Here is a 133247-nt window from a genome sequence, read left to right as displayed (position 1 = left end):
GCAGAGCATCCCAGGAATGGAGTCTTGAGGGAAGAGACACCAAACCACCAATGTGGCTGGAGCGTGGAGAGAGGAGGGGAAGAGGGAGAGAGTGGGGCAGGATGGGGCTAGGGAGGCTGGCAGAGCTCAGACCCGGGGGAGGGGAGGACTAGAGAGTGTATCAGTTACCTACTGCTGCATAATTAGTTACCCCAAAATTTAGCGGCTTAAAACTACAAAAACATATTACATCACAGAATTTCTGAGGGTCATAAACCCACAGCGCCTTAGCTGAGTGGTCCAGCTCAGGGTCTCTCATGAGGCTGCAGTCCCTGACGGCTCCAAGGGATCTGTTTCCAGGGAGGCTCACGCACTTGGCTGCTGCCTGCAGTCCAGGTCCTTGCCTCCTGGGCCTCTGCACTAGGAGAGAACCCATGAAGTGGCAGCTGGCTTCTCCCAGAGTGAGTAATCTGAGAGGCAGAGCACCAAAAATGGAAGCCACAGTCTTTTATGACCTAATCTCAGAAATGACAAGCCATCCTTTCTGCCTTATTTCATTGGCCAGAAGGTAGTCTAAATCCAGTCCACACCCAAGAGAGGGTGTTACATGAGGGTGAGAATACCAAGATGTGGGAACCATTTGGGGTCATCTAGGAAGCTGGCCTCACAGGAAGCAAAATCAGATTCGTATCAAAAAAATCATGCACCCATAAAGGAATTTTCTGGAGTGATGGAAATATTCTATATCATGATAGGGGTTACACAAATGTAAACCTTTGTCAAAATGCGTTGAAGTGTAAATCTTAGATGCATTATTGTTTAAAAAGATCGCTGCCTCTGAGAAGATGGAGTAGATCTACTTTTCTCTGTTCTTCCTGTTGAGTACAAATAAAAATCCTGAACATTATACATATAAAATAAACATAAGAAGATTCTGAAAGGGGGAGAGAAGGTGCAGACCAGCTAGGCACCTGATGACAACATGGGTTTCCTTTTTGTCTCGTAGACCCCAGCTTTGGAACTAAAGAAGGCAGCAATCTGAAACACCAACAAACGCAGACCCAAAAAGTCCTAAGAGAAGCCCGCTTTCTCTAGTCAAAGGACCAGGAAAGGGGCATCCGCAAGATAGAAAACTTTTGGACAATGACCGCCCTACTCCAGCCAAACACCATAGAAAACCTGCGGCCACACAACCTGGGTGAATCTCCAAAGAACTACGCTGAGTGGAAAAAAAAAGAAAAGCCAATCGCTAAAGGTTACACACTGTATGATTCCACTTATATAACAATCTCGAAATGACAAATTTATACAAATGAAGGAAAGTTTAGTGTTAATCTAAGAACAGTTGGGGAGGGGGAAGGAGAGGGAAGACAGTGCAGCTATAAAGGGCAGCGTGAGGGATCCTCGTGGAGATGGCAGTGCTCTGTGTCCTAACTTTCCTTGTCAGCACCCTGGTGGTGACACTGTACTGCAGTTTTGTGACTGTTACCATTGGGAAAAACTGACTACAGGGAGCAGGGTTCCCTCTGTATTGTTTCTCTCTGAGTGTATTACTTCTAACACTTGCATGTGAATCTACAATTATTCAACATAAAAAAATTTATTTTAAAAAAGGGCCACATATGTTATGATTTCACCTATACGGCGTTCTGGGGCAAAACAAAAAAGGGGCAGAAGAAGATCTGTCTTGCAGGAGCTGAGTGTGGGCTTGACTTGCAGGTGACGCTAAAGGGGCAGCGGGAAACTTCCTGGAGTCACGGAAATGTTCTAGACCTTGATTGTGGTGGTGGTTCCCTGAGTATATGTGGTTATCAAAATTCAGAACTGTGCACTAAAAAGGATGAATTATACTGTATATAAATGATACCTCCATGTAGCTGTTTTTTTAAAAAGTTCGTCATGTCCAAAGAAGTGATTTTCCTCATCTCTTTGGCCTCTGGAACTTTTCTTCAAAGGAAATCTCACGTGGATTTTTTAACCTGTAAAACAGATAAAATTGGGAGTCTGCACTTGAATTGCATAGGGGATGCCCTGTCCCCCATCATCACAGGTAGCCCCAATGCCTCAGGAAGAGTTGAAGAATGCTGTTCTAAGTCACAAGAAAAAGGCTCATCAAATCCCTGGCTCTGTGAGTTGTGGGACCCAAGGGGTGACCTGAGGAAAACGGCTCCAATTCATGAGCTGGGTTTCCTAGTCAGCAACTTGGAAACTCTGAAGGCAGTTCCATACTCCTGGGTGTCAGGTTGAGGCAGTGAATCTCCACTGTGAGCTGAGAGCAGCACTGACTGGTGCCCGAGAAGGGCCGGCAGGGAGTGGTGTTAATAAAAAGTGGTCGTGTTAAAAAGAGGCCCAGAGGCACTCAAGTGAAAATCAGCGTTCTACCTTGGTAGTGCTGGAGGGATGCAAGAGTCCCGAGAGAGCAAGCTGTGGTTGTTGCCAGTGGGACAGCCCCTGCCAGCTTCCCATACCCACTGGCTTTCTGTCTGTCCCTGCCCCAAGTGGGAAACGGAGGAGGGGAAATGGTTTACCTTACAATATCCTTAGAAGCAAGAGGCTCTCTTGAGGCACCTACTTTTTTTTTTTTTTTTTGAGGCACCTACATCTTTTTTAGCTCCATCCTTGAAGAGAATCTCCCAAAAAAGGGATTCTGGTGGATGCTTCTGGAATTGGTTCTGTCAGCACTGAGTCTGCACCTTCTGGATGACCCAGTGAATCCTGCATCCTCTGACTTACCCCAGATTCCCAGCTGTCACCTTTAGAGCCTCCTTCTCTTGGGTGCTTTTTGCCTGAACCAGTTTTAGGTGATGGAAATTTGTGAGTTTGGTGTTGACAAAGAGGGTCTCTCAAAATTGCCTCATACAGTCAAAGAGTAGAGCACAGACCACTCAGATCTAAGAACCAGAGACTAGGGGATGAGACCCTCCTTTGCCAGACTCACAGCTTCACTGGCTCCCTTCAGTACCTGGTAGACATATGCTGCAAAGGAACGTGTTTGGAGACAGAAGGTGCACGGTCACCATGGTGATGAAGATGTGCTACTTGCATCGTACAGGGCATCCTATATATTTAGCAACAGCAATTAGAAAGGCTGCAGTTGCATTCAGCTGGGGCACATGACTGGCTGGTCTGAGCATCTTGAACAAGATGCAGTCCCCACAGAAGGGCCTCAGTGAGATTTTGGTGAGGTCTGAAGACCTCCCAGTGACATAGTCCAGTCTTTCTAATGAGCCTGATTTGGGGGAGGCAGCATGGTAGAGCAAGCCTGTGTGGCTAAGACACTAAACAAGGATGGAAGGAAGGTTGTGGATGCCAGAGATATTTAAACAGTGGAATAGTTTTCCAACTTCCAATTCCTGGAGCCACATTAATGAGACAAAAGACTCTCCAAGAACTACTAATTTTACTGCATGACCCAGGTTCCCATTTGTTCTCCTTGCAACGAGATGAAATGTTACTATCTTAGTAGTCATATAGTGGGAAGGCCTCAGGAAAATTCTCTCCCTGGAGCCTGAGACTCCCTCATACTGCTTGCTATTTAATGATTTTTTTCTCTTATTTTGAAAACAGCTGAGATTAATAATCTTCTATGCTGGGTAGAGGGGGTGATGGGTAGTAATAATATTTTGATTATTTACTGTATACCAGGAAATACACAAAATGCTTTACATTTATTTATTTTAAAGGGTGAGATTCATGTGGTATATGATTAACCATTTTAAAATGTACAATTCAGGGGCATTTAGTGCATCCACAAATGTACAACTACCACCTCTTTCTAGTTTCAAAACTTTTTCATCATCTCAGAAGAACATCCTGTACAATTAAGCAGTCACTCTCCATTGCCCCTCCCTCTGTCCTCTGGTAACCATTAATCTGTTTTCTGTTTCTGTGGATTTACCTATTCTGGATATATCGTAGAAAAGGAATCATATGATATGTAACATTTTTGTCTGACTTCTTTTGCTTACTGTAATGTTTCTGAGGGTCATTCAAGTTACAGCAGATATCCGTACTGCATTCCTTTTTCATAGCTGAATAGTATTCCACTGTATGGATATACTACAATTTGTTTATCCACTCCTCCACTGATGGCACATATATTATTAACTCATTTAATCCTCTCTACAGTCCTATGAGGATTTTTTGTTTGCTTTTTACAGGACAGGAAACTGAGGCACAGAGAAGTGAAGTGACTTGCCCAGAGTCATATGTATAGGACAAGGTAGCATAGGGATTGAAACTCAAGCAATCTGGCTCCCTTCAGTGCTCTGCTTCCCCACAGAAATGCTGTTTCTGGGGGCAGAAAGTGAAACTCTAACAATACATGTAAAAAACAAACCAACCAAAAAAGTGAGTGAAGCTGTTGCAAATGTTAGTTATTTGTTCCTAAGAAGGAGGGGAAAAATAAAAAAGAGAGACAAGGAAAGGAAAGGGAAGAGCAAGAGGAGTCAGACAGAGAGAAGGAACAGGGGTACTGCAGGTGCTGCAGGAAGTGAGAATTTCTCAGGACGAACATGGATTTCAAATGGTTGCAGCCAAAGTTCTGGTACATGCAACCATTTGCTTCCATTGTCACATCAGAGGGACTGAGAAAACAGGAGGAAGTGCTGGGCCCCTGGTTTGGGTCAAGGGAACTGCAGAAATAGAGAACAGCCACAAGCTACAGAGAGGAGAACAAAACTGGGCAAAGAAATGAATTTAGTGGGAAGTTGATCATGAAAAACTGTCAGGAATTCAGAGGAATCCTGCCAAGTCTGTGGACTTCTACAATCAATGGGAAAAGGTTAGAATTAAGCTTATCTAGATCTCGAGAGGTCCTGAGACCACAGTCGATATCTGGGTTATACTATATGAATTAAACATCTTTCCAATGAGGAGCTGCCTGGCGCAGCGTTTTGTGAGGCACTAATGAGGTGACATCTGCTTTCTCATAAATACATCATGTGTCGGGAAAAATGGAGGAGGTGGAAACATAGTTAAGTCTGTAAGGAAGCTGTGGAACTAAGGTTGACAGAGAAACTCTCACAACTCCCACTGTAGAGGTCACCAAAATCCACAGAGCCCGAAGAACCAGAGTAAATCCATTAGTCACAGAAGTCCAAACCAGTCACCAAAACAAGGCCCCAACTCAGCTCTCTGAAGGCAGAGTGTGGATCTAGGGGTCTTTGAGCCCCCTGGGAAGCACTGACAATGCAGAAGCCAGCCTGGGAACCCCCTGCAACAGACATTTGTGTGTGAGCCGAGGACTCAGTTGGAGAATTGGCCACATTCAAACAGTCAAGCAATGATGAATGAATTATTAATTCAAGCCCAAACCAAAACTAAGTCATAATCATTAATATTGCAATAGACTTAACTCTTGACTTGTTCACATGGACCATTAGCCATCCCTGGTGCATGCTGAGAGAAACGTCATCCTTCCAGATTGCCAAGATGGAGACTGAAGCTACCTCAGTGTTTTCTGTCTTAATGGGGGCTCTGAACAATACAAATAATTGACATAGTATCCAATGATGTCAATCCGCTAATCTTATATAACCCTCGCTGGAGGTAGTGCTTGTAACATGACATGATTTTTCATCTTTTCTCCCTTCCTCTACTTTGATGTATATGTTAACTGAGAGAACTGGTTGAGAAAAGATGGAAGGAGGGTCGAAAAATAATCATCCGTAAACGGGATGACCAGCTGCCAAGTAACCAAGAGCCATCCGTCCTGTGTCAAGGATCCTTTATGCTTATTTCTAAACCATGTGCCATAGTTTAAGCAGAGCATTATTGATACCAGACCCAGCAGTAACGGAACTCACACTCTTAAAGTCCACTTCCAAAAGAGGCACATACTATTATTTTATTTATTTTTTGTACATATACTTCCATATATTACATTTATTTAATGTTTCCATTATAAAACTCTTAAAAGACATGGAACACTATTAAATATCAATTTATCAACTGCAGTGTGGAACAGCCACTTCTGACATGACCTGCTATAATAGAACAAGACAGAGTGTGACCTTTTGGAGCAGTCAGATTCCTTTACTGAATACCTGGAAGTTGGAGGGGAAAAGGGAATGTGCAGACAGATGCTGTTTCCTTCCATGTCTGCATCTCCTCCCACCACAATTTGATATAAAGCATCCCAAGCCCTGAGATGAAATCCCACGACACTGGTAGGATCAGAACTGTGACTTAATATTTTCAAGTTCATAACAGGAGCTTACTTCAGTAGCATCTTGAATCTGCCTGGAGTGTAGAACTGAAAGTTTACAAAATGGGGACAACTCAGAGCTTATTACTTATTTGATTTCAGTCTGGTTTGGTCTCTGCTTCATCCCTTAAGCAGGGAGATCTGGTACTGTTATCTCCCTTCTACAGAGGAGGTTGCTGAAGCTTATAGTGGTTACAGTGATTAGTTCAAGTTCACAGATTAAATTCAGAACCATGATTTAAATCCAAGACTTGTGACTATTAGGCCACTGTTATGCCCATGGCCCTTCTTCCTTATCATTTGCTATTGTCCCAAAAGAGGGCTACATGTGGCCACCCCCATCAGATATTGTCCATACTTTTTTTCCTGCTGCCCTGACCCTTGTTCTAACTATGAATTCCTCTGAGTCCTTTTTTTTTTTTTTTTTTTGCGGTATGCGGGCCTCTCACTGCTGTGGCCTCCCCCATTGCGGAGCACAGGCTCCGGACGCGCAGACTCCGGACGCGCAGGCTCAGCGGCCATGGCCCACGGGCCCAGCCGCTCCGCGGCACATGGGATCCTCCCAGACCGGGGCACGAACCCGTATCCCCTGCATCGGCAGGCGGACTCTCAACCACTTGCGCCACCAGGGAGGCCCCTCTGAGTCCTTTTTTTAACCTATTTTTTAACTTATTTTAAATTGTGGTAAAATGTACATAACATAAAATTTACCATCTTAACCATTTTAAGTATACAGTTCAGGGGTATTAAGTACATTCTCATGTTGTGCCAGAGCACACACTATTCTTAATTGACCAATGGATTTTAAATAAAAACAACACAGAAAGGATGGGCTTTGGAGCTTGTCATCTCTCCTGTTCACAAAACAAATATTGGAAATAATTGCTTTTAATATGCATCAGGCAAAAATCTCTGATGTGAACTGTCCCCTCTGGACAGTTCGAGTGACCTCTGGACTGGCCTCCAGGTGCCACTGCCCCAGTCCACCCCTCAGCCTGCTGGGTCCAGTCCCCACAGCCCTGGCTTAGACATGCTGGTCCCTGTACCAAAAACTCTGATGGATCCTCACGCTCTATAGTGCAAGTCTATGCCCCTTAGGTTAGCATTCATAAATCTATCGAGTGCCTCCCATGTTGCTGTGGAGTCATTACTAACTGTATTGCTTCTCTACCTGCTAATGACTGCTGCCATGTGCAAGCCCTTCCTATGTGCTCAACGCCATAGGAAGAGACTTGGTCATCTCATTTAATCCTCTCATCAAATTTAAGAGTTGTAGGTGTTGCTGAAATCAGTTTACAGGTCAAGAAACTGAGACGAAGCCGAGTCAGGCACTTGACTCACGGCTTCATTACTGGTTACGTGGCCTCTTGTTCACCTTCTAGCTCCTGTCATAAAATGGGGTGGTCGTGTTTTTATCCACCATAGCGTCCCTCAATCTCAGGGGAGAAACTAGCTTCAAACCCAGACTTATTGGGAGAGAAAAAAAATTTTTAGCAGCCTAGAGAAAATATAAATTGGTAAAGGAATCTGTGTTGATAAACAGAAAAGCTACATATTCTGTGACTCAGCCATTCTACAACTAGGAATAAATATATCCTGAGGAAATCAGAATCATGAGTACACGTTTGTCTGCAAGGATGCACACTGGAGCATTATTTATATTAGTGAAAACAACACTCAAGTCCAATAATAAAGGGCTGATTAAATTATACATATAGTTTATACACACATCCATATTATAATAATTGTTAAGATATACTGAGTGCTTACCATGTGCCACTCATTGTTTCAAGGGCTTTATTGGTATTAACTCATTTAAACCATGTGGTGGATTACAGTATGATCCTTAAAATGAGATTGCACAGCAATACTTATGGCTTGAGAAAATGTTCATGATCTTTTTTTTCGGCTGATTCACGGGGCTTGAGGGATCTTAGTTCCCCAACTGACCAGGGATTGAACCAGTGCCCCCTGCAATGGAAGCGTGGACTCTTAACCACCAGGGAAGTCCTGTTCATGATCTATTGTTGAATGAAAGAAGCATAATAAAAAGTTATGTTTAAAAACTATAAGTTTACAGCAGCTTTATTCATAATTGCCAAAATCTGGAAGCAACCAAGATGCCCTACAGTAGGTGAATGGATAAATAAACTGTGGTACATCCAGATAATGGAATGTTATTCAGTGCTAAAAAGTAATGAGCTATTAAGCCATGAAATGACATAGAGGAAACTTAAATGCATATTTCTAAGTGAAAGAAGCCCATCTGAAAAGTCTACATACTGTATCATTCCAACTATATGACATTCTGGAAAAGGCAAAACTATAAAAACAGTAAAAAGATCAGTGATTGCCAGGGGATGGGGGGTTGGTGGGGAGTGATGCCAGGTGGAACACAGAGGTTTTTAGGGCAGTGAAAATACTCTAAATGATACCATAAGGATGGATACAGGTCACCATACATTTGTCCAAACTCATAAAATATACGATGCCAAGAGTGAACCCCAAAGTAAACAAACTATGGACTTTGGGTGATAACAATATGTCAGCATAAGCTCATCCATTATAACAGACGTCCCACTCTAGTGTAGGATGTTGACAACATGGGAAGTTGTGCATATGCTGGGGGCAAGGAGGTATATGGGAAATCTGCACCTTCCCCTCAATTTTTCTGTGAACCTTAAACTGCTCTAAAAAAAAAAGTCTTAAAAAAACCTATAGGGGCCTCCCTGGTGGCGCAGTGGTTGAGAGTCCGCCTGCCGATGCAGGGGATACGGGTTCGTGCCCCGGTCTGGGAGGATCCCATATGCCGCGGAGCGGCTGGGCCCATGAGCCATGGCCGCTGGGCCTGCGCGTCCGGAGCCTGTGCTCCGCAACGGGAGAGGCCACAACAGTGAGAGGCCCGCATACCGCAAAAAGAAAAAAAACAAAAAAACAAAAACCTATATAGTAGAAGTAAAATGATAGTAATTAGGTCTGAGAAATGGAATTACTATTTTTTATTGTCTTCTTTGTAATTTGGAGAATATTCCACAATAATAATCACTTATTACTTTTTAAAAAACTGACTTAAAAATAAACACATAGTCAAGGTATTAGATGGCACCTGAGGACCTGATGGCTAGAGCATCAGGCAAGGTCACTGATAAACAAATAAGAGAGTGAGCCCGGCTAGCACATTGGCCAGGGAGCCAATGACCCTGGGGCTGACCACAGGGGCCCTCAGCAAAGTGACCCAACAAGGGCCACTCTGTGCTGTGGGCCCCGCCTACTGCCCTATTTGCTCAGAAGTTCTGCTGCTGTGAGGCCCTGGCACTGGGTCACCAGGGAGGAATCCAGTCACTCTGGCCAGCACTAAAAACAGAGTTCAGGGCCTGACACACTCAGGACCAAGATCAAAGGTCTTATTCTAGCTGTGAGAGGACTTCGCTGTCTGTCTCCTGATGACTTTTTGGACTCAGTTTTCCACGGCTATGTGTCACAACTTCACTCCAGAAAGACCATTTTCTCCTAACTTTCCCATGTACCCAACATGCACTTTCCTCCTCCTGCACGTTTTCCAAACTTTCCTTTCCACCCTCTGCTCCAAAAATACCCTTTCTTTGTTTCAAGTCTATGGATGATGCTGATGAAACATGATAATGTTGTTGCAAACTGCTCTAAACTTAGGTGTAATCACAATAATAACAGCTACAATTTATGTAGCAGTTAGTGTGTGTTCTTTAAATACACCGAATCCCACTTAATCTTTACAGCTCTTCTGTGGGCAGGTACCAGTGTTCTTCCTTACAGATAAGGTATTGAAGACTCAGTGAGGTGAGTTCATTGTTTACTTGGGCATGGCAACTTATAGGCAATGTCCCAGAGGAGGCATCACATGGCCCAGGAAAGCCCACGACTTCTGTCTGATTTCACCCCAGGACTGGGGTCTCAGCACACTGAGTGGCCCTGGGTTCAGCCAGGCCCCTATGGCCTGCTCAGGGCTTGGCAGAGAGGAAGAGTGATTCAAGGGTATGGACCCAACTTGAGGAGCTGCATTGAAAAGATCGCTAGAAATAGTTTCTTTACATACACACTAATTCCTGAAATCCTTTTCTTAGAGGATGTGGCATTTTTCTTGGGAGATGGTATTTATGAAAGAGTATATGACTACACACTGTTTGTTTACTTTGATCTTCATACGTAGGAGTTGACCAAATTCAGGAATCATCACCTTTACAGGTGCTCTGGATAGAGGATGCGTGAATTTAGTTCACACATGTATACCACACTCCTTATAACAATTCATGCATTAAATATGTGTGAATTGAGCCATATTTTAAAATGTGCCTATTAAGTCTGATAGTTAAGGGAATTCTGCTGTGAATTAGTTTTAAAGTAAGGACCTTTTTAAAGTAATTAGTCCCTAAGTTTTTTTGTAACAACTTTATTGAGATATAATTCACTTACCTTACAATTCACGCATTTAAAATGTAATTTCTACATAGTCATGCCACCATCACTACAATTAATTTTAGAACATTTTCATCACTTCAAAAAGAAACCTGTACATGTAAGCTATCACTATCACCCTCCAGCTCATCTGCTGCCCGCTACCCACCTCCCAGTCCTAGGAAACCACTGATCTACTTTCTGTCTCTATAGATTTACCTCTCCTGGACATTTTGTATAAATAGAATCATGCAATATATGGTCTTTCTTTTGTAACTGACTTCTATCATTTAGCATAATATTTTCAAGTTCATCCATTGTTATAGCATGTAGCAGACGTCTTTCCTTTTTATAACAAATAATGTTCCATTGTATGGCTACATAACATTTTGTTGTCCATCACTTGATGGACATTTGGGTTCTTTCCACCTTTGGCTACTATGAATAATACTGCTATGAACATTAGTGGTCAAGTTTTTTTGTGTGAACATATGTTTTCAGTTCTCTTGGGTATATACCTAGGAGTGAAATTGCTGGGTCAAATGGTAGCTCTATGTTTAACTTTTGGAGGAATTGCCAGACTATTTTCCAAACTGGATGCACCATTTTACATTCCCACCAACAGTGTGTGAGGGTTTTGCTTTTTCCACATCCTCACCAGCACTCGTTACTATCTGGCTTTTTATCAATAGCCATCCTACTGGGTATGAATTGGTATCTAGTTGTGGTTTTGATTGGCATTTCCCTGACAACTAGTGATGTTGAGCATCTTTTCCTGTGCTTATGTATTTATATATCTTATGTGGACATATGTCTATTAAGATCCTTTGCCCAGGGCCTCCCTGGTGGCGCAGTGGTTAAGAGTCCGCCTGCCGATGCAGGGGATACGGGTTCGTGCCCCGGTCTGGGAGGATCCCATATGCCGCGGAGCGGCTGGGCCCATGAGCCATGGCTGCTGGGCCTGCGCATCCGGAGCCTGTGCTCCGCAACGGGAGAGGCCACAACAGTGAGAGGCCCGCATACCGTAAAAAGAAAAAAAGAAAAAAAAAAAAAAAAGATCCTTTGCCCATTTTTTAATTGGCTTATTTGTCTTTTTATAATTAAGTTGTAAGACATGGGGAATATAGCCAATATTTTGTAATAACTGTAAATGGAAAGTAACCTTTAAAAACTGTATTAAAAAATTAAAAATAATTAAGTTGTAAGAGTCCTTTACTTAGTCTAGATACAAGTCCCTTATCAGATACATGATTTGCAAATAGTTTCTTCCATTCTGTGGGGTATCTTTTTACTTCTGGATGGTACCCTTTTAAGCACAAAAGTTTTAATCTTGATGAACTCTAACTTATTTTTTCTTTTGTTATTCATACTTTTGGTGTAAGAAACATTGCCAAATCCAAGGTCATAAAGATCTGTCCCTATGTTTCCTTCTAAGACTTTTCTAGGGACTTCCCTGGTGGCACAATGGTTAAGAATCCACCTGCCATTGCAGGGGACACCGGTTTGAGCCCTGGTCCAGGAAGATCCCACATGCCACAGAGCAACTAAGCCAGTGCACCACAACTACTGAGCCTGCCCTCTAGAGCCTGTGAGACACAACTACTGAAGTCCACATGCCTAGAGCCCATATTCCACAACAAGAGAAGCCACTGCAGGGAGAAGCCCGCGCACCGCAAGGAGGAGTAGCCCCCCATTCGCCGCAGCTAGAGAAAGCCCGCACGCAGCAATGAAGGCCCGCACGCAGCAATGAAGACCCAACGCAGCCAAAAATAAATAAATAAAAAGAGTTTTAAAATTTTAGTCCTTACATTTAGGTCTTTGATCCATTTGAGTTAATTATAGGTCCATGTTCATTCTTTTGCATGTGGATATCAATTTGTTGAAAAGTCTATTCTTTCCTCATTGAATTGTTTCCTCACTCTTGTAATTCAATTGACTGTACTGTGAGAGTTTATTTCTGGATTCTCAGTTCTATTTCATTGCTCTATATGGCAATCCTTACGCAAGTACACTCGCTCTCTCTCTTCTTGTTACCAAGTTCCTTTATTATTTCCAAAGGACACTTGGTATTAGCTGGGAACAGAAATCGCCCTGGCTGAGCCGTTCAAGGAGCTTAGAAAGCATCTTTTTCCATTTGGTCAGTAATGTCACCAGCAAGGCCTCTTTCAGGTTACCTGTTGCGGTGCCTCCGACCTGGGATTCCTGTCGCAGAGATCAAGCCGGACTGAACCCTTCAATTGTGCGGGAGGAAAGCGGAGAAGCCCGGCGACCTAACAGAGCCGCTGGAGGGCGCCCCATCTCGCGCTCCGCGCTTCCTGGCGTCCTTCCTCCCGGGTGGAAATCAGGGTCGCGGGGGCCGCCTGGATTTCTTCGGCTTTTGCAAATATCCAAGTACCCCAAACCCCTAGTTTTCCCGGTACTCTTTACCATAGGCGAGGGGCCTGAGACTGTGCTTGGGCAGGACCTTAGGACCTCAGGACCTCGACGTCAGGAGGCAGGAAGGCGCAGCTCCCATGAGCAGCCGGCCAGGGAAAAGCCGCGGTCCCCAGTGCGGGACCGCCCCCACGCCTCCCGAGACCCCAGATCACCCGGTGGTTTGCGGGGCCGAAGCTCTCCCGCTGCACCTGCGACACGCTGGGCCCCAGCAATTGCTAAGTTTGTGATCCCAGGGCGATCTCTTCTGGCTCACGAGGTCTGAAAAGCAGGCCAATTAGCTGTGGGATGGAAAACAGTTTTTTCTGCCAAAGAATTATTTCCAGTAGATTCTTACATGGCCTGTTTGTGCTTCTGCTCTTCTATTCAGCTGGCCTTCTGCCACAGAGGCATTGGCTAAGTAGTATTTGAACGGATGTGACATTAACATTTCCCCATGTCAATAAGAATGGTTCAAAAGTAGCATTTTTATCCGTGAAAAATATTACATTGTCTGATTGTATGGTAACTGACGTTTAACCATGTCCTCCAGAAAGAGACTGGGACCTCTGTGGAGCACAGGCGCTCGGTTCCTAACAGACCTCCTTGGATGAAGCTGTGTGTCATCGGCATTGGTGCACTGTCACCAGCACTACAGTCACGCCCCATCTCCCCAACTGGGACAATCCACAGGCAACTCCCATCACTTCAGGGTCAGTGGCCAGGTGTGGCCTGGCCCTCAGTTCTGTAAAATCCGCGAAGCCTGACAGGCTTTGGGCTACAGAAAAAGACAGTTTTCCCAGTGGGGTGTGTTAAGATTCTACACTTTAAGTGGACCAGTTTACTTTTAATGTCAACCCTGAAAGAAATTAAATGGGAAGTTCCTGTTAGACACAGGCTGTTTACAGTGTTTATGGGAACCTGGAAATTGCTGGGTGAGCCCACATGAATCGACCCAGGTGCCAGGGTCTGGGTGAGTCAACACTGGACACTCAACATGAACAGAAGGGCAGACACAGGCCTGGAAAGCTCCCTGTGTGCCCCTGAAGTTCAGATTCAGATTCCCTGAAGCCTCATGGCATTGCCTGTAGGCTTGATGGAGTCTGTGGCAGGACCTCCACGGTTCATGCCCATCATTTTTGCCTGTCCCCCACCTCACTGGATGGCCCCTGTAGAGCTGCCCTAGCCACCCTCCCAGCCTCAGGACCTGTGCATCACTTGCCAGGGCAGGTAGCCCCCTCTTGACATCTTTTCTTTACCTATAGATTCCCCCTGAGCCCACACTCACCTCCCTTACCAGTGTGAGAGAGATCTTTGAATGTATGACACATGTGATGCCACTGTGTGTTCACACGTATTTTTATTTATTTATTTATTTATTTATTTATTTATTTTTTTTGCGGTACGCGGGCCTCTCACTGCTGTGGCCTCTCCCGCAGCGGAGCACAAGCTCCGGACGCGCAGGCCCAGCGGCCATGGCTCACGGGCCCAGCCTCTCCGCGGCATGTGGGATCCTCCCGGACCGGGGCACGAACCCGTGTCCCCTGCATCGGCAGGCGGACTACTCAACCACTGCGCCACCAGGGAAGCCCACACACGTATTTTAGATAATAGGAATGGTAGTGGGCTTTAGACCCTGTTCTGTTTCTTACCTTTCTTCCTCAGCCCTCTGTTGTTGCTGTGTATGTATGGTTTGTCGTTCCTTGGGTCTCTATCAGTCTGATGTCAAGAAAACCAAAACCACTAGATGAAAAACACACTTCAGCAGTTCTGTACGGTGCTGACTTGCTGAGATTCCAAGACCCAAACAAATGTTATCCATGTTATCTTTGCATTTCACTCACGAGGAATTATTCTCCTCGAGATGCACATAATGTCAGATTTTCTTCCCTCTGATTTATTATGAGCCACCCACTAAGACTGGGAGGCATTTAAAATCAGTTCCCTCCTTTGGGTCTCACAAAGACTCTGGGTGGGGGTAGGGGTCACACAGCCCCAGAGAGGTTCCACAGGTGTCCAGATCAGGGTGGCTCCCCACTCTGGGCAGTGCTGGGCCTCACCCCATAGCACACATGCACTGGCCTCCTGCCTCCATCTGGAAGGACCCTGCCAAGGAGGGGGCCTCCAGGGTAACCCCATGCCCTCCCCGCTGGGCCTGCCCAGGGCCCTCCACACGGGCCCACCGCGCCCTACAGCCATCTCTCCCTCACAGGTCTGCGCAAGGCTGCTTCTTCCTGGCCCCTCAGAGAGAGAGAGGGCAGGCTCAGGCCACTGTCCACTTTTCACACCTCCAAAACACAACACATGCATTCTGCCCCTTTTTGCCAGGACAGGATATCAGCCTTAAAACCACAAAGGTTTTCTGGATGTAAGGAGGGATCTTAAGAATCTTGAGATCTTAAGGATACCAAATTCTGGTTCTCTTCCTGGAAGAAGAAACATAGCTTTCGTTTTTTTCCTAATTAGTTATAAGTCGATTCTGCTCCCACCCCACAAGGATGAACAGAATTACTTAAACAAAACATCCAAAAAAGTAAACAACCAAAAATTCTCAGCCTCTCACCCAGCATCCTGCTACGCTGATATTTACCGAGCACTTGCTGCGCTCTAGATGCTCTGCTAGGCACTTCATAGAAGCGAGCTCATTTTATCTTCACAACGATGCTGCAAGGAAGAGGTAACAGTCTCTGTTCTCCAAATGAGGAATGTGAGACTTAAAAAAAAAGTTGGGGAACTTCCTCAGCATCGAGTAGTAGAGCCAGGACTGGCACCTACCTGATGCTTGTGGTTGAGATTTGTGTAAATATTCTGGGCTGAATGGATTTTATAACCCAATGCCTTTCATCAATAGAAAACTGCATACCATCTGCTAAGCCTTCCTTTGTCTAACGGTAAGGACAACATGCTGGATTACGTAGTGCATTCTGCCTGCCCCTCTCAGGGTTCTGCCAAAGGTCCAGAAATTCATTCTGTTATGTCTTGTGCTGCCCTGGTCACTGCCTTCCTGGGATGAGCAGGGCCAGGCTCTTTCAGAAAAGGTTGACAAGAAGTTCAGCCACAAGGAAATTGGTCTCCTACTTCTTCTCCCTCCCCTCACTTTCAGGGGGATTGTTCATGTTCAGTGATAGAACCAGACAGCAAAGGGAAGGCCCTGGAATTGGACATCCAACAGCGGGTACCACAAATCACCCCTCCACAACATCCCCAAGAGAGACTCCAGGTGCTGTGAGGTCTCCACTGGCCAGGTTTGACCTTGACTTTGTGGGTTCTCACTTCTTTTGAGGCCAAACTAGTCTTTCACTCTGCCAGCCCACCCACAGCCCCTTGGCTGTGTCAACTTGAGGAAGCAGGAAGCATCACTCATCTGCTGCATGTTTCTAACTATGGAAAATTAATTCCAAAGGATGGACTCATGAATCCAACTGTAAAGGTGCTACACTGGCACATTTCTTCACTGTAGAAATGCCCATGACTATGGGCCAACTGCCTTAAACATGGGGAAATCACTTCCCATCAATTGCTCCTTTTAGTATAAGAATTCCTTAAGCTGGAGGTGAGGAAGAGATCATCCCAGTCAGACAGATGGAGAAACTGAGGCAAAGAGAGGATGAAGGGCTTGTTTCTCATCAGAGAGCTGGAGAGCAGAACCTGTCTCATGCTTTTTCCCTCAGACCAAGTTTTTCCACCTGATGCTGTAAGGGCCCATACCAAGCTCATGGCCCTCAAAATGCCTTTTATTTCTTAAAATCCAAGAACATTAATACAGCCCCAGGAAGTTAGTGCCACTACAGCTGCTGAGGCCAGGAAAGGTTACTCAGTGGAAGGAGCCTGATGCTGGGCCAGTGCTGCCCCCTGGTGCCCACTGGGAGTTGTGTTCCCAGCTCTCCCAAAGGGGGATCTTGGCACACACTTGCTCCCCGCTTCATCTTCTCCAGAGAAGAGGGATGAGGACAGACCGGCTTCCACCCACACATCCATTCCTATAACTAGACCACCTGCCAGGCAAGGTCAGCAGGCTTTTTTGTTGTTGTTGTTGTTATTTTTTAAAAATTAACTTCTGCTTTATAATAAAGTGAATCAGTTTTACATATACATCTGTTCCCATATCCCTTCCCTCTTGCGTCTCCCTCCCTCCCACCCTCCCTATCCCACCCCTCCAGGCGGTCACAAAGCACCGAGCTGATCTCCCTGTGCTATGCGGCTGCTTCCCACTAGCTATCTACCTTATGTTTGGTAGTGTACATGTGTCCATGCCTCTCTCTCGCTTTGTCACAGCTTACCCTTCCCCCTCCCCATATCCTCAAGTCCATTCTCAAGTAGGTCTGTATCTTTATTCCTGTTTTACCACTAGGTTCTTCATGACATTTTTTTCCTTAAATTCCATATATATGTGTTAGCATACGGTATTTGTCTTTCTCTTTCTGACTTCACTCTGTATGACAGACTCTAGGTCTATCCACCTCATTACAAATAGCTCAATTTCATTTCTTTTTATGGCTGAGTAATATTCCATTGTATATATGTGCCACATCTTCTTTATCCATTCATCCGATGATGGACACTTAGGTTGTCTCCATCTCCGGGCTACTGTGAATAGAGCTGCAATGAACATTTTGGTACATGTCTCTTTTTGAACTACGGTTTTCTCAGGGTATATGCCTAGTAGTGGGATTGCTGGGTCATATGGTAGTTCTATTTGTAGTTTTTTAAGGAACCTCCATACTGGCTGTACCAATTCACATTCCCACCAGCAGTGCAAGAGTGTTCCCTTTTCTCGTCAGCAGGCTTTTCAAGTGGCCAAAATAACGCTGTGAGGGCCCACAGTGTGCTGTCACAACCCCAGGAGAAGCACATGAGTGTGTATCAAACCCCTTTTCCAGAGAGGTCCCCCATCCACTGAGGACATGGTAAGGTCACTGGGGACTCCTAGGCCAGGCTGATACTCAGGAGAGGTCAGTGTCTCCCCCTTCCCAGCCACCAGAGAGCTGATGCCCTATTGTCCTTGACCACTGCCCAAAATGGGCACCACTGGGGTGATCATCCTCCCCTGACCCTAACTTCTCCCTGACCCAGTCCCATTACTCCTAAGCATTTCCACTGGACACTCAGGCTGCCCTACACCATATTGCAAAGAGAGCAAACTCCCCTGATACAGGCTGAAGCTTCCTTCCACCTCCTGCTCTCCCAGCTCTTCTCAGATCTGGCCTCCTTGTGATGTTCAGGCCCCCATGAGAGTAAACAAGAAGCAAGAAGGAGAAGAGCCACCACCCGGCAGGCTGGGCAGGGCCAGATCAAAATGTATAGAAGCTGTAAACCCTTAAAGACTAGCACCCCGCCCCCCATCCATCCAATTCAAAATGAAAACCAATTTAAAATTGTAAACAGTGCAAAAAAAAAATCCAGGATTCTGACAAAATCTTGGTTTCCCATGGAAAATAATTTGATGTCTCTTTAAAAAAATATCTACCTGCAAACTCTTCTCCTCCCCAGTTTTTGGAGACATAAGCGGAAGTTTGATGTGCCTGTTGGGCAATGCACACAGGGTTGGGGAGGGAGGGAGGTGAGGTAGAGATAAGAGGTAAGAGATAAGAGGTAGAGATAAGAGGTAAGAACTCTGAGGTAAGAACAGGAGTGGGTGGAGACAGTGATGGGATGGGGAGAGGGAACTTGAGATTTCAGAGGGGCAGGGCATGAGGAGGGGGCTGCTGGAGAGGGGAAGGTCTCTGGAGATGAGGTGGCCATGGTAGCCCCAGCCATGGGGCCTAAGGAGGAGAGAGGAACCTTGGGAGGCCACCAAGGCCTCCTGCCTATTATGCTAATCTGGGCTTTGAACTGGCTGCACTGGGTTCTAAAACAGTCATTGTCACTCTCTGTCTTGGAGAAACTTGGGGCCAGTATGCTAAAGCCCAGACCAGGTCCAGGCCAACGTCAGTCCCCACTGGAAAGCAAAGGGAGAAGAATGAAGCAGTGGTGACTCACCAACTGGTGCTCCCAGGGAAATGCGAGGGTGTGGAAGGTACTTGACCATGGCTGCTGGATGCTTAGAGACAAGCTGTCCATAGTGATCTCGCATGGTTTGCAATCAGCTCAAATCCAATCCCTTCCATTTACATGACTTCAGACTCCAGTTAAGTTATTTGACTGCTCCTGCCTCAGAGAGGTAGAATGGTAGAGAGGTAAACTCAATGTTTTCTTTTCTCTCTTTCTTAACTATTTTTTAAATTATGGAAAATATATATAACATTAAAATTTCATTTTAACCATTTTTAAGTGTACAATTCAGTGACATTAATTACACTGACAGTGTGCAGCCATCACCACCATTTTCAAAAATTTTCAACACTCCAAAGCAAAACTCTGTACCCATTAAGCAACAACTCCCCATTTCCCCTCCCCGAAGGGCCCGGTAACATCTGGTCTACTTTCTGTCCCTATAATTTTCCTATTCTAGATATTTCATATAAGTGGAATCATACATTTGTCCTTTTGTGTTTGGTGTCTTTTTTCACATAGCATGTTCACCCATGTTGTAGCCTGTGTCAGAATTTCCTTTTTATGGCTGATGAATATAGTCCACTGTATGTATACACCACAGTCTGTTTATCCTTTCATCTGTCCATGGACACTTGGGTTGCTTCCACCTTTTGGCTATTGTGAATAAAGCTGCTATGAACACAGATGTGCAAATACCTGCTCTAGTCCTTGCTTTTACTTCTTTTTGGTATATGCCCAGAAGAGGTATTTTTGGGTCATATGGTAATTCTATGTTTAACATTTTGAGGAAACTTTAAACTGTTAATGTTTTCTTTATGTTTGGTTGTAATGTTCTGTTTCAAGAGTCCAAGTTACTTTTATTTTCTGAGTTACTTTTGTAACATTCTTAAAATTCTTCCCTAAATAAATAAAAATAATAAAAGGTCTTGAAGTGTTTCTGAAACAAAATAAAATCCAACAGTTGAGCGGAATTCAGGGTTGGCGGGTGCTCTGGGAGCCCCCTGGAAAGCCACCTCCTGGCGCAGGGTCGCAGGGTGCGTGAGGATGCTGCCACCTTCTGTCCCAACAGCCACCATCCGCCGCTGACGCTCGAATGGCGGCCCATGGGAGTAAGGCAGGGGCTGTCTCCACAGATCCTAGCCCCCACTTGACCCCAAGAGATGGGAGGCCCGAGAGGGAACTGGCTGGACAGGCGTGGGGCAGCCTCACGAGCTACTTGCATGAGGAGCAAGGCCCTGCGCGGGCTTCTAGGCCGCCAGGGGGCAGCAGGGAGCCCACTTTCCCCAGCACCGGTGGGGCCAGGCTGAAGCCACTACCTTCCATTGCCTTAATCTTCGAAGCCCCCTTGAGGTGGCGGAGCATTTCTGTCTCACCGCGGAAAGCGTAAGTCTTGGTGTGGGGCAGAGGACACCTGGCTGTCCCGTGCTCAGAGGTCAGATGGAGAGAATGAGAATGAATGAACGAATGAATGGATGGTAGAGAGAGAAGTGACACCTAGGCTGAGGTGTCAACCTGGCCACTGATCCCATCCAGTCAACTCACAGGGTTTATTGGTGATGAAGAGGTCCAGGCCCAGGGATGCTGAGTTGATTCCCTTTAAATTTATTTGAAGGAATATGCAAACACAACAGCCAGAACTGGGAATTTTGGGCCATAATGCAAAGTGCAGTGTACATAAATATGAACACACAAATATATAGTTGAAGATATGAACACTCAAGCAAGTCCATGTAGCAAGGGACTGAGGCCTCCTGACATTAACTTGTCAGTGATCTGACAGCATCTATAAATGTTGTCTTATTAAAAGCTCATTAAATTTCATCAAGTTTTGATTATTATTCTATTATATGAGAATTTCCTTTTTTCTAGGAAATACACACCTAAGTATTTAATATAAAGGGCACTGGGCTTCAAATGACTCAAAAATGGTTCAGAAAAAAGTACTTTTTGCCAAAATTGAAAATCAGAAGGAAAAAAGTTCATTAAAAACCTATAAATGGGGGGACTTCCCTGGTGTTCCAGTGGTTTAAGAATCCACCGTCCAATGCAAGGGATGGGGGTTTGATCCCTGGTCAGGGAACTAAGATCCCACATCCTGTGGGGCAACTAAGCCCATGCACTGCAACTACCAAGCCCGCGCGCCGCAACTAAGACCTGACGCAGCCAAAAATAAATATATTTTTTAAAAAATCTATAAAATGGGGAGGAGGTATTTGACAATCTGTTGTGTATACCAACAGGAAGCCAGTCCTGTGAGGGGGGGAAGTGCTGAGATGTGGGCTTTGGGTGCACCCATGATCCATGGAATAGGGGCCAGTGTAAACCCTGGCCCAGGGTGGGCAGCAAGGAGGGAGGGAGACAGGTGAAGTCTCATGGGGGCCAAGGTTCGGGGGCTGCCTGGGTGTGGGGAAGAAGGTTGTAGGCCAGGTGGAGCTCCACAACAGCCAACATAGGCAAAGCCCGAGCTGGAATGTGGGGTGTGCATGGGGTAAACTGGTTCAAATGCCCAGGTTGGCTGGTTGCAGAATTGGTACCGCATTTACCCATAATCCCTAGGGGGAGACAAGTTTGCAGGGGAGCAGGGGTACTGTTTGGCTCACAGTTGTTATTTCTGTGACCACGGCTTTGCCACCCACCCTACTGGGCCTGTTGTAGTCCTTCCCTGAGATTTTTCAAACTTTCAGGCAAGGGAAGAACTCCTGCTCTCTTCTCTGGTTGAAACTGTAAAGATGGAAGCCTGGAGTTAATTAAGGCCATGGGTTGGGCCTGTAGGGACATCTGATCTGAGTGGGGAGGAGGCAGTGGATAAAATATTCTGCGTGATGCCTCCCAGAAACCTTGACAAAGGTTTATGAACCTAAAAGGCACAGACTTGCTGACTTTGTTGATGTTGATACGTAAGCCTATAGAAACTGGCATATTTGGGCAAGAAGATGTGTACAGAAATGTTCACCGCAGCGTTATTTGTAAAAATGTTTATTAAACAAAATACTTAAGTAATTTTGTTTATTAAACAAAAATTTGAAAAACTATTTATTAAACAAAAAGATAAAATGTTGTAGCAGTGGCCTCCTGGCACTCCAGCTTTTGTACAGCTGCCTCCCACATTGAATAGGGCTGAGCTGCATCAGCAATAAATAGCATATTGAAGAAAAGACATGGTGTGACTTCCAAAGCTAGGTCATAAAAGACATTGTGGCTTAAACCTTGATCTCTCTTGGATCACTTGTTGTGGGAGAAAACCAGTCACCATGTCAGAAGGACACTCAAGAAGCCCTATGGAGAGGTCCATGTAGTAAGGGACTGAGGGCTCCTGACATCAACTCGCCAGTGATCCGACAGAGCCATCTTGTAAGAAGGCCCTCCAGCCAACATCTTTAATGCCATCCCCCAGCCAGAACCACCTGGCTAATTCCTGACCTGCAAAAACTAAGAAAACAAATGTTATTATTACAGATTAAATGTTATCATTACTAAGGTTAGGGGGCAGTTGTTGCTTTGCATACAGCAATGGATAACTAATACAAATATTATATAATTTTACAGTTAAATTTTAGTCTTTTTTTTTGCTTTTTTTATTGAAGTATAGTTGATTTACAATGTTGTTAGTTTCAGGAGTACAGCTAAGTGATTCAGCTTTATATATATATATTATTTTTCAGATTCTTTTCCATTATAGGTTATTACAAGATATTGAATATGGTTCCCTGTGCTATACAGTAGGTCCATGTCATTTACCTATTTTATATACAGTAGTGTATCTGTTAATCACAAAGTCCTAATTTATCCATCCCCCTCTTTTCCCCTTTGGTAACCATAAGTTTGTTTTCTATGTCTGTGAGTCTGTTTGTTTTGTAAATAAATTCATTTGTATCATTTTTTTAGATTCCACATGTGATATCGTAGGATATTTGTCTTTCTGACTTACTTCACTTAGTATGATAATCTCCAGGCCCATCCATGTTGCTGCAAATGGCATTACTTCATTCTTTTTTATGGCTGAGTACTATTCCATTGAATATATATACCACATCTTCTTTATCCATTCTAGTCTGCTTGTTATTAATGAGGGATTAAAATGGCCATGTCATAAAATTCTTCTGATCTTTCACTGAGAATCTATGTGAACTCTGTATTTGGCACATAGCAGGTACTCAACAAACACTTGCTGCTTTGCTTTTCAATGATTTTGTTCCCTTGCCTCAATTTCCAAGTGAGCTTTCTCTCCTTTGATAAATAGGAATTCTTCCCAGTTTGAATATTGTCAAAATGTTCACATTTGGTAGGATGAGTTCCTCAGTCCTCATAGTACAAGTTGGAGAGAAAGCCCATCTCCTCTTCAGGACATGGGTTATACTTGGATCAATCCCATCTGAATGAAGAGTTCACAGAAGTGAGCTTGCCTCAGTGGCCTCTATTCCATCTTCCAAGCATGACTACGAGGGATGAGGCCTAATTAAGCACTAATGAAGTAGAGGTTTGGGAGAGAAAATGCCAACTTGAGTTTCTTATACCTTTACCCAGCAACCCGAAGGTCTAAGGAAGATTTAATTTTGATGTCTGAGTGAAAGAACTGTGTTCCCAAAATGTTAATTACAACACTGCTCTTTTTTTGGTTTGAAACGTAAACCACACTAAGCCATACATTTGTATAATCAAGAGATTTATCCCTAGGGAAAAAATTGACAGCTACCCCCACTCCCAACCAGACAAAACATATATCCCTTTACTTCTGAAAAGCAAGGGGAAAAAGCTCACATTAATTCTGGGGTCTGTGCCATGGCACCTATCACTTCACCCACCACTTGCCAAGTTGCTTAAATTACTAGCTTACCCCAAACACAGGGAACTTTTCTGGGCTTGGAGCATACATTTAAATATGAAAGAGCCCAGTGAAATTCAAAGACAACAGAATTAAATGAGGGGGGAAAAAGTTGTAAGCCCCTGCTAGACCTGGTTCAGTACTGCACACTTGGATGAGAAGCAGACTCCTACTCGTGGGGCTTCTGGGGTCTGCTGTTTCCCTGTAAGTAGCCAGGGTGAAACACTGTTCCTTGCAACACACCTGTAAGCTAGGAAGCTAAGGACTCACTTTGAAGAAGAAGATAACCAAAAATGGACACTTGTTGGCAGCGTCTTACCATCTCCGCCAATTAGCCTCCCACCTAATGCCAAGTCCTCACAGATCTCTATTCTCAGAAGTGTCAACTACTACTCCTTCTCCCTATCCCAGAGGATTTCAGAAAGCCTGAATGGCATTAGGTTTCAGCAGGTCCACAAACACTGCATCTGGGTGGCCAGTGGGGTTTCAGGCTACCCTTTGAGAGCCTGGCACAGAACAAGGTCTCCTTTCACTTGACCCTCCTTTGCTAATACGATGCTGTTTGGCTGGGCCCAGCACTCCATGGGGCAAATGTTCAGGCCAAGAATAGTCTTCATTCTTCCTGTGAAGCTTTGAAAGTCTTCTAAAGAACACAGGAAATTGTCATCCCTATTTTCTGTTGAAAACGGCTGACACTAAACTCTGAACATTCTATGGATTAATCCCAAATCATGGGAACCAAGTTTGCTGGAAAAGCAGCAATGTTTTCATAGATGAGATACTGATAAACCATCTCAGCATTACTTCCAAAGAAGTTCAAGTTTTATAACTCCCATTACTAGCACTGCAGAAAACCTGCTCTTAACCAGAATTACCTTATTTCCATGATGTACCCTACTGTTGAAACATACCTCATTTAGTAACTCCAAAAGGCTGTGTACAAAGAAGCAGGTCTGGAGAGTTATCATGGCACCATGCAAACTTACCTAAAAGTGGGAAAAGACAATACTTTTGTCATGGCCCTGGCATCACCACATCCATCAACATTCTGCGAGAGGAGGGAGGTGTTGAACTGTTTTTTTGTGTTAATTGAATTTTCTTAAAATTCAAGGATAATCTCTCAAGGTCCAGACACCTTCACATGTGCAGTCACAATCTAATCTTCACTCTGAAGCAAGGGAGATACGGGTCCTACTTTATGGCTTCAGAAACAAATATTCAGAAAGGTAACATAATTTATACAGAGATGGGATTTGAACCTAGATAATTAGTGTGTCCAGTGTTTTCTAGCACACACCAGGGGGTCATATGGCATAAGACTGAAGCACACAGGTCCTGGTGTTGCCAAGACCAGTTCAAACTCCAGCTCTGCCAGTTACCACCCGTCTATTGGGTAAGCCACTAACCATCTCCAAAGCTGTTTCCACATCTGTAAAAGGATGACACTGGTATCTATTAAGGATTAAATGAAGATAATGCACATAAACCATTTAGCTCACTGTCTGGGGTAGGGTAAATATCCTAAATGAAAGACATGAACTTTTGTTTTCACTTGCAAGCTATTTATTAGAAAGGATTTCAATTTACTGGAGTGGCAGACAATAATCTTTCCTTTTACATCACGTAGGATACCACAGCAGTATTCACCAGGACTTCCTTGGGGATTCAACAATAACTGAATATGACTCCTACAACCATACTAAATCAAGGGCTTCCAAAGTAGAGTGTATTAAATAAATAATTCACTGGGGCTTGGGAAGAGTGCTAAACTTTTTTTCAATTTTTAAAATTTTGTTTCATAATATTCACATTAACATAGTGCTACATTTATACAATTTACTATACAATTATAATCACAGATACATGCTCAAAAATATTTTCATAAGGAAACAGGATCAGGTTTGGAAACAGCGATCTAGATGACGTGCTAAGTCAACACTTTGCTCTTATTGCGTTATCAGACAACCTTCTTTCCTTCTTATTTTTCCTCACCTACTATACTCTGACTTCCACATTCCTAGGTCTTTCTCCAAGAGAATAAAAGGCACAAAAGGTGCAGAGTCAGAATCTATAGGTTGTACTGTGACACTAAGCTAATGAGTCTGAAAAGCAGGAGTTTCTATCTCCTCAGCTTTCAAAATTACAACCTGAGCTACACAGAAATAAGCCACATGTCCGATTTATTATCAACTTCCCCAGTTACTGGTGAACTTCATAAAAACAATTAGATCTTATTTCCAGTAGGTGGCAGAATAACTCCGCCATGTGGTGCCCAAGATGTTCACTGGCATTAGTGCATACTTGGTCAGTCTCACTTAATTAAAAAGATAGCATAGTGGTTGAGTGACTTCAATTATATAATGCCTCTGACAATGGAGACCAGGTATTGCCCGTTTTGCTGTTTACAAGCTGGCCTTTCCTTATGCCTTCCTGAATGTTATATGTATTGTGAATAATCACCTAACAGTTCTCAAAAATACACAGGCCATATAACAAAAAAGCCCTCAATATGCTTGAAAAGCTTGGAACCAACCTTCAGAAGACCAAGTCAAGTTGTATGGGTCCTATATCAGAATCAGATAAAACCTTAGGCATGACATGGATAAAGACTATTGAAAGTTTTCACTAGGGAAGTAGAATAAAGGTGACTTTATAAAGTTATCACCATGTACACAATTTTTAAATGGCACCTATGAGAACCTTTTTCTGGAAGCAGCAGTACTTACCAGTTATGCAGGTGGTCAATATAAACTTCCTCATTTTGCAGTCTCCAAATTCAGTAGGTTATTCTTAACTTCCTAAAACCAAACTTTTCTGGTTAGGGGTGTTAACCCAATCTCTCTTAACATAAGAACCAAACCAAACAAAAAAAAACCCTGCACGTTTACTTACAGTTATTCCTGAATATCTGATTCTGGTCTTGAAATAAAAGCCAATTTTTTTTTTTTTTTAAGCCATTTGCAGGGCTTCCCTGGTGGCACAGTGGTTAAGAATCCGCCTGCAAATGCAGGGGACACGGGTTCAAGCCCTGGTCCGGGAAGATCCCACAACTACCGAGCCTGCGCTCTAGAGCCCGTGAGCCACAACTACTGAAGCCTGCACGCCTACAGCCAGTGCTCCACAACAAGAGAAGTCACCGCAATGAGAAGCCCGCGCACAGCAACGAAGAGGAGCCCCCACTTGCCACAACTAGAGAAAGCCCGCACACAGCAGCAAAGACCCAACGCAGCCAAAAAAAAAAGCCATTTGCACTATAGTATATTCTCCAATAGCAGAAAGCATTTTAGGATTAACAAAAGTTTTCCAAGACTAGTGATGGCCATCAAATAAGAATAAGTATTTACTGCAGTATTCTTTTTTTTTTTTTGCAGTACGCGGGCCTCTCTCACTGCTGTGGCCTCTCCTGTTGCGGAGCACAGGCTCCAGACGCAGCCTCAGCGGCCATGGCTCACAGGCCCAGCTGCTCCGCGGCATGTGGGATCTTCCCGGACCGGGGCACGAACCCGTGTCCCCTGTATCGGCAGGCGGACTCTCAACCACTGCGCCACCAGGGAAGCCCTACTGCAGTATTCTTAAAATCACGTTTTTAATGCCCTATAAGATCTGGTTTAAAAATAGCACTCCAGGGTGAACTTATATGTAAAGTCAAGATTCTGTAAGGTGAATAATCTTCCTAATATGCTTTACACTTTATATCTATATATCTTTGAAAAGCAACAAGATCTTTCAAGCATACTGATTTGTTTAAACCCATCAGCCTCTGATATAAACAAAAATATTGGCTAATCAGAAATATCAGTGACTTCCTTCTGCTTGGATCATTAATTTTAAAAAGTAACAGATATGGTGAAACTTTTTAAGGTAACAAACTGTGTTGCATTAATTATACTTAAAATATCATAAAGCATTTTGTTAAAATCTATATCATTTGACCTTATAGTGAAAAGAAATTATACCACCCTCCTTCCAGTTAAAAAATTTCAGTCCAAGGACTTGTGAGTTCACCTGGGGAGTTGAAATTCTTTCTCAGAGAAATAACGTGTTAATAGGAAACAGAAATGAGTAGAGAGATACTATATCCCGTTAGTTAGAAAATCAGGGCGTATGCATTCTAAATGAAACAAACATACAAGAGAAAAGATAAGAGTTACAATCATGGAGGAGGCAAATTCAAGTTGAAAAGCTTCTTCCCAAATACAGTGTACACTCTTGTATATCAACTGTAGAATATTTAAGACCCCACGCTCAGTTACATCACAACATTGTTTATTATGTGAAATTTTTACAATACAAACAAAAAAAATACAGAAATGCAATATATGAATACAGCTAAATGCAGAATGGTGACTTTTTTTTCTTTTCAAGAGGCCATGGTTCCCATTTCTAGTAAAATAAAGAGACTGCACGTAGGTAGAAATAGGTTGGTTGTTAGCTTCACAATTTTGCCTAGAAATGATCTATAAATGCATTTTTTCCCCCTGCTACTTACCATAAAGTGTAAAAGGGAATTAAAGGAAAGTTTCCTTGTTGGTTCCTACCATATGAAAGATGCTATATTCTATTTTAGCAGGGCCAATATATGGAAAATACCTAAATTAAATGTTATTACAAAAATGAAGCGGTAATGAGATTCTGGCTAAAGAGGGCACTAAATAAGAATAATATATATTTAAAGAATCCAAAACAAACAAAAAAAGAGGTTGTTATAAAAAAGCTCTAGGTGCGTTGTAAGCATATAGGTTTTTTTTTCCATGTGTATTTTTAAACAATGGAAGTGTCAAAAAATAGGGTCAACTGTGTTAGACTAAATTACATTATTGTATATGCTGCACTGAATGGAAACTTTGTATTATAATTCATAAAGAAGCATAGTTTGCATCATATTATGGCAATTTATCCTCAGTGAAAACCTTCCAGAGTCCTTTTATTTTGGAATATCCTGTAAACAATCAAACTACCAGAACATGATTGTACAACAGTAAAATGTTTTCTTGCATTAATTTGAAGACATCTGTTTAATAAAAAAAGAAAACATAGGAAAGGTACTTAGAGCTGTTAGTTTCTAAGTACACAACACCCTAGACAATTAAAGGCATCTTAACCTCCGTCAAGAACAAAAAATAATAATAATAATTTTTGTCATGCTGTTAAATCCATCATTAAGGATAAAACTGGTGCAAATTGGTCAAACGGATCCAACAAACACTGATGTCCAAGCTGGCATGTTGGCAACTAATATGTAACTGGTGGTCAAGAGAGGGTTTAAAAGATCTTCCCTTTCTTCTTGTTCTTTTCCAAGGTTCTAAATGATTAAAGGAAAATAATCAAAATGAGTGACCACTTTATAAACATAGATAACATATGGTAGCAATAGCTAAACCAACTACAACTGTGTTGGATTTTCAAACACTACGTTTTCATTTAAAAATTAGAAGATTTAAAGTTAACAATAAGGACAATACTAGTCTACAATATTATTTTCTTGGACAAATATTTGACAAAATTCCAAGACAAACAGTAAAAAAACATGACAAAACCCCATTTTTAATATACAAGCACAATTTTTCCTAAATGAAACAGTGCAAATCAAAAAAGATCAACTGACATCAACCTGGGTATCCTTTTCTCCTACTGCCATTTGCATTCTGAAATGCTTCGCTTTTACAAAATATTTTCTTCTTCCTTGGGGAAAAAGTTAATAGAAGGATAGTGTTGAAAATCTTGAAAATGTTTAGCAGTGAGGGTAAACTGTAGAATCCTTAAAGGGATACAACTTTTCAGTTTTAAATGGGACTAATGAGGAAAAGAAGAAAACCAAAGTACAAATACTACTGGTTTTTGTGTAAATTAAGAGTAACTAATTAGCTGCATTAGGAATTAGATATCCAAAATTTTATCTTAATGAAATAATTCAACACAATAAAGACATACCTCTAAATGTATAAAAGATCTTTGTAGCAGCGTTCTCTATGTTTGCCAAAAATTAAATACAACCATTATGTCCAACATTTGATGGGAAAAGGTAAGCAACTGATTATGGTGAGTCAACTGAAGAGAATGTTATGAAGCTACTAAATTATAATTATGAAGATTGTTAAGTCATGGAAAATGTTTACAGTGAAAAAAATGTTATAATAGACAGACTGCATCCATCTATATAAAAGATTCATCCATGAAAATTATTTGTGCTTGGGATTTATGATAATGAATGATGTCTTTTTAAATGTTATTTTAATGTTTTTCAAATAAATAGGAAAATAATTCTTTAAAGCATTAATACACACATTTCTTGGGAATCTGATATTAGATACCTTGAAGAGTTCTGTTGCTCTAAAATACGTTGTTGGGCTTCCCAATTTGCTTTCTCATCTTCAAACTGACGACGTTTTTCCTCTAATTCTTTGTGCTGTGCTTCCAAATTCTTTTTCATTTGCTCATGGCGCCGTTGGAGCTAATTCAGAGCACAATATATAAAATAAAACTGTTTGAGAAATCAGGAGCAGAAGTACATTTCATCCAAGCATCCTAATGAGCATTCAGTTCTTATGCTATAAATTCAAAGTATCACCTGGTTTTAGCACTGTCTAATCTTTTAGCACTGTCTAAAATTCCTCTACCTATAGGACTTACCACCCAAAAGGCCAGTGATCAAAGAGAATAATCTTGGTAAACAGGGAAAAAAAGAGTACAATAAGCTACAGTGTGTAGCACTTTATAATGGGCATACCCTATCTTATCATCTCATTTTTCCTTACTCACAAAACATGTAGGAAGCTGGGCAGGGAAGACACCACTGCTCCCACTTCATAGATGACCAAACAGTTGCAGAGTTTATGTCACTTGCCCAAAGTCATTAGCCAAAGAGTGGCAGAACCAGGATTTGAACCTGTCTTGTAATTCCAAGTTCAGAAAGCTGAGCCAAGTGAAAAGAAAGCAAATAGATGAGGATCTAAGAGTTACAAGATCACGGGATAAGGTCCCCGATTCTTATAAAGCAGTGGTTCTCAAATATCAGTCTTCGTACAAATCACCTGAATGCTTGTTAAAAATATAGAATCCTGGGGGCTTCCCTGGTGGCGCAGTGGTTGAGAGTCCGCCTGCCAATGCAGGGGACACGGGTTTGTGCCCCGGTCTGGGAAGATCCCACATGCAGTGGAGCGGCTGGGCCTGTGAGCCATGGCTGCTGAACCTGCACGTCTGGAGCCTGTGCTCCGCGATGGGAGAGGCCACAACAGTGAGAGGCCCGCACACCGCAAAAAAAAATAAAGAATCCTGGACCTCACACAGACATACTGAATTAGAATCTCTAGGTTTTTGTTAAGTCTAGAAATCTACATTTTCAACAAGCCCCCGTGATTCTAAAGCAGGTGGTTCTTTCTACATTGAGAACTAATGCTATAAAGAATGCTGGCTGAAAGGTGGAAAACACTCATGCAGAGTAACTGCAGAAACAAAGAGCTTATCTAATAGTTCATTAAATAATTAATTTAGGTGCTAGTTAATCCATTTCTGAGGAAAACAGTCATAGAAAAAAAACTACAACGAATAACTAAGAACTTTTTTTTCCCTAAGAACTATTAATATTAAAAACTTTCAGATGTCCAGGAACTATGTTTTATTAAAGACTGTATTACACCAATGAATTAACATCTTGAATTTGGATTGTAATTTCACATACAACTTGTTTTCTTAATTACTTTGTAAACCCACAAAAAGTGACTTCATATTCATTCTCATTCCAAATTATTTCATGCAGTTCTTACAAAACAAAACCATCTAAAATATATTTAAGCAAACATAAATCAAATTTGAGGTAACACCTTCCTCATGATAGCAAACAAGTTACTAAGAAAATGTCAGAAAATAGGAAAACAGGAAAATGCCTTTGGTTATTAAAAAAAATGCAAGGGAATTATATACACACAATTCAGAATAGTCACCTCTGAGAAGGAGAGAGAGGGTACAATAGGGGAGAGACACAAAGGGGCCTCAAATGAACTGATGATGCCTTATTTTTTTAAGCTGGACCACAGGTTCACCAGTGTTCATCATTCTTTACCTGTACATTTCTGTCACATATACATATCTTTGTGTTAACTGCATGTAGGTTAAAAGTACAGGTCACAATCCTTCACTTCCTAGAAACCCTTGGGGTTAGATGTGTTTCATAGTTCAGAATTTTTCAGATTTCAGAAAGCCAATACTACTTAGAAAGGTCTATATACTCTATTTACAAAACAACTCCTGGGCTGTCTAAGGTAGCACCTATAACCAAACACACTATTTTTTTGCAGTGAAGTATATAAATATTCACATCAAGTGGGATAAAACTATTAGTTCTATGTCTGGTTTTGCAGTTTTCTGAAACTGTGGATACATGATTATGGACTTGTCTAGTGATTAAGAACAAAGTTAAGTGTATTCAAATACTGGCTTACAGCTATGCAGCATAGACCAAGTTAATTTATCTTTCCGCTCATTTAAAAAAGGGAAATGGACAATAATATCCATCTTGAAGGGCTGTGGTATGAATTAAATGACATAATCCATGAAAAATGCTTAATACTGTGCCTGATACACTGTGCTGCTGGATATTAGCAACTGTGCCCCAAACAAATATTTCTAGCACTTGAGAAAAAACAGTGTTAAACAAGGTTAAATAGGTTTCTTCACCTATATATTTACATACTTATATGGCTTACTGAATTAGGAGAAACTTGGTCGAGATCTCTTTACAGGTCCTTTTAATGTTAATACAGATTCTATCCTTCAAAGAGCAGTTAAGTTTCGCAAAACTCTGTTTTCACCATTCACAGTAATCGTAAAAACTCTCAAAGGGTTCTGTAACTACAGTTTTATAATTGTTTGTTTATAATATTTACTCTTAGGAGCAGGCCCTAAAATATGTCTATACCAAATGTAAATTCAACTCCTTTTAGATTTTCATCATAATCTCAAGGTGGAGATAATGCAGACTCTTGATTACTCCTGTTTTTATTCACCTTCTGATACGGATTTTCCAGATTATTTATTAATTAGTGAAGGGGTAGAGACTCGGATGGATAGATTTAATAAAAAGCTAATTAATAAAAAAGACTAAACTTAATCTCCTAAATGTCATCTTAATAACAGATGCCAGGGATGCTATTTCTGCAGTGCTTGGTAGTCTTAGACCAGGAGGAGCTATTCTGTATCCCCACTGAATTAAGCATATGATAAATATAACAACAGTGAAAGTTTTTTTTTAATAAGAGATTACATGAAAAGCCCAGTGATTTAAGAGAAATCTAATGTGGAATAAAAACATCTTCTCAAAATTACTGAATACTTTACTCCATGCATTCCATCTACTCAATGGATCAGAGTACTTTTGGTTATATATTTAGTCAAAGAAGGTTTATGTATTTTATGCAGTAATTCATTACAAAAGCAAAGAGACCAACTGTAAGGATCTAACAGACTAGATCGGAGTCTCCTTTTAATATATTTAAACACAAATATTATTATATTAGTGGAGCCACATATAAACACAGGGATCTCACTGAATTTTATTGTTAAAAGTAATTTTAAAAGTATTTCATATTAATGTCATCCCATATATTTAAAAGTAATTTTCAGCACAATGATAATAAATCTGTGCTGAGAAATTATACTGAAATTGTTGATTTATTTTGTGTTTACCTAGAGTTTCTTCTACTGCTCTTGGACATCAAGCCAACTACTTACCGTATAGATGCTTGTGTTAGTGTGTTTTTTCCTCCATCTTTTATTTCTTATCACTTATTGAAGGATATGTCTTCATGATCTTTTTGATTAATAGAAACTAAATATATGCCTCAACATCTAGAGATTCCAAGGTAGTATATCAGCTTGCTGGAATGCTTTGTCACCACTCTACCTGATTTTTGTAACAGTGGGAATTACGTTGACACTATATTACAAATAAGGCCCAACTCATTTATAAAAATCACATTTCTTCATTTTTTCCTCTGTCTGTAATTTACCTTGGCATGCCTATAGTTTAACTAAGGTTCTTTCTTTTTCATTCATATGCAAATAAGTCTGGTCTATTATTATTACACGTACGCTAGTTTTTATTCTTACATTAACCCAAAACTCTGATCTTTACTTTTCTTATATTGACTAGATGGAATGGCTTATAATTTCATTTCTTATAACTTGTTAATTATAGCTAATAAAATTTATTGTAAGTATTCTACTATGTCTTCCTACCAAGTATACTTGTATTCAAATACATATTAAAATATATATTATTGTAAACATAGTGCTTGCTTTTATTTTTCCATTTTATTGTTAGCATATTGTATTTGAAAAGATCTGGAGAAAGGTTATATTATCTATGAATTTTATTAAAGGTACTTTTAAAAGGAATATTGTGCCTATAAAAGGTGAAAATATTAGGTTGATTACCTCAGCTTCAGAGTCCTTCAGTTTTTGAACTTTTTCTTTGACCTTCATCTCAAACACCTGCTCCATCTCCATCTCCATCTTCTTCATCTTAGCTACATGCTCCCTTCTTTCTTCTTCCATTTGTGCAAGAGGGCTCCTGTGAACATTAAAGATAATCATTTAACATCTAAAAATGAAAAGTGTAATACAAAACTCTGAAACAATGATGAAAACAAATGAGCTGCTGTGTGCCATTACTAAGTTCTCTGCTGTTTTTTGAAAATAAGTTTCAAAATAATTTTTCAATTATTCTGACACCACCTTAAATGACATGGAACACAGATTTGAAGTTTTATATATGAACATGTTAAAAATTCTCTAGAAACTTTAAAAATTTATAAATATTTATAATTTAGAACTTCCTTCCATGAAGTTTCATAGCTAAACTTGAAAGTCTCTAGTGAATAATTATTATGAAAATAGATCTACCAAAGGCAACTATATTAGCAGAACGTTTCTCTAAACCTAATGCATATCAAATCTAAAGATAACACATAAAATAAACTGTAGAAGGAAAATGGAAAGGACACATTCCCTAAATACATTCTTAGAAAGGAAAACTAGAAGAAAATTACTTAATTTTGTATTTTAAACAAAATTTTAATGTGAAAAAAGGTATTGAGTTAATGAAGTCAATACATGTAGAATATTTTTAGTTCTACAATTTTCCAAGTGTTATAATCTCTCCTTTTAGACGACTACTGACATCACAATAATTCAAACCTATTTTAGTTACTGAATTGATATGCTAGAAAAAACTACCAGGCAATACCTAGAACACTCTTCGTTGAGGCAAGCAGAGTATTTCTAGACCACTTAATGTAATTTTAATGCTCTTGAAAAATTCATTCCACCTATGTCAAATATTTTAGTGTCTTAAGTTTTAAAGATGGTCAGTGATCACACACACAAAAGAGAGAGAGAGAGAGAGAGTGAAGAAGCAAATGAATATCTTGACATTTCTGAAATGCCAAACAATAGACACAAGCAGTTAAAAGTAGTTCACTCTATTGACATTAAACTCCACAGGCTCAAACCTCTGCACAATTTTGTTCAAAATTTTCATGTTGAAAAATACTACAAATGAGCTTTATGTGAAGGCTAGTATATTTACAGACACAAGAGAATGCCGAAGTATCAGTAACCTATTACAGCCCCAGGGAGGAAAGAAAAGTGGGCTCTGTGGCTTTCACGATCTCTAAAAACAATTCAATACACTGGGACAACTTAAAAGAGGCAGGCTCTTTTCTGACTTTATTGATAAAACATGTTTATTTTGCCTCCACAAAAACAGGCTTTGACCATTTAATTGTACATATTAAATTGGTGAACTTTATCTCAATAAAGTGGTTAAAAAGTTAAATCATGGCTTAAAAACAAAGTCAGGCTTTGTATTTCATCCGTAACTTCAAGGCTAGTCATTTTAATCCTGATTTGACACACTCTTGATTATGGTGACTTCTCTCCCTACAAGGCTGAGTATTTTGACCATTACAACACTATTCTTCCCTCTCGAGGAGGAGGACAAGAGAGCAAGATGGAAAATATTAAATGAGCAACAGGACAGAAAGAACACTGGCTACTGATTTTTCTTAGCAAAAAGGAAGGACAAAGATGTGATGTACTGTTGTGACCAAAAGGATTTGTTTTTGAAGTTAGTTTAAGTTAGAACAAAACGTTACTTAACTAAAGGATATTCCTTCACCAAAAGAAAACTTATAAACCTTCGGTATGTCTTAACAATTAAACAATTAATCAGAAGTTCTGAAAATGAAAATAAACCAAACATTAACTTAGAAGAAGAATCAACATTCAAAAAGTGAGGTAAACTGAAATAAATTTTAAAGTGTAAATATCATTATTTCATTAAAAGCTGATAAGGCCCTTCATATTAATATATTTCTCATCTTTATGGCAGGTGTTTTTAATACAGGGGCCTTGGATCTCTTGCGCAGAGTGTCAATGAATGCCCTGAAATGACATACCAAATAAATGTGTGTTTGTGTTGTGTATTCATGCAAGCATTTTTCCAGTGAGAGGGTTCAAAGCTTTTGTTTGATTTCTGTAAAATTCACTTTTGCCACTCCCCAAAACACTTTTAGGCTCTAGAAAAAAAAATACTCTAATAACGATTTTTTAATTGACAGTCTTAAATAACTGAAACTGTATGTTTAAGAAACTTAGATTATCCAACAATACTGCTGCAATTTGAAAATAAATATATTGTAAAAAATTATAAAAAACTAGAGTTAAAGAAATAAATTAGGGCTTCCCTGGTGGCGCAGTGGTTGAGAGTCTGCCTGCCGATGCAGGGGACGCATGTTCGTGCCCCAGTCGGGGAAGATCCCACATGCTGCGAAGCGGCTGGGCCCGTGAGCCATGGCCGCTGAGCCTGCGCGTCCGGAGCCTGTGCTCCGCAATGGGAGAGGCCACAACAGTGAGAGGCCCACATACCGTAAGTAAGGAAGGAAGGAAGGAAGGAAGGCAGGAAGGAAGGAAGTAAGGAAGTAAGTAAGTAAGTAAGTAAATAAATAAATAAATAAATAAGAATTCACACAGAATTGAGATTTTCAATATATACTCTTACTTATAATAACCTATCTATAAAATGCTCATTTAATTTCATCCTTGGGAGGAATAAGTCAATCCATATAAATGTAAAGAATCTGCAGTATAATTTGCACATGAAAAGACTAGCACCTTACCAACAGTAAACACTGTCATCTAGATTATTATTTAAATAACTCTTGGAGGAAAATAGAAGACTGCAGAGAAACATGTTATGATGTTTTGAAATTTGCTTTTAAATTCAAATTTTAAATATTAAAAATCTTCACATACTAAAACTGCTTATGTCTTCAGAAAAACAAATAACCACTTACATGCCGTCAACTGTATCATATCTAAAAGAACAAAAAATAGAGACTTAGCACACTTAAATGACACTAAAAGCAGCAACTAAAGGCAAATCCACAGATTTCACAATAAAAGTATGTGCCCTAAAACAAAAGTTTACGGCCAAATTTGTTGAAGCTAGTTAATTTCTTTTCCAAATTCTGTTAGTAATCCCTGTACCAAATCATTATGAAAATAAATAGGCTGTGCGATTATCTTCTGACAGCCTGCTCAAATTTCTAAACTTATTTAAATATGTATACTTTCAAAGAAATTAGCAATATTTCACATTTGAGATACTTTAAGCTTTTCAGCCTTGTAAAACTACTGGACTCCTTAACCAAATGAATTGATATCCAGTATTATAAGAAAATGGTTACATGTATCTAAAATGAATTTTTGGAAGCCTCTCACCAGTCAAAATGATGTTTCAAATCTCATTTTTAAATTAAGTAGCACCCAAATTCTAGTCATTTTTACTAAAGTGATATTTAGAAAACTGTAACACAAAATTGTGCGTATAATGTAGAAAATGCAGGAAAAAGGATCAATTTAAAAAAAATTAACTTTATTTTTTATAAAGCAGTTTCTTATTAGTTATCTATTTTATACATATTAGTGTATATATGTCAATCCCAACCTCCCAATTCATCCCACCACCACCACCACCCACCACTTTCCCCCTCTGGTGTCCATACGTTTGTCCTCTACATCTGTGTCTCTATTTCTGCCCTGCAAACCGGTTCATCTGTACCATTTTTCTAGGTTCCACATATATGCATTAATATACGATATTTGTTTTTCTCTTTCTGACTTACTTCACCCTGTATGACAGTCTCTAGATCTATCCACGTCTCAACAAATGACCCAATTTCATTCCTGTTTATGGCTGAGTAATATTCCATTGTATATTTGTACCACATCTTCTTTATCCATTGGTCTGTCGATGGGAATTTAGGTTGTTTCCATGACCTGGCTACTGTAAATAGTGCTGCAATGAACTGGGGTGCATGTGTCTTTTTGAATTATGGTTTTCTCTGGGTATATGCCCAGTAGTGGGATTGCTGGGTCATATGGTAATTTTATCTTTAGTTCTTTAAGGAACCTCCATACTGTTCTCCATAGTGACTGTATCAATTTAAATTCCCACCAACAGTGCAAGAGGGTTCCCTTTTCTCCACACCCTCTCCAGCATTTGTTTGTAGATTTTCTGATGATGCCCATTCTAACTGGTGTGAGGTGATACCTCACTGTAGTTTTGATTTGCATTTCTCTAAAAATTAGTGATGTTGAGCAGCTTTTCATGTGCTTCTTGGCCATCTGTATGTCTTCTTTGAAGAAATGCCTATTTAGGTCTTCTGCACATTTTTGGATTGGGTTGTTTTTTTTATATTGAGCTACATGAGCTGTTTATATATTTTGGAGATTAATCCTTTGTCCGTTGATTCGTTTGCAAATATTTTCTCCCATTCAGAGGGTTGTCTTTTTGTCTTGTTTGTAGTTTCCTTTGCTTTTACAAAAGCTTTTTTTATTAGGTCCCATTTGTTTATTTTTGTTTTTATTTCCATTACTCTAGGAGGTGGATCAAAAAAGATCTTGCTGTGATTTATGTCAAAGAGTGTTCTTCCTATGTTTTCCTCTAAGAGTTTTATAGTGTCCCATCTTACATTTAGGTCTCTAATCCATTTTATTATTGTGTACAGTGTTAGGGAGTGTTCTAATTTCATTCTTTTACATGTAGCTATCCAGTTTTCCCAGGACCACTTATTGAAGAGACTGTCTTTTCTCCATTGTATATCCTTGCCTCCTCTGTCACAGATTAGTTGACCATAGGTGCATGCGTTTATCTCTGGGCTCTCTATCCTGTTCCATTGATCTATATTTCTGTTTTTGTGGCAGCACCATATTGTCTTGATTACTGTAGCTTTGTAGTATAGTCTGAAGTCAGGGAGTCTAATTCCTCCAGTTCTGTCTTTTTCCCCTCAAGATTGCTTTGGCTATTCGGGATCTTTTGTGTCTCCATACAAATTTTAAGATATTTTGTTCTAGGTCTGTAAAAAATGCCATTGGTAATTTGATAGGGATTGCATTGAATCTGTAGATTGCTTTGGGTAGTATAGTCATCTTCACAATATTGATTCTTCCAATCTAAGAACATGGTATATCTCTCCATCTGTTTGTGTCATCTTTGATCTCTTTCATCAGTGTCTTATAGTTTTCTGAGTACAGGTCTTTTACCACCTTTTGTAGGTTTATTCCTAGGTATTTTATTCTTTTTGTTGCGATGGTGAATGGGATTGTTTCCTTAACTTCTCTTTCTGATCTTTCATTGTTAGTGAATAGGAATGCAAGAGATTTCTGTGCATTAATTTTGTATCCTGCAACTTTACCAAATTCATTGATTAGCTCTAGTAGTTTTCTGGTAGCATCTTTAGGATTCTCTATGTATAGTATCATGTCATCTGCAACAGTGACAGTTTTACTTCTTCTTTTCCAATTTGTATTCCTTTTATTTCTTTTTCTTCTCTGATTTCTGTGGCTAGGACTTCCCAAACTACGTTGAAAAATAGTGGCAAGAGTGGGCATCCTTGTCTTGTTCCTGATCTTAGAGGAAATGCTTTCAGTTTTTTACTATTGAGAATGATGTTTGCTGTGGGTTTGTCGTATATGGCCTTTATTAGGTTGAGGTAGGTTCCCTCTCTGCCCACTTTCTGGAGAGTTTTTATCATAAATGGGTGCTGAATTTTGTCAAAGGCTTTTTTTTTTCTGCATCTATTGAGATGATCATATGGTTTTTCTTCTTCAATTTGTTAATATGGTGTATCACACTGATTGATTTGTGTATACTGAAGAATCCTTGCATTCCTGGGATAAATCCCACTTGATCATGGTGTATGATTCTGGAAAAAGGATCACTTTTTGTCGTCACATTTCAAATGAAAGTTTTTTTATTAGGTGACTAGGAAAACCATTTAAATTATATCATTACCTGCCTGCTTTTTAATGAAAACTCTTCTTCACACACGTAGATAAGCTAAAGCTTATAAACTTAAACTTGTCAGAGAAATTTAAAGCAACTCAGTCAAAAAAAATGAAAAGACCTGGTAAAAAAATTTTTTAAAAAAGGCTACAATATAACCTGAACAGCACATTAAATCCCCAAAGATATAACTTAGCTCCTTTTAGGGATCTATTCAAGGGGTGACAGTTCCTGAAAGCCATCAGATGACTTACTCTTTTCATGTGACCAACAATAGAATCACAGCAAGGACCACACTTAAGGCTGACCCAGTAAGGCCCTACTGTGGTTGTTTTACATGACCCACATTTTGAGTGTAATGGAAAGACAACCACATTTCATTTAAATTATGTGTGGTCTTTCCTGAAGAACTCATTAAGCAAGTACATTTACATATTTTTGCTTCAGTGGTGTGGTAGGTATACAGACATGTAGCAATTTTCATACAAAATTTTCCAAAGGAATTTCACTTAAAACAAGAATTTCAAAGACCAACAAAAATTTCCAAACATTCTGGGAAACAACAGTTACCAGCAGTTTATTTTGCCAAGTGAGAGTGTTAAAAATAAATGTAAATAAAACAATACTATCATTATATTTTCATGAAAGGACACATGAACAAGAGTAAAAGATATAACTGAATAAATTACTTTTTTTTTGAAAAATGGGACAAATTTCAGAAAATTGTCTTTATATCTCTTTAGATCAATGAAAACTTTGTCATGTACCAAAAGAGTTCTGAGGATTAGCCTTTAGAAACCTGTATTTTTAGTCATTTATAGGAATTCAGTTATCCATAGAGTTTTCCCAAGACTACAGATGGAGAAGGCTGTAGAAAACAAAAATAAAATTAACATATGGGAAAGAGGTAACTCCAACCTGACCACCTCAATAAAGCAGAACAGATATAGAAATAAAGTGAGTCACACAAGTTTTTTGGCTTCTCAGGGCATATAAAAGTTATGTTTACACTACACTGCAGTCTATTAGATGTGCAGCAGCATTATGTCTTAGAAAACAATGTATATACCTTAATTGAAAAATATGTTATTGCTGAAGAATGCTAACCGTCATCTGAGCCTTTAGTGAGTCGTAGGAGGAACATCAAAGATCACTGATTACAGATCAACATAACAAATATAATAATAATAAAGTTTAAAACAGCGGTCCCCAACCTTTTCGGCACCAGGGACTGGTTTTGTGGAAGACAATTTTTCCACAGACTTGGTGGGGGGCGGGGGAGTTGTTCAGGTGGTAATGCAAGCAATGGGGAGCAGCAGATGAAGCTTCACTTGCCCACCGCCCATCTCCTGCTGTGCGGCCCGGTTCCTAACAGGCCATGGACCAATACCAGTCCACGGCCCGGGGGTTGGGGAACCCGGGTTTAAAACACTGTGAGAATTACCAATGTAACACAGAGACATGAAGAAAGCAAATGTCAGTGGGAAAATGGCAAAGACAGATTTGCTTGATGCAGTACGCCACAAACCTTCAATCTGTAAAAAACACATTATCTGCGAAGTGTAATAAAGCAAAGTGCAATAAAACAAGGTATGCCTGTAAAAGATGTAAGGAAGACCACAAAGGAAGAAGCAAGTAAAACTTTAAAAAAGCATGTTGAACAAAAAAGGATACCTCTCCCCTTATTGGGGATTACTTTACGAGATCTGCAATCTTGACATGGTTAATTCTCCACTTTCCTTTACAACCTTGTTGAATCTCTTTTAATTTGGAACCTGACCTCCCTTTCTGTTACTTCTAACCATCCTCCACCCTCTGGACAGGGGTGGGCAAGATATACTCTCCCTGAGGAAAACAGATGACTTGATATTTTCTTTGCCAGACACAAGTAATACCTGAACACAGCTGCTAAGAATAGAGCTCACTTTTCCAGACTCCAGCCTTGAGACAAATCAGTATTTGATGAGACAAGCTCAGCTATGTTTCAGATTTTAACCATATAATCAAAATCTTGGGTTTTGTCCCCAGCTTTACTGAGATATAATTGACATATAGTATTGTCTCAGTTTAAGGTATACAATGTGATGTCGAGGACCACTAACATAACAGAAAGGCACATTTTGAAACATATAAACCAAATACCAAATATTTTTATTTTTAACCCATGGTTCAGTACACTCTACAGTCCATCTGAAACTGTCTCCAAAAATTAAATATAAGATAAATTAATCTACTTTATGCTTAACATTAAAAAAATTAACTTATATTCTAAAATGAAGTGTAATTAGCACTCTGTGGAGCGTACACTGCCAAAGGTTAATGTAACTATAAATTTTAAATAGATGTATATCTGTATGTGTAAGTATATGTCTATATATTGTATAAGAACAATTAAAAAACACAGGTCCATCAGCAATCAGATGAATAAATGACCTTATTCACAAGTTTATTTCTTTCTCAAATTCCCTGCAGATGCTGTTTAGAGACCATATGAAGTAATAAAGAAAGTGATAAAATGACCACTTTTTTTTTTTAATGACCAAAGTTCAGTGGTCTTCAAACTGAGGTCTCTATTTATATGAAGAGAGTTACTTGAGTCTGTGCAGTTTTAAGAGAATCAATTTCCAGATCTTCAACTTCCATACAAAGTTTTGCCTAAAGTGATCTGCCTGAAAATTATCAAGTTAACAGAGAGTCCATTTCTCACATTACAGAAGAAAGACCTACTCCTTCTTACCTATCCCTTACTAAGGTACACTGTACCTGAAGGTATGAAAACCTCCAGGTGACAAGAGAGAAGTCTCTTTCAATGATTAATCAAACACTATAACATAAACCTGTAAGAGTGTATCTCCAAGTATTAAACATGTTTCTATTAAGGGCATGGTGTGGTGTTAGAAACATGGTATTTGGGTCCCTGTCAGGATGCTCTGAATTAAGATATATAGCAAAGGGAGGTGGCTGGAGACCTGGCAATTTCTGTTTAATAACTCTACCTTTTCCACTCTGAGCTCCCTGAAACCTCAACCTCTCCGTGCCACCATTATCAAAGGATGCATTGCTAGGGAGAAAAAAGTCCCATGGGAGAAATACAAACAGAACATCAATATGAAGCCCAGACTCACATTTGCTTACTTTACATATTTAAATATTAGCCATTCTTTTCAGTTATCTGTGGATGGGTTCATAGCTATAAAGAAAGGCACCTTACATTGGCTAAAGCACCATAAATTGCTGGTACTGATTTTTTTTTCCCCAAAAATTCAACTGGAATGAACAGCTAACATTTTCAAGACAATACTAGATACAATCAAAGGATAAAAATTCCAAGTGACTTCTTTCAGATTCAGTATGTATCATTCAATAAAGCAGTAAAAACCTAATTTAACAAATCATATATCAATACCTGTTCTAATTACAACCATTCCCCAGTTGGTTCAATCTTCAAAAATATTTATTTTTCTATTACTTAAAGTAAAATTAAACAATATACTAACTCCTGGGGCAAGCTGCTTTTTAGCAGCACAAACTTTTTTATTATTTTCATAGGCAAAGTTTAGACATGATTCATCTCATTAAAAAATACAATTCCAATAGAATCCTACTTTTCATGTTTTCACCTGGGTTATAGTTTAACTCAAGTAATCCACACTAAAATTCTGTATATGCAGAAGAATTTTTAACAACACTATAAGGTTCACTATTTTTCTCTTAATTACCTTACCTGCATCCAACAGTAAAAAATATCCCAATAGCACTATTTTAAAAGCCTTAAATTTGAACTATGGAAAAAAATTCCTTATTTCTAGCATATTAACAAATGTTTAAAAGAAAATAATCGAACATTAAGTGCATACACTTAATGTATGCATTTAATGAAAGATATGTACTGATAATACATTTTGCTTTAACATATTATAAAATTACTAGTGGCTTTAATTGTGTATGTTTTTCTTTTAAACAGTTAAAAAGTCCATAAACTAGTGAAATGCATTTAAAACGGATTCAATTTTATGAACAATATTCACTATGATGGATCTTTATATTTCTGTGCTAAATAATAGTTGTTTGATACAAATTCTGCTAAAAAGAAACAGATTAAAAATGTTGCCTTTTTTCATGCATTGAACCTTACCTCAAGTAGAATCTTGCATTTTAAATATTAAAAGAAAATCAATTTTTAAAATAGCAGTAGTAAATTCCTAGAAGTCAGTGTTTTGCAAAGCATGTGTTACTAATCACCTATACTGAAACCATCAAGGGTTAAAAAAAAAAAAAAGGACGGGGGTGGTGGGTTCCCTGGCGGTCCAGTGGTTAGGAGTTCACACTTCCACTGCAGGGGGCATGGGTTCGATCCCTGGCTGGGGAATTAAGATCCCACGTGCTGTGTGGCACGGCCAAAACAAACCCCCAAAAAACAAAATATCACCTAGGGTGCTCACTAAAAATACAAACTCTCAGGCCCATCCCACATGTACTGAATCAGAATCTCTTGATAATGATTGAGTCTAGAAATTTACCTTTTTACCAATTACTCTGGGACTTCCCTAGTGGCACAGTGGTTAAGAATCTGCCTGCCAATGCAGGGGGACTCGGGTTCAAGCCCTAGTTCGGGAAGATCTCACGTGCCGCAGAGCAAGTAAGCCCGTGCACCACAACTACTGAGCCTGAGCTCTAGAGCCCGCGCGCCGCAACTACTGAGCCTGCACTCTAGAGCCCGTGCACCACAACTACTAAGCCTGCACTAGAGAGCCCATACTCCGCAATGAGAAGCCCACCCACTGCAACGAAGAGCAGCCCCCACTCTCTGCAACTAGAGAAAGTCAAGAGTGCAGCAACGAAGACCCAACGCAGCCAAAAATAAATAAATAAATAAATAAATAAAAGCAATTGCTCTCGGGAGATCTCTAAAGCCAGAAAATCTAGAAACTGATCAGTAAAGTTCCTCAAATAAGCACACTAATAATAGTGTAAGAAGAAATTCAAAATTAAGAAAGAGATTAGGGGCTACAACCCAAACATCATGAAGAAAATAAACACAGAGTTAGGTCCAAGATCAGTTTTAAAAGAGAACTGCTTGTGACTCTGCCAATGATTATTAATGTTTTGTGCACTTTCTTATGGAATTTAGGGCCACTGCGGAGACATAACTAAAAAAGCAAAAAGGAACATTTTTCTCTTCCATTATAAGGAATGCTGACCACTATAACACAGTGTTGCTACTTGGAGAACTTGCTTCCCTTATTATTTATTATGCAGATGATCCTTCAGGATTATCCTCTCATAGTATCAATACATAACACGTGGCTAGAAATGTACACACATTGTTAAAATGGTTTTCGTAATACTTATGGTCTTCAACAACCCCAAATAAAGGAAAAACAGGGAACAGACATGGTTACCAAGTCTATACCAGCTAACTCACCAGCCTCCTCACACATCTCTTTTCCCTACACCATCATAAAACCACATCTTGAAGATACTAGCTCCGGTGGGTGAAGCTATACACTCAGGAGTCACTCACACCACTCTAACAACCAACAGAAGAAAGCCAAACTCCAGCTAATTTACTCCCTGGAAATACACAATAGGAATAGAAAAGGTAACCAAGACTACAATAATTAAATGTTCCTTTTGTTTGGTCCTGTCCCTATTTCTATATAATCTTCTAGTAAATACTCTGCTTCCAAAATGGTTTAGTTTAAAAAGACATAATAAAAAGTAGAAGCTCTATGTTTAGTCTCCTTAAAGAGACTATGGGATGTTTATCTTAAGAGTAAAATGGGTTTAAGGGTTACTTGGTAGAAACCGTTCTCTTCCCTTAAAAAAAAAAAATGCTGAAGGAGCTATTTGATTTCTAATTGGGGATCTATTAAATGTGTTACATAGGTTATTAAGATGATGGCAAAGACCAGAAGAGAATGCATGGCTCTTTCACTTAAGGAACAAGGTTATAAAACTACACTTCCTCCAACAAACAAAGCTTGACAATATAAATTTGGCTGTTGTACCTAAAGAACATTATCCCAATTTTCTATTGAGTAGCCAAGATGAATTTGATGAAACAATATGATTATTTACTACATAAATAATACCTTTTCTGGAGGAAACAATGTATACTTACTTAGTAAGCTGCCCTTTATTCTTGTTATTATCAACTCCATTATAAGTCACAGCTGCCAGTTTTCTGCTCCGGTAGTTCTCATAGTGTACATTATTAGTGACATCTTTCAAGTCCTGCATGTGTGTTCTGTCATAAATAAATGACACATCAAGAGTTTGCTTCTATTAAGAAAGCTTTGGTGTAAATTCAAAATTTTAGCAAAACAAAAATTTCAGACTTAAAATGAGCAAAGGACTATTCTTAAGGAAGATGGCATCCATCTGTCTTCATTCACATGTAAGGCAGAGTAAGACACAATGAGCTAACTTGACACCAATGGAAAATTAGGTTCCAGATGAAAGTTTAGGAGCATAAATCCTCTCAAAGCAGTTACTAAAGAATGACATTTCTAGAGAAGAGTATTTACCTTTTTAGTATATATTTTATTTTACTAGAGAAGGAAAAGTAGATTAGCTCCTACTAAAGTTCACAAAGCAAAAGAAATTGCTTTCCTTTTAGCAATATTATTAATATTTGAGTTTTTATTCAGGTAATACATAGGGACACTTTAGATCACATATCAAGTTGGATGCAAACTGGGGAATTCTAATTTTGAGTAAATTTCTGTTTATTCAAATTGTCCAGTAAATGTGGTATTTTGGTTAAATGAATGTCTGCTCACAGCGTATCTATCATACATAAAATCAATCCATAGGAGACAACTATACAATACATGAGACAATTTCATCATTCCTTAATGTTTCAAGATGCTAAAAGACTCCCTGAGCTGCTCTACGATATCCTTTACCAACGCAGCAGTGTTTTTGGATATACGTGGTGTGGGAGTACTCTGTATCATTTGATCTTCCTTTTTCTCATCATCCATTCCTGCACCTGCAATCCCCCATCTTTCATCTCCACCACTTTACCAAAATCCCCTTACGGGAGACAAACATAAAGGTGTTACTCTGTATTTATTCTTCCTGATATCCATGAAACAGTTACTACTACTTTCCCTTTTGTAAACAGAATGTGATGTTCAATTACTCTGATTCACCTAGTATTGGACATCCATGCAGTTTTCTGATAGCTTAACTCCTCCTATTTCTAAGACTGGGTTTTCCACAAGCCTCATCTCCCTTTATACTCTGTCCCTTGATGAATAATATATCCTCTCTATGGCCACTAGAGTTACACCTAAAGCTCTATCCTCCTGTACTTCAGTCAAGTCAGACAGTTCCTTACTCCTAGCATATCCAATGACTGGGACTGAACAGTCCACGTTAATTTGTCACTGACTCTCAAACTTCAGAATTCTACTGCTGTGGGGGCTCTCTTTGCAGTCTCGAAGTCAAACCACTCTAACCCAGGACAACTTTCTCCTTGGCGGTCAGTCATTTTTTTGGTACCCATATATGTTATAGGGGACACCACGTAACGTTTTCAACTATATTGTAAACACCCCCTTTTACAAAAAACATGCCATCACCTTTTGTACTCTTGCCACAGATAGCACATAATGGGCCCTTTAAAAAGAACTAATTTGAAGCTGAGTTATGATAAACACTGCTGACTTTCTAGAATTACTGTTATCAGTTTCTCTAAGCAGAGAATAATAACTGTGCCAATATGAAACAATCTTCTTGTAATTTTTAAATATTATATATTATCTCATCAATGAATCACTGAAAAATAACTAAAGGACCTGAGGTAAAGTACTTTAGTAGCTGAAATACAAGATGTATAAAATAAAAATAAGGTGGGCTTATTAACTAGTTGTTAAACTATTTTTGTTAATGTCATCAACGTTTTAGATAGTGAAATATTTTTCCCTTTCACTAAAATAACTTTATGATTACCTGGTTCTGGTATTTTTCAGGATATAGAAATCTCTATTTCCACTTACTTAAATATTTTACTTTATCCTTTTAAAAATCAACCCGTTCCTCCACTCTGAAAATAATTAATTAGTAATATAGTTTTCTCCACCATTTCCGGAATTTACTCATCTTTTCCATTTCTTATTGCTGATAACAAAGCACTCTCTTCTCTCCTTTTGTTTTCCTTCTCTATTTGATTTCTGCACTGTCCACTGCCACACCCTGAAACTATTTTTATCAAGTTTTCCTCTTTCCATTGTCTCCCTTGGTTTGCCTGCAACAGCTAGTTCTCTTAATTAGCAAAGTGACACAGCTTTGAACTTGAATCTTTCTTAGAAGCAACCACTACTCCTAAATTTAACCTGCAGGATTTCAATTACTTGGAACTTACAGACATATGGAACACTGGCATTGATATTTCCTTCATGTATTTATTAAATATCCACTAGGTGCCTTTATCATAAAGACATGAGCTACATAATATATACATCTTTCTCATCTCTCCCCCAAACTTAAAAGGAAAAGCAATAAAGTAAAATATTCCTAAGCTTACCATTTGCAAAGCATACTTATCAAGGATGTTTTACACGTCTCAAAGACTATAATCGAAAAATTGTGTTAAGAAGCCAAATGAACATCTAGCATAAGTGAACATTTATTCCTTAGGAAAGAAAAACAAGTGTGCTAAAGCAAATTTAACAAATAAATGAATTTTTTATTAAGCAAAATTGCCTAATCATCTACCTCAAGGAGCTGAAGCCAATATCTTCATCCTACTTGTTAAAAATGTTAAGTAGGACCACTCCTAATCCCACAAATAAACATTTAATGACTGTATTTATCCTAATCCATCTTAAGGCATCTATTTCCATGAATCTCTTCCTATCTGACCCACTGCATGATAACATACCACTTACCACTTACTCTGAGTTTCTTTAATACATCTAAGCAACCTCATCACAGCACACATCTACTTATATATTACATAATTTTAGAATTTTTTGTATTTTCATACACGTATGATTGTCCTGTTGCTTTCCTGTACTAAATCTTCCTGCAGGAATGGTCCTTCCTGCTTATAATGCTTCCATACTAGTGAGTCCTACTCACCAGATGTCACTGTGTACCTTCAAATGTTCAAAGTCTAGCTTCTGACTCAGTAACTAGCCTTCTTTTCTATAGTATTTTAGGTATATAGGCAATTATTGATTGCATATTTAAAAAACACATAAGATGGGCTTCCCTGGTGGCGCAGTGGTTGAGGGTCCACCTGCCGATGCAGGGGACGCGGGTTTGTGCCCCGGTCCGGGAGGATCCCACATGCTGCGGAGCGGCTGGGCCCGTGAGCCATAGCCGCTGAGCCTGTGCGTCTGGAGCCTGTGCTCTGCGGCGGGAGAGGCCACAACAGTGAGAGGCCCACAAAAAAAACAAAAACAAAAACCCCACATAAGACAAAGTTATAGAATATCATTGTGTCAGGCACTAGGCAAGTAGCATAGATTTAAAATTGAGAAAAAGAATAAAATCAGAGGGAATGTACTGGCAATTAATACTTATGAAACATTCCTTACATATATAATGTCATAAGAGATTATTAGTTCTTCTGAAGTCACATCTTAAAAATGGAAGTGAAAGGAAAGAGTTCGTAATAGAACCTGAAGTGTTGTATTCTCAAAACCAAGAGATGACCACCCTTTCATATGCATTTGCTCTTCTCCCACTGTGTGAGGCATGGCAACCCCAATGGCTGAATTAACTCCGTCATCCACTTTCTACCAAAACACCTTGTCATGAGCTCTTTTGACAAAAACCAATTACATGGCAATCTCTTTGATTTCAAAATTCACTTTCATCTCTTGTATATTTCTTGAGGTAGCAGTTTGACTCATATTTTCCCCCACTTTTAAGAATGATCTTATTCTTGTTCTATGATTTCCAATTATCATCAATATGCATGTTACTACTTCAACATAGCTAAAGAGATTCCTGTGTTTTGGGAAAGTGGATAGTATGAAAATGAATAGACACCAACTTAAGATGGCCATCTAAAACTGGAGGTTGAAGAGAATAGTACATAGTGAGGGTCTGGAGAAGCAAGCAAGATGAGAGAGTAGAGAAGTAGCAAAAGGGTATGAAATGGCATGAGAAAGGAATTTATCTCAGCATAAAAACACTGAGGTTCATTTTGATCCCCTTTCTGTTCCTTGCCCACTAATGTCTCTGGTTCTTTTCAACTTTTTCTTCGGGATTTCCTCTCTGCTACTGATTTTCTAATTCAGGTCCTGTTCCTCTAATCAGAAAAACCTCAGTGTCCTGTTCTCACATGCTTTCCTTCTCTTTCATCAGGTGCACAAGGTACAATTTAGGAGTAATGTTTTCCCTCCTGGGAGGAAGATCAGTTTTGTTCACAGTGTTCCAGTAACAAAAACGCTCCACTCACCAGCTACCAAGCTATGTATTTTTAAATATTCAAAGTCAAGTTTTTGACCCAAAACTTAGCCTTCCCTTCCACAGTTTCCACATTAAAGAAGAGCAAAAGCCTTTTTCTTTCCACTTTCCATACCTCTTTCAGTATTAAATCTTAACACAAAGTATAATGATCAAGAGACCCATTTTCCTATATATCCCTAGCCACACAGCCTATTTTGTATTTTTGCTCTTGACTTCAAAACCTTGGCAAAATAACCCAAGTTGTCTCCATGCAGTGCTTACTGCAGTGCTTACTTCAGTGCTAGAATGAAGATACCCCTTTAAATTAGCTAAATTTATAGAAGACAAAAAGTTAAATCTGTCTAACTCTAATTTTATTTAGGGGAAGAAAAAATTTATGTTATTTTCATCATTACTCACACTTACCTTATCAACATATTTCTTAGAATTGTAAAATCACAATGTTCACCATTTTCAACTATAAAAAAAATAGATCACATACATTATTTTCCACTAAACCCAGTCTTTTCGGAGGAAACTGGGTGTTAACAACAATAAGAGAATATGCAAAATAGCTTAGATCAATTTTTCATTAAGGTTTAACACTGTAACATATAGTACTTAATTTAAGGGCATATCAGACGACTGTGCTATATTACTTTATTGTAGTTTAATCCTCAATGATAAAATATAAACCTAACAAATGAGCTCTCCAAAAGCAAACAATTTTGACATTTTGAAAGAGGACATCATATATTTCTCTTTACTAGTTGAAAATATATTTATTCCATAATAAAATGCATTTAAAAAGTTCAGTGTTGGGGGTGAGCAGGGGATCACTTTAGAAAAACCTCCCTAAGGTAACCAAAATGAAAACTTGAGCCAAGAACATTAAGGTTCTTTATTTTTTAAAAACGTATCACTAAAAGAACACTCTTTGGTGGGGGAGGTACCTAAAACTAAAGATACAAAGCAATTTCTTCTGTGCATATTTCTAAGGACTGTACTAGTTCTAAAGCCTCAGCTCAGCAACTCAAGGTTACATGGCGATGACAGAGCTGGGAATGAGCACAGTATAACTGGTCAGGAAAGTCACTGATAACAACAGTAACTTGGAAAATATTCTAAAAATTACAGAATTTTTCAAAGTAATACCAACAAATAGAACAATCATGACTCAAATCTTGATTCCAAGTTACTATAACACAGAAGATTAAATATTAGTAAAACCAGTATAATAAACACAAATTTGGGGAAACATATCTATTGCCAAGAAGGCTTGTTGAGAATTGATGCTATAACTAAGATTTTATTGTTAACACTCCTTAAAAAATTAGTAGAGGATCTCTTAATATGAAATTTTTTGCTCTAAAGATGTGATGCCAAAAAAGGTGACTTCTGTCCTGAGGAAAAGAAACTGTGAATGTTTTAACTGAGCTTCTGACAGTTGTTCTCATTCTTGAGGGTCCCAGACCCATCTGAGACTCAGATAAAGGTGACAGGCCTTTTCTCCAAAATTGTTCTCAATTTCAGAAGGTTTATTAGATCCCTTGGAAGCAATCTTTGGTCCCCACGTAAAGAACTCCTGCATTATAAGAGTTTTCAAACAAAAAAAAACAGGAATAGACTTAATGGTGAGGCAGAGGTGGGAGGGTGGGTACTGACAAGTGGCTTCTACAGTACTACACCGTTAAGATTTAACACATACTTGCCTGACTTAGTAGGACACAAGGTCTGAGAAACTTGAGGAAATGAGTCTCAATGAAACAATTCAGAACTATCTTTGAAAATCTAGACTATATCAATGCAGTATGCTTATCATACTAACTATAAATACAAATATTTTTAATCACATTTGTGAGATCTTATAGAAAGCCATTCACTGAAGAAAACCTTACCTTCAGCAACACCCCAAGGATACTGCCTTCCTCTGACCCTTTTGCCATTAACTTCAATGATAGTATTACTACCTACCACAGCAAGAGGTAAACGGTCCTATAAAACAAAGTACTCATGTTCAAATATATCTCTGTAGTCCTCACAAATTCAAGAATAAAGAAGTTACATTACTCAACAGATAAGCAAAAACAATTATTACCCCGACAGTTTCTGCATCCATTTTTATACGCCATTCAATTACTATTTAGTAAAATGCCATTATATGGTATTGTCACCAATGTAAACAATAAATAAAATATTTTCACTGAAAATTTAAGAATACTAAGGCATATGTTGATCAAATTATTTGTTAAAACATCATTCCAAAAAGAAGCTGCCCCGTATTGGAAAAATTAAAAAGGATAAAAAATATATTAGCAGTTAGAGGAGAAAAATGAGGCTTGTGGCTAGCTTGCCTACCTGATCACAAACCAACCCTAACAGCCCTGGAGGCAGAGAATGCCATTAGTCAGTACATCATTTTTAGGTCCAGGGTACTTAGGAAACCACTATAATTTAAAAATACAGAAAATTATGTCGGTATGGATTTTTGGTTGATTCTTATGAAAGGACAAAAGAAAACATATTTTTGGCTCTTAAAACAAAGATTAAGCATAACAGTGCTTAAGAACAAATACTTTCTCTTCTTATTACGCCCCCCTTTTCTTTCCCATTACCTGTTTTTAGGGGGAAAATTATAAAATATGAAATCAGTTAACTGAAAACCACATGAAGACAAGAATTACGTTATTCATCTCTCTATTCCATATAATGCTTTATGATACATAATAGCCAAACAACAAAGTTAATCATAAAGTTGAATTCAATACTGAATAATCTCTCTATTTAGTTTGTAAGTCAACTGTTTAAAAACACTGATATTTTTGGTTTTTCCAGCAGCTATTATAGTATTTTTAAGTCCCTAAAACATTTTAGTATATGTATGGGAATGAACCTACCTTTATCTTTTTAACAAGCTTATTTTCTTCTTCATCATCTGTCTCTGGGAATTCATATATTTTAATTTTATGTTCTTGGATTTCTTTCATTATCTAAAATGAAAGAGGAAGTCAGCAAAAGAGCATCACACATAATTTTAGTACATTAGCCTTATTTTTATTATACTCTTCTTAAATTCCTGAGTCCTCAGTTCCAGTTCCTTTACTGTTTTTCAATGATGCAAAATGTAATCTAAAACCAAAGTACTATGCTAGTCTTTTTTTTAACCATAAAGTTGATATATAAAAGTACCATTCTCAAAATCCAATTACTTCAGAAGTGTTAAAGTCATATGGTTATAATACCAAAAGAGTTCTAAAAATGATTTAAGAACCCAGAAAGGGCTTTCTCTAGCTGATTTCTACTCTAATGGTTTTAGGTCATTTATTTATAATGACTGAGATACTTCCTCTAGATAAACTCTTACCAACTGTTTTATTCATCTGAATCAACAAAGCTTAAACTCACCTAAAATTTTTAGTAGAATTTAGCAAAGGTAAGTAAAATTAAGTATAGCATTGGTTCCAGGGGAAAAAAAGTGCACACTTATCAGAAAATATCCTTGCATGTACATGTGCACACACACAAATCAAGGAGCAACACATATAAGATCAAGCAAGCACAAAGGGAGAAAACATGCCCTGGAAATTAAGAAACTAATGAGTTTATAATAATAATCAATGAGAGTGCAGAAAAAAGAAAGACAAACTTATTAATAACATCAGAATGACCTAGTTCAAATTAAATTATCTTGTCCAAAATCACTCCAAATTCTAATAAGAATACAGACATCCAAATAATGTTGAATACCTACCCTATTCAATCTCATAACAAACTGATGGCTAATATACCTATAGCTAGCTCCCTGCCTGTACTGGTAGTTCAGCGCTACTCTCACTGCTGGGGTCCCTAGCAGCAGTAAAGGGAACCTAAACAAAATGTGCGACACAGTTACTAAAGCAGACAGAAGTAAAACTGCCACTGAGAAAAACAGGACCACATATCTTTTACAATTGAGTTATATATGTCTATATACAAAAAAACCTAAGAAGATAAATGATGAGATGTCAAATACATGACTAGAAGAAGAAAGGAACACTAGCAGCTAGCTCTAGGAGCAGTGGTTCTTAGTCAGAGGTTGTATATTAAAATGGCCTGAGTGAGCATCTTCAAAATAATGAATACAAAAGCCCTATCTTAACCTACAGAACCAATTGGTAGAGATATGCTCCAGTAACTCATTTTGAAAAAGTTCTCTAGATGACTCTGATAAACACCCTTGGTTAAAAATGTTTTTTAGGGCTTCCCTGGTGGCGCAGTGGTTAAGAATCCCCCTGGGTTCGAGCCCTGGTCCGGGAAGATCCCACATGCTGCGGAGCAACTAAGCCTGTGTGCCACAACTACTGAGCCTGCGCTCTAGAGCCCACAAGCCACAACTACTGAGCCCGCATGCCCTAGAGCCCATGCTCCACAACAAGAGAAGCCACCACAATGAGAAGCCCATGCACTGCAACGAAGAGTAGCCCCCCCCCGGCTTCCCTGGTGGCGCAGTGGTTGAGAGTCCGCCTGCCGATGCAGGGGATACGGGTTCATGCCCCGGTCTGGGAAGATCCCACATGCCATGGAGCGGCTAGGCCTGTGAGCCGTGGCCACTGGGCCTGCACGTCCGGAGCCTGTGCTCCTCGGTGGGAGAGGCCACGGCAGTGAGGGGCCTGCGTACCGCAAAAAAAAAAAAGAGTAGCCCCCGCTTGCCGCAACTAGAGAAAGCTCGTGTGCAGCAACGAAGACCCAACACAGCCAAAAGTAAATAAATAAAATAAATTTATTTAGAAAAAAAGTTTTTTAAAAGCATAAACGAAGAAAAAGAAAATTGTACAACCCTACAATGTGACCAATCCGGAAGTAGAGATCATTGTTTATTCATCTTTATGTCTTAGTTCTTAGAACAAATATAAATCAAGGTACATTACAAATCAAGACAGAAGAGGAGAAATGTTATTAGTATTTGAACTTAGAAACAGCACATTACAAAATAAAAATGGAGTGAATAAGCATAAAATAAAAACATATACTCCTGGTAGAAATACCAGATATATGTAGTAAAAATGATACACTAAAACATTCTCAAAATTTATACAGATTTAACACAATTTCAAAGCAAATTTCCACAGGCTTTTGTTTTTGTAATAGGTTTCAAGTTATTCTAAAATTCATACTGAAAAAGGTGAAGAACCAAAGTATCTTGTTACAAAGGGGACTATAAGGACAATAAGAGATAATTAACTCTAAGATCTATTTAAAAATATTATACAACATAGCCACAGTTTAAAAGACATAAAACTGGCCTAAAACTTAAAAATAGGAAATTGGAATAGGAAAGTATAATAGTTCCAGAAACTGACCCTACATTTAATAAAATATAATATATAATAAGCCAAACACAACAATGAGGGAAAAATAAACCTGTGCTTTAAAGTGTTCAGCTTTTCTGGAAAATTAAATTAAATCAAATTAGGTACCACTTTATTCCAAAAAAGTTTAAAAAATAAAAATGACAAACAATGCTGGCAAGACACTGGAACAAATATACCTGTTATAAAACGAATTTGATTGTTTTGTTGGGAAAGCACCATGACAAAATGGGTAGGTGGGGGAGGGAGATAAAATAATCATAACCTTTCAAAAGTAATCCTGTTCTTGGGAATTCGGTCTAGGAAAGTAATTCTAACGGGTGTGGGAGGGGTGCTGGTGGAAGCTATATGGAAACACCTAAAATAGCCTATTTAAATTGAAAGGATAAGGGCATATGATAATACTTATGGGCTCCTAGGAGAAAACTAAAGCAGAAGACTATTTTCAAGAGTTATTTTTAATACAGTGTAAACAACCATATAGTAAAGTAGCAAGAGGAATACACTGTAACACATTATACTGAAAATACGAAAAACTGCAAATTACATGAATGATATTAGAAACCCAAGAGTTCAACCTCATTCTACTTACCTGTTTCTTAAACTGTTGGCACTCCTCTGGTGTGAGTGTGTCTGCTTTGGCAATAAGTGGAATGATATTCACTTTTTCATGCAAACGCTTCATAAACTCAATATCCAACGGTTTAAGTCTGAAATACACAATATTTAATATGACTGGATTGATCAGTTTGGGAGAATAGATTCTTCACATCCCAATGTTAAATTACATACATTGGAACTACTTTACTTACTCATCAGAAACACTCCCTGAAGGTGTATTGGGCCAGCAACAGTTAGGAAGAACAGGATTTCAAGAAGCATTGGAGTGGCTAAAAAGGCTTTGACTCCTGCCCTTTATCACCCTGGTCATAGGGTTTGGGCCCTAAAGAAGAATTAGAAAAACCAAAAAGGCTCCTAATAGGCTTTCCTACAGCAGTCTCTACATTTACTACTCAAAACTTGGGAAATCTTTGCTTTGTTTTTAAATGAAAAATTTAGTCCTCCTTCACTTCTTGCTACCAACTATATTTCTCAGAGAAGAGGCTCAATAGAGAATCTTCTTCTTCATCCCTTTTACCTATTATACTCTAACTGCTGCCTCCACTTTGCCATTATACTTTCAAGAAGGTCACCAAATACTACCATGCTGCAAATTAATTAGCACAGCCAACTCATAAATACTGTGGTGTGTACCAGTAATTTTTAATCTGCCCATTATGCAGCATTGACATTATTCCCTCACAAGCTGTTCACTTAGGGTAATTTTCAGGCTCCTCTTTGTAAGCTAGTCTCCTTAATAGGTACGTTCCTCAGAATTCTCTAGAAGGTCTTCTCACTCTGCATTCTGTAAGCTTATCATTAACTCTATGGGTCAATGACTCCCGAGTCTTTATACCCAGCTCAGATCTCACTCCTGTGTTCCAGGCTTGTGTCCACCCAGTGGAAATACTACTCGGACATCCCATTTTGGCACCTCAAAATCAAAAGCTCATCTAAGCCCCCATGTTTTCCCTCCCCTTCATGCTTTCTATCTCAGAGAACAGCACTACAATCCACCCAATTACTCAAGTCTGAAACCCAGAATTCCTCCTTCCGTTAATCCTGAATTCCAAAGATTCCCCAGGACCTGCTGAACAAATAAAGATATTTATATATTTATCTCCATTTCCATTACTTTGATTCACGCCACCAAAGTATACTTTTGGTATGGATAATGACAAGAATCTATCTCTCCAAACAATGCACACTGCAGTCAGAATGGTTTTTCTAAAATCCAAATCTGATCATCAGGTCATTCCTTGACTAAAAACCTTACTAAAGCCAGATTCCTTAGCTAGTGTGGCCTACAAGGCCTGTGAAAACATAGCCTCTCCAGCTGTCCTCATCTCTTAGCATCCCTTAGCATTTTTGCTACCTCCTACTTCCAACGTGCCAGCCTTTTTGAACTTCTCACAATTCCTTAAAAGCCACCATACACCATACACCTATCTCTGGCCATAGGCTACTACTGCCTTTGCTTGGAACACACTCCATTCCCATCCCCCTTCTACTTGGCTTGCCTAATTCCTAGTCATCCTTTAGGACCTAGCTTACTATTCTCATTTCCTCTGGGAATTCTTCTCTAACCTAAGACTAGGCATTTTCTAAGGGATCATAACACTTAATTTGCCACATAGTAACTGCTTACTTATGTATTTGTTTTTCCCATCTTCTCACTAGAAGATCCTCAAAAGCAAGGCCTTGGTCTCATTCATCTGTATCTCTTATATCTAATACAGTGTCAATAATTGAGAAGGTATCCAATATCTGTTGACTAAAAAAGTAAGTTGCTGTGATTTTCCTTACATCTTTGAATAAATTTAAATAAAAACCAGCTATTCCTCACACCTAGAATACACTGTAGACTAAAAATTAATATTCTACAAAAATAAATGAAGGTAACAGCAATATTTTGCACAGAAATGTGGTATTCCTTAACTTTTATAAAACATGAGGAAAATGGAATAAAGATCTAATTTCATTATAAATTTTATTGACTAATATTTTAAAATAAAGAGAAAGCCCTTCTTAGGGTTCTCTTAGAGTACTATAGTTTAATATATATACAATGTTGGGCGTATTGGGGGTCCAGAGACTAATGAGGTATTCCTTTTTACTAACAAATAATACTATACTTCTTTGTGGTAGTGACGCTGGCTGGCAGAAAGATGGGGTAACGAGGCAGGAAGGTAGATACAGAGAAATAAGATAGCTACCTCATTCTAATTCTTGTCTTAAATCCTCTGAATTTTGATATTGGCATTCAGAGAACACTACAGAAAAAACTTCAGAAAGGAGTGTGGGGGGGGCTTCCCTGGTGGCACAGTGGTTGAGAGTCTGCCTGCCGATGCAGGGGACACGGGCTCGTGCCCTGGTCCGGGAGGATCCCACATGCCGCGGAGCGGCTGGGCCCGTGAGCCGTGGCCGCTGAGCCTGCGCGTCCGGAGCCTGTGCTCCACAATGGGAGAGGCCACAACAGTGAGAGGCTCCCACGTACCGCAAAAAAAAAAAAAAAAGAAAAGAAAAGAAAAGAGTGTGTGGCTGGAATAACACTATATTTATCTGTAAATAGCACCCTTACCTCACTAGTGCTAACTGAAAAACCTTTCGATTTTTGAGAAAAAATTTGAGTTTTGCTTGTTTTCATCAATCATTACATTATGACACTAAATAGAAAAGCCATGGCCCAGTCAATCAATCTCAGATTTGTAAATTTTTAGGGTTCACCTTCCAGATTATACTCATGACAAATTTAAATTACCACCACTACCACCTCATTAAACCGGTGACAGAATCAGTTAATCTAAAATTTTAATAAATCATAAGAGCATCTAATATAAAATATTAAAATCAAAATCCAAGTTAACAAGATTTTACACTTAAAACAACATTTGCAGAACATTTATTATATTATTTCAACTTTTAAAGAGAAAGATGCTTGAAAATAGCCATGACAAGGAAACTGGGGAAGTCAGCTTCTCAAATATAAAACAACAGGGCTGAAGTACATTTAAATCAGTTAAAAAAAATCGAACTTTAAATGTAACCTTTATTAAACCCCTGATAAAATCTTTCCACCCTTTTAAATTAGAATACAAATTTCAGAAGCATACAAAATGTCAACAGCAGAAAACACTTATTTCACAGTAGATTACATTCTGGTTGAAATTTTTCCTCTGTCCCTTTAGTTTTATTTCAGGTCATCTTTTCCAACAAATTTAGTTTTTAAATGTTTTTTTTACACAACAGAAAGTCCTTTTTAGAATTTCTAAAAGATAAACCCAAATTAGAGGGAAAAGACTACTTAACCTCAAAGCCTACAGCAAAATAAGTAAAATGACTAGAGGGCAAATGACAAGTATTTATTAAATATACATACATATATATATTTCTAAGGGAAAAAAAACCTATATAAAACTAAGTGACACTGTTTTTTCAAAGTGGCAATCAACATTCAAAAAGTTTGTAAAAACACCATTTAAAAATTCAAGTTCGGGGGCTCCCCTGGTGGCGCAGGGGATAAGACTCTGTGCTCCCAATGCAGGGGGCCCAGGTTCGATCCCCGGTCAGGCAACTAGATCCCACATGCATGTCGCAACTAAGAGTTCACATGCTGCAACTGAGGAGCCGGCAAGCTGCAACTAAGGAGCTGGCGAGCCACAGCTAAGTAGCCTACCTGCCACAACTAAGACCTGGCACAACCAAATAAATTAAAAACAAAACAAAACAAAATTCAAGTTCCAAGTCAGTTACCAATCACTGAACAAAGAAAATGAAGCAACAACAGCTGAAATCATAAATTAACCCTTTGTTCAGTGACTACAATTGGTGGAGTGAGATGGGGGACACTGAAAATACGCTGTTGCACCAATTTATATTTACTCCAAAAACAGTACGTTTAAAAAGGGAATCCAGGGATTACCCAGATAAGACAGAAGGGCCCTAATTCATCTATTACGTTGCCTGGAATTTCACTATGTAGTGAGCAGGGAATTTGGAACTCTCTACGGAAAATTCAGTGTCATATTATTTCACTTAATCCATAGCAGCACATACCAATGGGCAAAACTTTGTTCCATTTCTAAAAATAGTTAAGCTGAGAAACTACTCAAAATCACATTTTTATACATAAGAAATTAATATTTGGAACTCCCATCCCTTGTGACAAACAAGAAATGGCCCAAAGCCACTACACATAATTTCAAAATTTTTTCTTTAAATAAAAAAATCGTATTTCCCATGCAATTTTAAGAAATATATTTTCCCTCAGGGAATAAGAGAAATGTGATTTCATGAGAATTACTAAATCTTGGCGAGAGTCCAAAAGATCTAAAATAATAAAACTGGATATAAACTGACAAATTTCTATTGACTTAACTGCAGGTTAAAATTTTACCCTGTTGGCTTCCAGGAAAAAGCCCTAACAAGTTAAACTAGAATGATAAAATATGTATATATATAAATTCAGGAAGAAGCTAACAAGGACACAGAAAAATCTATACAGTGTGGTATTTGAGATTTTTTTTTTGAGCCTTTTAAGTAGATGAGTCAATTTTGTGCTTTAAATATGTAAATTTCTGAGACTACTGTAGAATAATATTAGAAATTGAAGAAGAAACATTTGCACCACTAAAGTCAGACAGTGCAAAATGGTAAACTAAATAATTAAGGCTTTCTGCTCAACCAAGATGGTGATAATGGGCAGTAGCCTATCTAGGCAAAAGGTGAAGAAAAAAGCAAAAAACAGAAGAGAAAGGTACTCTTTTGAAGTAACCGGTTTACACTACTGTAATTTGGGTGTTAGATGACTTAATGCTATTTAGTCTGACGCTATAAAACAGTCCAGTTCCTTCTGGTGGAGAGATGGTGGAGTTACAATCATCAGGTGGCTAAGTTATGCTGAGTCATTTATCCAAAGATGAAAGAAGAGTAATTACGAACACCTGCAGTTGACAATGACCCACATATCTATTCAAAATGACAAAGAAATACAAACAACAAAACAAGGAGTATAGGCTGGCCGTACTAACAAACAGAACAATCAGATCAAATAAATGTCCAGATACTCAGATCTTAATTTTAACTCCTAATAAGTAGAAGGTTAGTACTGATGATATGATACTTAAACAATTTGACTGTGACAGCTTAGGTGAAACAAGAGGACAAGTAGATTTAGTGAAGAAAGAAATGGCACATGAGAACCTTGGTATTTAAGTTTTTTTTGCAGCCTTCTCTACTAGATCTATAGTAAATAATATCTTTGGAGTTTCTTAGAATATGTCTAGCTTATTTTTATGGCTGTTTCTCCTTATTTGATCGTTCAATTAGTGGCAGATTGGTCAGAAAGAAAGCTAAATTAGCCACACTGAGACACCAAACATGATGGAAACAATATTCCTTTCCATGAAGCAGGTAAAGTCTTATGCATGACAAACTAAGAAGTAAAATCATTGTTAGCTTGTCTAGGACTTTAAAAAAGGCTTCCTATAAGCCATTTTTATATGGAATTTGGAACTTCACAACTGGTAAAGTTAAATGTACTCCACAGAGATGAGGGTTACTAAAATATGCACCCAAAGATGAGTAATAATAAAACAACAACAAAAAAAAAGGTTATCAGAAGCATCAAGGTACTGACCCATGTCCTGAAGGAGCAATGAAGTATAAACAACACTGCACTCTGTTATCAGGCATCTGACGTCTGTTCACTCTAGATTCTGCATTTAGGTAGTCCTCAAACTTACTATCAATGTAGTCGATAACAGGCTGCCAGCTGTAGAATGCAGATAAAATAATTAAGTTGTAATTCTACATATGAACATACAACTGATGACTCTGTTAAGGGGCAATAATCGATATTTTTAAATACACAAAACCAATGTAACCAGTGGAAGACATCTCAAATTATTCTATATATACTGATTCAAAAACATATAAATTATGTTGAATAAATCTTGATTCATTATTTCTAAACTTTCCAAACAGAATAAAACTGTTTAGAGTCAGACACAACTAAATTATATTACTTGCATTAATAAGCATATCAATGCTAAGACACTTTACAATATGAAAAATTATATTCAAAGAGTTTTATATTTCAAATGAAAAGATTAAACAATACAGAAACCTCATAATGAACTGTTACTTAGGTGTTTCAAAAGTCGACAGAAATTTACTTCAAAAAACAATGTGGAACTTGGGACTTCCCTGGTGGTCCAGTGGTTAAGAATCCGCCTTCCAATGCAGGGGAAGTAGGTTCAGTCCCTGGTCGGGGAACTAAGATCCCACATGCCGTGGGGCAACTAAGCCTGAGCACTCTAGAGCCTGCTCGCCGCAACTAGAGAGAAGCCTACGTGCCCCAACGAAGATCCTGCGTGCCACAACAAAGAACCGACGCAGCCAAATAATAAATATAAACAAAACAAAAAAACAGTGTGGAACTCAAAGAAAAATTAAAATATTTTTTATAAGCTACTAAGATATTGTTTCCAATTAGAAAGCCACGGGTGTTTTCTTCACTTACAACTTATGGAAAAACTGAAGGTCTAAAATCAGGTTTAAATTAGGATGTGACAGAAAATGGATAAAATTATAGTAAAGAATGAAAAGTTTCAAGTTTCTTATACTAATGAGAATTCTTTTATCTATATTTTAGAATCTGTCTTCAAAATACTTCTATGAAAGGTGTTATCTTCATTTTATAGAAATCAGTTCAAAGAAGTTAAGCAACATGACAAGTGGCAAAGTTGATATATGAACCCAAGTCATACTACATAAAGTTCAGTGACCTTCACTAAGATGAGAAGTTTTAAAATGTTAAGGTAAAAAAGTCTAACCACCCCCATCCCCAAATGCAGTGGAAAGCAGCAGTGACAAACCCTTCTTACCAATTACTATTATCCACCGCATCTCCAAATCCTGGGGTATCAACTATTGTGAGCAGCAACTGAACACCACCTTCTTTGATTAAAACTTTGGATTGTTCCACCTGTAAAAGTCATTGGTATAGATATTAATACCATACATTATATCCTTGGTTTCCTACAACGTGAGAGGTAGGGAGATGAGTGTTAATCAAAACCAAATGGGAAGCTTTTTGCAAACTAAATCTACTCACCTACACACTTTCTTTAGAATCAATTACTGTTAGAAGTCTTGGTTATTTAAAAGAAAAGCACATATGTAAATAGTGGGTTTACGGCTCACTGTTGGTACAGAGAAGGAAAACAGGAACTGATAAAATAATATTAATTACTAAAGCCATACAATACTCATGTAACCTAAATGCACATCTAATAATACAAATAAACAATGTGCTTGAATGATTAAGTAATTCATAGAGATCAAATGTAATTAATCAGACAAGGACATTTAATTTACCATTTGCAGTAAACGTTTTCCTGGACTATCTCCATCTAGTTTAGTCCAAACCAATTACTCAAGTGAACTTATTAACATTTGCAAATCTTTCTCAGCATGGCTGTAATTATTTACACTGTGTTTACGTTATGGCTAAGATACAATTCTCTTCTCAAATGTGTTACTGTACATTCAGGCCAAAGCAATCAGCAAAGGTCAAGGCATTGAAAAAAAATGTATTCTGGTAGGGTAAAACCCTACTTAACTCTGATTAAAATCTTCACTTCTTTTCAGAATTTGTAAAAACCTTCTCTTTGAGAAAAGGTATTTGGACTTAAAAACAATAACATTTCCTTCTACAGTCTAAAATATTTTTGTAACCCCAAACTCTGTTTTATTTTTTTATTTTTATTTTTTATTTTATTTTTTATTTTTTTTCCATCTGGATAATTTTTTATTGGGACAAGCTGTAATTTATAAAATCATGAGAAAGGAGAAGAAAATAGAGAAGAGACAGGCTTGATTTTCTGCCAGAAAAAGATTTTGAATTCCACCCTAGCGTGTTTTTAAATGAGAATTTAAATATTCATACCCAAACTGTGTTTTAGAATGTAAAATTCATTCATCTTGGGCATACCCTGCTGCTACATAAAGCAAACACTGATTCAAACAGAAAAGGGGAATCATTCTCCTAGAAAAAGATAGGCTTTCATTCAATTTATATCAAGTGTTTATTAAAACTAGAGGTTTCAATTATGCTGATAGGCTAACTTAAGAGGCAAGAATTATACTCAAACTTTGAGTGCTACAAGCCATAAGATGGTACAAATTATTGTACCAATAAGTACCACTAGACTTAAGAGGGAAAGGTAATCACATGAAAAGCAACTTCAACTACTTATGTTGGTTAACAGTGTTTGGAAAGGAAGAGCAACTAATTTCTGGGTAGAAAAAGTTTGGTTCACCTTTAGAGATCTCAGAAATGATGACGTCTTTCCATTTCCCTTTGATATTTTCTTACAGATGTTAGCTGATGGATGAGGAGTTGAGACTAAGACTGCTGAGCAAGAAAGTGTATAGCAGCATTGTCCAATAGAACTTTCTGAAATGACGGAAATGTTCTTTGTCTACACTATCCAATATGGTAGCTGCTTGTCCATGTGGCTACTTACCCCTTGAAATGTGACTAGAGCGACTGAGGAGCTGAATGTTTAATTTTATTTAACTTGAATTAACTTAAATTCAAATAACTTCATGTGGCTTAGTGACTACTGAATTGGACAGTGAAGGCTGATAGCAATCAAAAATTATTTTGTTAAAAGAGTATTATCAAAAAAGAAACTTGCTGAAACTGAAAATACTGCCTGAGATTTGGACATGCATGTCCATGGCGAGGCTTCCAATCTTTTAGACAAATAAGGGACAAAGCTCTTATCTTTTAGACCAATGGTCTTCAGACTGCTTTGATCCTAGTGTAAACTATCAGTGAAAATTTTAAACATCCCCAATATAAGTATGTTTATTTACCTACCAAACATACACAATTGGCAATATGAACATTAAATATTAGTGTCAATTTCTCATAAATTAAAAAAGTAAACATCAATAAATAAGGGTTCTGGGCTTCCCTGGTGGCGCAGTGGTTGAGAGTCCGCCTGCCGATGAGGGGACACGAGTTCGTGCCCCAGTCCGGGAAGATCCCACATGCCACGGAGCGGCTGGGCCTGTAGGCCATGGCCGCTGAGCCTGTGCATCCGGAGCCTGTGCTCCGCAACGGGAGAGGCCACAACAGTGAGAGGCCCGCGTACCGCTAAATAAATAAATAAAATAAACAAATAAATAAGTAAATAAATAAATTAATTAATTAATGGGTTCTAATATTTTCTGGTCACCTTCAATATCAACAATGGTTGCAACACTGCTTGGGAGACCACTGTTTCACACCACATAGCTAAGATAATACAGTTTGTCTGATACCAGCTTACTGTAATAACATGAGGGAAACCAAATAACTGCAGAAATAATCAGACTCATTAGGGCAGATGATCAAAACTAAAAAAAATTAAGTGATATTACTTCATGTGGCTTAGGAAGTTCACATTCTATATATCTGGTGGTCCTCTATAGTTAAAAAGGACAATCTGGTTATATGTCAATTATATCTCCATTAAAAAAGGGGGGGGGCTTCCCTGGTGGCGCAGTGGTTGAGAGTCCGCCTGCCAATGCAGGGGACACGGGTTCGTGCCCCGGTCCGGGAAGATCCCACATGCTGTGGAGCAACTGGGCCCGTGAGCCATGGCCGCTGAGCCTGCGCGTCCGGAGCCTGTGCTCCGCAACGGGAGAGGCCACAACAGTGAGAGGTCCGTGTACCGCAAAAACAAAACAAAACAAACAAAAAAACCCAGGTTATTCATTTATGGTAACTGTCATTGAAGCAGAAATATCCAAAGTAATCATACCAGCCCTTCACCTAACAATTCTTTTAAATGACACAGTACCGTATATTAGAACTGATGCAAAAATGTAATTGTTCTGCATGAATCATCTCCTGATTTTACTCCAAACCATTTCTGGTTCCCTTATTACCAAACAAAGCCCATTTCTACCTTCAGTACTAGGTTGTATACTAATCACACACCATAACAGCTTAAAATTTAAGATTTTTGTTTTAAAAAAAAAAATAGTTGAACAACTTAATTGTTTACTGAAATGACAAGAAAAATGAAGATCTGTATTTTATATGCTTTAACGAGTCTGTTTATAAAGCTTCTTTTCTTCTTTGGCCTATGAAATTCTGTGTATCCATACATGGTCAAATACAAAGAAGACGGCAACATATGGAAGAAATCCAGAAAACATAACTGTAAACTAGTGCCATTCACAGGATCCAACTGTATCCTATCATCTGGTTTTGCAAGTATCCTCATGGGATCCATGGAAAACAAATTAGTTCAAGTCCAGGAATTTCAAACTTTTCTTAAGAAATCTATTCCAAATGGCCACTTTCCCATGCACTTTACTTAAGCAGGTCACATCAGCATATTTTATGGCATCACTCAGAGTTCCAAAAGAATGAATCAAGGGCACTTTCAACTGAGTTTCTCTCTGAAAAATAAAACTAAAGTCTATTTTATTGTCTATGTATAAATAATTAATTAAGGGCTCTTTTGGATTCCTAGATTCCAGAAACCCACACTTTTTTCTAATATTTTCAGTTTTTCAATCTGAGAGAAAGAAAAAGTCAAACTTTCACTGTTTATACAGCTTCAGTTCTTCCATTTTTGAAAGACTATTAAATACACTACACTTTTCTAACTTAATGTCTGAGTCATTTTTTAAAGATAAATAAAAAGTGTTACTTATTAACTATATTAAAATTTGAGGAGAGGTTTAAAATTTTCTGTCAGGAGTTTACCTCCAACTATACTTGCTCAGGAGGTGGCATTACAACCAAAACTCTGCAGACTTGAATAGTAGATACTTGAACAGCCTGTGATATTCCACTTAGCTCAAACACAAAATCTATTTTGATTATTTAATAACTCAAAAGACAAACATCATCTTAAACACTTCATTATGTTCAACAAGAAACTTAAAGAGGCAATAACCAACAGAATAGTTATGCTTAAAGACTACTTCCCTCTCATCAAGACCCAGAACTAGCTGAAAAGAAACTTGATCTGAAGATTCTAATTCTGCCTTCCACTCTCTGAACCACTACACCTCATTCCCTTGTCTCCTTACACTGAGATCTTAATTCCCTTGTCCCTTTCATTTTCTATTAGCAAACCCCCCTCCCCAATCCTTTCTTTTCCATTCCAGCTCAGATACCTTTCCATAAAATCCATAAACTTCAACTTTGACAGGAATTTCCATGCCATATGATGATCCTTTTACTTGTTCCTTCATCTCATGCCTCTCACAGTAAGGCTTTTATTTGTTTGCTCCTTCAACTCATGTCCCTCCCAGTATGGCTCTTCCCAAGCTCTACATTACAATCTCTGCCACCATGCTCAGCAAAGCACTTGATCTCTGCTGGAAGAGGAGAGCACCCCCAATTTGTTGTTGCTATTTATTATTTAATCTTTAAAAACTGAAGTATAGTTGATTTACATTGTTTCAGGTGTACAGCAAAGTATGTATGTATGTATATATATGTGTGTGTGTGTGTGTATATATATATATATTCAGATTTTCCATTATAGCTCATTACAAGATATTGAATATAGTTCCCTGTGCTATCCAGTAGGTCCCTGTTTTTTATCTATTTTATGTATAGTGGTGTGTACATGTTAATCCCAAATTCCTAATTAATCCCCCCCCTCCCCCCTTGGTAACTATAAGTTTGTTTTCTAAGTCTGTGAGTCTGCTTCTGTTTTGTAAACAAATTCATTTGTATCATTTTTTTAGATTCCACATAAGTGATATCATATGGTATTTGTCTTTCTCTTTCTGACGTACTTCACTTCATATAATAATCCCTAGGTCCGTCCATGTTGCTGCAATGGCATTATTTCATTCTTTTTTATGGCTGAGTAGTATTCCATTGTGTGTGGGGTGTGTGTGTGTTTGTGTGTATACACCACATCTTCTTTATCCATTCATCTGTCAGTAGACATTTAGGTTACTTCCATGTCTTAGATAGTGCTGCTGTGAACACTGGGGTGCATGTATCTTTTTGAATTAGAGTTCTCTCCATAGTGGCTTCACCAATTCACATTCCTACCAACAGTGTAGGAGGGTTCCCAACAGCATCCCCAATTTGTTTGAAGCAACACTGAATCTTCCCTCCCGTTCAGTGGAATAGATCCCTTTTTTTCCTAAGGCTAATTTCTCAATCTATGCTGGGGATTTGACCAATTTCCATTTTAGAGTCATTTTGACAACTATTTAGACTATTTCCCCTGTATCTTCAATCTCTTATCTCTTAGGGAATGATTCCCCACAGGATACAAACATTCTCAGGTCTTTCTTGGAAATAAAAACCAAACCACTGTCTCTGTCCCCTGCACTCAACCTCTAGGTATTCCCTCTCATCCCTTCCTTCATAGCTCTACCCCCATCTTCACTGCCTCACAAATCACTTCTCAACCCACTGTCATCTTCCCCTCTATTCCTACTGTTTCACTAAAATATACTTTGCCAAGGTCACCTATACCACCCTATAGCAGCACCTTTCTCACTAAATCATAATTGTTTGCTATATCCTTCATATGACTGTGACATCCTTGAGAACTCTGTGTCCATCATCCTTGTAGCCCTCAAACCTGGTAGAAGACAAGCATTCAATCATCTGTTCTGTGTTATGACTGGTTCAAAAAACTATCAAAACTGGACCAACATCAACAGGAGAGTTTCCTAATTGGACTCTTATAAAAATGTTCCAAGAAGTCATAAGATGTTATCTTAGGGATAGGATTCACTGTTTTCACTTCTTCTCACCTCCAAAATTTTCATACCCATTTAATCTAAAATAGTGATTTATTGGACTTCACAGACCAAGAAAAAAAGTTTTAAAGGGGACCAACATAAGGCTACCAACAAAGAACTTGAAAAAAAAAAACTAGCACTGTCATTTCACGAAAGAAACTGAAATGGATTTAGTCTCAGAATAAAGGACAGTCTTTCCCTAGGAGGCAGTTGGCAACCTTTTGCTGACATGAAATAAGATATATTTTCAAATATAACAAAATTATAAAATTTGCTACCATATATACAACATTGTATGTAATATTTTTCTTAAAATTTTTGTTAACCTGAGCACCTATATTTGAGATTGGGATATGAAGTAGAGCTCAAGTGTTCAACTTCTTCTATCACTTTTTAATTTAATTTTATTTTATTTTATTCTTATTTATTTTTTTGCGGAACGCGGGCCTCTCACTGTTGTGGCCTCTCCCGTTGCGGAGCACAGGCTCCAGACGCGCAGGCTCAGCAGCCATGGCTCATGGGCCTAGCTGCTCGGCGGCATGTGGGATCTTCCTGGACTGGGGCATGAACCCGTGTCCCCTGCATCGGCAGGTGGACTTTCAACCACTGCGCCACCAGGGAAGCCAAATCACTTTATTTTAATCAGTCTATTGGGAAAATATATATATGAATGAAAGTGAAAGTAACATGGTGCCATTTCATTCAATTTGAAATATTCTGAAAGAACTAAGGAAAAACAGTTCACTCTCTTACTTTCTTCCCACAGAGATAGGATGAAACCAGTCTGCAGCAGTCCAGAAACACTACAGAGCAGTGGTCCACAAAGTATATAGTACCCAGACTGGCAGCTGCATAGTTTGGGAACTTACTGGAAATGCAAATTCTTTGGGCCCTGCCTCAAACCGACTAAACAGAAAACTCTGCGGAGGGGGACTCAACAATCTGTTTGAGCAAGGCTTCCAAGTGATTGTGATACACACTGAACTTTGAGAACCACTGGTATAAAGAACTACAGGACTAGAATGTCAGCTCACATTTGGAACTGCACAGCTCAGGTACCTAAGGCCAAAGATAGGAGGTTGGGAATTAATCTCAGAAGACTTCTATCTATTACTGAAAGTTCACTCAAATCAGAACCACTGATATACAGGAAACCCAGAATCATTTCTCTGCTCAGAGTAGATGGTTTCTCCCTCCTTCCAAGACTGTGAATGTGAAGGAATTTCTTCTTTAAGATATAAGCCTCTTGTAAATAAATAATGCTTAGAGAAGAGATTATGAAATTGTGGTCTTTATTAAAATTTCACTCCCTATTTGGCCACATCACAGGATGTTTCTTCTCTTCTTCTTCTTTTTGACAGTTGGAAGTGTTCCAGAAAGGCTTCAGGTCAGGGAAATTGCAAATATTTGCCTTCTGAAACTCAGGATTGTATGTTTTTCCTGGTCTAATATGTCTGGGCTGAGATGTAATACTTCTGAATCACTCTTCACTAAAAGAATTTAAGAGCATCTAAGAGCAGATCATCTGCTAGATTATCGAGCTTGGTGAAAAGCCAGTCAACTGTAAAAGAAAACTACATTCTATTCTCTAACTACACTGAATGACTAGGAACATGTCATGTTCTCTCCTGGGTAAGTGAAGAAAAGAGTTCAGATGATCTTCATCTTGTCTCCAGTATATCAAGGAATACCTCCATGGTACAGTCAGGAAAGAGGACTTCTCTGGGATTTTAATCAGGATCAACCCAGTTCTCAAATGTTAATGTCTCACTTTTGGTAAAGGGGGGAGATTTAACAGTGGTACACAAGCCTTTGTCTTAAAAATCTTACTAGAGATAGCCTTAGTCATAATTACTCCTTTGTTTTCAAAACAGGGAGAGCTAGGAAGATATTCACAATAGAAGAGGACACTTGTGTTATCTTAAAAAGGAAGGCAAAGTGAGTTTAGACAGGATTATTTTGGAGACAGGCCAATGTAAATAGAATTCTGACAAACTGAGAGCCTCTCCCACCACCTTTAACAGATGCCAGCCTGGGAGAAATTATCTGCAATGACTGAAATGTAAGGGACTATTACCTAGATAAGATACTTCTCTCCAAATTAAGAAGAAAAAGATAGGAAATATTAAGATGGTCAAAGCACTCAATGAAATCTGAACAATTAATGAGTATAAAAGACATGTTCAATCTCATAAGAAATGAAAGAAAATAAAATGAAATGATGAAATATCTTTATGCACACATATATGCACAACAGAAATGAGTACTTATGTCCACCAAAAGATATATACAAGAATATTTACGTTAGTCAAAAAGTGAAAGCCCAAACGCTTATCTACAACAGAGGGGATACACTGTGATATATTCATGCAGTGGAATATTATACAATGATGAAAAGAACTACAGTTATACAACATGAATAAATACCACAGACATAATCTTCAGTGAAAGAAATCAGACAGGAATACATCTAAATGAAGTTCAAGAACAGACAAAATTAATCTATGGAGATAGAAGTCAGAAAGGTGTTTAATTTGGGGGTGGGTATAATACTGAGTGAGAGGAGGCATAAGGAAGTCTTCCAGGGTCCTAGAAACATACTATATCTTAATCTGGGTGTGGTTAACTGGATATATGAATACATATATAAAAACTCATCAAGTTCTATGCTTAAATTTGTGCCCTTTTAGTACACAAATTACACATCAATTTAAAAATTAAATTAAAAAAATTTTGCTCAAGACAAAATAAAAATAATCAACAAAACTTCAATAAAGATAATCAAATTTAAAATTTCAAAAGATTCTCAAATTTTAAATTATTCCACTTAATCTATGATAGTGTTTTATAAAACCTCACAGACCCAAAGAAAGATAAACAGAACTTCAAAGACCCTCAAAGTCTGAAATATCCCAACTAAACACTAAGTCTTATAAATTTTTAAAACTTGTTTGTTCAGTCATTCAACAAATACGGGATGTTAACGTATAACAGATGCAGTTCTAGGAACTTAGCTTGCAGCAGTGAATAAAGTGAAGTTCCTACCCCTATAGAGCTTACACATTTGGAGCCTGGGGTGGGAATTAGAAGTTTATAGGGTGGTCAGGAGAGGCCTCCTTAAGAAAGCAACTTTTAAGCAGAGAACTGATGAAAATTATGAAGCAAGCGAGAAACAGAAGTGGAAGGCCCCTGCGGTGGAAGTAGGATTAGCCTGTTCAAAGAACAGCAAGGAGGTTGGTTTGGTCAGAGCAGAATAAGCCAAAAGTGGACAAGTGTAAGAACTAGGTTGGGGGGAGGGGGAGTAAAACAATCTCTCACTGTTTGAGCAAATACTTTGTTGCAGAGCATGTTAAACTAGATTTCTATGTGAAGAATTCCTTAGATTGCATGTGCCAATACTTTCACCTGTTCAGGCACTAGCAAAAATCACTGCATTGGGTGAATCAAGAGAGCTAGAAATACTGTCCATTTGCCTTTATTAAACAAAGTAAAATAAAACATGGTAAGGTACAAAACTTTTATGAGTTAATTGGCTTCCATCATCCACCAAGCAGTTTACTGGAATTTCAAGCCTAGTCCTACAGTCAGTCAATACCCTCCAGAGTCCAGCTTAAAAATTCAAATCTAATAAGCAACAGCAAACATTACGTGTGCACCATTTGATATTTTAAAAATAAAACAAACAAAAAACCACTTCTCTTATTAAGTATTCCTTACTAGCCAGCATCAGATAGATCAGCCTTATAACCTAATTTTCTGGATTTTTTTTTAAACTAAACTTTCATATATTACATAACTATGAAGTGATGACTTCACTGATCAAATCATTTTGTCTTCATTTTGTCTAAATTGCCTAACTGGGAAAACTATCTCCATATGTAAGGTTTTTAAAGGAAAAGGCAATATAAATCAAAGGAAACTGACAACTTGTTGGACCAAACATTATTAAAAAATAAAGAAAAGCTAATCCACTTATTAAGAAATGGTTAATCTGTTAAACTAACACTTATTAAATATCTACAGTATAGGGATAGTACAGTTGATACACTACAGACTAAACCAGAGTGCTTAGATTTGTATCCTAGTTCTGGTACTCTAACTACATGATCTTGGCATATCACCATCTCTGTGCCTCAATTTCCACATCTGTAAAATGGGGATAAGAATACCACTTACCTCATAAAGTTACTGAAAGAATTAAATAAGTAAATTCATCTAAAGTGTTTGGAATAGTATCTGGAAGATGTTAATGACTCACGGAGTGTTGTTTTATTATTAACCTAGACCTCGCATTATGCTATGTGCTAAAACTACAAAGAGGACTCAGAAAATTTCCTCACCAGCACTAATCACCAAGAACACCACTGGTAAATATGTGACCATCAATATTTAACAGATATTTTACAGTAAATATTCCTGAATTTAGGAATCTACACTGTGGTGTTCCCTTAACACTTCTACATACCTAGTCACTAATCCTGGATTTAAATACTTAAATTAAGAAAGCTAAAAGTATATCTTCTTGCTTAGGGTTAAAATATTCAATACATCACAAAATAAGCAATGAAGTACAGTATCAAGTTTTTATCAACAGAACACATATTTGTAGGTAATTTGAAATCTCAAGCTCCATGAAGGATATTTTTTAAATTCCTGGGCATCCCTGGTGGCACAGTGGTTAAGAATCCACCTGCCAATGCAGGGGACACGGGTTCGAGCCCTGGTCCAGGAAGATCCCACATGCCATGGAGCAACTAAGCCTGCGCACCACAACTACTGAGCGTGTGCTCTAGGGCCCGCAAGCCGCAACTACTGAGCCCGCGTGCCACAATTAGAGAAAGCCCACGTGCAGCAACAAAGACCCAATGCAGCCAAAAATAAATAAAATAAATAAATTAAAAAAAAATTTTTTTAAGTCCTAAAACAGAGAAAACTTTAAAAAGGTGAAATAAAATATCCAGCTCCAGAGTCACCTCCTCAATAAAACATGCTACTGCCAGAACTGTTTACTCCACTTCTCTTCTGCTTCTGTGCTGTGTATTACTGCATCAATCCATCAACAATTTTTTCAATCAATAGTTTAGAGTGGTGCTGCCCAACAAAAATGTAATGTGAGCCACATAATTTTAAAATTTTCAGTAGCCACTTTAGAAAGTAGTAACAGGTAAAATTAATGTATTTTATTTAACCCAATATAACCAATTATCATTACTGCAAAATGTAATCAATAAAAAAATTTATTAATGAAATAACATTCTTTTTTACAAACTAAGTCTTCAAAATCTGGGGTGTATTTTATACTTGCATAACATCTCAATTTGGACTATAGACATTTTAAGAGCTCAACAGCCACATGTGGCTACCAGCTACTGTACTGGACAATGCAGAGCTAGAGAGTCTAGCACTTCACTATATGGGCCAGTAACATGAGCATCACCTTGGATTTTGTTAGAAATATTGAATCTCAGCCCACCTCAGACCTACCAGAACAGGAACTAAATTTAACAAGCTCCCCAGGTGATCTGAATATACATTAAAGATCGAGAAGTACTAAATGAGACCACACATAGCTTATAAGCCTTAACAAATTGCTATTGCCATTCAACTATCATGTGGTATCATGCCACTCATTAATACAGAACACTGTATTTAAATAATAATGGCTTCCACACGAATCATGTTTTCTCTACGCTGTCCAACAGAATTTTCTGCAATGGTGGAAACATATCTGTGCTGCCCCAAATGGTAGCCACTTGCCACATATGACTACTGAGCATTTGAAATGTGACTGGTGCAACTGAGAAAGTGCATTTTTAGTTTTATTGACTTTTAACTCATGCAAACTTAAATAGCTACTACATATAGCAAGTAGCTACCATAATGCAGCATAACTCCAGCTGTTACTACATCCCAGTATACTCTCTAGGAGGGTCCTCAAGACAAATTTTAAGGTTCTAATCAAGAAAATTTCTCTAATTACCTGCACTTCTCTCAATAAATCAATCTCTCTTTTTTATCAGTAACCATGTTTACCACTTTACATTGGCTAAGGCCAAACTTGAAATCTACCTCTATGGAAATATAATACAAGTTATAGAATGTGTTTTGTATCTGTTAACATTACCCCACTTTATCATCAGTTAACAATATACATACCTGTACAGTCTTTTTTATTCTATGGGAAGGACCTGGATACTCTGGAGAATACAAATCTGTGAGGAATAATGAGTTGATTAATGTTGACTTTCCCAGTCCAGATTCACCTAAAAGAAACAGAGGTGGAAATCTGTTAAACTCAGTTACCTTATCAAGCTTAAATATTCAACCAATGCTACAATCAAACTTGCTTTTATGCAAGTACTTCTTAGTGGGACAAGGAAGTGACATTAGAAATTATACTATAAAGACTCTCTATTAGAATAAATTCTTTGCCCTCATTTTCTTTTCTTTTCTTTTCTTTTTTTTTTGCGGTACGCTGGCCTCTCACTGTTGTGGCCTCTCCCATTGCGGAGCACAGGCTTCAAACGCGCAGGCTCAGCGGCCATGGCTCACGGGCCCAGCCGCTCCGCGGCATGTGGGATCTTCCTGGACAGGGGCACAAACCCGTGTCCCCTGCATAGGCAGGCAGACTCTCAACCACTGCGCCACCAGGGAAGCCCCCTCATTTTCTTATCTATCAAATTAGACTCATGTTTCCAAGGATTTTTACCTTTATAATTCTACCACCTGTGTTCGTTAAAAGTAATGTATCTGTAGTCACCATTTTTAACAGTAATGTATTCCTAGAGATGAAAGTTAGTCATGAAGGAAACATCCCAGTTGGATTATATATTGCTGCTTCAGTGAAATAAAAAATAAAAGAAGTATAAACGTTTATTACAGACAATGAATGACCAAGGAAACAAATCATGCAGCTATAAAAAGTAGAAATCTGCTGATAAAAAGAAAAATTAATCACAATGCATCTTAGTACAAAAGTGAAGCACAAAAAAATACTTCCAATTTACCCATATACCAATCAGCTTAAGTATAAAGGGTACTTCTCTATAAACCAGACTCCAAAAAATCATGGGTAATTACTTTTTATAAAAATGTTCCTGCCTGAAGTAGGAAAGGAGAGAGGTAAGACACGATTTGCACTAAGATTCACATACTCTTCTCTGACCCTTCATGTCAAGTCTAGTACACCATACCAAATGTACAGATTTTTTTTACTAAAATATAAACAGCTTCAGGATATACATAATACAGAGTTAAAATAGATTAAAAGTCATATAATAATTATCAATTAATATGGCACCAGGTTAAAGAATCTAGTTATTGTTAATAGTTCAGTGAGTTTAATAGGCATCTTTAGCCTAAATAACTGATATCACAATACTAACCTTACTATTTCTATTTCTAGGTTGAGTTCTTTTGATATTGGCTCTCAAGAAAGGTAAGAACCAGGTGACTTCCTTGGTGGCACAGTGGTTAAGAATCCACCTGCCAATGCAGGGGACACAGGTTTGATTCCCTGGCCCGGGAAGATCCCACATGCCGCGGAGCAATTAAGCCCACGTGCCACAACTACTGAGCCTGTGCTCTAGAGCCTGTGAGCCACAACTACTGAGGCCATGTGCCACAACCACTGAAGCCCATGAGCCTAGAGCCCGTGCTCTGCAATGAAGAGTAGCCCCCGCCCGCTGCAACTAGAGAAAGCCCACATGCAGCAATGAAGACCCAACGCAGCCATAAATAAATAAATAAATAAATAAAAATTTTAAAACAAAGAAAGGTAAGAACCATTGTAGGTGGTCTGGGCTTACTCCTTTTGAATGAGGGCGGATACCCTTTTTTCTAGACGTAGAAATTTCTAAGTCAAGGGAAAATAAGTTATAGGTTCCCATACCTGCTTCTTTCTAAACTCTTAAACCTTGAATAAAGGAGGAAAGACTAGAATAAAACCCAAGTACTTGGGGATAATCAGAAGTATCTACAATATTTTCATTTAGAAGCAACCCTGCCCTTGAACCATTGCTATAAAACTCCTCACCAAATCCTCCTGGGTTAGGACACACAGTTTTCGAGGCACAAGCCCGCTGTATCCCCCTTTGCTTGGCAAAGCAATAAAGCTATTACTTTCTACTTCACCCATAACTCTGTCTCCAAGATTCAATTTGGCACCAGTGCACAGAGGCTGAGTTTTCAGTGTCATTCCCTCAAATGAGAAGGAACAGAGCAGACTTTACTCAGATAAAACATTCTAACCTCTTTGGGGCTGTCAGAAGGATTAGTGTTGCCTAACTGGGATTTCAGGTTGGAGAAGCACTGGGCATCACTGGTTAAAGTGCAGGAGGACTACAGATGCCTGGAGCAAAAAATTATGGGTGGAGAGACACAACAGACCACCTAAGGCCCTGAGGAGACACTGAGGTAAAACTCCTTGGAGAATTAAGACATTCAAAATAAACCATGTATGCAGGGGAAACTGAGAAAGTCACATACAGGCTCAAGCAATAAACATGCTCAGAAAAGTTGTGAAAAGGCATTAAACTTTCACTTTAGCCTGGATCTCTAGGCTCAGAGCATGCCCAGCTAATCATCAGACATCTGCCCCGACATATGACCAAGTCTGCAAAGACAGGGCAGGGTAAGTTTTTTCAAATGCATATTTTTCAACAACAACAACAACAAATCACAAGGCATTCAAAGAAACAGAAAACATAGCCCATAAAAAGGAACAAAACAAAATCCCAGAAACCATCCCTGAAGCAGCATAGATAGTGGACTTGCTAGATGAGGACTTTAAAATAGCTGTCTCAGAGAAAGACAAACATCATATCTCTTATATGTGGAATCTAAAAAAACAGGGGGGTACAAATGAATTTATTTACAAAACAGAGATAAGAGTTTTGTAGAAACAAAGTAGAAAACAAACTTATGGTTACGGGGGTCAGGGGGATAAATCAGAAGATTGGGATTTACATATATACACTACTATATATAAAATACATAACTAATAAGGACCTACTGTATAGCTCAGGGAACTTTACTCAATACTCTGTAATGGCCTATATGGGAAAAGAATCTAAAAAAGAGTGGATATATGTATAACTGATTCACTTTGCTGTACATCTGAAACTAACACAACATTGTAAATCAACTATACTCCAATAAAATTTTTTTAAAAATAAATAAAAATAAATAAATTTAGGGACTTCCCTGGTGGTCCAGCGGTTAAGACTCTGCGCTCCCAATGCAGGCGGCCCAGGTTCAATCCCTGGTCAGGGAACTAGATCCCGCATGCCGCAACTAAGAGCCCACATACCACAACTAAAGACCTGGTGCAGCCAAATAAATAAGTAAATACATTTAAATAGCAAAAAAATAATAATAATAAACTAAACAAAATAGCTGTCTTAAATATGTCCAAAGAGCTAAAGAAAACAATGAACAATTGATAGAAATCAGGAAAATGATGTAAGAACAAAACCAGAATTTAACAAAGAAATAGCAATTGTGTAAAAAAACCAAACCAAAACAAAACAAAAAAACAAAAATTCTGGAGCTGAAACACACAATTGAAAAAATTCACTAGAGAGGTTCAAAAGCAATTGAGCATGTCTAAAAAAGAATCAGCAGGGCTTCCCTGGTGGTGCAGTGGTTGGGAGTCTGCCTGCCGATGCAGGGGACGTGGGTTCGTGCCCCGGTCCAGGAGGATCCCACATGCCACGGAGCGGCTGGGCCCATGAGCCATGGCTGCTGGGCCTGCGCGTCTGGAGTCTGTGCTCTGCAGTGGGGGAAGCCACAACAGTGAGAGGCCCACATACCGCAAAATAAAAAAACAAAAAACAAAAACAAACAAACAAACAAAAAGAATCAGCACACTTGGAAGACAGGACAATTAAAATTATTGAGTCTAAGGAGAAAAAAGAATGAAGAAAAACACAGCCTAAGGGATCTATGTGGGACACCATTTATTGAACTATTATATACAGTATGAGAGCTTTAGAAGGAAAAAGGGAAAAGGGTCAAATAGATTATTTAAAGGAAAAAAAAATGACCAAATTTTTTCCCAATTTGATGACATACATGAATCTACAAATCCAAGAATCTCACTGAACTAGTACGATAAACCGAGGAACTCACACTGAGACATATCATGATCAAACTGGTAAAAAACAAAGACAAAAAGAGAATCTTGAAAGCAGCAAGGAAGAAGCAACATATCACATAGAAGGTATCATCAATAAGATTAGCAGCTGATTTCTCAGTAGATAGAAACTTTGGAGACCAGAAGACAATGTGATGATACAACTGTCAAATGAGAATTCTATATCTGGCAAAATTGTGCTGAAAAGCTGAGGTAGAAATTAAGATATTTCCAGATAAACAAAAACTGAGGGAATTCATTATCACTACACATCCTCCACAAGGAATGCTGAAGGGAGTCCTTCAGTTGAAATGAAAGAACCCTGGACAATAACTCAAAGCCACATAAAGATCCCCAGTAAAGGTAAATACATGGACAAATATAAAAACTGGTATTATTGTAATTTTGGTTTCTAACTCCACTTTACATTTTCTGTAAGACTTGAAAGACGAATGAAAAAGAAATAATTAGAAGTCTGTGTTATTGAGTATACAATGTTCAAAGATACAATTTGTGACATCAATAATAAAAAGTATGTGGGGGCTGTATATGAGTAGTTTGTATATGTAATTAAAATTAAATTGGTATAAATTCAAGTTAGGTTATTATAATTTAAGATTTTATATATAATCTCTATGATAACTACAAAGAAAGCATCTACAGAATATACAAATAAGGAAATGAGAAAGGGAATCAAAACGTGATGCTACAAAACATCAACTAAACACAAAAGAAGGCAGTAAAGGAGAAAATGTTAGATTCAAAAGCTGTAAGACATACAGAAAACAACAAAATGACAAAACGAAGTTCTCTGTTACCAGTAATTACTTTACATGTACATGGATTAAACGTCTTAATCAAAGGCACAGACTGCCAGAATGGCTAAAAAAACCCTGATCCAACTGTATGCTATCTGTAAGATCTAAAGACCTTAGATCTAAGGACACACAGAAGTTGAAAGTAAAAGGATAAAAAAGATATTCCATGTAAGCAGTAATCAAGAGGTGACATGGCTATACTTGTATCAGACAAAAGAGACTTAAGTAAAAATTGTTACAAGATGCAAATTAGGATTTATTATCAAAAAAGGGTCAATTCATGAAGTGGATATTATTACAGAATTATAAACATATATACACCAAACATCAGAGCCCTAAAATATATAAAGGAAACACTGACAAAATTTTGAAGGGGAAAATAGACAGTTTTACAATAATAACTGGAGAATTCAATACTCCACTTTAAATAATGGATAGAAGAAACAGAAGATAAATTAGAAAACAGAGGACTTGAACAACACTATAAACCAACTGGACCTAACAAACAGACAAAATACTCCATTCAATAACACCAAAATACACATTTTTCTCATGTGCACGGGGAGTATTTTTCAAGACTGACCATAAAACCAAGTACATCTTGATAAACTTTAAAAGATTTAAATCATCTTTTCCTATCACAACGAAATGAGACTCGAGATCAATAACAGAAAGAAAATGAAAAAATTAACACGTATAAGGAAATTAAACAATACACTCAAACAGCTAACAGGTCAAATAAGAAATCACAAGGTAAATTAGAAAATACCATGAAAAAAAAGAAAATGAAAACACAACATACCAAAACTTATGAGATATGGAAAAGTCATTTCTAATAGAAAAATTTATAACTGTAAACACATACATAAAAATGAGGATCTGAAATTAACAATCTAACTTTACAACATAAGGAACTAAAAAATAAAGAACTAAACCCAAAACCAGCAAAAGAAAGGAAATATTAAAGTTAGAGAGGAGACAAATAAAATGGAGAACAAAAAACAACAGAGAAAAATCAACCAAACCAAAAGTTAGCTCTTGGAATAGATCAACAAAATTAACAACTCTTTTAGCTAGACTGATTGAGAATAAAAGAAAGAGAAGATTCAAATTACTAAAATCAGAAAGTGTGGATATTACTCCCAATTTTACAGAAATAAAAAAAATTACAAGAGAGTACTATTAATAACTGTATGTCAATAAACTGGATAACATAAATGAAAAGGACAAATTCCATAAGACAAAAACTTAGAAACAATGAGGAATTAAGAGAACATATACAGTGAAAGGCAAACAGGCCTCTCAGATACTGATAAAGTGATTAAAAAATGGAAATGATCTAAATAATTAATATGGCTGATTTTCAAAAAACTTCCTACCCAGAGAATAAACATTTTTCAAATACCTATGAAGCACTTACATAATGAGATCATGTTTTGGCTATAAAGAAAATCAATCAGTACTGAAAAACACAGAAATCTACAGATCATATTCTCTGACTACAATGCAGTGAAATTATAAATTAACAACAAAATAACACAATCCATTTGCCCACCTAGACATAAAACAGCATCTCCCCTCAAATCTTCTTATCTGAAAAACTACTCAAATACAAACAAAATGAGTAATATATACAAAAACCTAAGGGATATGACTAAAGTGGTGTTCAGAGAAAAACCTATGCTTAATTAAACCTAAAGAAAATACATCAACCTTCAGAGTGGCTCTTGGAACTGTAAACCGGTATTGCTTTTCTTTCTTTCTTTTTTTTTTTTTTTGAGGCAAGGAGTAATGACTTTATTCAAAAAGCCGGCAGACCGAGAAGATGGCGGACAAGGGTCCCCCAGAACCCACATTATTTTGGTCTGAATGCCAGCTTCTTTTATAGAACAGAGAGGGGGAGGAGGTGAGGAAGTAAAGTAAAAAGGCCATAAGCCTTGCAGATATCTCCTAGAATGGCCAGCCTCGGGGAGCAGATGTGTTCATTTCTTCTTTTCTGCAGCAATTCACAGGTAGACAGGGTCAAGGATGTTTCCCTGAACAAAGGCACTTTGGTTTAACATTCAGACAGAGGGTCAGGGTCCCAGGGCAGGTCATTATGTATGATTATAATAACAAAAGCAACAAAAAGCAAAGTTTAAACTCAAAGAAACAGATCCAATAAGGAGTCTGATTTAGCTCTTCCCTGGTATGGAAACTCAAGAAGGGGTCATTGGAAGCTCTGATTTGACAGCTGGTGGGTCAGAAAGACCTGGACTTGTGACTGGTGTCTGAAGTGGCAACTGGGGGAAGGGGGCAGTCTTATAGGACTGAGCCTTTAACTTGTAGAATCTGATGCTATCTCTAGGTAGATAGTTTCAGAATTGAGTTGATTGTAGGAAACTCAGATGGTGTCCGAGAATTGCTTGGTGGTGTGTGGAATCCTGACCCCATGTTACTGAACTCAATTTGGCTGCTCACTGCTCAAAAGCTAATACTTTTGAGAGACAAGTGCTGGTAGGAATGGAAAGGTTGCTTTATGCAAGAGACTGGCAACTTGTGTCCAAAAACCAACTGCAAAGATTCTGCTCAACCATGAATGTTTTTAAAGGGAGACTCATTAGTGGAGGGGGTCAAGGGTCTTTATTATCTTCCACTGTGTGCAGACTTCCTTCTGATTGGTTGGTGGTGAGGTAACAGGGTGGCATTTCAGGAATCTTGTGCTCAGCCTGAAGTTACCATCTTCCACCTGGGTGGGAGCCTTAGTTCCACAGAAGAACTCAAAGGTATTGCTGTGTATATTCCTTGAGGAGGAACCAGGACCTCGCCCCATCATTGCACTATTGCTTCTTTTTTTAATTATTCAAACAGAAAATCACAAAAATTATAATCATCCTCATCAGTTCACTCAGTCCGATATAATTAATTTTTTTTCATCTTGATCTTTTGTTAGCACTTTTCCATTAGAGTTCTGAAAATGCTTATTCATTCAGTTCAGCAGTATAGTCAGTTACCAGAAACATGTACTTGTCAGAGTCTTTTCCATGAATTCCTTGAAGATGAAACCCTTTTATAGGAACATTTTTGCAAAAGCATCAGAGTACACCCAGAACTGTCTGTAAATGACAGGAGACTTAAAAATGACCACGGTTAAAGATTTGATGAAAGTTTATAATAATGCAGTTGACAAGGAAATTTAGTGATTTCTGAGGTATACATTTTAAAGTAATAACTAGAATTATGACTTATAACATTATACCAGAACATATAAGATTTTTAGAAATGTCATGTAATGTCTGAAACATTTCTGTTAACATATTTCCATACAAATAACCCCAAAAAGTTTATTAGTTGTTTTTATTTGTTTGTTTATACTGCAGGTTATTAGTCATCAATTTTATACACATCAGTGTATACATGTCAATCCCAATCGCCCAATTCAGCACACCACCATCCCCACCCGACTGCAGTTTTCCCCCCTTGGTGTCCATATGTTTGTTCTCTACATCTGTGTCTCAACTTCTGCCCTGCAAACCAGTTCATCTGTACCATTTTTCTAGGTTCCACATACATGCATTAATATATATTTGTTTTTCTCTTTCTGACTTACTTCACTCTGTATGACAGTCTCTAGATCCATCCATGTCTCAACAAATGACTCAATTTTGTTCCTTTTTATGGCTGAGTAATATTCCATTGTATATATGTACCACGACTTCTTTATCCATTCGTCTGTCGATGGGCATTTAGGTTGCTTCCATGACCTGGCTATTGTAAACAGTGCTGCAATGAACATTGGGGTGCATGTGTCTTTTTGAATTATGGTTTTCTCTGGGTATATGCCCAGTAGTGGGATTACTGGATCATATGGTAGTTCTATTTTTAGTTTTTTAAGGAGCCTCCATAGTGGCTGTATCAATTTACATTCCCACCAACAGTGCAAGAGTGTTCCCTTTTCTCCACACCCTCTCCAGCATTTGTTGTTTGTAGATTTTCTGATGATGCCCATTCTAACTGGTGGGAGGTGATACCTCATTGTAGTTTTGATTTGCATTTCTCTAATAATTAGTGATGTTGAGCAGCTTTTCATGTGCTTCTTGGCCATCTGTATGGCTTCTTTGGAGAAATGTCTATTTAGGTCTTCTGCCCATTTTTGGATTGGGTTGTTTCTTTAATATTGAGCTGCATGAGTTGTTTATATATTTTGAAGATTAATCCTTTGTCCGTTAATTCGTTTGCAAATATTTTCTCCCCTTCTGAGGGTTGTCTTTTTGTCTTGTTTATGGTTTCCTTTGTTGTGCAAAAGCTTTGAAGTTTCATTAGGTCCCATTTATTTATTTTTGGTTTTATTTCCATTACTCTAGGAGGTGGATCAAAAAAGATCTTGCTGTGATTTATGTCAAGGAGTGTTCTTCCTATATTTTCCTCTAAGAGTTTTATAGTGCCTGGTCTTACATTTAGGTCTCGAATCCATTTTGAGTTTATTTTTGTGTATGGTGTTAGGGACTGTTCTAATTTCATTCTTTTACAGGTAGCTGTCCAGTTTTCCCAGCACCACTTATTGAAGAGACTGTCTTTTCCCCATTGTATATCTTTGCCTCCTTTGTCATAGATCAGTTGACCATAGGTACGTGGATTTATCTCTGGGGGTTCTATCTTCCATTGACCTATGTTTCTGTTTTTGTGCCATGGTATCGCTTTTCCAAGGAACAATTTGGCAGTCTATCACAACTTAAATGCACATGCCTTTTGACCCAGCAATTTCACTTTTAGAAATGTACATTATATAAGCATTTATATGTGTGCCTAAAAATTCAAGGAAATTAAGCATTGTTTAATTGTCCATCAACAGTAGACTGTATAAATCATGATAATCACATAGTATGGAATACCTCATACTCTGAAGAATGAGTTACTTTATGTACAGACATGAATAAAAGTATAATATATTAAATGATAGGGAAAAAAACATTCACAGAACAGTATTTACAGCACAGTACCATTTATATAAAAAAGAAATCTACATGGGAATGACTAGTGTATATAAAATTATAGAAAAATGCCAGAAATTTGTAACAATTTAATAATGCTTGTCACTAGAGAAGGGACTGGAACTGAAGGAGGGAGAAAAAGGGACTTCACCTTACTAAATGTCTTTAGAATTTACATCTTTTAGAAAATAAAAATGTTTATATTTATAAACTTTTCTTTTTGGGGGAGAATAAACATGTGAGACATTTGAGAACATAGTAGAAGGGTAAGGTTGACAACATAATGATTCTAACAGGTACTAGCCTCAAAATAAATAAAAAGAAATGTTGGGGCTTCCCTGGTGGCGCAGTGGTTGAGAATCTGCCTGCCAATGCAGGGGACACGGGTTTGAGCCCTGGTCTGGGAAGATCCCACATGCCACGGAGCAACTAGGCCCTTTAGCCACAACTACTGAGCCTGCGCATCTGGAGCCTGTGCTTTGCAACAAGAGAGGCCTCAATAGTTAGAGGCCTGCGCACCGCAATGAAGAGTGGCCCCTGCTTCCTGCAACTAGAGAAAGCCCTCGCACAGAAATGAAGACCCAACACAGCCAAATTAATTAATTAATTAATTTTAAAAAAGAAAAAAAAAAAGAAATGTTGACTGCAGGGAAGTTATGCCTGAGTTCGGACATTAAGTTATTAATTCCTACCTATCTTTAGTAGAGTGATATTTACTTCCAAACCAAAATGTCAGATACCCTATAATCATAATACAAAATATAGTAGCTTTGTCCTAATACTCTCAAGGTGACATAACTACAATACATTCTTGCTCATTGGCTTTACTAAAGGGAAAGCAATAGCGTTACTAATGCAAAATAACTGAGAGTTAAATTAGTCCCATCAACTCCAACTCTACTTAAAGAATCTGTGGAAACAACCTCAATCAAGTTATTTATCATTATTATTTAAGAATAACAAAATTCAGAATCACACATCCTAGCTTAAGAAAACAAAATTAGGGCCTCCCTGGTGGCGCAGTGGTTAAGAGTCCGCCTGCCGATGCAGGGGATACGGGTTCGTGCCCCGGTCTGGGAGGATCCCATATGCCGCGGAGCGGCTGGGCCCGTGAGCCATGGCCGCTGGGCCTGCGCATCCGGAGCCTGTGCTCCGCAACGGGAGAGGCCACAACAGTGAGAGGCCCACATACCGCAAAAAGAAAAAAAAAAAAAAGAAAACAAAATTATTCAATAAATATAAATAGAATATCTATCCATAATATTTTCTATTTCTTTATAATTAACATAACATTTTAAGATCTGTTAAATGATCCAAATTAATGACACATTTATTTTACTTTGAAATGCACTAAAAACGTTCTGCAACAAAGTCATTATCATTCCCTTATTTTACTGACTTTAAAAGGAAATAAATGGAATTAAATTTTTTTCTGTCCTCATTAAAACAAAATATTGTTAACACAATTTAAGATGTTAACTACTTTATGAAAATTACAAAATAAGAGTACTTAACTAGAGTCTAATATTACACCTGTAGTTTAACATTATCAGCAGGTTAAAATAACCCATGTCCTCTTTATCTTTGAAGTCTAGCCCAAGAAACCCATGCCATCATCATTCAAGAATATTATACTTCAAGCCTAAGAATGAAACATTCATGAAATGTTTGTTCATAAAGTTTTGAAAAAAGTTAGATCACTAATTATTTATAATAAAGTCACGTTCCTTTAGGTCCTTGGGATTATAAGGGCTCTGAGAAGTCCTACAATTAAAGAAACTGCTTATCTTTGTTTTACCCAGCACCTCCTCAATTCTACAGCCTTAGATAATTTCCACCAACCCCTTGAAATATTTATTAATATCTGACACATGAAACACACTGAGACATTATACCATATAATTCTTTGGTAAATTATTTTTCCTTAACCATATATAGTTATAGCAACTGATGTAAATAATACTGTATTACTGTATTAGTTAAGTAGAAAATTCATAGGCAGCTTAAACCTTGAGGATTTTTCCTTTGTATATTGCACATAAACACTTAACTACAGACGCTCCTCCTCAGTTCTGTCATTAGCAGCTTGGAAAAACCCATTTCATTACACAAACTGTGTAATGAACACATACAATGTGTTCTACATCATCTTGCTAAATTATGTAGAGTTTCAGAACATTAGAACTGGAATAGTCCTTAGAGATACCAGAACAGCAGTGTTCTAACTCCTAGTCCTCAATTCTGCTCTTCATGTAAATCTGCTCCTAAACGAATTCTCTTGATATTCTCTACTGGACTCTCCCACTGGGCAGTGGCTTTCCAACTTACTTTACCACAGTTTACAGTTAAAAACAAACAAAAAAACCCCAAACACATTTTTCATCAAAACCCAGTATACACAAATATATAGGTATACTTATCTGTATTGTATAAATGTATGTGTACAAATTTACAACTTTCATGAAACAATAGTCTTGCTAAGCAAAATGCAGTCTATTTTCTAATCATTTCTATTTTTCATTCTTTTAAATGATTCACTAAATTGATTTAATGATCCAGCTTGAAAAAAAAAAACCTGCCAAGGAGCAAAGAGGTTTAATTCAGATGAATAATCTCATCCCAACATCCTATAGCTTTTCCATTCCAACAACTATCCTCTGATGGACTATTACAATTGATAAAAAGCAAAGACACAGGGGCTTCCCTGGTGGCGCAGTGGTTGAGAGTCTGCCTGCTGATGCAAAGGACACAGGTTCGTGCCCCGGTCCGGGATGATCCCACATGCCGCAGAGCGGCTGGGCCCGTGAGCCATGGCTGCTGAGCCTGTGCATCCGGAGCCTGTGCTCTGCAACGGGAGAGGCCCGCGTACCGCAAAAAAAAAAAAAAAAAAAGCAAAGACATAAATTCATTTTATTATTTATTGAACAGCTGCTAAATGCTAGAACTAGGGACATTTTGCCATCAAAAAGTGTAATTTTGTTGAGAAACAAGCTATAGTTACGGTTAAACAATACAGTAGGAATACATAAAGAACACCTAAGTAGTTTGAAGGAAATCAAGGATGGCTTCACAGAGCAAGCAAGCAAGCAGCATTTCTGTGAGACATCCGTAGGAACTAATCAAGCAAACCAATGAGCACTTAAGTAATGCTAAAATGTGGAACAGTTCTTTTTAAAAAGATGAAATCTTCAACCTCTGGTTTAGAATTTGAATGAAGAGGAAAGAAAATACAGGAGGATAAATAAGCTTAGAAGTAAGAAATAAAATAATTAGTATTAGAGAAGTAAAAGGCATCTAGTAAGAGCTAATAGGTAACTGAATATAGATTTAACTGGAGAAAAAACTATTAAAATAAATAAAGGAGTCTACACAGACTGTTTCACAGGAATCAAGGTTTTTCACTTCTCTTAAAAAAATGAAACTAGGGCCTGCCTGGTGGCTCAGTGGTTAAGAATCCGCCTGCCAATGCAGGGGACATGGGTTCGAGCCCTGGTCCGGGAAGATCCCACATGCCGCAGAGCAACTGAGCCCGGGCGCCACAACTACTGAGCCTGCGCTCTATAGCCTGCGAGCCACAACTACTGAAGCCCAGGCACCTAGAGCCCACGCTCCACAACAAGAGAAGCCACCGCAATGAGAAGACCATGCACTGCAACGAAGAGTAGCCCCCGCTCGCCACAACTAGAGAAAGCCCACGCACGGCAAGAAAGAACCAACACAGCCAAAAACAAATAAATAAAATAATTAAAAAAAATTTTTTTAATTAAAAATTAAAAAAATAATAATCAGAGATGTCACATAAATAACTTCAGCAAAATACTTAAACATCATGTCTTTATTGAAATGTACATAATAGCAAGTACAAAAATCAATTTTGTTAAGAAGAATGCAAGCTACCCAGCTAAACCTTATTTATAATGAGAAAAGAACAAGTTCTCAACGATCTTTCAAATTAGCTAAATCTCTCACCAGAAAAAGAGTTTTGCCCAGCAATGTGTATACTGAATTGCAAAGTAAGGGCACATGTACTCTAAATGTTTAATAATCAAAGGAGTACAACTAAAGCAGAAGTTCAAAGTAAGGATTAATCAAGTATTTAACCTATTAACTGCCATATCATTCTCAACCATCCCTGATCTTTCTCTTCTCTTCATCCCTGGTATTTAGATCTTAAAACTAAAGTTGTAAAAATGCACTAATAAATATTTGCTTAAAATTAACATTTTATTTAGTTTACAGATTTACTAGGTACATTTTATATATATATAGTATATGTACAAAGTACATTTATATACACAATTATCCCAAGCCCTCTGTGAGGAAGAGGTGGTTACAAATAGCAGACAGTATTATTGTCCAAGTGTCTCCACTCTACCCCCATCCCATACACTCAGGTTCTTAGAGGGCATGGCTTTTTTGTTTGTTTGTTTGAAATCTCAGTGGTTTAGAAAGACCAGGTAAATGTCTGTTGTGATAAGGAAACTGAGATTCAAAGTGACCATTTGTGGCAGAAATTGGAGTTTGAAGCTACATTAAGCACAATATTCTTTTTAATTTAACAGTTGCTGTACTTAGTATTATAAGTTAGATTTAAGTTAGTTTAAATATAGAAGCTGATTATCATGGTATGCTAAAAACAAAATAACAAGCATAAGAATAAATAACTCTTTTACAAAATTTCCAAACTAAATAATGCATTTGAAATGCAAGCACAATATGAGTTACCAGCTTCAGGACTCTATCCTTTCAGACAAATAAGATGTTTTCCCCATTAAGCCCATATAATAACTCCCCTCTTTACATGGCATGTTAAATCTACACTACTGAAACATTTATTAAATTAAATTGTAATTAGTAGTGTGTGTTTCCCTGGAAATACCTTTGAGAGTTGAAGAGGTCTTTTTCATTTTTATATCATTAGCTTAGTCTGTAACTCTTAGCACTTTACTGCTGATCAGTGTGTGTCACTTGAATTACTGATCATTCAGGTAAAATCTATTCTCAGGACCATGACAGGAATTCTATGGAAATATTATTATGTTATTACTATAAATATTACCACTTGTAACATAATAAATAATTCAGTCTTCTATCATAAAAACTTGAGTTAGTTAAGAATGAACCACAAGTTATGCTACACATTTGATTCCTTGACATGCACAATTACCTTGTGTTTATCATCTACTTGCTTGAGAGTTCTAGGCAGTGTAAGAACAGAGCCCCAAAGTCGAAAGCTCTCTTCCTTCTAAATATTAACCTATTTGTCTCAGCTATTAATAAATTTGGAGGCCACCCAAAAGTTTTACAAACTCAGTTTGTCAAAATATATGTAAATGTAACCAATGGTATCTCTACAACACTATACACACCTGCAAATAACTTTCATTTCCAGGCTAAATTTTTCCAGAGTTTTATCTCCATTTAGTCATTTTTTTTTTATGGCAGCCCCAAACTACAATTTTATCTTTTTTTTTTTTTTTACTTTTTTTAACATAAGAATAAAAAAATCAAATTAGTTCCTCTATTCATATGCCAGTTAACTCTATAATACAGTTAAATATTAGTTTTTAAACACTTCAAAATTATCTCAGCTCTTTCTCTTCCACTTTCCTTCCTGAAAATTCAGTCCAGAAATCATTATCTGAGGCTGAGAATGGCAGGTGAACATGCTGGAGTGGAGAGCCACAGTGGCCCAGAGCAGGGTGTCAGAGTCTGTAAGATAAGGACAGCTTCCAAGGGGGTCTGGGAGAAGGCCTGAACCCAAAAAAGGATGAGGAGGACAACTGCATGAGAAGAATGGCCTGCCACAGGGTGTCAGAGCACTTGAGAGGGGTGAGTAGGGATAGGGATACTCCATCAGAGAGAGGAAGAGAAAAGCCTGGGGGACATGGCAGAAAATTAGTTAACATACAGGGGAACTGATCAAATAAGTAAACATATTAAGTTAAAAATTGTGAGCCACTATATTGTATACCTGTAACTTATATAAAATTGTACAGCAACTATACTTCAATTAAAAAAAAGTAAACGTATTAAGGATAATGATTTCTCACCATCAGAAGGATGTTACAACTAGAGAAAAGATGAAAAGTAGAACGACCACTGTGGTGATGAACTGAAATTGGAGATATCAGTGTGAACTTAATGATTTTCAACATACATAATAGATGCAGATGTACTATAGATATAAAAGTATATATGTGGGTGTGTGTCTACATATACGTATGGATGTATACAAACATACATTTGCTATTTTCTGATTTTGATGGTACATTAATGGTTATGTCCAAGAAGATTCTTGAGGAAGAGAAATACACAAGTATTTAGGGGACAATGACGGATCACGCATTTCAAATGTTTCAGGGGAAAAAAAGCTGTATACTGTAATTGTAACTTTTGTGTTCAGAAATGTTACAAAATTAATTAAAACATTATTTCAGCACAAGAATCACAATAAATCAATGCCACATACTTCCAATTACATAAAATACTTTGTACCTACAGATCTCAATTTTTAGGTGAATAACAACCCCTCTGAGAATCTAAATACGCAATCTCTCCCCAGAAAATAAATACACGATAAAAATCTCAATTACACTTCAGGAAGTTCAGTCACTGAACCCATTTACTCATCCTGTTTCCCCTAAAAAATCAGGTCCATAGTCTTCAGTATCTTAGGCACTGCTTTAAATTATTACTCCTATATAGTAAAATATGTCAAAAGGACTCATGTAAATGCATGAAAATTATATACTTAAAATATGTTTCTGTTTATTGATAAATAAAATTGGGGTAAAATTAACAACATCAACAATTTCAACCAGCTTTGCAAGGCCTTTCATGGGAGGCAGGTTATAACTTTCCGACCTTTAAAATAATTCTGAGGTTTGTATTACATTGGTGAAACAAGTATGATATATTGGCCTAAAACTATCTTGCCAACAAAATCCACCAGCTGGGCACCCAAGAATGTAATGACAGAAAACTTCCTGCTTTGGGACAAAGTAAACCTGGTTCCTAACACAGAAAAAAACTCAGTCTACAAATGCTTTGGAGAGTGGACTTGTTTTGGTGGACTAAGACTATGAAGGGGAAATTCTGACTTCCTGTGGTACTGGGCTGTCTGTAATCATAGCTAGGAAGAAGAGACAGTAAGACAATTTCATATCTAAAACTGTATTTCCGAGACATGTGATAGAACTACCTAGGAAAAGGATGGACCAATTGACCAACAATAGTATGTGATCTCCATGCCTTAGATTAAAGAAGATTTAGAGAAACTGCCTCTTAAGGATCAAGAAAGAGCAGTCTGCCAAACCAAGAGGAAAACCACACAATAATCTCCTGTGTGAAAATTCTATTTCTATCTGTAAAGAAGTTGCTCCCTTTATTACCTAGTCTTTAAAGTCCTAAGCACCTTTCTTTGCATACAGTGCCCAGTCTTTTTAGACTATGTAACCTTCTCATATTTGTACCTAAGTCTAGCTAATTAAAATCAACAAATGTTTCCTAACTTTTCAGTCCACCTTCACAATGCATCTTGAGAGTATATTCAATATCAAGAGGACAATTTTCTTATGGCAAAAGAATATCAGCATTCTCACCCTCTCTTCCTTAATTTAGCCCACATACTATGGAGTTCATCTGAGGGCTCTCAGAAAGGCTGTTAAAGGGTGGCTGTGTTTTTTAACATTAGAGTATTTTAAATGGTCTATTTTCAAAGATAGAATATGAATGAAAAGCAAAAATAGATTAAAAATTATAATTTAAGGATTAACCTATATATATTTTAAAAATCACACTGAATGACTTTTTTCTTAAGCCTACTAAATGAAACTGGGATATTATCACATTAATGATTCATGATGTAGTTAACTTGCACACTTTTGTCCTCTTCTACTATTCCCTTATAGTGTCTTCATCTATCTTTACATTCTCCCCTCAAGCATCTACAAACAGTTACAGCATACATGAAATGGAATATCCTCACCTTCAAATATACCATAAATCTCCTAAAATTCAGGCAAAATATAATTTCCCTTTTAAAAAAATATTTAGTAGCACAAACTTTTTTTTTTGGCACCTGACTTCCTTTACTTAGCATAGTGATTTCAAATTTTACCCATGTTGCAGCATGCATCAGTACTTGATTCCTTTTTATTGCTGTTCAGAGCAGTGCAAACTTTTAAGAAAACAATTTGCCAATATATGTCAAGAGCCACAAAATATTCAAACACTTTGCTATAGTAATCCTACTTCAGGGATTATAAACAAACAATGATACTGACCTCTACTCCCAATACATACACAAATAATGTGTGTTAAAAGATCTTTATCGCCATGTCATTTTTAACAAGTTAAAAACAAACTTAATGTTCATTAGTGGAGAAATAAATTACAAGAACTATGATATATTTAGTCACAAATTAGAATGCAATGTAGTCATTAAACATCACAGTTAAAACACTGACCAAAGTTTCCATTATCTAAAATTTTTCTTTTTTCCTTTTTTTTTTTTTTTGCGTTATGTGGGCCTCTCACTGTTGTAGCCTCTCCCGTTGCGGAGCACAGGCTCCGGACGCGCAGGCCCAGCGGCCACGGCTCACGGGCCCAGCCGCTCCGCGGCATATGGGATCCTCCCAGACCGGGGCACGAACCCGTATCCCCTGCATCGGCAGGCGGACTCTCAACCACTGCGCCACCAGGGAGGCCCCCATTATCTAAAATTTTTACTGCAGCATTATTAAGAAATTAAACACACAAATCATTCAAATGTCAAACGAGAGGCTAAAATTTGAGATAGCCACAGTTGGAAATATGCAGCTGTCAAAAAAAGTAAAATATTGAGGATAAATATAGCAAAATGTTAATGATAATTATCTCTTGCTAAGTCATTTTTATTTATTTTTTAGTATTTCTTAATTTTCATGCATTTCAAGTATTATTAAGGAAAAGCCTCCTTTTCAGAGACGCACATTTTCCCTGATGCCCTAAACAGATCCCACCATGTTTACTTCCTTCCTAGAAAACAATACAATCTGTAATTATTTTATATACTGTTTACTTATTTGCCTATCTCCCTAAATAAACAAACTCCAGTAATCTTCCCAAACAAGTAACAACATAATTACTGTAACTTATAACTGTAATCATGTAATGTAGTATTTATATAGGAAGAACTACAGAATGAACTAAACCGAAGGTTGAGAAAGAGAACCAACCAAACACATGTATCTTTGAAATTAAAGCTTGTAATAAATGGTTTTGGGAGGATTAATTAACCATTTAAAAAATAAGGTAAGGGATGACTTCCCGGTGGTCCAGTGGATAAGACTCAGCACTCCCAATGCAGAGGGCCTGGGTTCGATCCCTGGTCAGGAAACTAGATCCCGCATGCATGCCCCAACTAAGAGTCCTCTTGCTGCAACTAAGAAGTCCACATGCCACAACTCAAGATAAGATCCCACATGCCACAACGAAGATCCTGCATGCCGCAACTAAGAGCCGGCGCAGCCTAATAAATAAAAAAATGTTTAACAACTTTATTGGAGTATAATTGCTTTATAATGGTGTGTTAGTTTCTGCTGTATAACAAAGTGAATCAGCTATACATATACATACATCCCCATATCTCCTCCCTCTTGCCTCTCCCTCCCACCCTCCCTATCCCACCCCTCTAGGTAGACACAAAGCACCGAGCTGATCTCCCTGTGCTATGCAGCTGCTTCCCACTAGCTATCTATTTTACATTTGATAGTGTATATATATGCATGCCACTCTCTCACTTTGTCCCAGCTTACCCTTCCCCCTCCCCGTGTCCTCAAGTCCATTCTCTATGTCTGCGTCTTTATTCCTGCCCTGCCCCTAGGTTCTTCAGAACGATTTTTTTTTTTTTACATTCCAAATATATGTATTAGCATACGGTACTTGTTTTTCTCTTTCTGACTTACTTCACTCTGTGGGACAGTCTCTAGGTCCATCCACCTCGCTACAAATAACTCAATAAATATTTTTTTTAAATAATAAAATAAGGTAAACTAAACATCAGAGTCCTGTCTCATATCTCACATCAAAAAAATCCACATGGATTTAAATTTCAAAATAAAAAAATTAAACCTTAGTCTATATACCTAAATACAGTGGAATCCCTAACAAGCTTGAATCAAGCAGGCAGACATCAAGGACAAAAGCCATAAGAAAAAAGACTACACGGACAATATAAAAATCAAGTTAATATGAAACATGACACAGAAAAAATTGTGGAAAAAAGTGTCAATACTGAACAACAACAATAATAATAACCTTAGAGTATCTATATATCATTAAGGAAAAAAGGAACATAGTTTTTAAAATTAAAGTAGAATATATGGTTTATAAAACCAAAGATAAATACAAATGATTTAAAAATAAGTTAACCAGCAACAATACTATACAGATGAAAATAAGATACCAATTTTTAGGCATTAAATTGGCAAAGAAACACTATAATATCCACTGTTGGCAATATGCTGTCAACACCTGGTTAGTGTGCAAAATGGTACACAACCTATCTTAGGGCAATTTGGTATTATGTATTAAAACCCTTTAAACAATGCATAAACATTCAAACACGTAGCAATTCAAACTTCCAAAGCTTTATCCTAAAGAAGTAAATAAAAATGCAAGGACAGATATAACTACAACCATGTTTATTTGTAACTATACTGATGTTGGACAACATGGCAAATTTTGGTATACGCAACCTACACAAGCCAATAAAGTCTACAACTCGACCATAACTAAGTTATCAAAGACTGTCTAACATCAAAAAAATGATCATAATCTACTGCTAAATTTTATAAGGCAATCACAGAACATTACAGATACATACAAACAAGAATACTGTGTGTTTCTATGCTTAAGAGTTACCACTGGATGACAGATTTTGGTAATATTTTCATTTCGCTTTTCTGCTTTTTCTAATTTCTACAATGAAACACAATTACATTACAAAAGCACTTTTTAAAATATACAGATGAAAAACCTAGAAGGAATCCAAAAATTTTAAATAGTAGGTATGTGATTTTTCCCCCTAAATTCTCTCTGCTTTGACTAAATTACTTCTTTGAAATAAAATTCGTAAAACATAAATTTCACCATTTTAAAGTGTACAATTCAGTGGTTTTTCTATATTTACCATGTCGTGCAATCATCATTGGTTAAATTACTTTTATCACTAGAAGTAAAATAAAAATACAGAGCTCAGGGAAGAAAATTTTAAAATATTACTCAAAGTATTTCAAGTATCCAACATATCTTAACTGCAGGCTTAAACATAATTCCATTAAATGCCCAACAGCTTAGATACAAAATGGCCAATATTACTTTCAATTTCTTCAACTAACTCTGGATGTTATTATCAATACATCACTTCAAATACCAACAAAAAGGTAGGAGAAAATTATCTATGACGGTCATTGTATATCCTATCACTGACTAAATACCTCCTAAACTTTTACTAATAAGTCATACACAAAAACACATTATGACAGGGCTTCCCTGGTGGCGCAGTGGTTGAGAGTCCACCTGCCAATGCACGGGACACGGGTTCGTGCCCCGGTCCAGGAAGATCCCACATGCCGCAGAGCGGCTAGGCCCGTGAGCCATGGCTGCTGAGCCTGCGCGTCTGGAGCCTGTGCTCCGCAACAGGAGAGGGCACAACAGTAAAAGGCCCCACGTACCGCAAAAAAAAAAAAACCAAAAACACATTATGATAAACTTTGAATCCCAAAAATGGCTAAACCACCATATTCTAAGCTCCCTTCCACCGAAAAAAAAAACAGAAATGCCAGCGCTACTAAAGACATTTGATATATGTCGAATACATTATGACAATAAAGAAAACCTCTGCTACAAAAATTTAGCAAAGCTTAATATTATAAAAATGATTGAACTGTGAATTTTATCTTCAAAGAACCCAAAATAATAGACTTAATGCCACTTGTTTTTCAAATTATTTTCTGGTCAGATAAAGCAATCTACAATCTTTCTGAGTTCTACCTCTTTGAAAGATTCTAGTAAAATCAAGATTTTACAATTAACATTTTATTCTCAGAGAAAAAATTAAGAAGCACACAAACGATTTTCAAATTCCAAGCCCGAATAGGTTTGACATTTGCTGAATTAGAGACCTAACTGTCTTCATTATTTGATATGTCTGACACTGGGTTTTAAAGTAAATTTTCAAATAAAGAGTCAAAATCAAGAATTCCAATCTTTTTATCCTGGAGGCAATGAATGTCTTCAAATTTTAGGCTAGCCTACCCTTCCAGCCTTATTTCCAACTATTATAAAGTTACCACTTTGGGGTCAGATCCTAAAATCAACATGCAGTGCAAATTAATATTGAACTGCCCCCCAATATATCATCCATAATGCACAATTACATATAAACTGATAACTTGTTTTTCTTCCTGCACTAAAACAGATACCTGTTTCTAAGAAGTAACTAGTTTATATTAAGGCACCTAGACTAACTCAGCAAGGTGAGATGCTCACACTATAAAAGTATGTGGAAGCTGAAAATGACTGGGGGAACAGAGAATTCACCTCTCCCACCATGCCTACCCTAGGACAGGTACTCATTCCAGTAGAATGGCAGAAAAAATTGCTTGCATTATTTTTCTCTAAAATTCTCATTCATTTCCTCTTTGTCTCTGTATGTCCCTCTGTCTCTTTTAATTTTTTTAGGGAAAACAATATCTAGTTGGAATCATACAAGTTCAAGGCATACTGGACGCACTCTACTGAACTCTGCACTATATCCAGTATTCCCAAATGAGCCTCTGCATAGTGCCTAAGAACACACCAGACTGAGAAACAGACTGGGTTTGGTTCTGGCATTTGCTAGCAGTGTGACCATGAGCAAGTAACCTAACATCTCCATGCTTCAGTTTCTTCATCTCTAAAAAGGAGATAACAATAATATAATACTTACATCATAGGGTTATTGTTAAGGACTATATGAGTTACATATAAAGTATCAGTACTTTATGTACTTGAAATATTCCCTGGCACATAATAAGTTATGTAGGGGTTGGTTACTGTTTTCCCAACTGGACTGCCCGCTCAATGTGTATCCCAATTCTATTCTTCAAAAATCTGCCCTAATACCTCTTTCTCAAGTAAGGCAATAATAATTCCAACCAGGGAACCAGGGAAAAGCTCTCCTATACCTCTAAACATCTATGGCTCTTAATTTTTGTATGACTCTACTGACTTATATTTACTTACTAAAAACGTTACTTATCTTTTTATGTATACTTTACATTGTCATAAAAATTATTAGCTCCTTTAGGGAAGAAAATATGGGAAAAGAAATTATGTCTCTTTTATACAAAAAAGTCACTCAAGTAAATACTAAATATTGCTTATGGAGCAAGGTTACTGGATAAAGGTTTCCCAACAAAGGACAAAGAGATAAAGAAATCAACTGTTAAATATAGATTCTCAGTTTGTATCAATGTATAAGTCTCAAACCAAGAATTGTTATAAGAACCAAAGCTGCTCTGAGCATAAATCTCAAAAATGAGGACTTAGCTTATAAGGAATAGCTTGCAGTCTCTAAGTCAAGAATATTAAAGTATGGTAAGTCTTAGCTTTCTGTGATTTACAAACAATATTGTTAGATTTGGCCTAAAGTCTGAAAAACAATGTATTAAATATTTACTTACAAGGTGACTTTTTAAAGAATATTTATCTATTTACTTATATTTATTTTGGCTGCGCCGGGTCCTAGTTGTGGCATGCAGGATCTTTTTGGCTGCAGCATGCGGACTTCTTAGTTGCAGCATGCAAAGTTTTAGTTGCGACATGCGCGGGGGATCTAGTTCCCTGACAAGGGATTGAACCTGGACCCCTGCCTTGGGAGCGTGGAGTCTTACCCACTGGACCACCAGGGAAGTTCCAAAAGGTGACTTTTATGTGTTATACACTGCAACTATGTAGATGAAAAGATTTAGACTCTGCACTCAACAACTCTATACAAAGATAACTAATTAAACAGTAATGTTCAAGGTATAGTGGGGATAACAGAATAACAATATTAACACCCATTCTCCTTTATCCACAGTTGAAGTCTTATCAAAGAAGAGAAAAACAAAAGCTGTAGTTGACAAAAGGACTGACCAGAAAAACAAATAAGTTACATTCAGAGATTGTGTATTTACTCTAAAAATCAAGATCAGCTGGTTATTAACTATTTCATCTGGACAAATGTCACAGAGATTTCAAACCAAATATCTGGCCTAGACCCCCAGATATTACTCTACTAAGTATATATTCAAGAAGTTATTCTTTAACTTTTAATATTAAAATTTTTTTGGAAATTGCTATGGTTCTCCTAATGCACCTAGGAAGTTTTCTACAAATTAAAAAATGATCTTATATTTGTCTACAGTTTGTCATTTAAGATCACTAACATTACATAGTAAAGGTAAGATGTAGTATTTCTTCACATAAAATGATTATGTTACCAATCTATGGAAGAAAAGGTATGTCCTGCATATTTTACCCACCTATTTAGACCCACACCTCTGGTCTACACCAGCCAGTTTGCAAGCTAGGTATACTATGCTTCTTACTCAACCAGAGAGAGACAAGTTAACCAACTCTACCAAGTATCAAGTTTGCAGACTTTGTACCACCATGTTTTAACTATGAACTATTACAATGTAGATATTTCCAAACAGCCACAAACCTACCCTCAGGTAAAACACTCTGGTCAGTTGATAAAATATTCTTCCCTTCAATGAAGAGGTATTTCATACCTAATTCAATTCATCTAATTCAACACCAAAATAAAAATACCAGGAGTTGAATGTAATTAGCAAAATTTAATGCACAGTACATAAAGGTCCAGCATCAACTGAATTTTCTCTGTCATGGATAGTCAATCCACTATTCTGCCTTTTACCTTCATAAAACAAATAGAGAAATACAACAAAATTGCATCAAACTGAGGAGCTAGGTTATAAAGTCAGCCTATATGAGGTGAAAATATTATAAAGTCATTTAAGATTGTCATTTAAGATAACTAACCTTATACATGGTAAAGTGTTTTTGCATATATGATTATGTTACCAACCTACAGTCAAAATAACCCTTGACAATCTATTAAAATGGACTACAGGCAGGGAAAGGTGCTCACAGGATAAAACACACTCATGAGAAAAATGAGAGTGAACTAAAAAACAAGGAGAGTCATCATATTTCACTAATTCCAGGGCTTATACTTAATGAATGAATTCCCAGGGTAATCATTTGCACGATTATGATCCTCTACCCCATCCTTCTTTTTCAAATTCAGAGAACATATGTTTAAGTTAAACACTCATGTGATATGGCTTCACTACACTATATGAGCCAGAGAATAAAATTATCCTGGGGCTTCCCTGGTGGCACAGTGGTTGAGAGTCCGCCTGCTGATGCAGGGGACACAGGTTCTTGCCCAGGTCCGGGAAGATCCCACATGCCGCGGAGCAGCTAGGCCCGTGAGCCATGGCCGCTGAGCCTGCACGTTCGGAGCCTGTGCTCTGCAACGGGAGAGGCCACAACAGTGAGAGGCCCGCGTACCGCAAAAAAAAAAAAAAAAAAAAAATTATCCTGGAGTAATAAGTAACCACCAGATGCTATTTCCTTTTGTAGCACCATCAATTGAAGAGAACTTCTCCAGCGTTCTATTCAACCACTACACCCCCCACCCCTCTTCTCAATTTTTACTGAGTTTCCAAAACTGTGCCATCTATAAGAAAGAGGCAAGAAAATACTGAAATCCTATTACACCATCAAGTTAAATTTTAAAATGTATTTGCATAACAAAAGAAAATATAACACATGATCCCTGCAGTTATTTGGGCTATTGTTTTCTCAAATCATTCAGAGTTCATTAATAGTTGGAAACATATCAAAACTCAATTTTAGTGAGAAATCATATCTTACCCACAACCATAAGTGTGAATTCAAACCCTCTCTTCACTGATTTTCTGTATACTTGATTCGGGAGATTTGCAAATCCCACATAGCCTTCAAGGTTCTTCTGTTGCTGAGAAAAGCAAAAGGAGTCCGGTTATTCATATATCAACAAATCACTTCTGTCACACATTTCAAATTCCCTTCATTAACCTATTTTTAGAAAACTATATAAACTATTATTCATGGTGAATCAAACTGATTTTACAGTGTTACCAATAAAAGTATTAGTTAATTGCAGAAATGGACAAAATGAATTGAGCACAAGTTGACTGACAATAGACAATTATAAAAACCCAAGGGAATAAAATAAAAATTAAAGAAACCTGCCTCAGAGCAAAGATTTCAATTTATAGTAAGTTACTAATAATAAGATTCTGACCAATCAACTAAAAAAAGAAACAAAGGATTTTTCACAATAAAAATTCAAATCCCCTTAAAATTATATTAAGGACTCTTTTAATCATCCCCTTTGCTCATACTAATTACCAGAGGCAGGAGTTTCTTGAAATTTATCTTCTTCTTCATGAAATAAAATCAAAACGTGGAGTTTAAAATTTTTCATCAACTCTTAAAAGCTCTCATGATCAATGTCAATCAGTAACATTATCTTTCAAGCTGTTATACTAGGTCCAATTATGTCACTTCAAGGTATTTACATGAGCCTGCTGCCTCTATCATCAGGAACATCAGATTTATCCAGATTTTAAAGTAAATTTCAATTCAGTTTTCTGTGTGGTTTTTGATTCTTTGATGAACTCAATACGTTTCATGAGTAATTCAAAGAAATCTACTTCTAAATTGGCATAGTAAATCAGTCTGATTTTCAACTTACCCATTGGTGAGAAACACTGCCCATAGTTCAGACCATCTGAGTGAGTAGTCTTACTGATTAATTTACTTAGGGGTAGGTCTTATTCATTCATTAAAATATAATGGCAAAATATTCCTAAGAGGTACACATTTTTCTTAAAGGTTTTTGCCACATTTAAATTCTCATCCAAAAAACTTATATGGGATCAAAGTACTAATTCAATACATTTGGATTTAACAAAGAACAGCAATCTGCATTCCTTACTAGCATCACATATGTAACTAAATATTCCATCCATAATATTTTTACCTTTTTTAAAATTCATATGAACTAATTTTTAAGACAAATATTGAGACGATAAGTAAGCCAATTAAATTGAAAGGCTAATTTTAAATATACTAGTTAGGATACTGATGAGAATTTTTAAAGTCAAATATATGAAAGCCTACTACGTGCAGAGCTAAGAATATGCATTAAATTTAAGGCTTCCTTGGTTCATATTTCATCCAACTATAACTGAAATTTAACTTAGACCAGAAAAAAGCCTCTCTATAAATTATGTAGCATACTCACAGCTACTTTGTAAAGAACACATTTCCATCATTCCAGTGTTCCAGATTCCAACAGACAGATCCACAGAGGAACAGTAAACGAGGAATTCCAAGAATCATTCAGTCGAACAGGAGAGAGAAATCCATTGGAACATAGTAAAAGATAGAGGGAAAAAAATGAAAGTTACTTACATGTAACTCAACAAATTAGAGGTAAATTACAAATAAATTGAAGGCAGACTTTTTTCTACTCACTCAAAGTAATATTTTTTGTCGGATATAAGGCCCAGTGAATTTTAATCTATTTCAGCAGCTCTCCTGATCAAACACAGAATCAGTAGGCCTCCTATCTATCTTTTTTTTTTTTTTTTTTTTTTTTGGTACGCGGGCCTCTCACGGCTGCGGCCTCTCCCTTCGCGAAGCACAGGCTCCAGAAGCGCAGGCCCAGCGGCCATGGCCCACAGGCCCAGCCGCTCCGCAGCATGTGGGATCCTCCCGGACCGGGGCACGAACCCGTGTCCCCTGCATTGGCAGGCGGACTCTCAACCACTGCGCCACCAGGGAAGCCCTATCTTTTTATAAAGAACAATTACTATGCCCTGTACCTGAAGTCTTACAAGAAATGGTGAAAAAAGTGTAAAGTATGATGTTTCAAGAAGATATACAGGGACCAAATTTAAATCCCAAGAAGAAAAAAATGTAAATTTCATACAATTTTGCTCTGTCAGTCACTGGATTAAGACAGTCCACTTCAGGGCCTCCCTGGTGGCGCAGTGGTTGAGAGTCCGCCTGCCGATGCAGGGGATACGGGTTCGTGCCCCGGTCTGGGAGGATCCCATATGCCGCGGAGCGGCTGGGCCCGTGAGCCATGGCCGCTGGGCCTGCGCGTCCGGAGCCTGTGCTCCGCAACGGGGGAGGCCACAACAGTGAGAGGCCCGCGTACCGGGAAAAAAAAAAAAAAAAAAAAAAAGACAGTCCACTTCAGATAAATGCCAATGTTTTAGTTAAAATCTTTATACAGTGCTATATTTCAAGTAATTAAAATAAAGTTAAGAACTGGAAGAAATGCGAACTTGTAGATACAGGAGAGGGAAGGAAGCTAAAGATGGCAAGCAGTAACAAATGGAAAGATGAAGTAAATGTGACCTATAAAAACTGAAAGGCAAATAATATAGCATAGAGAAGAAAACAGACTATCCTTGGACAAAATGTCTTTAAAAAGGGTATGTCTTTATTCTATATTGAAGAAATCTATGAGTTATATCACAACCTAGAACAGATGATGATGATTATTCAAATGTCACCTTCAAAGAGAGGACTGCCCTGATCACCCTTATCTAAAATTACAACCCATTCCTCATCTCAGCACTCTGCTGCTTTATGTTTTTCTCTTTAGCTACCACCATTTAACATACATTTTACAAATCTTGTTTATTGTGATCTCCACCCACCCTACCTCCAACTAAAATGTAAACTCCATCATGGTACAGATTAAATGAATTACATAAGTTGTGGCATCAAAAAGAGGAAGCCATCTGGGAGAGCTGAAGAAGTTTCAGAGAAAATATTTTAGGTTACATATTCAAGGAACCCACCATACAAAAGGTGTAAGAAAAACACCTCCATCTACCCCTGTGTCTTATTTATTGCTTTATCCTCAACTCCTACAACAGTCTTAGGCACAACTAGGAGACTGAATTAAGAAAAGGGAGAAAAGCATTCTAGGGCTAAGGAATGGGCCCTAAAGTGGGGATGAACTTGGTACTTTCAGGAACAAAAAGAAGGTACATGAACTACAATGAGGTAAAGTAGTGGACCAGGGGATAAGTGATAAAAAATGAGGTCAGGGAGGCAGGCAGGGGCCAGATCATGTGGTACCCAGCCAAAGTAAGAAATTTGGATGTTATTTTAGGCATGATAGGAAGCCACTGGAGGGTTTTACACAGGCAAGTGACCTGACCTGATTTGTGTTTTAAAGATAGCTCTTACTGCTAAGAGAAGAAATGGAAATAAGAAAACTAGTAAGGAGCCTACTGCAATAGTCCGAGAAAGAAAGGGTATACTGAATTTAGATGGTATGGATGCAAAGAGAGATGAAGATTCAGAGTATGTTTTAAAAGAAGAATTGTCAGGACATCGCTGGTGGGTTAGATGTGACTGGCAAAAGAAAAAGACACAAAAGATAAAGAGACAAAAGATAACTCCTAAGTACTTGGCTTGAACAACTCAATGGCTAGTGATATCTCCAGGGAAACAGGATACAAAGGGGAGGAAAAGAGTGGGCAGTGAGGGCCAAAATCACCAAAAATCAAAAATAGCTTTGAACATGTTAAGTGGAGGTGTATGTTACATATTCAAGAAGAGATGGCCGGTAGGCAGTTAAACATATGAATTCAGAAATTCCAGGGCTGGCTGGTGCTGAAAATATAGATTTAGGAAACATAAGCATATAGATAGTATTGGGAGAGGATCAGATTCCCAAAGAGAGATTATAGATAAAAGGGGGTCTAGACAGTGTCCTGGAGCACTCCAACATTGAGATGTTAGGCAGAGAAAGAATGAGAAAGATTGATCAGTCAGTGAGGAAAAAGGAAAACTAGGACTGGCTCAAGGTCACTCACTTGTGTTAAATGCTACTGAAAAGTCAAATGAAATACCAGAGATGTGAACATAAAATTTGGAAATAAGAAAATTACTGGTAGTTTTGCACAAAAGCAGTCTCAGTGAGGAAGAAGAGTGACTAGGTTGAGAGTAGATAATTCTCTGTACATAACTACTATAACATTTTAAATAATTTCATGTTTTACATTATTTTAAAATTAAACATATTACTTGTCAGTTTCCCGACACAACTTATTTCCAAGGAGAGAATCATGTCATATTCATCTCTACATTCCTAACAGAGTGCTGATACACAGGAGTTATTAAAAAAGATAAATGACAAAAATATACTTTCAGGAAAGTTTCTTCTGAGGAAGAAACTGTGTCTCAACACAAAAGACAGACTTAGGAAATACACCAATAATATAACACTGGTTGACTAAAACACACAGACTTTTCACATTTCATAAGAATCTTTCCTTACCCCAAATTCTAAAATCAACCACAGTCTATAATTCAGAAGACCTAAACTGATTCTTTTTCCACACAAATATAATGTTCACAGTGCCAGTGTGAAATACAACCTCTGGATAAAGAAATGTTACTTACAGACCTGAGTGATATAACTGTGACATCTATAAGCATGCGAATGTAGATAAAAGTATAATCACCCAAAATACCTTTAGGTCTTAAGAGTATTACTTGATTTCAAACATCAGTTACATAAGAAGAAACAGTTATCAAATCATCTTTTCTAAAAGCATATGTTTACAAAATCTTTTGGTTACTATCTAAAAGGTATGCCAAATCTCTATGCCAAAATTCACATTTAAGAAAATCAAGCTACAATTCCACTGTTTGCTATTTCACTACCTGTGGAAAAATCAACTTAAATACAATATCCAGTAATTTCAGTGTTTAACTTATTTAAACTTACTCCTAGAAATCAATTATACTCAAAGAACAAGATGCCTCAAAAAGGTTTCAACTGACAGATTACTGGAACCCTTGAGATTTGTTTATATTTTCTTGCCATTTCTTCTTATTCCAAAGAATAAAGTTATCAAAATCTTGGCATGTGAAAATCCATTATCATTTTAAAGGTTTAAATATTAGTATCTATAAATATTAATATTTATAAATACATATTTTCCAAAGGAGAAAAGTAGCAACTTGTTTTGAAAACTGCTAAATATGCTTTTCAGTAACAACAACGAAATTGAGTTGTGACAGGATGGAAGTGACAAAAGTCAGAATTTGAGGAAAATTAAAACATATTTTTGGTAGAATCTACTATAAACCTTCAGCTCTCTCCATCTTTACAAAAAGAGATATTCAGCCCCGAATTACATAAATATAACCAGGATTCTATTTCTCCCCTTAGTAACTACAATTAAAACAAACAAACATACAAAAAAAAAAAAACAGACTGCAAAGATCCAAGGAAGGTTTATATCAGTAACTTAAAATTTCAAAGGTAACATTTGATCTTTCCTAAATAATTTCAAGTTCAGGCTGTACCACTTTGGATTTTAAAACACAGACAAACTGTATGCTGTTTCACATACTGACAACTACAATTAAATTTCTTTCTCCTCAAGTTTATGTAATTCTAAATACAAAAAACAATTACTCACTACAAAAGAAAAAAGATACATAAATTTACTTGTCTACTCATTATTACTAACAAAAGCCTTACATCATACACATAGATGAAACTGTCTAGCACTCAGTCAAATTCCTCCCATCACTTATATAATTCAAGGGGAAAATTAAAGAATGTCACTATTTAAATGCCTTAAGTATTTTAAATATAACTGGTGTAAAAATACCTAGATTCTAGATTTAATATAACAAGAACACTAAGATGTTACAAGATAACATAAGCTTGTCCTAAATGTTAACTTTGATGTTCCCTCCCCAATTTTCTCTAAAGATCATATCTTAGTTTGCATGCCCCCAGCTCCTCCCTTTTTTTTTTTTTTTTTTTTTTGCGGTATGCGGGCCTCTCACTGTTGTGGCCTCCCCCGTTGCGGAGCACAGGCTCCGGACGCACAGGCTCCGGACGCGCAGGCTCAGCGGCCATGGCTCACGGGCCCAGCCGCTCCGCGGCATATGGGATCCTCCCAGACCGGGGCACGAACCCGTATCCCCTGCATCGGCAGGCGGACTCTCAACCACTTGCGCCACCAGGGAGGCCCAGCTCCTCCCTTTTTACTGAGATGAAAAATTGTGTACAAATGGAACCAACTTTTACTTTCTTAATCTTATTCTGGATTCTTGGTTAATCTACTTAAAAGATTTTAGGGCTTCCCTGGTGGCGCAGTGGTTGAGGGTCCGCCTGCCGATGCAGGGGACACGGGTTCGTGCCCCAGTCTGGAAGGATCCCGCATGCCGCGGAGCGGCTGGGCCCGTGAGCCATGGCCGCTGAGCCTGCGCGTCCGGAGCCTGTGCTCCGCAACGGGAGAGGCCACAAACAGTGAGAGGCCCGCGTACCGCAAAAAAAAATAAAATAAAATAAAGATTTTAATATTTAATTGTATGAACACATGTAAGAATGAGATAACTTAAAAGTTTAAATACATTTTTTTCTTTGCTCTGAACTTGGAATTTAAATCTCTACTCACAGAATTACTGGCCACACTCATTCAATCAACACAGTTACTGGACCCTTACAATGTGTGCATTAGTAATTAGGGATGTAAAAGTTAATAAAAACAAGGTCCCTGCTTATAAAACTAAGAATCTGAGGTCAGGTAAGTTAGAAGACAATTATATTAACACTGTGATAAATACTATAATGGAGGCAAGCACAGAAAGATGGCTATGAGAACGAAAAAAAGGGTGTTTTCTCCTATCCTGGGGTCAAATCCTTCAGATCCTAAAGGACTAGTAGGCCTTAGTCTGATGAGAAATGTGGGTAGGTACTAGAGAATATGAGCAGGCTAATTGGTAACTGTAAAGGTCCAAAAGCAAGAGGAGAGAGCACAGTTCTTTACGGTAACTACAAATAGCTCAATACAACTCATTATCAGGGTCCAGGAGATACAGGGTAGGAAAGTTAAGCAAAAGCCAGATTATAAAGGACTTCGTTGGCTACAATAAAGAACTCAGAATAGGCTTCATCTTGAAAACTTATGAACAGCATTATAGGATTTGAAGCAGAAAATTGCACAATCACATTAATTCACATGCCAAGTCACATTCATATTTTAGAAAATTACCACTAAAAATAATATTTAGGATGAACTGCAGGAGATAATGGTAGCAATCCCAAGATCTGTTGCAGTAGCCCAGGGAAGACAGAAGCAGTGGGGATGAAGAGAAATTAAGTTAGAATGCTACTGTCCATAACAGTAGCCACTAGCTATATGTGGCTATCGAGCACTTGAAATTTAGCTAGTCTGAATTGATATATACTCTAAGTATAAAATAGAAACCAGGTTTTGAAGACCGGTTATGAAAAAAAGAATAAAGTATGTCAATTTTTATACTGATTACAGGTTGAAATAAAATTTTAGCTATACTGGGCTACATAAAATCTGATACTAAAGTTAAACTCACGTGTTCCTTTTTACTTTTTAAATGTAGCTACTAGAAAAGTTTAAATTACATATGTGGCTTGCATTAACTTTTAATGGACAGTTCTGGGTAAGATATTAATGACATGAACTGACAAGTCTCTGTAACTTGTGGGGGGAGTGGTAAGACTCAAATTTATGAATTTAGGTTGAGCAACTGGATTAATGGTTGTTCCAATCATTAAAAGCAAAATTCATTTGAGTTTAAGGTGCTAAATTCGCTTTAGGGAGACAAATATCTAGTAGGCAGCTACATATATAAAAGTTAGAAGTTCTAGAAATGTCTAGGTTAGGCAGATATTAACATTTTAAGTCAACAACATTTAAACGGTATGAAGGCCATGGGTATGGATCCAATTACAGTATACAAAGTAGGAAGCAGGTCAGAACCAACACCAACATCCCACTACCACCACCACTATCACCTACACAAACCTAGGAAAAGGGGAGAGAGAAGAAGAATGAGGAAAGTAGTTCTTAGAAGCAGTTCAAGGAGGTCAACTGTAGTGGCCTCCTTCAAGAAGTGGTCAACTGTACCAAATGCTCTGGAGTAGTCAATATAGAGACATAGAAGAATCTATACATCATTATCAGGGCGCACTGTCAGAGCAGTGGAAAGGTAGGGGAAAGATAGATGAAGGCAGAATGGAATTAAATAAGCAGTGAATAACTAACTGCAGACAGTGAGGGTAAACAATTCTTTCTGAATGCTTATCTGTGAATAGAAGAGCAATAAGGTAGAAGCTAGAGGACAGTAAAGGGTTATGCAAGTTTTAGGAATTAAAAAAAAAAGGATAGCTGCATGTTTAAATGCTAATAAATGCTGCGAGTTTGGTGTTAGTAGATGCAAATTATTACATATAGAATGGATAAACAACAAGGTCCTACTGTATAGCACAGGGAACTATATTCAATAACCTGGGATAAACCACAATGGAAAAGAATATAAAAAAGAATGTATATATGTGTATAACTGAGTCACTCTGCTGTACAGCAGAAATTAACACAACACTGTAAATCAACTATACTCCAATAAATTTTTAAAAAATGCTTTAAAAAGTAAAAAATAAGTTTAAAAAAAAAAGAAAAGATTACCTAGACAGGGACTTCCCTGGTGGCACAGTGGTTAAGAATCTGCCTGCCAATGCAGGGGACACGGGTTCAATCCCTGGTCCAGGAGGATCCCACATGCCACGGAGCAACTAAGCCCGTGCACTGCAACTACTGAGCCCGCGTGATGCAACTACTGAAGCCCACGCACCTACAGCCCGTGCTCCACAACAAGAGAAGCCACCGCAATGAGACGCCTGTGCACCTCAATGAAGAGTAGCCCCCGCTCGCTGCAACTAAGATAGCTCACACACAGCAACAAAGACCCTACACAGCCAAATAAATTAAAAAAAAAAAAAAAAAAGATTGCCTACACAAGTAGCTGAAGAAAGGAAGGTAAACCAGGATACAGATAACATTCTGGAATGATGGACAGGATTTTCTCTAAACTCCAGAAAAAAAAAATCACCTGCTAATCCTAAAAGAGGAGGGATGGACCAGGGAATTTTAAGAGAGAAAGATTTGAATCAGCAACCACCAAAACAAAAAGAAGGGCTAGGAACACAAAACAGGCAGCCAAGGAATTCTGTCCACTAGTTTAGGTTGAAGATCTGTGTGAATATATCCCTGAAGCCACGAGATCTTTTACTCCAATAGCAGTCTGTAACTTAAATGTAAGCCAGTAGGCTGTTATTTGAAGCTGTTATTTTGCAGAAAGGGTACACAAAAGTACAAGGGATCAAGGGAGCTGACAAGTATGGTTGAAGTGATTTAGTGAACAAAATGGAGAGTCAAGGATCCAAGGTATGAAGTAAGGAAATGAGATACCTAAGAATATGAAATTGTGAATAGAATGAGCCATACAATTAAGATTTCAGAGGTGGAACAGAAGTTCCACATGATGACCACATGGAGCCATTAAAATGATGGCTCGGGCCTCCCTGGTGGCGCAGTGGTTAAGAGTCCGCCTGCCGATGCAGGGGATACGGGTTCGTGCCCCGGTCTGGGAGGATCCCATATGCCACGGAGCGGCTGGGCCCGTGAGCCATGGCCGCTGGGCCTGCGCATCCGGAGCCTGTGCTCCGCAATGGGAGAGGCCACAACAGTGAGAGGCCCGCGTACCGCAAAAAGAAAAAAAAAAAAAAAAAATGATGGCTCAACCATAATCCAGATACTGTGAAGCTAAATTATTGAACAAGTTTTACACATGGGCACTAAAAACGCCCCAGAATGGTAAGAGAACTTGGGGTAGAAAGAAAAACTGAGTGTTTGGTGACACCTTTGACAAATAAGGAGAAAACAGGGATGTGGTAACTGACAAATTTAAGAAGGGTGTGAAAATACTGTTGTTAAATAGCACAAGCTTTAAAGAAGCAGGGCTTTTTTTTAAAGGAAGAATGGTCTAGAGTCTAGACAAGCACTATCTGATAGAAATGTAAGGTGAATGACATATGTAATTATAAATATTCTAGTAGACACACTATGGAAGTAAGAGTAAAAAGGTGAAATTAACTTTAATATCATTTTATTTCACCCAATGTATATACAATATTATCATTTCAATATGCAATCAATGAAAAAGTTATTATGACTCATTTTACATTATTCATTACTTTCTTTTCCTTTGTAATAATCTTTGAAATATAGCACGACTTATTTAGGACTAGCCACATTTCAAGTGCTCAAGAGCCACATGTGGTTAGCGGCTTCTCTACTAGATACAGAAATAGAAATTTCATAGATATAGGACATTTTCATCATTACCAAAAGATCTACTAGAGAGCACAAAACTAAATGAATAGTAGTACCCAGTAGTAAGTGAGGATGTGGGAAAATAGGCACTTTCGTACATGACTGGTAGAATATAAACTGAAACCACTTCCCCGAAGATCAATTTGGCCATGTGCATCAAAAACTTAAGTTTTCATGCTCTTACACTCAACAAATTCCACTTTCATGAATTTATAATCTTACAAATTAGTAAGATTTAGATAAAAGAACATTCAATAAAACACTATTAACGATAATGAAAAATCATAAAAACCAAAGTTTCAAAAACAAGTGAAACTAATACATTATGGTACTCCCATGGGTTAAAACACCATGCAGCCATTAAAATTAAAGTTTTAGAAGAACAGACATGACAGATAACAACATACTGAATGGAAAAACTATTATTAGACAGTTGGTGCAGTAATATTTACCTTTAAACATTCTCTTATGTATACACTGGAAAACAAAAGGATATAGACTAGTGACATTAACGAAATTAGCAGAACAAAGACTTCAGAAAATTCTCTCCTTCATTAAAAGCAAGAGAAAATTTCTTCCGAACTCTGGAAATTAACAAAAGCTTGCAGCAATCCAAAGAGCGCTTATTCGAGAAAAAGGGCTGAATCTCAGTAAAAACTGCAGCATTTGTTGCATTTTAACTCGCCTATCCTTATCTTCCCTCATCAGCTCTACAGCAGCCTTGAAAACCCACAGCACACAATCGTGACAAAAATTGGCACCCTGTCAGCAACTGTAATAGGCAGAATAGGCTCCTTCCTTCAGAGACCCATTCCCAAAGAACATTATGTGACCTGTTTGATGATTCTTTGCAAGACCCCACAAATAACAACTAGGATAACCAGAGACTGCAGTGACAACACATGACAAAGAAAATAGACTTTACAGAATTAGTTCCCCAAAAGTCACTAAACAAGCAAACAACAAACAGCAATAATAAATAAACCTTGAGGGGTGGAGGAGAAAGGGGAGAGGGAGAATCTAACCACTGGTGTCACGCTGTATCGTTTAAAATGTCCAGTTTTCAACAAAAAATTATCAGACACGCAAAAAAAGCCCAAGAGAGCATAACCCATATTCGGGGGGTAAGAAGCAATCAATATAAACTAACCCTGAGAAAACTCAGACATTAGACAGAGACTTTAAATCTGCTATTTAAAATATGTTCAAATAACTAAAGGAAATCATGTCTAAAAAACTAAAGGTATAAGAACTACATTCACCAAACAGAGAAAATTAATAAAGAGATGGAGATTATTAAAAAGAACTAAATAAAAATTCTCAAGTTGAAAAGTAGAATAACTGAATGAAACTTCACTACAGAGAGAGGATCAAAAACAGATGTGAGCTAGCAGAAGAATTAGCAAACTTGAAGATAGGTCAAATAACATTTACCAGTCTAAGGAACAGAAACAAAAAAAGAGTGAAGAAAAAACTGAACAGAGCCAGAGACTGTGGAACAAAATCAAGCATACCAACCTACACATAACGGGAGTCCCTGAAGTAGTGGAAAGGAGGAGGGAAGGAGAGAGGGAAAGAGACAGGGGGAGAAAGGGAGTAAGAGGCAAAAAGTATGTTTGAAGAAACAACAGTAGACAGTATCCCAAATCTGAAGAAAAATATGCTTACACATTAAAAGCTCAGCAACTCCAAACAGGAAAAAAGCAAAGAGATCCACACCTAGACACATCAAAATCAAACTGCCAAAAAACAGAGACAAAAAATCAGGAAAGCAGCAAGAGAGACTTTAAATGACCATATACAGGGGACTCTTAAAATGAATAATGACTAACATGTCAACAGAAACCACAGAGGCCAGAAAGTAGATGGATGACATATTCAAGATGTCAAAACAAAAAGACTGTCAACCAAGGATTCAGTATCTACCAAAGGTATCTTTCAAAAATGAAGGTGAACTTAAGACATTCTCTGATAAGCAAAAACTGAGAGAATTCCTCACAATCAGATATGCCCTACAAGAAATACTACATAAAAGACAGTACAAATATAATTTTTATTTGCAACTCTCTTCTACCTGATTTAAAGGAACACTTCATGAAGCAATAATTATTAAATTGTGTTCTTGGGTTTATAAAGTAGAAAGAAGTAATTTGTATGACACTAAGAGCACAAAGGAGGGAAGAGAAAATGAAAGTATACAGGAGCAAAATTACTGTATTCTATTGAAACTAAGTTGGTAATAACCCAAATTACAATGTTATCAGTTGTTAATTGTAACCACCAGGGCAATAAATAGATAAATAACCTAATTAAATATTGGGCACAGCACTTTAACAGACATTCCCTCAAAGAAGATATACAAATCGACAATAAGCACATGAAAAGATGTTTAACATCATTAGCCATTAGGGAAATGCAAATTAGAACCACAATGATACCACCTCACTCCTACTACTATAGTTTAAATGGACAGACAATAACAAATGTGGACATGGATGTGGAGAAATTGAAACCTTCACACATTGCTGGTGGGAATGTAAAATGCTACAGCTGCTTTGGCAAACAGTTTGGTAGTTCCTCAGAAAGTTAAACATGGTTACCCTATGATCCAGCAATTCCATCCCAAGGTATAGATCCAAGAGAATTGAAAACGTAAGTCCACATAAAAACTGGTACTTAAATGTTCTTGGCAGCATTACTCACAATAGCCAAAAAATAGAAATAACCCAACATGTCCATCAACTGATGAATGGATAAACAAAATTATGTGGTATTATCTATGCAACAGAATATCATTCAGTAATAGAATCAAGTATGTAGTGTCTATAAATACACTACCTTTCATATATAATTTTTTTTTTTTTTTTTTTTTTTTTGCGGTACACAGGCCTCTCACTGTTGTGGCCTCTCCCGTTGCAGAGCACAGGCTCCGGACGCGCAGGCTCAGCGGCCATGGCTCACAGGCCTAGCCGCTCCGCGGCATGTGGGATCTTCCCGGACCAGGGCACGAACCTGTATCCCGAATTGGCAGGCAGACTCTCAACCACTGCGCCACCAGGGAAGCCCCTCATATATAATTTTTATATCTCCTTTCCTACATGTATCTTCTGATTTGTGTAAAAAGATAGGAATAAACTAAAAACTAAGCAAGAAATTATTAAGATTGGTTACCCATATGGATGGGTGGTTAAATGGCAGAAAAGGAAAATGAGAATAAGGTAAAAGAGATGAGAGGTGGAAGGGATACTTCCGGACATACTGTTTTACAGAACTGACTATTAACACCACAATAATGTTTCAGATATTCCAATGAAAAAAATAACCAAAATCAGCCAGGATGTGAGAAGGGCTCAAAATGGACTAAAAACAGTAACAAATAAAACTAACTGTATTTCAGGGCTTCCCTGGTGGCGCAGTGGTTGAGAGTCCGCCTGCCGATGCAGGGGACACGGGTTCATGCCCCGGTCAGGGAAGATCCCACATGCCGTGGAGCGGCTGGGCCCGTGAGCCATGGCCGCTGAGCCTGCGCGTCCGGAGCCTGTGCTCCGCAACGGGGAGAGGCCACAACAGTGAGAGGCCCGCGTACCGCAAAAAAAAAAAAAAAAACTAACTGTATTTCAAATGAGTAACGTAACACCAATGAACAAGGCTGGAAAACAGTATGTTGACTGAATAGTATAAGACTAAAGACAAAAAGAAGTGTATGCAATACTACACTCTAGTAAGTAAATATATTTATAACAGCAATTCTGAAACTACACTTATGTGTATACCAGAACTGAACAAATAAGTAAATAAATTGTAGATGAGAGTCAGGTTTTCCACTGTTGGAGAAAGGAGCTACAAATAAGAAAAGAGAAAGGCTAGACTGAATCTTGTGTTAGTAGATTAGAACTGGTGTATGAGTATGAATTCATGGTTTTTAATATACATAAACATATATTTATGTTAACATATATATTATATATATTATATATACATACACATAGACATGTATAGAAATACACATGTGTGAATGTACACAAAAATATAACTTCCTAGATCTATGTTCAAAACACCTAGAAGCAAAGACACCCCAGGAGTAATGAGTACTTTTAGTGCTGAGACCCTGGCTTCTAAATACTATTCTGAAATAAAAGGAACCTGAACTCCTTGGAAAATGATCAATTCCAGGACTTAAGGAAGAAAAATAAAAGATGAACCAGAAAATAAGGAAGTGCTCCAAAAAAAAATGATGAGGCATGTTGAAAGATGAATAGAAGCTAATGGGAAAGAGCTCCCAATGGTCAAATTCAGGACAATTGGAGCAAAAAGCAATGATAAAATTAATATTCATGTGTCCTAATATTAATAAATAATTGAATGAATGAATGCATGAGATAGAACAATTCTTCCTTACAAAAGAATTCCCATTAAAAAATGTAGCATTGGGAATTCCCTGGCAGTCCAGTGGTTAGGACTTGGCACTTTCACTACCGTGTCCTGGGTTCAATCCCTCATCTGGGAACTAAGATCCTGCAAGCCACAGGAGTGGCCAAAAAAAAAAAATTGGAAACAGAAAATCACTACTAAGGCAAACAGCACAGTAATAACTGTGACAGACAAGAACTATTGACAGATAGTAGATAAAGGTATAATAAGAAATAAGTTATTTGCATAGTTCAACAAAGGACTAGTATCTAAAATATACAGCTCAATTAGACAACAAGCACAACTTAAAAATAGACCAAAGATTTCAACAGACCACCAAAGACATACAGATGGCAATAAGGACATGATAAGACCCTCAACATCAGTCGTTAGGAAAATGCAAGTTATGATCACAATGAGGTATCTCTACAATTCCAATAGAATGGCTAAAATTAGTAAGAGTGGCCATCCCAGGTGTTGGTGAATACGTGAACCAACTAGAATTTTTATACACTGTTGATGGGAACATAAATGTTAACATCTATGTGGGAAAATGGTTTGGCAATTTCTTAAAAAGTTAAATGTACACCTACCTATAACTTAGCCTAAGTATTTACCCAAGAGAAATGTAATCATATGCCACCATCATTAAAGTTTTTAAAAGTTTACAAAGAAAGAAGTCAAAGAGAAAATACATCCAAATATTAACATTGGTTGTATTTTGCTAACTGGATTTGGAAGTAATTCACTTTTATACTATTTTCTATTTTCCAAGTTATTATTAAGGAACCTGAAGCATTCCATTGAAAAAAAATCACATAGAAAGAAAATGAAGTCATATTCACAAGTCATTACAGGTTTTCTTTTTGATAAATCAGATCTTCTTTATTTCCCATTTCTGACATGTTCATTAGACTGCATAGGAAGAAACTGTACAGATAATTCTGACAAGATTTCAATCATGATGTGAATATGGACAAGGCAGAGAAATAAAGGCTGGAGTACAAATAAAATAAGATAGATTAATAGCTGCTTAGTTGTATACCAACTTCAACAGAACTATACACCACAAGGATCCAACCCTAATTAAGCCCAGATAACAATATACAATATTTTGAGAGCATCCCTGGTGGCGCAGTGGTCAAGAATCCACCTGCCAATGCAGGGCACACAGGTTCAAGCCCTGGTCGGGGAAGATCCCACCTGCCGCGGAGCAACTAAGCCCGTGCGCCACCACTACAGAGCCTGCGCCCTAGAGCCCACGAACCACAACTACTGAAGCCGGTGCCCCTAGAGCCCGTGCTCTACAACAAGAGAAGCCACTGCCATGAGAAGCCCATGCACCGCAACAAAGAGTAGCCCCTGCTCGCTGCAACTAGAGAAAGCAAAAGACCCAACACAGCCAAAAAGAAATTTAAAAAATAAATAAAATAAAATTTATTAAAAAAATAATAAAAATATTTGATAAAAACATGTAAGATATACTTTAAGTGTGCACATGAGGGCTTCCCTGGTGGTGCAGTGGTTGAGAGTCCGCCTGCCGATGAAAGGGACATGGGTTCGTGCCCTGGTCTGGGAAGATCCCACATGCCACGGAGCAGCTGGGCCTGTGAGCCATGGCCGCTGAGCCTGCGTGTCTGGAGCCTGTGCTCCGCAACGGGAGAGGCCACAACAGTGAGAGGCCTGCGTACCACACACACAAAAAAATGTGTGCACATGATAAAAGCTGAAAAAGTAACAAGTACTTTATATGACACAGTCAGAACACAAATGAAATTCCGTATGAAAATATGTGGATCCAAACCTTGTCCTTTTCTCCACGCTCAAACCAGAATCTGAAAGATATAGTTTCAGTTAAGGGCAGAACTACAAAATGTGACTGCAAATAGTAAGGAGGAGGTGGTGGAACACATTTCACCCACTCAATCAAGAAGTTCTTCTAGGGCCTCCCTGGTGGCGCAAGTGGTTGAGAGTCCGCCTGCCGATGCAGGGGATACGGGTTCGTGCCCCGGTCTGGGAGGATCCCATATGCCGCGGAGCGGCTGGGCCCGTGAGCCATGGCCGCTGAGCCTGCGCGTCCGGAGCCTGCGCGTCCGGAGCCTGTGCTCCGCAGCGGGGGAGGCCACAACAGTGAGAGGCCCGCATACCGCAAAAAAAAAAAAAAAAAAAAAAGAAGTTCTTCTAATTTAAAAAAAAAAAAAAGTGTTGAAGAAGCAAGATGAAACAATAGCAGCACAAGTGGGAAAGGCAGAGACACCTTAGTTGACACTATGCTCCACATGTCAGTAAGGAAATAAAGTTACCCTAAAAGATAACTTAACTTTAGGTCTCGTTAACAGATTTATATAGCACACAGACGGACACAAAAGATAGATTTATTCAAAACTGTATTTAAAATCACAAGATATTCATTTCAGTTCAAGGTGTCAGCAGGGATATGTACCAAATGAAGAAAGTTCAGAGGGGAGTAACAATGATTGGACGGATATAACCACCTGCCACATAACATTTTCCTTGTTAAAAGAAATGGAAAGACTAAAAGTTGGCACAAAAGATTGAGAGAAAGAACTGTCTTCAAACTATTAAATAATATTAAAGACAGAAATCAGATATCTTTTTGGTCTTAAGGAGTAAATGAGTACATCTGAATACAAATATCAAAGACAGATACATATAAACATAGGAAGAGGGTTCAAGATGACAAAGTAGAAGGATGTGCGCTCACTCCCTCTTGCAAGAGCACCGGAATCACAACTAAGTGCTGAATAGTCATTGAGAGGAAGACACTGGAACTCACCAAAAAAGATACCCCACATCCAAAGAAAAAGGAGAAGCCATAACGAGACGGTAGCAGGGGTGCAATCACAATAAAATCAAATCCTGTTAACTGCTGGGTGGGTGACTCACAAATTGGAGAACACTTATACCACAGAAGTTCACCCACTGGAGTGAAGGTTCTGAGCCCCACGTCAGGCTTCCCAAGCTGGGGGTCTGGCAATAGGAGGAGGAATTCCCAGAGAATCAAGACTTTGAAGGCTAGTGGGATTTGATTGCAGGACTTCGACAGGACTAGGGGAAAGAGAGACTCCACTCTTGGAAGGCACATACGAAGTAGTGTGCGCATCGGGACCCAGGGGAAGGAGCAGTGACCCCATAGGAGACTGAACCAAACCTGCCTGCTGTGTTGGAAGGCCTCCGACTGTGGCTCATGGTGAGGACAAGGACATGGGCAGCAGAAGTTCTGGGAAGTACTCCTTGGCGTGAGCCCTCCCAGAGTCCTCCAATAGCCCCACCAAAGAGCCAGGTGGGCTCCAGTGTTGGGTTGCCTCAGGCCAAACAACCAACAGGGAGGGAACCCAGCCCCACCCATCAGCAGACAAGCAGACTAAAGTTTTACTGAGTTCTGCCCACAAGAGCAACACTCAGCTCTACCCACCATCTGTCCCTCCCATCAGGAAACCTGAACAAGCCTATTAGATAGACTCATCCACCAGAGGGCAGACAGCAAAAGCAAGAAGAACTACAATCCTGCAGCCTGTGGAACAAAAACCACAGTCACAGAAAAACAGAAAAAATGAAAAGGCAGAGGGCTAGGTACCAGATGAAACAAGATAAACCCCTCCCCCCCAAAAAAAACAACTAAATGAAGTGGAGATAGGCAACCTTCCAGAAAAAGAATTCAGAATAATGATAGTGAAGATGACCCAGGACCTCGGTAGAAGAATGGAGGCAAAGATTGAGAAGATGTAAGAAATGTTTAACAAAGACTTAGAAGAATTAAAGAAAAAAACACCTAGAAGAATCAAAGAACAAACAAACAGAGATGAGCAATACAATAAATGAAATGAAAAATACACAAGAAGGAAAAAATAGCAGAATAACTGAGGCAGAAGAACAGATAAGTGACCTGGAAGACAGAATGGTGGAATTCACTGCTGCGGAACAGAATAAAGAAAAAAGAACGAAAAGAAACGAAGACAGCCTAAGAGACCTCTGGGACAACATTAAACACAACAACATTCACATTATAGGGGTCTCAGAAGGAGAAGAAAGGAAGGACCAGAGAAAGTATCTGAAGAGATTATAGTCAAAAACTTCCCTAACATGGGAAAGGAAATAGCCACATAGTCTAGGAAGTGCAGAGAGTTCCAGGCAGGATAAACCCAAGGAGAAACATGCCAAGACACATAGCTATCAAATTGACAAAAATTAAAGACAAGGAAAAATTATTGAAAGCAGCAAGGGAAAAATGACAAATAACATACAAGGGAACTCCCATAAGGTTAACAGCTGATTTCTCAGCAGAAACTCTACAAGACAGAAAAGAATGGCATGATATATTTAAAGTGATGAAAGGGAAGAACATACAACCAAGATTATTCTACCCGGCAAGGATCTCACTCAGATTTGATGGAGAAATCAAAAGCTTTACAGACAAGCAAAAGCTAAGAGAATTCAGCACCACCAAACCAGCTTTACACCAAATGCTAAAGGAACTTCTCTAAATGGGAAACACAGAGAAGAAAAGGACCTACAAAAACAAACCCATAACAATTGAGAAAATGGAAATAGGAACATACATATCAATAATTACCTTAAACGTGACTGGATTAAATGCTCCAACCAAAAGGCACAGGCTCACTGAATGGATACAAAAACAAGACCCATATATATGCTGTCTACCAGAGAACCACTTCAGACCTAGGGACACATACAGACTGAAAGTGAGGGGCTGGAAAAAGATATTCCATGCAAATGGAAATCAAAAGAAAGCTGGAGTAGCAATACTCATATCAGATAAAACAGACTTTAAAATAAAGAATGTTACAAGAGACAAGGAAGGACATTACATAATGATCAAAGGATCAATCCAAGAAGAGGACATAACAACTATAAATATATATGCACCCACCATAGGAGCACCTCAATACATAAGGCAACTGCTAACAGCTATAAAAGAGGAAATCGACAGTAACACAATAATAGTGGGGAACTTTAACACCTCACTTACACCAATGGACAGATCAACAGACAGAAAATTACTAAGGAAACACAAGCTTTAAATGACAAAATAGACCAGATAGAATTAATTGATATTTATAGGACATTCCATCCCAAAACAGCAGATTACACTTTTTTCTCAAGTGTGCACATGGAGCATTCTCCAGGATAGATCACATCTTGGGTCACAAATCAAGCCTCAGTAAATTTAAGAAAATTGAAATTTTATCAAGTATCTTTTCCAACCACAACACTAGAGATTAGAAATCAATTACAGGGGAAAAAAAGAACGTAAAAAACGCAAACACATGGAGGCTAGACAATACACTACTAAATAACCAAGAGATCACTGAAGAAATCAAAGAGGAAATCAAAAAATGCCTAGAGACAAATGACAATGAAAACACGACGATCCAAAACCTATGGGATGCAGCAAAAGCAGTTATAAGAGGGAATTTTATACCAATACAAGCCTACCTTAAGAAACAAGAAAAATCTCAAACTAACAATCTAACCTTACACCTAAAGGAACTAGACAAAGAACAAACAAAACCCACAGTGAGTAGAAGGAAAGAAATCACAAAGATCAGAGCAGAAATAAATGAAATAGAAACAAAAGAAAACAATAGCAAAGATCAATAAAACTCAAAGCTCATTCTTTGAGTAGATAGATAAAACTGATAAACCTTTAGACAGTCACATCAAGAAACAGAGGGAGAGAACTCAAATCAATAAAAATAGAAATGAAAAAGGAAGAGTTACAACAGACACCGCAGAAATACAAAGCATGATAAGAGACTACTACAAGCAACTCTATGCCAATAAAATGGACAACCTGAAAGAAGCGGACAAATTCTTAGAAAGGTATAACCTTCCAGAGTGAACCAGGAAGAAATAGAAAATATGAACAGACCAATCACAAGTAACGTAATTAAAACTCTGATTAGGGCTTCCCTGGTGGCACAGTGGTTGAGAGTCCACCTGACGATGAAGGGGACACGGGTTCGTGCCCCGGTCTGGGAAGGTCCCACATGCCACGGAGCAGCTGGGCCCGTGAGCCATGGCCACTGGGCCTGCGCGTCCAGAGCCTGTGCTCCGCAACGGGAGAGGCCACAGCACTAGGAGGCCCGCGTACCACAAAAACAAACAAACAAACAAACAAAACTGTGATTAAAAATCTTCCAACAAACAAAAGTCCAGGACCAGATGGCTTCACAGGTGAATTCTATCAAACATTTAGAGAAGAACTAACACCCATCCTTCTCAAACTCTTCCAAAAAATTGCACAGGAAGGAACATTCCTAAACTCATTCTATGAGGCCACCATCACCCTGATACCAAACCAGACAAAAATACTACAAAAAAAGAAAATTACAGACCAACATCACTGATGAATATAGATGCAAAAATCCTCAACACAATGCTAGCAAACAGAATCCAGCAACACATTAAAAGGATCATACTCCAGATCAAGGGGGATTTATCCCAGGGATGCAAGGATTCTTCAAAATACGCAAATCAATGTGATACACCATTAAAAAACTGAAGAAGAAAAACCATACGATCATCTCAATAGATGCAGAAAAAGCTTTTGACAAAATTCAACACCCATTTATGGTAAATACTCTCCAGAAAGTGGGCATAGAGGAACCTACGTCAACATAATAAAGGCCATATACGACAAACCCACACATTCTCAATAGTGAAAAACTGAAAGCATTTTCTCTAAGATCAGGAACGAGACAAGGATGTCCACTGTCGCCACTATTATTCAACATAGTTTTGGAAGTCCTAGCCACGGCAACCAGAGAAGTAAAAGACATAAAAGGAATACAAATTGGAAAAGAAGAAGTTAAACTATCCCTGTTTGTAGATGACATGGTGCTATACATAGAGAATCTTAAAGATGCCATCAGAAAACTACTAGAGCTGATCAATGAATTTAGTAAAGTTGCAGGATACAAAATTAATGCACAGAAATCTCTTGCATTCCTGTACACTAATGATGAAAAATCTGAAAGAGAAATTAAGAAACACTCCCACTTACCATTGCAACAAAAAGAATAAAATACCTAGGAATAAACCTACCTAGGGAGACAAAAGACCTGTATGCAGAAAACTATAAGACACTGATGAAAGAAATTAAAGATGATACAAACAGATGGAGAGATATACCATGTTCTTGGATTGGAAGAATCAATATTGTGAAAATGACTATACTACCCAAAGCAATCTACAGATTCAGTGCAATCCCTATCAAATTACCAATGGCACTTTTTACAGAACTAGAACAAAACAACCTTAAAATTTGTATGGAGACACAAAAGACTGAATAGCCAAAGCAGTCTTGAGGGGAAAAAACTGAGCTGGAGGAATCAGACTCCCTGACTTCAGACTATACTACAAGGCTACAGTAATCAACACAATATGGTACTGGCACAAAAACAGAAATATAGATCAATGGAACAGAATAGAAAGCTCAGAGATAAACCCACGCACCTATGGTCAACTAATCTATGACAAAGAGGGAAGGATATACAATGGAGAAAAGACAGCCTCTTCTATAAGTGGTCCTGGGAAAACTGGACAGCTACATGTAAAAGAATGAAATTAGAACACTCCCTAACACCATACACAAACATAAATTCAAAATGGGCTAGAGACCTAAATGTAAGACCGGATACTGTAAAATTCTTAAAGGAAAATATAGGAAGAACACTGACATAAATCACAGCAAGATCTTTTTTGATCCACCTCCTAGACTAATGGAAATAAAAACAAAAATAAACAAATGGGACCTAATGAAACTTAAAAGCTTTTACAAAGCCAAGGAAACTACAAACAAGATGAAAAGACAACCCTCAGAATGGGAGAAAATACTTGCAAATGAGTCAATAGACAAAGGATTAATCTCCAAAATATATAAACAGCTCATGCAGCTCAATATTAAAAAAACAAACAACCCAATCAAAAATTGGGCACAAGACCTAAACAGACATTTGTCCAAAGAAGACATACAGATGGCCAAGAAGCACATGAAAAGCTGCTCAACATCACTAACTATTAAGGAAATGCAAACCAAAACTACAATGAGGTATCATCTCATACCAGTTAGAATGGGCATCAACAGAAAATCTACAAACAACATATGCTGGACAGGGTGTGGAGAAAAGGGAACACTCTTGCACTGTTGGTGGGAATGTAAATTGATACAGCCACTATGGAGAACAGTATGGAGGTTCCTTAAAAAACTAAAACTAGAATTACCCTATGACCCAGCAATCCCACTACTGGGCATATACCCAGAGAAAACCATAATTCAAAAAGACACATGCACCCCAATGTTCATTGCTGCACTATTTACAATAGCCAGGTCACAGAAGCAACCTAAATGCCCATCGACAGACGAATGGATAAAGAAGATGTGGTACATATATACAATGGAATATTACTCAGCCATAAAAAGAACGAAATTGGATCATTTGCAGAGACATGGATCAAGAGACTGTCATACCGAGTGAAGTAAGTCTGAAAGAGAAAAACAAATATCGTATATTAACGCATATATGTGGAACCCAGAAAAATGGTACAGATGAACCAGTCCGCAGGGCAGAAATACAGACACAGATGTAGAGAACAAACGTATGGACATCAAGGGGGGAAAGTGGCAGGTGGGGGGGGTGATGAATTGGGAGATTGGGATTGACATATATACACTAATATGTATAAAATGGATAACTAATAAGAACCTGCTGTATAAAAAATAAATAAAATAAAATTCAAAAATTTAAAAATAGGAAGAAAAAAATTAAGTGACAGCTATTCAAAGATGAATGTACTATCTCAGAGGCAGTGAGTTTCTAACAGACTAAATCAGCACTGTTTGTTAGAAATATAACACAAGTCATACACGTAATTTAAAAATTTCTAGAGGCCACATTTAAAAAAGCAGAAATAAACAAGTAGGGCTTCCCTGGTGGCACACTGGTTAGGAATCCACCTGCCAATGCAGGGGACACAGGTTTGAGCCCTGGGCTGGGAAGATCCCACATGCCGCAGAGCAACTAAGCCCGCGTGCCACAACTACTGAGCCTGTGCTCTAGAGGCTGCGAGCCACAACTACCGAAGCCCACAGGCCTAGAGCCAGTGCTCCACAACAAGAGAAGCCACCGCAATGAGAAGCCTGTACACCTCAATGAAGAGTAGCCCCCGCTTGCCACAACTAGAAAAAGTCCGCACGCAGCAGCAAAGACCCAACACAGCCAAATAAACACATAAATAAATAAGTTTATTTTTTAAAAAAAGAAAAGAAATATCAAGAACATACTCAAAATTTTTAAAGGATTACCTTTAGTCCGTTTTAATCAGTCACTACTGTATCTTGTGCACTGATAACATATATGCATTCTGTACACAACACAGCAGTTTTGTCAAAGAATTCAAATTATTTCCAGTATATACCTCTCAAAGTAGCTTCTTAAAGACATAAAAGTCATTTCTTGTCAGAATATTGAATCCCATGACTCACAAAATGTTTGACTGATATTCATCTTAGCATTACTTGCCTAATAAAAAGAAATGTAGGTAGGCAGAAAAAGTATTCATTATTACCTGTTTTTAAAAAATTTTTCTATAGCCTACATTACAACACCATACAGGAAAACAGAAATTCAATTCCTGTTATGGACTGAATTGTGTAACCCAAAAATTCTTATGATGAAGCCCTAACCCCCAATGTAACTATATTTGGGAGATAGGGCCTTTAAGAGGTAATTTAGGTTAAAGAAGGTCATAAGAGTGGGGTGCATCATATGGGACTGGTATCTTACAAGAGGAAGAGACACTAGAGATATCTCTTTCTCTCTCCATGAGTGCACAAAGGCCATGTAAGGACACAGTGAGAAGGTGGCCATATGCAATCCAGGAAGACCCTTCACCAGAAACCAAACCTGCTGGCAGCTTGATCCTGGACTTTCCTGTGAGAAAACAAATGTCTGTTGTTTAAGCCAGAGGTCCCCAACCCCCAGGCCGTGGACCAGTAGTGGTCAGCAGCCTGTTAGGAACCGGGCTGCACAGCAGGAGGTGAGCAGCCAGCGAGCAAAGCTTCATCTGCCCTCCCCATCACTCGCATTACCACCTGAACCATCCCCAACTCCTCCCCCACCACCATCGGTCCATAGAAAAATTGTACTCCACGAAACCGGTCCCTGGTGCCAAAACGGTTGGGGACCACTAGTTTAAACCACCTCATCTGTGGTATTCTATTATGGCAGCCCTAGCAGACTAATAAAGTTCCTAAGAAAATACTTGTAAAAAATTGCATTGCAAAGTAAATTATTGTTGAAATTATTAATAGACTGTGATAAATGTTTCTGTATGTTTATAAATTTACTCTACAACAAAAGATTTGAAAAGCCTGCCTTGTTGAGCTACTGAAGCAACCAAAGTAATCTGATACCTCAAGACAGCAAATTCTACTTTTTTCCATAACCAAGGTCTTTAACATATTTCATTATAAAAACAACATCCTACTCAAGATCAGTACTATATATATATATATATATATATATATATATATATATATGTAGTGGAAGGCTCAAAAAAGCATGCCACCCATCACAATACTGCAACACTACCCCAACAATATTTGTAATATTAAGCATAAATAACTGATAATACATTTTTAAACACTGGCAATGCTGTTATCTACTAAGAGAGTAGTCTTAAAGGAGTTCAGGGCAAGGAGAGGATCAAAGACTCAGTTGGGTAAAGTTTCCCGAATGAGTAGTTTTGTGCTGGGCCTTCATTATTGGATGAATGTGACTTCAAGGTAGGTAATAACAGCATAAGCAAAGCAAGAATACAAAACATAATTTGATCTGAATGGAAGGAAAAGCTAAGCAGAGACCCTAAAATGACTTCCTAAGTTTTTAATGAAAAAACATATTAGAGAATCATAGGGGCAGTACAGTAGTCCCCCTTTATCTCAAGTTTTGCTTTCCGAGGTTTCAGTTACCAGCTGTCAACTGCAGTCCAAAAATATTAAATGGAAAATTCCAGAAATAAGTAATTCTTCAGTTTTAAATTGTGTGCAGTTCTGAGTACTATGATGAAATCTCACACCTTCTGGTGCTTTCCTGCTCCATCCAGCCCATGACATGATTCATCCTTTTGTCCAGTGTATCCTGCCTGTTAGTCACTTAGTAGCCTTCTCTGTTAATCAGATCGCCTGTTGTGGTATTGCCGTGCTTGTGTTCAAGGAACCCTTACTTCATAATTTTACTTAATAATGGCCCCAAAGCACGAGAGTTGCGATGCTGGCAATTCAGATATGCCAAAGAGAAGATGTAAAGTACTTCCTTTAAGTGAAAAGGTGAACGTCTTGATTTAATAAGGAAAAAAAAAACTGTATGCTGAGGTTGCTAAGATCTATAGTAAGAAGGAATCTTCTATCCGTGAAATACAGAAGGAAAAAGAAATTTGTGCTAGTTTGCCGATGCACCTCAAACTGCAAAGTTACAGCCACAGTGTATAATAAATGCTTAGTTACGATGGAAGAGGCATTAAATTTGTGGGTGGCAGGCATCAACATAAAGTGTGTTCCAACTGAGGGCAACATGTTGCGCCACAAAGCATAGAGCCTATATGAAAACTTAGCAAGCAAGGGATCCCCTAAAACGACTGACACCAAGCCATTTACTACATATATGAGATGGTTACACAGATTCAAGAATAGATTTGGACTGAAAAATATAAAAATTACTGGAGAGGCTGAGTCTGCCAATGAAGAAGCCACTGTCACATTTCTGGCAGAGTTGATGAAGTTGATTAAGAGAAACACCACAGTTTTATAACTTCTATTACAGTATATTGTTACAAGTGTTCTCCTTTATTATTAGCTATTGTTGACCATCTCTTACTATGCCTAACTTACAAATTAAACTTTATCATAGGTATGTTTGTATAGGAAACAACAGTATATATAGGTTTTGGTACTATCTATGGTTTCAAGCATCCACTGCGGATCTTGGAACGTATCCACAGATAAGGGGGGGACCACTGTATAAATATATAGTTAGAAATCTGAATTCTAGCACCGGCTGTAACTTAAAGCTATGCTCTGTGTGGATAAGCTACATAACCTTTCTGAGCCTTAGACTGGGATAACATTTATGAGGTTATTACAAAATATATAAGAAATACTTGAAATATTTGGCACTTCAGATACAATAAGCACAACAAACGACAGCTGTGGGACTTACCTGGTGGCGCAGTGGTTAGGAATCCACCGGCCAAAGCAGGGGGCATGGGTTCAATCCCTGGTCCAGGAGGATCCCACATGCCACAGAGCAGCTAAGCTCATGCACCACAACTACTGAGTCTGCCCTCTAAAGCCCATGAGCCACAACTACTGAGCCCACATGCCACAACTACTGAAGCCCACGCGCCTAGAGCCTGTGCTCCAGAACAAGAGAAGCCACTGCAATGAGAAGCCTGTACACTGCAACAAAGAGTAGCCCCCACTCGCTGCAACTAGAGAAAGCCCGTGCGCAGCAACGAAGACCCAACGCAGCCAAAAATTAAATAATTAAAATGTTATTTCCCCCCTTAAAAAATAAAAAAAAAGACAGTTGTTACAGTGGTTGTGCAATACACAACAGCTATTATTAAGGCCTCTGGGCTTTTATCTTGCAGTTAAATGATTTCCAAACCTGGCTATAATCAGAAGCATCTGGGAAGCTTGATAAAAACAAATACCTGGGCCCTAGCCTAGAAGCAGGGAATTAGAATGTTGCTGGTAGGGCCCAGGAAATAAGGTTTTGGTTTTGTTTGTTTGTTTTGTTTTGTTTTTTTAACAAAAACCTTAGAAGCCTGTACTATAACTGAAAGATATTTAAAGATCTACAATAGGCCAATTATTTTATGAAAGTAGTGTTTTAGTATAATAATCTTACAAAGATTCATTAAATGAAGTGAGAGAGCCTGAAAGCAGTTAAGACCAATGAGGAAACTACTCATTAGGAAAGAAAGTCTTGTTCACCTTAGTTAGATTCTAATTTGTTAAATGGAATCCACTAGTGAATAAGAACACTATCCTGGGACTTCCCTGGTGGCACAGTGGTTAAGAATCCACCTATCAGGCTTCCCTGGTGGCGCAGTGGTTGAGAGTCCGCCTGCCAATGCAGGGGACACGGGTTCGTGCCCCGGTCAGGGAAGATCCCACATGCCGCAGAGCAACTAAGCCTGTGCGCCATAACTACTGAACCTGCGTTCTAGAGCCCGCAATCCCAAGCGCCTTAGGGCCTTATGCCGCAACTACTGAGCCCCCGTGCTGCAACTACTTAAGTCCACACGCCTACAGCCCGTGCTCCGCAACAAGCCACCACGATGAGAAGCCCGTGCACCACAACGAGGAGTAGCCCCCGCTTGCCACAATTAAAGAAAGCCCATGTGCAGCAACCAAGATCCAACACAGCCATAAATAAATAAACAAACAAAAAACAAACAACACCCATCCTTCAATTAAAAAGCAACGGCATCTCCCAGCCCTATCCAGAAACCTTCAACACAGTTTTAAATAAAAGATGTCTCCATCAAGCATACAACTTCTCCCTTTTCCCTTGCTCCTGGCTAGTACTAATGTTGATGGTGCATTTATCTCATAATAACACATTGTATATGCATGTTTTTGGTATTACTTCTGCACTTCCTCCATGTTCACCAAATATTTAACTTTCAAAAAGATAGGGGCTACAACTTTTCAGCAAGTCTACAATTATTCAAAAATTTCAAAAAAGTAAAAAAAAAAAAAGGAACTACATATATATAATTAACTTTTTAACAGCACAGCACCATGGTCAAACACAAACAAGTATTTTTGGTTTGCCAGATAAGTTATTCTAGTTATCTTTTAGGCTCACAGTTGAATTAATCACCTGGTTAAGTAACTCCTACTTTTCTGTATTAGATCAATTTTGATATTCTAATACAAAACACAAGACAGGACTGACTATAGTTCTATCTAAGATCACTAATTTAATCCTTTCATGCCAAGTTCTCATGTCTACTCAATTTGCCCTTCTCAGTATTCAGAAAACAGACTACAAGCTGTACTCAGAGCAACTGTGGTTTTGCAAATTATACAATGAATACATATTTTGGTTTTCATGGTTGTTTTCTATTTGCACATTATTTTATACATCCATAAAACAGGAATCATTCCTACTTAACTTCCTTTTCACTCAGCATGTCAGAATATATTGTACAGAATATAGCTGGGAATTAGAAATGGAAATCTAACCCAATACTTAACAGATAGCAGAACTTCAGTAAAGAAATGAACCAAGGGCTTCCCTGGTGGTGCAGTGGTTAGGAATCCTCCTGCCAATGCAGGGGACACGGGTTTGAGCCCTGGTCCAGGAAAATCCCACATGCTGTGGAGCAACTAAGCCCGTGTGCCACAACTACTGAGCCTGTGCTCTAGAGCCCGTGAGCCACAACCACTGAGCCTATGTGCCACAACTACTGAAGCCCCCGCACCTACAGCCCATGTTCCACAACAAAGAGAAGCTACCACAATGAGAAGCCCGCACACCGCAATGAAGAGAGCCCCCACTTACCGCAACTAGAGAAAGCCCATGCGCAGCAACAAAGACCCAACACAGCCAAAAATTAATTAATTAATTAATTTTTTAAAAAGAAATGAACCAGGAAATAAAGACTGAGCAGCTAAAACACAAAGATTTGTAACAGCAAACTGGATAGCTACAAACTTCAAGGACAGAAGACATCCATGAGAGCAGAAAAATGTGAAAAACTATGTATAATTTAAAAATAAAAACGACTCTCATACTGCATTATTTAATAGACCCGTATTATAAGTCACAACACAAAACCAAATATTCCTGATAGTGCCTTTAACAAGTTCAGTATATTCTAATGAAAGTAGGGAAGCTAACTGGATTATACATAACAAAAATCCCTCTCCAGTAATATAAGAAATATAAATTAAAAACAAATTTAAGATACTAAACTAACAAATGACCTGGGAAAATAACTGGGGAAAGCAGAAGAGGTTTAAAGATACTTCTTTTTTTTTAATAAATTAATTTAATTAATTTATTTATTTTTGGCTGCGTTGAGTCTTCGTTGCTGCACACGGGCTTTCTCTAGTTGCAGCGAGTGGGGGTTACTCTCCATTGTGATGCGCAGGCTTCTCATGGTGGTGGCTTCTCTTGTTGCAGAGCATAGGCTCTAGGCACATGGTCTTCAGCAGTTGTAGCACGCAGGCTCAGTAGTTGTGGCTCACAGGCTCTAGGGTGCAGGCTCAGTAGTGTGGCGTGTGGGCCTAGTTGCTCCACGGCATGTGGGATCTTCCCGGACCAGGGCTCGAACCCATGTCTCCTGCACTGGCAGGTGGATTCTTAACCACTGTGCCACCAGGGAAGCCCCAAAGATACTTCTTAAAATACTATTTATAGGGGCTTCCCTGGTGGCACAGTGGTTAAGAATCCGTCGGCCAATGCAGGGGACACGGGTTCCATCCCTGGTCCGGGAAGATCCCACATGCCACAGAGCCACTAAGCCTGTGTGCCACAACTACTGAGCCTGCGCGCTAGAGCCCCTGGGACACAACTACTGAAGCCCACACACCTAGAGCCCGTGCGCCACAACAAGAGAAGCCACCGCAATGAGAAGCCTGTGCACCACAACAAAGAGTAGCCCCCACTCACCGCAACTAGAGAAAGCCCATGCACACAACAGAGACGCAACACAGCCAAAAATAAATAAAATAAAATAAATTTAAAATAAATAAATAAAATAAAATACTCTTTATAATTCTAAAATACTGAAACTACTAAATGTCTCAAAATAATAAAATGGCTAGATAATTAGGATATCAACATTGGAACACCATATACATACTTAAAATAACCTATAGATGAATACACCAAAAAATATTATTGAATATTAAGTGAATAATACCTTGCTTTTGTATAAAATTTAAGAGTTTACAGAGTACTTTTACATATATACCTCATAATATATAATTCACGTCAGAGGTTATCAACCCTGGCTATTCATCAGAATTACCTAAAATACTTAAAATGCATATTTCTGAGTCCCACCGCATACCTAGTGAATTAATGAGCCTCCAAGTGTATTAAGCACTGGAAGTGTTTCCAATGCCTAACCAGTGTTAAGAACCACTAACCACAAATATACCACTAATTACAATCATAAAAAAATGTAATTAAGAAAACACAAATCAAACTTCAGTGATTGAAATAATTTAATGGCTTTTTTCCCCACCTGGTTTATCTGTTTAAGTTAATCGTAAAAGGAACTATGTATATCTATTAAACTTTTTAAAATTAAAAATGGTTTAAAATGTTGATGCTTGAAGGTATACTAGTTACTGAAAAAATCTTCCTTGTACAGACCCCAGAATGCTACATGTAACAAATGAGGGGGTACCCTAGTTATTTTAATAGTATAAACAGAAAGCACCAAGATAAAATTGCTATGAAGATTTGCCTCCTCTTATACAAATAATTATCTCACTCAAAATATTTCTAGTATTCTCTAAAACTGATTGACAATATATACCAAAATCTTCCTCAAGAAAGAAAGAACTCTGATTAGTATGAATGGACAATTGTATAAGGATACACAACGTCACTCATATAAAGAAACATTAGCAAGAAAGTCTGAAACAGCTGCTGCTTTGTAATGTACCAGTAAAAAATTTTTAATAACTAAACACTTTAGTACTACTCAAGAAATCGGCGGGACTTCCCTGGTGGTTAAGAATCCGCCTGCCAATGCAGGGGACACAGGTTCAATGCCTGGTCCGGGAAGATTCCACACGCTGCAGAACAACTAAGCCCATGTGCCACAACTACTGAGCCTGCATTCTGGAGCCTGAGAGCCACAACTACTGAAGCCCACGCGCCTGAAGCCCGTGCTCCGCAACGAGAGAAGCCACTGCAATGAGAAGCCCACACAACGCAACAAAGAGTAGCCCCCACTCACTGCAACTAGAGACAGCCTGCATGCAGCAACGAAGACCCAACACAGCCAAAATAAATAAATTTATTTTTAAAAAAAAGAAAGAAATTGGTCACCTCAGTCTGTCTAACTCTTTATATGTGTGAAGAACACGTAACTTTCACACAAATCACTTTATTTCAATTTCCTTTAACTCTATTCAC

General features: G+C 38.0%; 1 protein-coding gene across 2 annotated transcripts; it reads right to left on the bottom strand.

Annotated features, from left to right (window-relative positions):
* Positions 1 to 28116: 28116 nt before the first annotated feature.
* On the bottom strand, positions 28117 to 102749 carry SEPTIN7 (septin 7). 2 transcript variants are annotated; one of them, XM_060107567.1, is made up of 13 exons: positions 102108 to 102146; positions 101243 to 101345; positions 75498 to 75604; positions 63440 to 63540; positions 62191 to 62325; positions 56545 to 56662; positions 53502 to 53594; positions 52503 to 52599; positions 51031 to 51082; positions 46316 to 46441; positions 34278 to 34413; positions 30158 to 30297; positions 28117 to 29148 (listed from the first exon to the last, which is right to left on the bottom strand). In XM_060107567.1, the coding sequence occupies exons 1-13, from the start codon at positions 102129 to 102131 to the stop codon at positions 29109 to 29111; spliced, it is 1272 nt and encodes a 423-aa protein (XP_059963550.1). In that variant the 5' UTR covers positions 102132 to 102146; the 3' UTR covers positions 28117 to 29108. The 2 variants fall into 2 exon arrangements, with proteins under 2 accessions (XP_059963550.1, XP_059963551.1); XM_060107568.1 differs by lacking the exon at positions 102108 to 102146 and adding an exon at positions 102660 to 102749 and having other exon boundaries at positions 28118 to 29148.
* Positions 102750 to 133247: the final 30498 nt, after the last annotated feature.

This window comes from Mesoplodon densirostris, chromosome 9 (assembly GCF_025265405.1).
Source record: "Mesoplodon densirostris isolate mMesDen1 chromosome 9, mMesDen1 primary haplotype, whole genome shotgun sequence".
NCBI classification, from domain to species: domain Eukaryota; kingdom Metazoa; phylum Chordata; class Mammalia; order Artiodactyla; family Ziphiidae; genus Mesoplodon; species Mesoplodon densirostris.
This window is presented reverse-complemented; position numbering and strand designations above follow the sequence as displayed.

What these genes read in the sequence shown, in the direction of transcription:
- SEPTIN7 (XM_060107567.1), bottom strand. Translation starts at nt 102,131, where the DNA reads ATGGGCAGTGTTTCTCACCAATGG. An exon ending in ATTGCTCCTTCAGGACATGG is followed by an intron (nt 56,663 to 62,190) that starts GTCAGTACCTTG and finishes TGTGTATTTCAG; the next exon opens with ACTTAAACCGTTGGATATTG. An exon ending in CTAAGAAATATGTTGATAAG is followed by an intron (nt 46,442 to 51,030) that starts GTAAGTGTGAGT and finishes TATTTATGACAG; the next exon opens with AACACACATGCAGGACTTGA.